This window comes from Crinia signifera, chromosome 8 (assembly GCF_055691185.1).
Source record: "Crinia signifera chromosome 8, ASM5569118v1, whole genome shotgun sequence".
NCBI lineage: Eukaryota > Metazoa > Chordata > Amphibia > Anura > Myobatrachidae > Crinia > Crinia signifera.
The window spans coordinates 108,213,515-108,357,693 of NC_139224.1; the positions used below are offsets into that span (position 1 = coordinate 108,213,515).

At 45.0% G+C, this 144,179-nt stretch overlaps 1 protein-coding gene across 1 annotated transcript; it reads right to left on the reverse strand.

Annotated features, from left to right (window-relative positions):
- Positions 1 to 6,915: 6,915 nt before the first annotated feature.
- Positions 6,916 to 90,700, reverse strand: LOC146027268 (ferric reductase 1-like). The gene is made up of 15 exons (XM_083158208.1): positions 90,505 to 90,700; positions 86,668 to 86,804; positions 78,257 to 78,348; positions 75,890 to 75,953; positions 75,576 to 75,764; positions 60,294 to 60,392; positions 51,928 to 52,081; positions 50,605 to 50,715; positions 48,371 to 48,483; positions 37,669 to 37,755; positions 16,136 to 16,233; positions 15,695 to 15,753; positions 15,433 to 15,570; positions 8,492 to 8,517; positions 6,916 to 7,229 (listed from the first exon to the last, which is right to left on the reverse strand). Exons 1-15 carry the CDS (start codon positions 90,698 to 90,700, stop codon positions 7,140 to 7,142), a joined length of 1,653 nt encoding a protein of 550 aa, XP_083014334.1. The 3' UTR covers positions 6,916 to 7,139.
- Between the last annotated feature and the right edge of the window lie 53,479 nt (positions 90,701 to 144,179).

Genomic DNA, 144,179 nt, shown 5'->3' on the forward strand with positions numbered 1-144,179 from the left:
GGATAAGAACATCATATGTTTCATCACTAATGACAGAAGCATCTCGGGCAAGAATCAGGGTTTCTTTTAATTCTTTAAGGAAAGTCGGTGTTGGATCACCCTTTAATTTCTGATATACACGTGGTTCTGCGAGTTGCTTCTGGATTTCTTGTCTGTAATCTGTGATATCCTGCAAAACAATAGCTCCCCCTTTATCCGCTGGGCGAATAATTAGGGATGTGTTCTTGCGGAGACCAGACAATGCCTTGCGTTCAGAAAGCGATAAATTGTGATGATGTTTTGTTTCCGATGTTTGGATCTCCTTTGACTCTTTATCGATCAATCTCATATAGGTCTTGATACTTGCGTTGTTTGAAAGAGGATCGAACTGTGATGGAGCTTTGAACTGTTTTAATTTCTCTGGTAACTGTTGTTTAGGTGTGGTCGTTATGACTTTATTATTAAAAAATTCCTCCAAGTGGAGAAGACACAGTTACAAAGGAAGCTGAAGCTCAAGGAATTTTTTAATAATAAAGTCATAACGACCACACCTAAACAACAGTTACCAGAGAAATTAAAACAGTTCAAAGCTCCATCACAGTTCGATCCTCTTTCAAACAACGCAAGTATCAAGACCTATATGAGATTGATCGATAAAGAGTCAAAGGAGATCCAAACATCGGAAACAAAACATCATCACAATTTATCGCTTTCTGAACGCAAGGCATTGTCTGGTCTCCGCAAGAACACATCCCTAATTATTCGCCCAGCGGATAAAGGGGGAGCTATTGTTTTGCAGGATATCACAGATTACAGACAAGAAATCCAGAAGCAACTCGCAGAACCACGTGTATATCAGAAATTAAAGGGTGATCCAACACCGACTTTCCTTAAAGAATTAAAAGAAACCCTGATTCTTGCCCGAGATGCTTCTGTCATTAGTGATGAAACATATGATGTTCTTATCCCTCAATTTCCTCTGGTACCATTAATTTATACTCTTCCGAAGGTCCACAAAGGCCTGCCACCACCAGGCAGGCCTATAATATCAGCCCGTGGATCCCTGTTTCAACCATCATCTGTGTTTCTGGACTCTGTACTACAACCCCTAATTCAAACCCATCCAAATTTTTTACTGGACACAACTTCATTACTACAAAAATTACAGAAATTAACTAATCTTCCTGATAATCTCTGGCTCATTACCGCCGATGTTTCAAGCCTCTACACTATAATACCACATGTAGAAGGTCTAGCGGCAGTGCACCGCCTGTTAACTTCTTCCAGCAGCTTTCCGTCAGAATCTATCAACATCCTCTTACATCTTCTAGAATTAATTCTAACAAAAAAAAAATTTCTGTTTGATAATGAGTTTTACCTTCAGTCAAGAGGCTGTGCTATGGGGTCATCAGTAGCACCGACCTACGCAAATATTTTTATGTTTGGGGTCGAGGAGGAACTTTTCTTTTCTGACAGCAATATTTCCAGTAACATAATTTTTTTCACCCGTTATATCGACGACCTGTTGATCTTCTGGAGTGGCACAAAGGAACATTTTGAATCCATCATAGAAGCTCATAACAACAGCACCAGTCCAGTAAAATTCACGTTCCAGATGCATCAACAATACATCGATTTCCTGGACGTACGGATTTCTTTAGGTGCAGAAGGAATTGAGACAACGGTGTTCTCAAAGGACACCGACCGAAATACCTTCTTACACAACAGGAGCTTCCATCCTACAAAATTTAAATCCAGTCTGCCCTACTCCCAGATGTTAAGGATAATCCGTATTAATACTAACATCATCACGGCTACCCAACAAATCGATGACTTGATCTCCAGATTCATTGAACGGGGTTATCACTGGCGAGATTTGTTAAATACAAAGAACAAGGCATTATCTAAGACCCGTGAACAACTCTTAACAAGTAACAGAAATGAAGATCTAAAATCAAAAATTATACCATGGGTCTGTCAATACAACGTGCTTACTGAGAAGCTGAATAAGACTGCTAAAGCTAATTGGAAGATCATACAGTCGGATCCACATTTAGGTCTGGAACAGACAAGGCTGATGCCATGTTTTTCCAGGCCAAAAAACTTGAAAGACATTCTAGTAAAATCTGACATAGCCGGGAAAGGAGTACCTCCATCAAGGAACTTCTTACAGAAATGATGGGGTTGTTTTAAGTGTGCATGTACTACATGCAAATTTTTGATCACTGGGGACAAATTTCATCATCCTCATGATGGAAATGTCTACCAGATCAGACACCACTTGACTTGCGAAAGCAGCCACGTAGTGTATCAAATCATTTGTCCTTGTGGTCTTACCTACATAGGGAAGACCACAAGGAAGTTCAAAGAGCGTATGGCAGGGCATCGCTCTGCCATTAAGGCTGCTCTCCTTTCGGGCAGTAGTGAGCAACCTGTTGCCCGCCACTTTGCCCAAGCGAGACACAATTTAACCAGCCTTAGGTACCGCATGATCGACCACATCGAACGATCAATTCGAGGTGGCGATAGAGGTGCGGCCCTTTTGAGATGCGAGGCACGTTGGATCCATCGCCTTAACGTGCTACATCCAAAGGGTTTAAATGATATGGTTCCACTATCTTGTTTTTTCTGATCTATTTAAATACCAATCTGTTTTGCCTTTGACTAGGGAACCATTAAGTATATGTATATGTCTCTTTTGCTAAAGACAATACCTCTTTTAACAAGACTTTATATTGGTGATTTGTTGCATTAGTACAGTTCCAGAAACTCAGCGGCATCATCGCATTCCATTGTAGTGGGATGTGATGTTGCGCTGTCAACTCGATTTATCTTTGTGCAGTTTGCGTTATATATATTCCTTAAGTGTGTTTTTCTTTATGCATTATATTAATTTGCAGCACTGCATCATTGTTTGTTGTGTATTGTATGTTTATTATATGTATTTTTGTCTCCATGGCGACAGGGTAAACAGCACGTCGGGTGCAGGGTCCAATCAACTCCAGGGTGCGTGAAGGAAGCGTGATGACGTCATCAGAAAAGGACCCAGAGCCTAGCGGAGGTTTGTGACTAGCCCCGCTGCGTGCAGGGAACGCGGTGACGTCATACTGGCGATGCACGTTACCGGAGAGGCTGGATGACGCCCCGAATGATGCTGCCTGTGCGACCACCGGAGGGGTATAAGGTAAGCACCTGTATGCACATTGTTTGTAACCTGATGAAATTTCCGTTTAGAGAAATGAAACGTCGTTGAACACCGCTGTGTGTTGTCATTATTGGATACACCCGAGTGCCACTGGTGTTGGTATTGTATATTTGGTCGCAGCGCTGCTGTGACCTGTAGGCACCGGGGCCAAGTTATCGTGATTGGAAGAGTGCCAGCTCTACTGCTGAAGTATATATATATATATATATATATATATATATATATTTATTTTCACAAATATCCAGCACTCCCAGCATAATGCTCAATACTTGCGTCTGGTGCAAATTCCCCTTCCGTGGACGGTTAAACAGTCATATCACCAATTGCACTCAGGGGCGACTTGAAAATGAATACGACAACTGACACAGAGGTAACAGCCTCTGTTACCTCTGTATCAGTTGTCGTATTCATTTTCAAGTCGCCCCCGAGAACAGACTCCCCCGAGAACAGACTTCACTCCGCTGAACAGACAGTCCACACAGCTGAGCGTGGCACCACAGGGTCCTGGTTCCCACATCCTGCAGGCTGAGTACTGTTCAGTAGCCATCCCTGTAGTGCTCTGCAGGCGCGGCTCCCAGGATGTGCACAGTGAATCAGGGGGCCCTTTTTGATGGGGGTGGAAGGCTGTAGCATTGGGCCCCTGGGATTGTGGGGCCCTTGGGCATTTGTCCATTAAGCCCATGCATAAAGACATCCCTGCATACCCAGTATATCTATACAGTGAATTGATCCTTTGGGACCGATTCAGACCTACTTGCTGGGCTGTGTGTGTTCGGAGCCTAGAGAACAGGTTAATGCTGCCCTGATGCCCCACCGAATGCATACCCCCAACCATTCGTGCCCCTGCGCAAGGCTGCACATAGGAGAAATTACAGTATTTCCCCTTCTGTCTCTACAGCTCCCAGCCGCTGTGTGACCTCCGGAGTCATGCGCTGGATGCAAGGATTTAAGCAATTTCAGGGTGGGTGTCAACATCATGCACCTGCCCCTAGCAGGCAAAGGAATGCCTGTGTTTGGCCGGGCACTACCAGTGTTTGTGTGGGAGCACACACTATTTCTGTAGGCAGGCCCACGAAACGCCAGGGGTCCAGCCTGGCACGCCCCCGCCTGTCAGTCATGCTGGGAGAGCCTTGATAAGACATGTTTATTCTTTTTGATATTAAACAGAAAAAAAGAACTTGCAGAAAGATGGGAAGCCTTTGATGGGGGCTGCAAGCTTAAATGTAATATGAACAATATGTGACCTTATACCTCATTGCTTTATAGGGATACGTTCATTAGGTCTACAAAAACTATGTCGACAAGCATTGGGTCGACACCACTAGGTCGATAGGCAGCAAGGTCGACATGGGTCTAGGTCGACATGGGTCTAGGTCAAAAGGTCATTAGGTCGACACAAGCATTAGGTCGACATGGGCAAGGTTGACAGTCAAAAGGTCGACATGGGGTTTTTTGAGCCAACATGTGCTGACAGATGGTATTTCATGCCCTACCATCCACTAGGGCATGGTGGGAGAACAAAATAGTGTGCCTGAAGCATAGTGAAGTGAGCGATGTGAGGGGATGCGGTGCACTTCAAACTGTGTCCATGTCGATTGTGTCGACATTTGGGTAAAAAAACAGTGAAAAACCCCATGTCGACCCTTTGACTGTCGACCTTGCCCATGTCGACCTTATGCTTGTGTTGACCTAATGTCCTGTTGACCTAGACCCATGTCGACCTAGACACATGTCGACCTTGACGCCTGTTGACCTAGTGGTGTCGATCCAATGCTTGTTAACCTAGTTGTTGTAGACCTAACAACCCAAACCTGCTTATTATGGTTAGTATAGAGCCTCTGACAGACCAAGGGCCTTGTGTACTAAGCCTTGGATAAAGTGAAGAGAGGTAAAGTACCAACCAATCAGCTCCTATCATTTTGAAACCTGTGACATGGCAGTTAAAAGCTGATACGTTATCTCCATTTACTTTTCCCTTCCAAGGCATACTGTAGTACATAGACTCCTTGGTCTGTTATATTATGTAGTCTGTAACCCACAATAGACCCCCAATTAAGGTGCACCATCTTTCAATTTGGAAGATAAAGTATAACTTTTAGAACGTAAAGGTGGCCATACAATATTTATCTGAGGCTTGAAATTGCATCAGATTTCCCTTGAATTCCCTGGCAGCTTCTTGAGAGTCCTTCATGTCAGATTTTGGACTATATCACATGAGATATATTGCATGCAATTTATCAACCCGTGACAAATTCCATGTAATTTATGCATACACTTGTGTCATACAATTTATCTGATGGGCTGTACTAGCCATTTAAAGCTATGTAGAAGAGACTAGTAGCTACTGTACTCTACCTATGGGGCTAATTCATACTAGATAGGTCAGTCTGCGGTTATATTTCCTAAAGATGGAGCCCCTTTCGTTATTGCGAGGGCTGGCGATAGAATCGCCAGCCCTCACCAGGCCCCATTATCCATCAGAAGGGGGGACGCACGTACGAGGGGAGCGGGGAGCTCTGTCAGAAGGTGGGCTCGCGTCCCAGTCTGGGGGAGTCCCTCTCAGCCAGCGTGGACATTCTGTCGAGCGCTAGAGCTAAATGAGAGGGGCTCCATCTGTATATAAGGTCAACTTTCCAGGTCATTATGATAAATCATTTTTATCTCTTAATTTTGACTCCTCTTGGTTCAGAAGTGGCCCTGAGTAGTTCTATCAAAGCAGACAGAACCCCGAACAGCATCAGATCAAGATCAACCTGACCCCCATCCTCCACCACCAGTATGTGTACTATGCAGCAGTGGCGTCCGTGGTGGTCTGTCTACATGCGATTTAATGATTGCCAATTACTTATGGGCCTGTGCTCTGGACTTGCCTCCCAGGCTTTTAGTTGCCAGCCAGCCCCTGGATTCGATGCTATTATATGAATCATATACAACGTAAAATAATGACACATTTTTAATACTGGCACTGCTTTTGAAACCCAACCGTAGGTGCAAATAAACAGCTGGTTTAAGTATTGTATTACAGGTCGGGTATCCCGTATCCGGGCATCCGTATCCGAATTACTCCAAAAACCGTGGTTTTTTGGAATAATTCAAATTTTTTTTTTTGTTTCCCCCCCCCCCCCCCATACCCTCTTTTAATACTTACCAAGTCCTCCGGCGTCCACGGCAGGCCTTCAGCATCCTCTCCGGCGTCTCCAGCGGTCCCAGGAGTGCTTTGCGCGAGTGCGCGCGCCGGTGACGTCACCGGCGCGCCTGGGAACTTGCGCAAAGCACTCCTGGGACCGCTGGAGACGCCGGAGACGGTGCTGGTGGCCTGCTGTGGACGCCGGAGGACTCCATGGACACCGAGGGACCATCGGGGACCTACCAGGGGCAGGTAAGTATGACTAAAAAAAAATTATTCCAAAAACCGGAATATTCCCTTATCCGGAATGCTCGTGGTCCCGAGCATTTCGGATAAGGGAGACTCAACCTGTATTACTTCTGTGTGATGCTGTTTGTGTGTGCAGGATGGTGTATTACACTGTTCTATGGTCACACAGGAAAGGGAGCTGGCAGTCTATTGTTGTAAATATTATTTAATATAAAAGGTCACAGATTATAAGGGACAAAAAAAGAATGTACAGTATAATAGATATAACATGCCTTGACAATTACAACCACAGACTGTATATTACGGGAGATAATCTTAAATTAAAGCAAAGCAAACATAACAAAATCACCAACAATCTAGTGTAAAAATGTAGCCATATATTCCATGGCCAGAAATCAGTCACTGAACGCATTTCACCTGTATCCTGTACAGCGGTCTGGTGACATCAGAGATGGACTTTGGTAATTAGCAATTGATTGAAAAATAAAATGTTTTTCAGTAGGTTATTATCTCATACAGTCACAGTTATGCCTTTGGCCGGGAAAGGTTCTATTCCCTCCAGCGGGAAAACATAGTCCATTATATTTCTCCAATGCCAACCAGTAGGGCTATCAAGAAGGCCAGATTTCCAGGAACGTATAACAAAAGTGCCACAGTCTCCACGTTTATCTGTAATATATAATTATGTTAATCATCTTTTTGCATGTAATTTAAACATGAGTAGAAATCTTTTATTTTCTGTTTCATTTCTGCAATATATGTGTGTACACTAAGAGCCCAATTTAGACCTGCTCGCTAGGCTAGCAAGCAGGTTAACGCCGCCCCACCGAACACATGCCCCCCCTCCGCTTGCCGGAATCCCTCGGTACGCTGCAAGAGGTTGGATACGCTTACACATTCGCTCACATGCACTCGCACAGAGGAAAAATTATTCAATGTTTACACACCAAAATCAAATGATTTTTCCTTTATAGGCATATAAAAGTAACCCAGGACTTTCTTTTAAATAGGACGGTCTTCGCCAAATTGGGGGTGTGCGCTGACGTCATGTGACATCATCTGCCCGAACAGAACAGGCAGGGGCATTCCTGCGTTTGCTGGGGTCTGCCCAGCATTTCTATGGGAGCGCTCACCATTTTTGTGCCAACCCCAGAACACCCCTGTTAATCAGGCAGTGAGCGCACCGGCAAATAAAATAATAACTGAAGGCACTCGCTGCGTTTGCCCTTGTGCATTATCCCCAATGGGCAAGGCCAGACCCCCACCGGGGACTAGGCTGAATTTGGACCTGTGCGAACAGCTCTGAATAGGTCCCTAAGTAACATTGCTTGACCATAAGCATCTTTCATTGATAACCCGGATGTGCTTTGGAATGTGGACCATGCAGTTCATCGTGTTAGTTTCTCAACAAACACCAACATACACTGTACACTTCTGTTTGATGATTAATGTAAATAAACTGTGCACAATTGTATTAGTTAATACAATACTTGGGCAAAATATCCAATTTTTAACTCTTCATGTCAATAATGGGACCAATTTATGGGACCAATGGCCATTTGGATCAACTCAACTGATCAGGGCCGCATACACAATATTTTAGCAAATTACAAGCTAATTTCCAAAACATCAAATGCGGTGATATCATATGATCATTCTGATCATAAAAATCATTGACTATGGTGTGCCCTAGTCTACTAGTAAACACCGCCACTAGTCTTGGAGGATAATTTTGCCAATTGCTCATTAGTATTTTTAGGTGTTATGAGGATAAAGTTAAAAGGGTGTGAAAACATTAGTTTTTGCAATATTTTAGTAAAAATAGTATTGAGAAATTATGCCTAAAAGTATTGAAGAGTACTAATAATGAGGTTGTTTACCAAGAAGTAATGCAATATAATAGCAACAACTAAAAATATTAAAAAGTTTACCTTAAATTTAGTATCGTCATATAGATCTGAGGATAAAAAGAACACAAAGATTGTGAGTTATATTATGCACTAGGCTACGTATGTATATATATATATATATATATATATATATATATATATATATATATATATATATATATATATATATATATATAATGGTGTGGGGTATGATACTCCAATGAGGGCACTCACAACAATCTCAGAAGATTTCCTATCCTGACTCTGGGGCTGTGTGGTTGTTAACTGATATCCCGTCTTGAGAAAAGCCACCTGGTGGCCGTAATGTAGACTACAAGCTGTCTAATGTGGTAAAGTACCCTTAATAAAAAGAAATCTTCTGAGATTGTGGGGGGTGCCCTCATTGGAGTATCATACCCTACACCATTATATTATTGGGACACACTGTGTCACTTTAGGGGAGCACCCCAATAAATGAACACCCCCTTTAACACTAATTCAGTTACTGTGTTTGGGATGGTCTCACCTTTAAAAGCCATAAGGACATGGCAGTTGAGCTTTAACCCAGGAAAATAACACATGTTCATTTTAGCTATGATGTGTAAGCAGGTGCCAGGTTCCCATGAAAATCAGTTGGGTACTCTTTACCTAGAAGGGCGCCCACAATTTGGATCGTGGGCATCGTAAGGAAAAAAAAATCGCGAGCCACCGAGCCCCAAGCGTGGCGAGGGGACGCGGATACCTGTGAAGCCCGCGAGGGGACGCGTATACCTGTGAAGGTGTCCGCGTCCCCTCGCGGGGCTCGCTGCGCTCGCCAAGCTTCGGGCTCGGTGGCTCGCTGCGCTCGCCACACTTTCTATTCTCAGCTCCACGCCGATGTGGATAGTAGGGGTATGAAAAGGTCGGAGGACGCGTACCGCGTCCTCCGACCTTTTTCCATGAGCTCCTCTGTTTGTGTTCTCCAAATGTGTAAATGTTTGTTAAAATCAAGTGTTAAAAATGTGTAAGGTATACTGATGGGTAATATACATGCAGGCAGTTGGTAGAGGCACGGCGCTAACCCTATCCGTATTCATCTGATTCTCAGCCGGCTGGTGCCCGGGGCGCAGGCACGCTGCATTCCCCGAGTAAACGGCACAAATCATAGCCGTATAGCACAGCTACTAGAACGGCTAGCATAGGCTGCTACAGCTCCATATTAACGGACAGAAAGCAGTACATGCTAGCAGTGGCAAGTGACACTGCTCTAGCGGGGATAGTAGCCGGCAAATAGAAAGCGGCTATAAATCATATATCCCGCAGCTTAAGAGCATAATCACACATGAACTGGGATTATTGTGTATTTATAAATTGAAATCCAGAATTGCGCAAAAAATAAAAACCGCATATTAAAAAAACTGAGATTGGAAGATTGGAGCAATCCGTACACACTGTACAGTTAACGGATAATATAATATGCAACATTGGTAATAGACGCCCCTTTGCCTCACTGCCATGTAGAAAGCACTTATGCATGATACATCACTGTAACAAAATCACTCAGAAGCACACCGATCTTTAATACATAAAAAGCTTTACTTAGACAATTTAGCCATCCATTAGGTATGTTTAAGTGATGGTAGTGTTGGAATAAAAGATTATCACAAACACTTATTGTAACAAATAGCAAAATAACTATTGTCTCTGAGAAAACTATCAGAAACAAAGGGCGAAATGTAATGGGATGCGTTTTTTTTTTTTTTTGCGATTTTTCCCGCAAAATATGCCGTTTTCGGGCATTTCCCGAAAATCGCATATTTTATAGGGTGCGATTTGCGGGAAAAATCGCATTTTTTAAAGGTGCGATTTTTAGTTAGACTAAAAATCGCATCCAGATGTTTTCCCATTAAAAAGGATAGAAGTCGCATATTTAATGGGTTGCGATTTTTAGTAAAGCTTACTAAAAATCGCAAAAAAAATAGACCAGGTTCTGCCTGGCGCTTTTATCAGAAACATGCACAGATCATTGAGATCTGTGCATGGTTCTGTTGTAAAAAAAATAGTTAAAACAAAAAAAAAGAAAAAAAACGGCGTGCGGTCCCCCTCCTAAGCATAACCAGCCCCGGGCTCAAAAAGCCGGTGCTGGTATAATAAAATCCAAGGAACAATCAAGTTGGGGTTCCCTGGATTTTATAAAACCAGCACCAGGCTCAAGGTCCGGTGCTGGTTCCCAAAATACGGGGGACAAAATGACTAGGGGTCCCCCGTATTTTAAGAACCAGCACCGGACACAACCAGCCAGCAGGGTAATGCCACAGCCGGGGGGAGACTTTTTATACAAGTCCCCCCGGCCAAAGCATTAACCCCCTGGCTGGTCAGCATGGGCAGGGGTCCTGGGGAAGTGGGGACCCCCCCAATGAAGGGGTCCCCCCCCTCCAGGACTTACCAGCCCATGCTGATAGTCCGGGGCTGTCCTCCATGCCCCTGGGCTGTGGGCATCGGGCTGATGGCTTGTGTAAAAAAAAGAATGATAACTATTGTTTTACACTGGCGAACTATGAGTCCCAGCAAGCCTACCCCGCATGCTGGGACTTGGGGAACCACAAGTCCCAGCATGCGGGGCATTAAAGTGCCCGCTGGCACTTGTAGTTCTGCAGTGTAAAAAATAGTGCACAAAAGCACACTGACACCCTGTGAAATAAAACTTTAATACACACAAAACACACTGATACTTACCTACCTTGAGCCCGTAGGTCGGTCCCTGGATCCTGGATTCGTCCTCCGGGGCTCCAGGGCAGAAGAGTCCGGTTCCGGGGCCTTGGTCCTGGTTCCGGGGCTGGTCCTGGGGTTCCGGGGCTCCTGACGTGAAGAATCCGGGGTCCGGGATCCGTGGTAGTCCAGAGGGGTACCTAAGGAGGGAAATCCAACTCACCTGCTCCCCGGCGGCGACCTCCGGTGACAGCGCTGCTCCCGAATGGTACCCGGCTTCAAGGAGTTGGTCCGGCGCTGAGATGTTACTCCCTCGCCGTCTCTGAACAGAATGATTTCTCGGCCAATCAGGAGCCGAGAAAGTCGGCTCCTGATTGGCCAGAAATCATTCTGAATATAGACGCCGACGGAGTCACATCTCTGCTCTGGATGCGCTGAGATGTTACTCCGTCGGCGTCTATATTCAGAATGATTTCTGGCCAATCAGGAGCCGACTTTCTCGGCTCCTGATTGGCCGAGAAATCATTCTGTTCAGAGACGGCGAGGGAGTAACATCTCAGCGCCGGACCAACTCCTTGAAGCCGGGTACCATTCGGGAGCAGCGCTGTCACCGGAGGTCGCCGCCGGGGAGCAGGTGAGTTGGATTTCCCTCCTTAGGTACCCCTCTGGACTACCACGGATCCCGGACCCCGGATTCTTCACGTCAGGAGCCCCGGAACCCCTGGACCAGCCCCGGAACCAAGGCCCCGGAACCGGACTCTTCTGCCCTGGAGCCCCAGGGGACGAATCCAGGATCCAGGGACCGACCTACGGGCTCAAGGTAGGTAAGTATCAGTGTGTTTTGTGTGTATTAAAGTTTTATTTCACAGGGTGTCAGTGTGCTTTTGTGCACTATTTTTTACACTGCAGAACTACAAGTGCCAGCGGGCACTTTAATGCCCCGCATGCTGGGACTTGTGGTTCCCCAAGTCCCAGCATGCGGGGTAGGCTTGCTGAGACTCATAGTTCGCCAGTGTAAAACAATAGTTATCATTCTTTTTTTTACACAAAGCATCAGCTCCATGCCCACAGCCCAGGGGCATGGAGGACAGCCCCGGACTATCAGCATGGGCTGGTAAGTCCTGGAGGGGGGGGACCCCTTCATTGGGGGGGTCCCCACTTCCCCAGGACCCCTGCCCATGCTGACCAGCCAGGGGGTTAATGCTTTGGCCGGGGGGACTTGTATAAAAAGTCTCCCCCCGGCTGTGGCATTACCCTGCTGGCTGGTTGTGTCCGGTGCTGGTTCTTAAAATACGGGGGACCCCTAGTCATTTTGTCCCCCGTATTTTGGGAACCAGCGCCGGACCTTGAGCCTGGTGCTGGTTTTATAAAATCCAGGGAACCCCAACTTGATTGTTCCTTGGATTTTATGATACCAGCACCGGCTTTTTGAGCCCGGGGCTGGTTATGCTTAGGAGGGGGACCGCACGCCAGTTTTTTTTTTTTTTTTTTTTTACAACACAGCGCACAGTACTGAAAATGTGCCGATTTTCATGACTGAAAATCGCACATTTTCAGGACTAAAAAAGCGCCCGAAATCGCACCATATCGCACTTTTTTGCCGCAAATTCGCATCTCATTACATATGCGAATTCGCGGCAAAAAATGCGCTTTTTAAAGGTGCGATTTGGTGCGATTTTTTTCTTACGAAAAAAATCGCACCCTATTACATATCGCCCAAAGTATCCACATAGGACACTAAGGAGAACATACAGGAAAAATTAATCCTGCAAAGAAAGGACAGAGTAGAGCTGTGGTCATTCTTTGTTTTAAATCTCATTTCAGCTCTTTATTTCTTTCTATTTCATTTTAATATTTCACCGATTTTATTAAAAACTATTAAAGGCTAAATTTTATGTATCAATAATTGACTTTCAGTGCACCTACATTATACTTCTTTTTCTTGTTTATGTAATGTGTTAGTATGGAGATAAGACTGCACATGGGGGCGATAGGTATGTGGAGGTTGAATAAAAAATATTGTTATGATATGGATAAATGTATTATTAAGGGTCCCAGCTAGCGGCGCCTCCCTCTCTGAGACCACACACGGTCCGTTCGTTCACAGATGCAACGGCGGTGATCGGCAAAATGGGGCTCACCATTTCATACTGTATATTAAAAAATACAATTCCAGCAGAACAGCTTTTCTGTAACACTGTTGATGCCCAGTATACCGGATATTACCTTTAAAAAAAATGTAACGTGTATTTGTGCACATTGACCTCATAACAAAGAGATATCCTTTGTTTAATCAGAACCGCACTTACATGTGGATTTTTTAAATATATTGTTGTGTATTATGTGATTGTTTTTAATTAATTCAGCCTAACAATAACCTTCACAAGTTGTAATAAATACATTAATCCATATCATAATGATATTTTTTATTCAACCTCCACATACCTATCGCCCCCATCAGGGCCGAAACTAGGGTTTCTGGCACCCGGGGCAAGGCAGTCATCTGCTTGGCCTAGAAGACTTCCTGAAGTACATTTATAATGCATAGCAAAAATGTATTTTTATAACCAATATTACTTTTTCATATCCTATTATCAACTAGAAGTTAATTTAATTATTAAAAAAGAATATATGCCAGTGGCGGCTTTTTTTTTTTGCTGTATGTTTGGGTACCATTATGGTTTGGAACATGAGCATAAGCCAGCCATGAACCACCATAGTGAAAATGTTTAAGTGACCTCATATAGAGCTACAGTATATGATCTGCTTCAAATACATGTGTGTGCTGTTATCACAAGTGTGTTGTTTATACTGTACGTGCAAGGTAAAAATGTGTTTTAGACCAAGCATCCAACATTTAGAAGTGCAGTTTTTAGATGAAAAAAAAATTCAAAATAATTATTTCTAGTTTGCATTGGTGATCAAACACAAACAGTGTTGATAGTGGAGTTGCTTATTGCATTATGTTAATTCCTAAGGTGAGTATTCATTCCCTAAACAAGATGGCCACCAAGGATAATACTGCACAGATATCTTCTGCTTAGCGTGTTGTATAAACGTGTATTAGATCCTGAGACCCTTTACTTTATCCCACTGTAATTGATGTTCCAGAATCCTTCACCACTTCCTCGTGAAAGGACAGTCATCAGCCAATGAGCTGCCTACACCCCTGCTCTGCTACAGCCTCCAGGCTCCACTCCAACACCTTTTTGCTTACCCAATGTATTGTAATTTACAAGGGCTTTCTAGTAAATAAATTGCACCTTCCATTTCACAGCTCAATTGAGAACCAACCAGTGTACAGCTGTACATTCACTTGCAGAAATAAACCCCAAAGCTGCTTACTGTGAGTTACGGGAATTGTCAGTGCCTACACAATAACTGCAGCAGTGTACAGTACTTTGCTCACAAAACTACACTCACATTCAGACACCATACTGTCAATGGCTGCTGATTGCAACAAACCCTGTTCTGCTCAAGCTGCCCTCCATTGTATCACAAGGAGTATGGCTGTAAAATGCTTATATTAAGTAAAATATCCACTGGTTGAACAACTGGGCTGACTATAGTGTTAGGACATTCTGCTGGTGTGTACATAATTCTGCCATACCACCACAAAATGGGGGATCAAGCCATGAAGCCTTGACTGTTACCCACAAAGCCATGCTACCTCTTTTACAGTGCACCAGGTGTCACCAATATTAGTGACACCTCTTGGACACAGGCTCCGGACAAACACTGCTAAAGGACACAAAGTGAAGACAGCACAGAGTGTTTCTAGTGAAGCGTGTCAGTATAGAGACTGATTAATGTCCATAATCTACAAATATGCTGAGAACATGTATACATAAGCTATAATCATAGTATGGCGTATCAAGCTAAAAGGCGAAGAAAGACATAGGTAAGGATGTTCTACCTGTAGAGCAACATACAGTATGTACCAGTGCTCGAAGTGGAAATTTTAAAGTGGTGGTATGGAAAAGCAAATGAAAAGGGGGTGGTCATTGGAAAGGGGGCATGGTCACATATAAAGGGGCGTGGCCACATTGTCAGATACACATGCCCCCACAGTGCCGGTTATGCCCCCACAGTGCCAATAAGTATGCCCCTACAGTGCCAACAATGCCCCACAGTGCCAACAATGCCCCCACAGTGCTAACAAGTATGCCCCCCACAGCTCTTCCCATAGTGTAAATAATCACATCTAGAATTATTATTATTAAAAAAAGTAGTTAGTGTTATGTTACACTTAGTACACTAAATGAGTATAGTAGAAATATCATAGAGTTTCTCACCTTTTGATTTTAGCTGCAAATTGATCTCCAGGATAATGTAGAACAGAACTTCCCATGAAAAAAATCCCCCCATCGTCTTGACCATCCAGCGAGTTGGAGTTCGGTCCGCAAGGATTATTCCAAGGAAAATAGCAGCCACTGATGGTGGGCAGAAAGTGATAGGTTTAGTAGTGGTAGCAAATTAAGATTAATTAACAGTCTAAATGAAAAACATAAGTGCAGGCATACATTTAACAGAGATACACAAATATTCTAGTATTACCTGCTAGTATCTTTGTCACTAGAGCGTTGAGTCTATGCACCCAGTTAAAGATGATCCGCCTGTGGATGGAAATACATGTTCATATGGTCACATACATAACTTTAAGCTACTATTACAGTCACAACATTTAAGATTTAAGAGAAACTAGGGGTGGAATTTAATAGGATGAGAGATTCAGAAAGTGAGAGATTTGGTAAGAAATCTCCAGGTTTTTTTAAAGCGGCAATCATTTGTACTGCAAAACCGGTTTGATTTAGCAGTGTACATGATTGCCGCTTTAAAAAACCTGGAGATTTCTTACCAAATCTCTCACTTTCTGAATCTCTCATCCTATTAAATTTCACCCTAGATATTTGTTTTGTTTTTAAGATTTAGAACAGTTGTGTAACCAGGAATCAGGCAATATTGACCTGAACAAAATTCTTCCCTAGAAAGCTTTACCTGCTGCTGTCTGGGGCTGGACGAAACAAAGCTATAATGGGTTGGAAGAATGCCAGTATGGTGACTATACATCCAATGACTGCATGGGAACATGTGCCCTGTGGAGAAACAAAATGCAGTGTGGTTAAAGCACCTAATCAGTTCTACAGCCTCAGTTGTCACCGATTTGTGGCTTTAATCTTAAAATCTCATCCCTACCTTGGTACCTCTATAGTGCATCAGCAAAGTGTTGAAACATAAATAATGACTAGTGAATGGCTGCATTGTGCATGAAAGCTATTTTAGAAAAGAAACACATAGAGAAGTACATTTGGTAAGTTTGAACATGTGCGACCAGTACAGCAGAATAATCCTGATGCAGCATCAGGTGATTAGCCAACCATAATGCTACCATACTTCCCAACTCTCCTGATTTTCGTGGGAAAGTCACATTTTCTTTTGGACTGTCCCGTGTCCCATCCAGGACCGACAGTATCCCGCCCGCCCTGGATGGAACTCTGCTCTTCTGAGCACAGCAGCAGGGAATAGACACTATTCATGGGCCAATTTGAGGAGGAGTATATATGAAGTGGACCCTTTGGCGCGGATCTGGTATTCTATGGCCGTTACATAGGTGATTTCATTATAATTTGGAAAGGAGACTCAGTTAAAGTACAGAATTTTATTTCACATTTGAACACTAATGAATATAATCTTAAATTCACACATTGTTTTGATCACAACACAGTTAATTTTCTTGATTTGTCTATCTCCAGAAGCATAACTACTAGTAATTATAAAAAGAAAGTAGACACAAATAATTTCTTGCATTTTTCAAGCGGCCACTATAAACCCTGGTTAACAAATATTCCACTCAGCCAATTAAATAGATTACGTAGAAATTGTACAACCATAGATTCATTTAAAGAACAAGCCTGACGTATTTGCCAAGATTTTGAAAAGAGGGGATATCCCAGAGAATTATTAAACAATGCATATATGAAGAGTATAAATACGGATAGAAAATCTTTACTTGTCCCTAAAGAAAAAAACACGAAAAAAAATTATGATTTTGATAAAAACCAAAAAGCCTATGACGTGTTATCTAAATTTAATTCAAAATCTGAGCAACTTAAAAAAACTCTCAAAAGAAATTATACTATTTTGGAACAAGACCCTATTCTTAACAAAATAATTGACCCACAACTTAAAGTAGTATTTAGAAAAAAAATGAGTTTAAAATCAATAATAGCCCCAAGTAATTTAAAAGCAGAAGCAACATCTGAAAAAAAGATCAAATAAAACATGGTTAGGAAGAGATACACTTAATGCTATAAATGTAATCAAACAAGGTGTATTACATGTAGCCATATACCTAGTTAGACTGTGGAGGTGGAATCATTTGCAAACAAAAAGAAATTTGTTATAAAATAATTCATAAATTGCAATACTATGTATTGCATTAATGTATTACAATGTATACGCACCCTTCAATATGTCGGCCGCACAACAAGAAAACGAAAAGATAGATTTAGGGAAAATCGGTTAAACATCATAAAGAAATTCCCCCACCACAGTGTCTCTAGACATATGGTTGAATTCCACCAAGAAAACAGAGGGACTCAAAATGTTTGGGGTTCATCACGTGCATTCTACAACTACAGGTGGAGATAGGTATAGAGAGTTAAGCCCAGTACACACAGGGGGATATATCGCCGAAAACGGGAGTGCGGACCTGGCCATATATCGCCGGTGCACACTCCCATCGCGGGCAATATGGTCGCTCAGCGACCATATTGCCCGCAATGTTAGACAAAATCGCTCCCCGTGTGTACACAGCCTCAGCAGCGAAGGAGGCATTTTGGACTTTTCAAATGCAAACCCTGACACCTATGGGGGTAAATGCCAACATAGATTTAGAATCCTTTATGTAAGAAGTTATTTATGGGTCTATAAAGATGTACAATAACAATATGTCAAAAAGGTTTTTCATGGTTTTTTTCCCTATATATTTCTTCTTTTTCCCTCATAACAAATGAGGCTAAATGGTATGAAGTCCTTGTCTTGGGGTTAAAAATTATTTGAAAATAAAATAAATTAGCTAAAGACCTATGGGGTGGACGCATGTTTGGAGAGAAGGGGGAGCGCTGTGACTCCTGTATCCGGCTATCCCCGTGCTGCAGGCTGGCACTGCGGTTGGGGAGGGCATGGACCGGATCCCATCCAGGTGTCTCCCTATGGGCGAGTAACTTAACAATAAACAATGACCAATGATAATAAATCATACAATTTTGTATTGAATAAGCTAATTTTTTTATCTATATCTATATTTAAAAATATATATATATATATATGTAACATATGGGCCTGACAATAAGAGAAAAATATCTGTACATTTGGAAGGAAGATAGTAATGAATGCTGTAGAATGTGTTGAGCCGTGTGGCGCAGGAGAACTGACACCAGATTCACTATAAAGGAGATTTCGGATTCAAGTCCATCTTGAGACACATAGGAATAGGCCTTATTCTAGTTCACTCTTTCTGACAAAATCCTTCTTAGATGGACAAAAACATGTGCATTGCAGGGGGGCAGATGTAAAATGTGCAGAAAGAATTAGATTTGGTATGAAAATGGGTGTCCAAAAGGAAGGACCAAGGAAGAACAAAAATGGGTTTTTGGGGCACACTTTATGCAAATAAGTAAAGAGATGTAGAATGATAAATTATCAAGTTAATATATAGCTTTTATTAGGGTTCACTTAAAATATATGTGCGCGTCAATTAGCGGCGTCATAGATAAGAGAATTAAGACAAATTAGAATATGTCAATTAGATTCTAAAAAAACATATAATAAACATAATAGAAATAATTACAGTAATAGTAAATCACGATCACGATAAATTGGCGAAAATTTTTCACCTGGGGGACCACCCCCTGTGTGTTGATGTGTTTTAAGCGTCTGGAGGTTAAATAGATAACATATGGTATGGTGTGTTACAAGTAAGTATTAATGGCAGTTGCGGGTACCTGCTGTGAGATTTGACGGATAGAGGGGAATAAGAACAGAACAATGGTCTTTTCTGAGGTACCTGGTGTTGTGCAATCACCTGTAATTGATACGACACCAGATAAGTTTACAGGTGATTGCACAACACCAGGTACCTCAGGAAAGACCATTGTTCTGTTATTATTCCCCTCTATCCTTCAAATCTCACAGCAGGTACCCGCAACTGCCATTAATATATACTTGTAACACACCATACCATATGTTATCTATTATATTTATATTAGTTATTTATATCTAATTGACATATTCTAATTTGTCTTAATTCTCATATCTATGACGCCGCTAGTTGACGCGCACATATATTTTAAGTGAACCCTAATAAAAGCTATATATTAACTTGATCATTTATCATTCTACATCTCTTTACTTATTTGTATAAAGTGTGCCCCAAAAAAACCGTTTTTGTTCTTCCTTGGTCCTTCCTTTTGGACACCCATTTTCATATAGCGTTTTTGCTGAACCTTTTTGGGAGCACCACCAACCCAGCACCACTGACAACACCTGTCAACATTGGTCGCATGTTGGTATAATCAGTATCTAGTGCCATTACCTTTTGTATTCTATTACCTATTTAGCCTGTGACGATCCCCCCCTGCCTTTGAAAGAATTAGATTTGGGTTAGTTATTTTTTTCTGTGTAGGGTAAATACTGACTGCTTTATTTTTACACTGCAATATATACAGTATCTCACTTTGAAGTAAAACCCCTCCCAAATCTAATTCTCTCTGCACAAGTAACATCTGCCCCACCAGCAGTGCACATGGTTTTGTCCATCTAAGAAGGAATTTGTCAGAAAGAGTGAACCAAAATAACCCCCTATATGTACTCATACATATATATATATATATATATATATATATATATATATATATATATATATATATATATATATATATATATATATATATATATATATATAGGAATGTGTGGTGCACTAAGCGCTACAACCTGTTTTAGTGACAGTTGTGATGTGACAAAAATATGTAAAAAAATATATATATAATACACTCCAAGAAGATACAAGGGGCTGCAAAGAGTCTCTGGTGGTCACGTTTTTCCGACGTGGCCGGTTTTGTAGGTATAGTCAATGATAGACAATTGCGCCTTCAGTGTAATAGTGACAATCCTTAAATAATTAAGTGATGTGCGTACCGGAAATATTTGAAATATTCACGTGTAGAAAGGTCTTTCTTACGTTCCAGTGCACGGGCAGGGAGATGTGGCGCTAGACCATAAAGGAACTCTGCGCTAACACCAGATGGTGTGAGAGCGCCCCCCGCCCCTCATACACGGCCGGAGAGATGCTAACTCCGTGCCGCGAGTGGATGTGCGCATTGCGCATGCGCGATTCACTCAATGGGAGTCAAATCTCCCAAGATCCTTCAGGCGAATCTCGCACATGCGCAGTGCATGTATGAGAACGCCGATGAACCCGGAAATTGATTAGAACAGGGTTATATATACCCTGTAGGTGCATAGTCTCCTCTCACATGACCCTTGAAGAAGTCCCAAACAAAGAAAAGGGGATGAAACGCGTTGGTCACACTGGACACCTACCTCCACTCTCCAATGTGCATTGATGCACACTTCAGATAAGCTTTTTTAACATTGTTAAATTGTACGAGTCCATTACCTATGTTTTTTATTTTTCTATTAAAATCTTTTATAAAACGTTATCACACTATCCAGTTTCTCTACCCCCTCCATTTGGTGGGAGGTTTGTCTATTTAAGGTACCCAAACTTTGAAAGGCTACAGGGGTCCTTATCAACATTGGACCCCTGTCAAATGTGAGTCAAATATTTTAATATTTAGCACTTTTCACTGGGTGTAATTCAAGTTTTGACCACACGGTGGCAGCAAACCACCATTTATTACCAGTCACCTTTATAGCAATTTCTGCTTTTAATACAAAATATCTCCCTTGGATCCTATACCTTTTCCGAGTCTCGTGACTGTGGACAGGAAGGACCGGATAGGAGACGGATATAAGAAAGACCTTTCTACACGTGAATATTTCAAATATTTCCGGTACGCACATCACTTAATTATTTAAGGATTGTCACTATTACACTGAAGGCGCAATTGTCTATCATTGACTATATATATATATATATATATATATATATGCCATGGGGAAAGCAGCCACTCTGGGGCTGCTTTAAGTGAAAAAATTTTTTTTATGGTGCGCACCATTAAAGAATTTTTTTCACTTAAAGCAATTCCGGAGTGACGCCTTCTTTCCCCATGGCATATACATAGGGGGTATACACCTCCTAGGCTGGCACCGGGGACGAATACTCAGCTGCCTCTTGTCGGCATAGGAGTGCCGGGCAACTACACTGTATATATATATATATATATATATATATATATAAAAAAAGTACTTGAATATTGTAGCGCTGAGGGTATGTAGAAATCAATAAGTCCAGCAATACCACCTGAGATTAACTCAGGGGAACAGATGCACCAAAGTCCTTTTAAAGACTGCAGCTCAATCTCCCAACAAGCTCCTGGGTTCAGCGGAGAAACAATCTGGGTAAAAACAAAGGAATGGGAAGAGAGCGCTTCCTGGTGTATTAAAAGAGATTTTATTGGACACCAACACGGTAAAATCCCAGGTACAACAATGACTTTGCCCGTACCTGTAATAAAGACACTGTGGGCTGGCTACCACACGGCTTAAACAGTATAACCACAAACGACAGGCTGCTCACACGGTCCGTACTATAGGAGGCGCCGGGTCTCAGTATCGTGCTGACGCTGGATTGCGCCGCATAGAAGCGGGACACCGGTGGGCGAGAGACAGACGTCCGAGGAGACACAGGAGAGCAGGAACGTAGCAGGCCACGCCCTGACGCGTTTCGTCACTGGGGACTTCGTCAGAGGGCGTGGCTACTGCTGACGTTCATGCTCATTACATACTACACAACTGCCAATCACAGTGCGAGGGCCCGACTCGTCTGGGCAAATAGAAAAAAAGCTGGGGAATACACAGCTGTTTATTATTACATATAAAAGTTGTCAAATGACTGAACAAAATATATTTAAAAACATGTTTCAGAAATATAGGAATTATACCCTATACCACTAACGCTAATAAATAGAGCGTATTAAAACGGAGAAAAATATATATATATATATATATAGGAGAAAAAAGAAGAGTAAAAATCAGCCGCGCACATATATTGGCAGCTGTACCACACAGTAAATATTGCATAAGCAACAATATTAAAAAGCACATTAATTCATACATAAATATAATAATGCGAAAATTCCATAAAAAACAATTAATGAAAAATACACATATATTGTCGACACAGCACAAAAGTCGACTTATTACAGTCAATTTATATAAAATGCAATATATTAGGCAATAGTTAGTAGATGTTTGGCATAACAACATACCAGGGGGCTATGAGAACATACACTTAGTTAATAAAAGGGGTAATCTCGTATCCCTCATTCAAACCATGGGGAACAAGCGTATTGAGAGTCAAAATCCATGACGTCTCACGTTTTAATAGAAATTTTTCCATATCACCCCCTCTTTTAGGTTGCTGTATTCTTTCAATACCCTTTACACGTAGGCTAGAAGGGTCACACCCATGTACTTCTTTAAAATGTCGGGATACCCCATGGTTTGTGACCCCATGTTTGATGTTTCTAATGTGCTCAAGGATACGGGTCTTCAGGCACCTTTTAGTTTTCCCGACGTACCTTAAGCCACATCCACATTTAAGAAGATAAACTACAAAGACAGAATTACAGTTAATAAAATCTTTGATTCTGCAATCTGAATCCCATATATTTGCGCCTTTTTCAACAAAGGGACAGACCTTGCAGCCATTACAAGGGAAACTGCCCTTTATTGATAAAAAAGTGTCACTAGGAGTCCGTGACGGCAGACTCGCTAGCTGACTTTTAGAGACCATAGATTTGACTGTTTTTGCACGTCTAAAAACAATTTTTGGCCATTCTGGTAAATGATTGGCCAGGATTGGGTCCAATTTTAAAACGTTCCAATGTTTCCTGAACATCGAATGCAGTTCTTTGTCACCATTACTGTACTGGGTTGTAAACATAGTGTCAAAGGAAGTACTAGTATTTGGGGAGGGGGGGACCTCATTTTTAGTGACCAAAAGGTTTCTCCTGTCAAGATTTTTGGCTCTTGTTAATGCTGATTTGATAATGCTTTCGGGGTAACCCTTCTCTCTGAACCTCTCAGTGTAGATAGAGGCTTGATCATCAAAGACCACAATGTCAGAACAATTTCTTCTCAGCCTAAGAAATTGCGAATAAGGAATGTTGTCACGCCAGGGACCATAATGGCAACTCCTGTAGTCTAAATAATTATTAGAGTCAACCGCCTTGAAGTAAGTGGATGTTTCAATACATTCAACAGCAGGATATTTGTCAACACTCAATAGTATATCAAGAAATTCAATCTTCCTATGCTGAAAGTTTGAAGTGAACTTGAGATTGTGTTCATTAACATTGATATGAGCCATAAAGTCATTGAATATCAACTCATCGCCCCTCCATATAATGACGATATCGTCGATATATCGTTTTATCAAGACGATATTTTCTTTCCACAGACCTGTGAGACAGCTAGTTTCCCAGTCTGCCATATATATATTGGCCAGACTGGGTGCGCAAATCGTACCCATCGCTGTCCCACAGGTCTGCAGGAACCATTCATTAAGAAACTCAAAATAGTTGTGTTTTAACACAAAACGAAGACACTCGCACAAGAAATTTATCATATCACCCGACATATTGACATCTAACCTCAGGCGGGCATCTACAGCCTGTATACCCTTTTCATGTGGTATACTTGTGTATAACGCCTGAACGTCTATAGTGGCAAATTTATAATCAGGATGCCACTTGATGGATTCAATAATTTGAAGTAGATGTGTCGAGTCTCTGATGTAGGTCTCAATTAATGGTACATAGACCTTAATGTAAGAGTCCACATACTCTGAGATGCGTGAAGTTAACGACCCAACCCCTGCAACTATAGGTCGCCCCGGTGGTTGCAATGCATTTTTGTGCAGTTTGGGCAGGTGGTAGAATGTAGCAAGGTTGGGGGTATTATTCAGTAAGTATCTATGTTCTTGAATACTTATGAGTTTCTGGGTTAGGCCCTTTTTTAGGAGCTGTTCAAGTTCTCCCAAATACAAATTAGTGGGGTCACTTCCCAATTTAACATAAGAATGTTCATCTAACAAGAGGTTATAGGCTTCATTGACATAGTACTCTCTATCCATGATGACTGTGCCACCCCCTTTATCAGCATTCTTTATCACAATGCTGGTGTCTGATGTTAAGTTAAGAAGGGCATCCCATTCCTTTTTACTTAAATTATGCTTATTTTTATTTTTATTTAAAGCACACATTTTCTCCATATCCTTTTTTATAAGTTCGGAAAAAAGGTCTATGTATGGACCCCTGGACTCCACAGGGTAATATGTGGACTTGAGTTTTAACCCAGAGGAAGGAACCGAAGTCTCAAGATGTTGGCTTGGTTCATTACTTACATTTTTCCTTAAAAAATGACGTTTTAACGTTAATTTACGTGTAAAAAGATTTAAATCAATTAACAAATCGACTTTATTGGGAGCTTTATTTGGAGCAAAGGATAGACCCTTTTGGAGTACAGATATTTCAAAGGGAGTTAAAGTTTTTTTAGAAATATTAAAAATACCTTTAGGAGCAATATCAGTATTGGTATTTTGGACAACAGCGGGTTCTTCTATCATTGTATGTATCTGAGTTTTGGTTCTCGTCCGGGAACCTCTTTGTCCCCGCCTTCCCCTAACCTTCTTTTTAGTCTCATTGGTGTTCTCTGGGAAGCTGACGGTCGACCCGATGTGTCGGCCGTTTCCCCTAGTCCTAAAAAATGTTGGTTTTCAAGGTTGGGGTTATCAAGTGGTTCATATTTATTTCTATGTTCCCACGATTTGCGTTCATATTTATCAAATACTGGTTTGTTCCATGATTTTTTGGGATCTTTTATTCCATATTTATTTCTAAAGGGCACCTGTCTCCAATTATTTGTTTCCTCCCTTCTATTGCTATATGACCTGAGTCTATTTCTCAAAGTGCTGTTTTTAAACTTGTTATTATGAGGTGACTGGATCCTCTCATTGTCATTAAATTGTCTCCGATGAGACGAATTTCTAACGTAGGACTGTTTATTGTAACCAGTATTTTGCTGGCGAGTAAGGTGCCAGGTCCTCACCTGGTTTGTCTGATAATCAGTCTTATCACGCAAAAACTTTTTCTGTTTATTTTCCATAATTTTATCCTCAATATTAGAGACTTTTTTATCAATATCAAGTTTTGCGATAGTTAGTGATTCTTTATCATATTTCTCATCTAGAGTGGGTAAAATAAGAGCTATCTTTTTTTCTACCTCTGCTAGGACTTTCTTCTTTTCAAAAATCAGGAGTCGCATTAGCTCAAATGAGCACTCATCTAATATTCTATGCCACTCCTTCATACATTTCTCATCATCAGAACCTGTAGTGGGGGCCTTATTGATTCTTAAACCACGTGGTACACGTCCACAGGAGACATAATTATCAAGTCCCCTAATGTCCCACCAAGTTTTAGCCTCTTTTATCAAGAGTCTTTCAAGATCCACTAGCCCACCAACATTAGTCGACATAGTTTCATTTTCAGCAGCGGGTGTCGACAATTCTGAAAATATTCTTAATGAAGCCTGTGAGCGTTTGTCATTTAACTCACTATTCCTAGACATTTTTATATAATGAGAAACAATAATATAACACAGAAAAATAAGCTCAAATGGCACTACACACACAAAGCTGCTAAAACAATATTCCAAACCCAAAGGAAACAGACAGAAAAAATACTTGAATATTGTAGCGCTGAGGGTATGTAGAAATCAATAAGTCCAGCAATACCACCTGAGATTAACTCAGGGGAACAGATGCACCTAAAAGAGGGGGTGATATGGAAAAATTTCTATTAAAACGTGAGACGTCATGGATTTTGACTCTCAATACGCTTGTTCCCCATGGTTTGAATGAGGGATACGAGATTACCCCTTTTATTAACTAAGTGTATGTTCTCATAGCCCCCTGGTATGTTGTTATGCCAAACATCTACTAACTATTGCCTAATATATTGCATTTTATATAAATTGACTGTAATAAGTCGACTTTTGTGCTGTGTCGACAATATATGTGTATTTTTCATTAATTGTTTTTTATGGAATTTTCGCATTATTATATTTATGTATGAATTAATGTGCTTTTTAATATTGTTGCTTATGCAATATTTACTGTGTGGTACAGCTGCCAATATATGTGCGCAGGTGATTTTTACTCTTCTTTTTTCTCCTATATATATATATATTTTTCTCCGTTTTAATACGCTCTATTTATTAGCGTTAGTGGTATAGGGTATAATTCCTATATTTCTGAAACATGTTTTTAAATATATTTTGTTCAGTCGTTTGACAACTTTTATATGTAATAATAAACAGCTGTGTATTCCCCAGCTTTTTTTCTATTTGCCCAGACGAGTCGGGCCCTCGCACTGTGATTGGCAGTTGTGTAGTATGTAATGAGCATGAACGTCAGCAGTAGCCACGCCCTCTGACGAAGTCCCCAGTGACGAAACGCGTCAGGGCGTGGCCTGCTACGTTCCTGCTCTCCTGTGTCTCCTCGGACGTCTGTCTCTCGCCCACCGGTGTCCCGCTTCTATGCGGCGCAATCCAGCGTCAGCACGATACTGAGACCCGGCGCCTCCTACAGTACGGACCGTGTGAGCAGCCTGTCGTTTGTGGTTATACTGTTTAAGCCGTGTGGTAGCCAGCCCACAGTGTCTTTATTACAGGTACGGGCAAAGTCATTGTTGTACCTGGGATTTTACCGTGTTGGTGTCCAATAAAATCTCTTTTAATACACCAGGAAGCGCTCTCTTCCCATTCCTTTGTTTTTACCCATATATATATATATATATATATATATATATATATATATATATATATATATATATATATATATATATATATATATATATATATATTAGACATGTGCGGCGGCCACTTTTTCGGGTTTTGGTTTTGGATCTGGATCTCCCTTCGTGTTTTGGATCTGGATTGGTTTTGGATCTGGATTTTTATGAAAAAATGCTAAAAATGGCTAAAATAACAGAATTTGGGCCTGTTTTTGCCCCTAAAGTATTATTGACCTCAATAACATTAGTTTCCACTCATTTCTAGTCAATTTTGATCACTTCACAGCTTACAAAATTGTTTTAATTTACTGTAGTTGGGCCAAAAGTTTATACCGAGGTAGCTGGATGACTGAGCTAAGCGACAGAAGTGGGCCTTACACTGGACCTTACACTTCCAACCTGGCACATCTTGGAAGCAGAGCGGCACTGCAGGGGCAGACAGGGTGGCAGTTTAATAAATTACCCCCAAAAAAGAGAAATGCTCCAAAGAGCAAAAAATACAAAGAGGTATCGGCCTTGTCATGACTGGTGGTAGCAGCTTCAGCACTTCTATCAGGTTGCTGATCTCCCACTATTTCCTCCTCAATCATCCTCCAAAAATGTGTTTTTATTTTATTTATTACTTTTATTTATTTTTCTTACTTTACACTGGACACAGCCTGTCACACTGGACACAACCCCTGGACACTGGACACTGCCCCTGGACACAGCCCGTCAGCCTGGACACCGCCCCTGGACACCGCTCCTGTACACTGGACACAACCGTCACCCTGGAGACAGCCCCTGGACACAGCCCCTGGACAATGGACACAGCCTCTGGACACCGCCCCTGGACACAGCTCCTGTATACTGGACACAGCCGTCACACTGGACACTGCCCCTGGACACAGCCCGTCACCCTGGACACAGCCCCTGGACAATGGACACAGCCTCTGGACACAGCTCCTGTACACTGGACACAGCCTCTGGACACAGCTCCTGTACACTGGACACAGCCCGCCACCCTGGACACAGCCTCTGGACACCGCCCCTGGACACAGCTCCTGTACACTGGACACAGCCGTCACACTGGACACTAGATATAGCCCGTCACACTAGACACTGGAAATAGGCCGTCACACTGGACACTAGATATATGCCGTCATACTGGACACTAGATATATGCCGTCACACTGGACACTAGATATAGCCCGTCACACTGGACACTAGATATATGCCGTCACACTGGACACTACATATATGCCGTCACACTGGACACTAGATATATGCCGTCACACTGGACACTGGATATAGGCCGTCACATTGGACACTGGATATAGGCCATCACACTGGACACTGGATATAGTCCGTCACACTGGACACTGGATATAGTCCGTCACACTGGACACTGGATATAGTCCGTCACACTGGACACTAGATATATGCCGTCACACTGGACACAGCCAGTTACACTGGACACTGGATACAGCCCGTCACCCTGGACACAGACCCTGGACAATGGACACAGCCCCTGGACAATGGACACAGACCCTGGACAATGGACACAGACCCTGGACAGTGGACACAGCCCCTGGACACAGCCCCTGGACAGTGGACACAGCCCCTGGACAGTAGACACAGCCCCTGTACACTGGACACAGCCCCTGTACACAGCCCCTGTAACCTGGGCACAGCCCCTCACACACTGGACACAGCCCCTTGTATTATGGACAATGCAGCCCCTGCGTGTGAGCACTGCAGCACCTAGTTTACAACAAAATAAAAAATCACACTAAATAAATCACAGCACAGGGCACGGAGCACGGAGCATGGAGCAAAGAGCAGAGAGGACGGAGCACAGATCCCAACCACCCTCTTCCCTCTCCTATAATGGAGGGAAGATGGTGGGCAAGCGTGGGTCTTATATAGAATCCAGATCCCGCGAGAATCTTACAGCGCGATGATGACGTTTTGCCTCGTTTTCGGTCCGGAATTTAGGCGGGAACTCCCGAGCCGGCTCGGATCCTGACTCGGATCACCATATTCGGATCTGTTGGATCCCGGAGATTCGGACCCACTCATCTCTAATATATATATATATATATATATATATATATATATATATATATATATATATATATATATATATATATATATATATATATATATATATATATATATATATATATAGACAGGGGGGGTACTGTTGCTGCGCTCACACTCTTTATGAGGTATTTCACGGCAGGCTATGCTGTCTTCTCAGATCAGTTCCTTTTAGGATTGTCCAAGAGCAAATATGTCCGTTATATGGATGGCTGCTTATTTCTCCTGTTGAGATGTTTGTTGTGGCGTCTTAGGTAAATTCACTGGGAAAAAGGGGTGAGAAAATAGCGCTCTATAGTGTAGTAAGTTTCATATCCATTTTGGATTTAAATAATATTGTGCGTACCGTATAAAAGTAAATATTGTGCTCATCGATCAATTCTTTGTCTGTGTGGGTTTTTACCAGGATAATACCCGGATTATGCCGTTTCCAAAGAATCCTCTTGTCCACAGGTTCTTTCAAATCCCGTGCAATTTAGGACCATGTATCCCACAGTGGAAAAGAAAGAGAACTCCAATTATAATAAAAAAGGAGTTTTTTAATGAAAGTGCACCAAAGTAAAGTGAACAAAATTTCTTACATAAGTAAAATTGGTGCTGGAGTAGTGAACGGTTATCCCTCAACGCGTTTCATCACTTATGCCATATGCAAATGACTGGACTTCATCAGGAGAGTAGTTACAAAGGTTCCTACAATGTTTATTTATAGGGTGGCCACTTAGACATACACGCCGTATATGGCGTTTCCGGGTTGCGTAATTAGCGTATCAGTGCGCATGCGCGAGACTCCCAGGGTCTCGCGTGCGCTACTAGTTGTCACGGACGCTCAGTATCGCGTCTCTGTGTAATTGAAGCTATAGCGCCGTACAGCATCCTCTCGCGCCTGCGCGAGACTCCTGTAGTCTCGCGTCTGCACGGATGTTGCTGTGGACGCTTTCTCATCACTATGTGAGTGTGTTTACATACTTTGGAGACGTATCCTTGGAAGCGCCCTATCCCTTTCTTTATGCTGGGCGTTCCTATGTGCTGGGCGTTCCTTTATAGTCACTATGTGAGTTTGTTTATATACTTTGGAAACGTATCCTTGGAATCGCCCTCTCTCTTTCTTTATGCTGGGCATTCCTTAATGTTTTATATATGTCAGTGACAGCATGGTATTAGTCTGTGTTCGTACCCATTATATTAGTATCAATAGCTCAAAAATATGCCACGCCATAAATAACATTTACAGATTTTTACTGCTAAAATCCTCTGTAAATGTTATTTATGGCGTTTATTATGTTATTTTGGGATCCAAGATTGTTACACTCCTAAAAAATACACATAATAATCAATAACATATCAAATATACATCATACATCAATTTAAAACATATCTCTTGTATAACAATACAAATATAAGAAAACCATCAGTATTAAATGGAAAATTTAACGGACAGTCAAACATCTGTCCATAAAAGAATGGTACATACATTGATATAGCAATAATTTAAAATAAAGTACAATCTGAACACCCTTAGCCCTGAGGGGTTAAACGAAGGACTAGAAATAGCGACATTTATTGGTTAATAGATCTAGAGATTTATCACCCGAACCCTGTTTATCATAATTTGGAATAATTTGCTCTGCTTGAAAAAATCTTTTCACAGGTCTTGTTCATTAGTCCCGATTATTGTTAGATTAATTAATCAGTCCAAATTACGTTTTTATGAATTTGCTTGTATCATTTTAAATTATTGCTATATTAATATATGGATTATATGTGTGTATCATTTTAAATTATTGCTATATCAATGTATGTACCATTCTTTTATGGACAGATGTTTGTATCATTTAATACTGATGGTTTTCTTATATTTGTATTGTTATACAAGAGATATGTTTTAAATTGATGTATGATGTATATTTGATATGTTATTGATTATTATGTGTATTTTTTAGGAGTGTAACAATCTTGGTGGCTTATTGTTAACTGTGTTATAAATCTAGTTGCCACTACAAATATTTTTAAAATAGTTTCAATAAAACCTTTTCTACCTCACACTGCCAATTATAGCACCCTAGCTTCCATTCACAGTATTGTGAAACTCAATGGTTAAAAAAACAGTTGCCACCATGATTGTGATTCTAATCGCCTGTTAAATACGGTGAGAGACTGACGCTAAGCCAGCCCTCTGACGAAGTCAATGACGAAACTCGTTGGGGCGTGGCCTAGCGTCGTCTCTGACCAAGAGTTTCCCTGTGGATCCCATCACCGCTGCCAACAGCTGAGAACACCGGCTGAGTGTAACCGCTCCATCAACTGCTGTGTGGACAGCGTGTCTTTGCGATCTATCTGCGGTGTGTGTGCCTCTTTATTTGGTATGTTACCCTCACTGTGTTCACCCTGCTGTTACCCTTAATAAATCTTTTTAAAAACGGATTCATGTACTATAGAGCGCTCGCTCTCCTCATTTCTTTTTAGATTAAAACACCTGTGGATTCAGGATTGCTTTGGAGAGGCAGAGAGCTTGGAGCTGCCGGGTCTACCTACCTGAGTGCTTACACTAGAGACTTACACAATAAAGGACATTGTGTGGAAGGGTATTGTTGTCCTGATTGGACACTGGCATTTTTCACTGTATAATCTTGCGCACTGTTGTTGTGTTTATATATATATATATATATATATATATATATATATATATATATATATATATATATATATATATATATATATATATATAGTAGCAGTATTCTCCTGGGGCGAGCCTCTAGGAAAAAATGAGTGGCACTCTCCGGATTTTTGTAGACACGTTTATAGTGCAAAATAAATCAATACATGGTCGTCAACGTTTCAAGGCCTCAGCCTTTTCGTCAGGACGGACATAAAGTGCATACAGTGCTGTGCAAAGGAAAGCACTGTATGCACTTTATGTCCGTCCTGACGAAAAGGCTGAGGCCTTGAAACGTTGACGACCATGTATTGATTTATTTTGCACTATAAACGTGTCTACAAAAATCCGGAGAGTGCCACTCATTTTTTCCTAGAGGCTCGCCCCAGGAGAATACTGCTACTATCATCCCCTTGTGTGGAGGCACCACGGTCCGTGACCATATATCAGCCGAGAGTGCCAATCAAACCCTCTTCCATATATATATATATATATATATATATATATATATATATATATATATATATATATATATATATATATATATATATAATCAGGGATTCCAAAACGGCACTCAATAAGCATAGCAACAATGGTGCAGGGTCCAATTGAAGTTAATAAAGGCAGCACTTACCCAACCTTGTAGTAGGGAAGAAGACAGACCAGCACTCGTTTTTAAGTTAAAAAGGTTAAATGTATTTAAGAGTATTTACAACATTGCAAACATCTTGTTAAACATCAAACAGACCCTGTCTGTTTGATGTTTAACAATAGCGCAATATAGGGATTGCGCTATTGGTAGTCGTTATCTTTATTTGTTGATTTATTTATGATGTATGAAATTGTATTGTATTTTATGTATACCTTATCCTATTTAGTTTTATATTAAGAGGATTAATACTATCCTTCTGTAGAATGGATACTCTTATGTGCATTCATATGGTTTTGGATACAATATAAATGTGCTTGTGGGAATAAATGATATAACCAGTGTTCCCTCTAAGCTGTGCATGTGTGCGCGCGCACACAACTCACCGAGCATGCGCACAGACATTACAACAGTGAGCACAGTAATTTTAGTGTAGTCATTTTTTCTTTTACTAATTTTTGCAATTTTGGCGGCCCCGGACACTGTGTATAATAATATGGTTCTGCTGGGATGGCTGTCAGTCAGCCTGTAAGCCCGCCCTTGGTTGCTGGGGTCTGTCAGGATTGGCTCCCCTGCACATCTGATCTGTGCAGTGCAGAAGAGCCAATACGCAGATGCATCCTTCCCACTTTCCCGTCCTCCCGCCTTACCCCCATTGCTGTTGTCCACCCCAGAATGCGCTGCCACCACTGCTGCCTGGCACTAAACAGCCCGAGCCTGGGGTCGGCTCCCAGAGATGGGAGTGCCAGCAGGACACAAGCTTGACAGCCTGCCCGCCCATGACATCAGATGCTGAGGCAGCGGCTGGCACAGCAGCACCCATCGGTCAGGCAGACTGGAGGAGCCTGTAGATGCCATTCTGCTCTGAGTCTGGTGAGTAGTTGAGCAGCTGCCCAGTGCTGGTCGGCTCTGTGGGGAGAAGGACAGGAGCCGCAAGGCTGGAGGCTGTTCAGCTGGCTAGTGACTGCAGTGCTTTATGTGGTGGGGGGAGGGGGGCATCAAAATGGCACAGTATTTTCTCCTTACTGCACCTCAGGACAGGGCCTGCATGGAAGGGGCCCTGTCCTGAGGTGCAGCGAGGAGATGGGAGTGGTGACAGACTCATAGGCTGCTTTTTGGAATTGACAGCTTTTTGGTATTGGCAGTAATGTGTAATGGGCATTACAAGGGACATTTTTGATGCGCATCGATGACCCTGTTTATGAAGCATATTGTGAATTTTAGCTTAATCCTTGTAGCATTATGTGAATTTTGGCTTAATCCGTGTGGCATTATGTGAATTTTGGCTCATTGCGCATGGCATTATACAGTGTTAGTTAATTACTGTAATTATTACAAATTAACCATTTCGTTTACTAGGCTTTTATACCATTATGTGATGCACAAACATTTTAATTTCTTTCCAAAGTTGCACAACCAATATCTTTTGCCGCACACAGCCTTCATAAAATTAGAGGGAACATTGGATATAACCCTGAATATTCGCTCCAGAAAGTGTTAAATTTGAACCACACTTGTTTCATTATCTTGAGTCCAATGGAAACAAAGGACCAATTAGTAGCTGGGTATATTAAGGCACCAAAGACAAACAGTAAATACTCTGTTAGGGCGAAACGTGTTAGTGGTACTCCCAGCTAGTGGCATCCCGATACCTAGCACCGAAATTGGCATCATTCACCGGTATTCCAGGCGAACAGGAGAAAGTATCACCAATCAACCCAGTGTTACACAACAGGAGTGGAAATAGCAGTGTCTAAGAGAACTCCGGGGAGAGAGCCGGCCACGCGGCGGCGGCAGTGAGAGAGGCGCCAGCCGCTGTGCATCTGACATCAGGCTCGGGCAGGGTGGGTGTGAGCAGGGACCAGCCATATCATCCTAGGTCCGCTCCCCACCTGCCTGTGAACCGGAGAGACTCTCTAGCTCTGACCAACAGCAGCACCCTGAGCGCATGGAGGCGCAGGTGAGAGACGCACTGAGCACGTGCAAACAGTATTATTCATTACGCTGGTATAAAACTGTGGTGACATTGACTGTGTAACTAAACCACCAATTCTTTTGTGGCAAAAATTTAACCACATTTAAAGTACATTATTTTCTGGATGCTGGACCGGGAGCACTTTTTAAAGTGGAATATACAAATTACATTCCAATTTTTATGTCTTATTTTTATTTTCAAGTAATGCATGTTATATATTGATATATTGTATCCCCTGTTATATTTAGTTTTTTAGGTGGCCACCTAGAGAATATATACACTTTTTATATTATTCTATAAAATAAATGTGATATACAGTACCATTTGGTATTAAAATATCTTGTGTGAGTGCATTTATCCATGGTGCCTATATTTTTAACATAATATTAGCGCAGAAACTCATTTCTTTTGTTTCTGTATCTTTTTTCTGTCTTTTCACCCGGGCATAAACTCTTTATGCTCAGGTGTAAGGTAGTCTTGTGTACATACACTTGTACAGAAAGAGGACTGCAGCTGAGTTACATTTAAGATGATCAATTAACATATATTTGCTTATATACATTTTTTGAATATCTATTATTAGCGCCTAAATTAACACTAGAATATAGTGTCTGAGCTTTAGGCAGCTGCCTAGGGCACTGGCCACTAGAGGGCTCCCCAGTACTGTGATCATGTAAATTTAGTATTTTACTGGACTTCCTGAGTTGTAGGTGAGTCTGACACTTTCCCTCAGCACATTTTGCACATCTGAATGCTGTTACCCGTGCCTGGGAGCAGGTACTGCGGGTGATTGCTGGGCTCAGCTTCCAGCAGCAGCCGGCAGTTATGAGGCTTGTGTCCCTGCTTTAGTAGTTCTCTGCTTGCTGCTGCTGCTCTTCACACAGAGATCATCCATACTTGCCTACTTTTGAAAACTAGTTTCAGGGAGATTATAGTTGGTAGTAGAATTTTGCACAGCGCCCCAGTGAGAGGGCGGTTCATGCTCCACCCAAAGGGCGTGTCTAGTTCCATATATGGAGATATTGTGAAAAGAGATTGTGAAAGTGGCACCTAGAAGCGTGGGTGTGTACTGCTAAATCTGAGAGGAATCTTTTAAAATTACTTAGATCCAAATTTAGTTGAGCCCCAAAGCAGTTAGTAAGAGCTAATATACTTGGGAAATGCTGGGAATGGTGCTGATGATTCAATGTAAATGTAAATCTATCTCTAATTCCTATTTTTCCCAATAAATGTATCAGTGTAATGTGGGCTAGGAGAAATGAGGGAGATTGCTAGATGAAAGAGGGAGATTGCTGCTATTTCAGGGAGTCTCCTGCAGGAGGGTGGGTAATTATGAGATCATCTGAATGCTCCGCCCCCTCCTGCACAAGATCCGATTCCTAAGAGACCCTGCCAGCAGGGATGCCAGATCATCCAGAAATACAAAAAAGGTGACTGGCACATACTTTATGTATTTGAGGGAGGGGAGGTGCAGGAATTGTTTTACATGTGTGTTGGGGGAAGTGCAGGGCTGGGAAACATGTGAGTTGGGGGAAGTGCAGGGCTGGGGACATGTGTTTTGGGGGAGGTGCAGGGCTGGGGTACATGTGTGTTGGGTAAAGTGCAGGGCTGGGGGACATGTGTTTTGGTGGAGGTGCAGGGCTGGGGAACATGTGTGTTGTTTAAAGTGCAGGGCTGGAGAACATGTGTTAGGGATGAGGCTGGGTGCAGGGCATGTGAGTAAGGAAAACTGCAGCGTGCAGGACAGGGGTACAGGCAGGTCTATTTTTCAGAAGGCTCCAGCAGGAACTGAGGTCCTTATTCTAGTTCACTCTTTCTGACAAAATATTTCGGTACTTGTTTCCTAGCACGGCCACAACGATCATGATCGTGGGCATCGTGAGTAAAAATTGGGGGCATCGCGGCCATCGCATGCACTAAAAAATCGGGTGCGATGGTACCGTGATTTCCCATAGGGAACAATGTTAAATGCCTCAATTTACCCGCGATGCCCCCGATTTCCCATCTATTCTCAACTCCACGCCGACGTGGATAGTGGGGGTATGAAAAGGTCGGAGGACGCATACCGTCGCCCCTTGCGGGCTCGCTGCGCTCGCCACGCTTCGGGTTTGCGTGGGGTGGCGTAAACTACTTTTGTGGGGACATTTCACTGTTCAGGGGTGTTTTGGGGGGTTTCTGGCCCATTTACCATTGTTCCCTATGATGATTTGGTGAAATCGAGGCATTTAACATTGTTTCCTATGGGAAATCGGGGGCATCGCGGGTAAATTGAGGCATTTAACATTGTTTCCTATGGGAAATCGGGGGGCATCGCGTCTGGACCATTTAAGCCTTTTTTAGCCGCATACGACGCGACCGACGCGATTTTGACTTTTTTCAATGCATTTCAATGGGAAAATCAGGGGCATCGCGTCTGTCGCGTCGCAGACCACTAAAAATTACACCCGATGCCCGCGATTGTGGCCGTGCTAGGAAACAAGTACCAATATTTCTTAGATGGACAAAACCATGTGCACTGCAGGCGAGGCAGGTGTAAAACCCCACCCAAATCTTATTATCTCTGCACAAGTAACACCTGCCTCACCTGCAGTGCACATGGTTTTGTCCATCTAAGAAATGTTTTGTCAGAAAGAGTGAACTAGAATAAGGCATCAGTTCCTGCTGGAGCCTACTGAAAAATAGCCCTGGGTACAGGTGTGTGAGGGATACTGGAGTACAGGTGTGGGAAGGAAATATATATAATATATTATAGTCCTGAGTGATCTGGCTCTTCCTTTGAAGTACATTGCTACGCACCAGGTGCCCGCACAGAAACATATATACTTTATTCCTAACGAATAACGAAACTGGGTGGGGTGTGTGTGCGTGCGCATTATTAGAAGTTTTGCCTAGGGTGCCAGACCGCCTTGCACCAGCCCTGTTTACATTCCAGTTTTAGGCACAGATGTATCAAGCTTCACAAAGTGATAAAGTGGAGAGTGTTAAACAGCCAGCCAATCAGCTCCTACCTGTCATGTTACCTACCTCTCCACTTTATCACTTTTTGAAGCTTGATACATCTGGCCTTATATTCTTTAAAATGACTGCATCACTTACATGGCATGAATGTAGAAGACACAACATACTTACATAATTCCAGCCGAGCTCTTTTACAAATGCCAAGATGAAGGCAATTATTGTCATAATTCCAGTCAGTGCCAGGAGAAGGGAGTGAGTCTGTATGAAACAAAAAAGATTATTTACCCACAGCTTTATTGTCATCAAAAACATTTATTTTCAGTCAATTTTGATCACATCACAGCTTACAATATTGTTCAACAAGTTGCAGTTAGCTGACTGGCTAAACAAAGCCACAGAGGAGCAGCGAAAACACATGGCAGTTACTTTAAGAATATAGCACATCTACAAAGCATTGTGGCACGGCAGTAGGTGACAGGATGGCAGTTAAATAAACTATACAAACCCATATAAGGGGTGACATTTGCTGAGATGCGAAAATGTAAATTTTGCGATATTTTCGCGAAAAACGGACAAAATCCCGTTTTCGCATATTTAATGAGATGCGAAAAACTGCAAAAATCTCAGATTTTGCTGAGAAATCGCACTTTTAGAAAGTGCGATTTTTACTCACGCCGGAATTCGCATCCAGATGTTTTCCCATTGAAAAGTATACAATTCGCATATTTAATGAGATGCGAATTTGGGAAATGTGTCTTAAATTCGCCAAAAAAATCAGACCAGGTTCTGATATGCGAATTGGCCAGAACCCTGCACAGATCATTGAGATCTGTGCATGGTCCTGTGGTAAGAAATGTGTTAAAGTGTTAGCATAACCAGCCCCGGGCTCATTGATCCGGACCTGGTTCCAAAAATACGGGGGTCAAAAAGCGTAGTGGTCCCCCGTATTTCGGAAACCAGCCCCGGACTCTTGGACCGGTCCTGGTTCCAAAAATACGGTGGACAAAAAATCTGGGGGTCCCCCGTATTTTTAAACCAGCACCGGGCTCCAACAGAGCGCAGTGTCATGCCACAGCCGGGGGACACTTTTTACATAAGGTCATACCAAAAATTCACACATTTTCATGCCGAAAATTCGCACATTATCGCACTAAATCTCACTTTTCTTTCCGGAACACGCACCTCATTAAATAAGCGAATCCACGGCAAAAATGCGATTTTAAAAAAGTGCGACAATGGGCGATTTTGAAAGTGTGAAAAACTCTCATTCTATTAAATGTCACCCAATGTTTTCATGGTACTTATGTAGTAGTTGGGCAATTTGCTTAGGGGGCTATTCTGCATAAGGAAATCGCATTGCATCGCATGACCAATGTTAGTGGCATACGATGCGTGCGATGCAATATTACTAAGTAATTTATTCACTGCTATTTTTCCGCGGGCTTATTGCATCACATTGCATTGTACCTCATGATGCAATGCGATGCGATCTTACTAAGTAATTTATTCACTGCTCTTTTGCTGCGGACTTATCGCATTGCATGCCATTGTACCTCATTCAAAATCCCATGCGATTGAATGCGATTTTGTAGGGTGTGATGGCATTAACTGTACTGCTATTCTTAGCCACCCCCCCACTATCCACACCACCCCAAAGCGTTGCAAGCGCAGCGAGCACCCACTATCCACGCCACCCCGAAGCTTGGCGGCGGAATGTGTCCTCCCAACCTTTTCATACCCCCACTATCCACGTCAGCATGGAGTTGATTTTATATAGTGTGGCGAGCTCGAAGCGCGGCGAGCGAGTGCGGAAAACATGTAAAGTAATCCGCATCCCCACGTGGGGCTCCCAATATATAAAAACAACTCCACTCCGACGTGGATAGTGGGGGTATGAAAAGTTCAGGAGGACAAGTTCCGCCACCCCTCGCGGGGCTCGCTGCGCTCACCACGCTTCGGGATGGGGTGGTTTTAGAAACACATTCAAAGCAGCCATACAACACATCAGAGACTGTAAACTGTAAATTTAATGAATAATGATTAAGATAATTAGTACTCATTACATATTAACAATAAAAAAGATAATCATTAAATATAAGAAGATTTATGAACACATTAAGAACAATAATGCTAACAAGAATAACTAGAATAAATACAATATTCAATAATAATAATGGCGGACAAACAAAGAAATTACTGAGAGGGCACTCCAGTACCCTTTGGCAGGAGGGTTGGTGCATGCAAAATCCTTTTAAATGGGTTGTCTGCACCCGCACTTCTCCTCCACATAAACTCCTGAATTTAAGTGCTGTCTTGCAGTGCCTCTATGGTTCTTATTGCGCCATTTTGCGGCCCCCCACATTCTGGGTGTGTGCCCCAGATTCAGGGTCCACGAAATTGTATCTATGATTAACCCTATAGTGTTCGTAGCCGGCCTGCTGTAGTTCCTGCGTATTATACACACTCCAGCAGTCACTATATATAATGGACCCGGGGGCGACATTCTGGGTGATGGCAGCCATAAGGGTTGTGGTGTCTCTCCTTTCTACGGCTGTGAGGAAGCAGGCCCCTGTCTCCCTGCATATGCTACCAAATACCCATTGCTGGGGCAGCATCCTCCCGACGTCATACTTCCTTTTCGCAAAAAGAGTCTCATCAACCTCCACGATCAATCCAGGGCCTCCAATTTGGGTCTGCGGCTGTGACAGCAGATCCACGGTGCAGGCCTCCCTCATGAGGGCATTGTACTGCACTGTCATCTTAATTGACATATTCAGCTCCCGCTGGCAGTACACCACACTTGTAAGCTCCTGTGCCCAGGAGTACAGAAACCGGACCAGGGTCAGGAACGGCAGCCGGCATCCAGGGTACCAAAGGTCTGCTCAAACAGTCACCTTATTATGGCAGGACTTGATGTGGCAGCGCCACGTACTCTCCTTCACCGACAGCCTCATCGCCCGTTAACGCAAGTCTGCGTAACGGGCAGCAAATGTTTTTCTTGCAAAAAGACCAACGCCTCCTCCTCTGATGTTGGCAGGGTGAACAATGACATCTGCTCACCTGCCATGCCTGCGCTGTGAACGCTGTGAACACCAGTCGCTGTAACAGTGGAAGAGCTCTGAGTAGCATCCATCACTGACACCTAATCACCTCAGAGTGAGGGACCGGGAGAACTTACGCAACTTCTGACTGACTACGCTATTTACGTAGCTTAAGCTTATTCACAAAGCATACCTACGGTAACTGACAAACGTCTATCAGTACTGTATGCATATAAACTCATTTTTCTATGCCAATTAATTACCCCCCTCCACCCATTAGGCAGAGGCAGGGCCAGTGGTAGGGTTTTGGGCATTCAACAGGAAACTAGAATGCATTACTGTGAGAATTACTGTGCAGGGCCAATGTGGAGGTTAAAATGTTCCACCTCACCATTAGAGGTGGTGGAACTCTGTTCCAACCGTTCCCCCTCACTTTAACCCCTGACTAATTCAAAATGCTTGTGCAATGTTACTTGTGTTATCAGAAATAGAGAGTCTTAGAGGTGTAGGCCGGTATGGGTCATAGGGTAGACACAACTAAGGTCGACATGCATTGGGTCAACCACTGAAGGTCAAAATTGGGTTAGGTCGACATCTCAGAAGGTCAACATGGGCTTAGACCAACAGGGTCATTAGGTTGACACAAGCATTAGGTCAACATGGGCAAGGTCGACAGTCAAAATGTCGACATGGGTTTTTCATGCTTTCCCCCAGATGCCGACACAGTCGACATGGACATTGTATCAATATGAAAATGGTATTCCATTGGTAAGTCATGCAGAGATAGCACAGTATGTATTTACTATGAATTATTTATCATTAATCTAGTGTTCAACACAAACATACAAAACTCTATGCCCTCCATCATGCAGATTTTTTGCCCTTCCCTTCTTTCTTTTAATTCTTCTCTTCTGTTTTATGACTTGTTTGTCACAATGGTGGCTCCTCCTCTCTGAGCGCTCCTTACTGATAACCTCAGGCGTGTTTATGTCACACCCAACATTCATTGTGACCGCTGGAGGAGGCGAAAAATGTGTGGGGGGGTGGTCTAATTAAAGGGGGCATGACCCGCGGGACACTGCCGGTCGTGGGAACATCCCCGAAAACCGGGACATTCCCGCGGTTTTCGGGACTGTTGGGAGGTATGCTCTCGGCAGTAGCCCACTAAGCCCAGTGGGAAAGATGGCCCTGTGCTGCTCCTTACCTCTGGAATTATCTACCTGTCCACATCAGACTTTCCACCTCTTTACAAAACTTCACACAGGCTCTCAAGACCCACTTTTTTCATGCTCACTGTCTTCCCCATCTGTGTTCCTCATGTCTGCCTGCCCCTCCTCTTTAGAATGTAAGCTCTCATGAGCAGGTCTATGCTTTTCCTCCTCTTACCTAGTCCTTGTTTTCTTCATTGGTTTATGTATATAGGACCTTATTCTGGTTGACTAGCAAGGCTGCGAATTTCACAGCCTTGCGAGTCACCATACACCACCCACCCCCCCCGCCCCCTCGTACGCTGCGATCCTCCACGGGCATGCGGGGGATCCCCCGACAATCATATGATTTCTCCAGTGCTCGCAGATCTAAGACACCTCTATGCGAGCACCCTGTTCGGGAAGCTGGCAGGCAGCTGACATCCGCTGATATCAGCTGCCCGCACCAGCGTCGTCGGCCCATCACCATGGGAATGCCCAGCATTTTCATGGAAACACCCATGAAACTTTGGGCGTACCCATGGGCATGCCCCCTCGCTGCCGCCCACGCCCCCCGTCCGCACTGCTAGGTGCGAACAGGATGCTTGCAACCAGTGTCTGCACATGCGCAGACATGCACCTGCACAGACGCTGAACATCGCTTCCCTGCGTGTACACGCAAGAGAGCATGTAAATCAGAATCACCCCCTTTTGTTAGGGTCTGTAGAACCCTTGTGTTGCCATATAAAAAAGGTTATTTTTTGTTATTAATAAGAATAGAAATAATTCAATTGTATTTTGTTGGTAAAGAATAATGTTTTGTTTAACTTCTGGGTACAGGTGAAGAAGTGTTCTGGACCTCAACTAATTGTTTAAAACCAGATGCATTATCTTAGCTACTGTACTGTATTATTGCTTTAATGATCCAATGTGCAACAGGATGGCAGCTGTCGCAATTGGTTCCTCTAAAAGTGACCATACACATGCAGATTTATCTTCAGATCTGACTGGTTGAGACAAAAACATGGTTATGGATGAGAGCAAATGACATTTGACCATCTGCTTGGAAATGCTGGAAAACTGCCAAACTGTCACTCATCCATAACCATGTTTTTGTTCCAACCAGCCAGATCTGCAGATAAATCTTACTAGTGTATGGGCACCTTTACAAATACTTGTTTCATAGTCAATTATTGTTTAAAACTACAGTACTAAACTTTGTTGTCCCGTTCTGTGACGACGAAGTGCCCACAGTAACAGAATAATAATAATAGTAATAATAATAATAATAATAATAAAAAGATGAGTAAGAAGAAGACAACGACAAATAATTATTTTACAGTGCAGAAAGATATGTGGTACTGTATGTGTATCAGGCAGACACCCGGCGGTAGCAAAGACCAGCTAATATAATATGATATACTGTAAGCTGTGTCAGTTACATTTTAAAATACAGAAACAATTGATCAACTTCAATATTAAGAATTATTTTGTAGTAGACAGTACGTACCAGACTGGCACCCAGTATGTAATACAACCCAGGTACTATAATATGATATACACATGTGTGTATGTATGTGAGACAAACACTGACAATGATGATGATGACTCTGCAGAATCTTACAGCAATTTACCCTTCCCAGTACCCAGCAACCACTAAGTGAGTGTAGTATGTATGTACTAGGTGGCCCGTGGGCAAATTTTGCATGCAAATAAAATACAGATAATTTCATAGTGAGGTTGGTGGTTTGTAGTAGGATGAAAGAAGAAACATTTCATTTATAGTTATTTTGAGTAGCCAAGCAAAAGTGATCATCTTAAAGTACCCCGAGGCCTACACCCGGGGAGATGCTGAAGAGTTCAGTGGAGAACTTAATCTTTAAAATGGTACCTCATTTATCGATTTTGATTAAGTATAAAGGGAGAAAAAAGGATCGTCATGATTGACTCTAGGTCGACAATCAAAAGGTCGACAGTCAAAAGGTCGACAGTCAAAAGGTCGACAGAGTCCAAAGGTCGACAGTCAAAACGTTGACAGCCAATAGGTTGACAGGGTCAATAGGTCGGCAGCCAAAAGGTCAACAGGGTCCAAATGTCGACATGGCCAAAAAGGTCGACATGAAAAAGGTCGACATGTATTTCTCTCCCTGTCTGCCACCATCATTCCTGATACCCTTTCTCTCATTTACACTCTATTATTCTCTCTCTCCCTAATATCCTCTCTCACTCCTCTCCCAGACACCCTCTTTTACTTCCTGTCTCTCCCCCTTTCTCTCCTTGATATCCTTTCTCTCTCTGTTTCTCTCTCTCCCCCTTTCTCTCTCTGACACCCCTTCTCTCTCACTCCCTGTTTCTCCCCCTTTTCTCCCTGACACCCTGTCAGTCCCTGTATCTCCCTGACACTCTTTCCCCGTCTGTCCCCTGACACGCTTTCTCTCTCTTTTTCTTTTTCTCCCCCTTTCTCCCCCTGACACATCATTGATCTCTCACTTCATGTCTCTCCCCTTTCCCTCCCTGACACTCTGGGCAGTATTCAATGAGGCTGATTCGCCATGTTTTATGGCGATTTTGTGCTATTTTCGTGCTGTACGGCAAATTTTTGACTAAAACGGTGAATCACCCTGTTCAATGACCAGATGGCGAATACATTTCAAGGTTTTTATCGCCATGATTCACCGAGTAGCAATCGCTATCTTTTTATGGTGAAGTGGAATGTGAACTTTTAAAATAAAGTGTTTTGATTTTTACATTTGGTGTCAAAAAATCAGGAATTTTATTCTGAGGAGGGGCATGCTATTTTTATACATGTGCTGTAAGCACATGGATATATATTTAATTAAAAAAAAAATATTATTTTTTTTACACAGCAGCCAGCAGGGGGCCGGGAGCCGAGTCACTCATTAGATATTCATATATTCACTGCACCCGATCATTACATATGCACGATCGGGTGTAGTGAATACCCGGTCCCCTGTTGGCTATCCCGGGGGGCAGCCTGTGCTGCCTGGCTCCTGGGAAGCCCACCTCCCCCCACAAACATTCTGGGGCAGGCAGGGAGACTTCCATCTCCCTGCCTGCCGCCGTCCTCAGGCTCAGTTAAAATTTGCCAGTCAGGGGCAGTGAGCCCCTGACTCGTTGAATACTGGAGCCGGCGAGGCTCCGGAACGTGGCGGGCAGTGGCGAATGTGCAGCGAATCCTAAACAGGATTCGCTGCACATCGTCAAAATTCTCATTGAGTACTGCCCTCTGTCTTTCACCCTTTATCTCCATGACACCCTCTCTCATTCCATCTGATTAAAAAAACGTTTCAGAAAAGCAGTGCCAAAAAATGTTTTGTAACAAATAATGGGGCAGATGTATGATCCGTCGTTATGGGGGAGAAGGGTATCAGCGCACGTTATGTGCACTGATACAGCTTCTCCCCCATGTATGAAGGAGCCAGGATGCGGTAATGGACAGGGGCGCTATGCGCCCCTGTCCATATCGGCGCTGCTATCAAAATGATAGCAGGCCGAATGTATGAACGGTCAGCATCGCTGAACGTTCCGCACGAAGTCGGGTTTGGCTTCGCCAGCATCAGGCTGGTGAAGCCCTAGTAGTAGTAGTAGTACGTTTATTTATAAGGCGCCACAAAGTGTCCGCAGCGCCGTACATAGCAAAAAAAAAAAAAAAAATTACAAGGTAACGTACAGGGTGTGTAGAAAGATACAGTATAAATAGGGGTATAGCTGGTAGAACTAAAATCAGCATCAGTTCAGAAGTAGGTGTCAAAATAGTCAAGGAGACCGAAGATGAAGTAGAGGAAGGGAAGAACAGGACAGGAGCACAGGTGAGGTAATGAGGTAGGGTGAGTACGTGAGGAAGGAGGGCCCTGCTCATAAGAGTTAACATACTAAAAATAGGTGGGTGGACGAACGAAATACAATAGGATAAGTAGGAACGGAGGGGAACGGAGGCAGGATAGGAGGATCAAAAGAGGTTAGGAGGAGGGATAGGCTAGTCGAAAAAAGTGGGTTTTGAGGGAGCGCTTGAAGGAGGTAAGGGAATCAGATAGCCTGATGGGTGGCGGGAGGTTGTTCCAGTGCAGGGGGGCAGCGCGAGAGAAATCTTGGACACGGGAGTGGGAGGAGGTGATTAGGTGAGAGGTCAGTCGGCGGTCAGCGATGGAGCGAAGAGGACGGGAGGGAGTGTGGATAGAGATCAGTGAAGAGAGGTAGGGAGCTGTGGAGGAGGAGAGAGCCTTGTAGGTGGTGGTGAGGAGTTTAAAGAGAACTCGAAAAGGAATGGGGAGCCAGTGAAGAGATAAACAGAGGGGGGAGGCGGAGGTAGAGCGGCGGGAGAGGAAGATGAGCCTAGCAGCAGCGTTAAGAATGGATTGGAGAGGTGCGAGGCGGGTGAGAGGTAGCCCAGAGAGAAGGATGTTGCAGTAGTCAAGGCGGGAGATGACAAGAGAGTGAATGAGAATTTTGGTCGCGTCAGTGGAGAGGAATGGTCTGATGCGTGAGATGTTGCGTAGGTGAAAGCAGCAAGACTGTGAGAGAGCACGAATGTGGGCGGTGAAAGAGAGGGAGGAGTCAATGATGACACCGAGGCAGCGCGTTTGGTCGGTGGACGTGATCTCGGTTTCACCAATGCTGATGGAGATAGTGGGAGAAGAGGGGATGTTCGGGGGATGGAAGATTAGAAGTTCAGTTTTAGCCATGTTTAGTTTCAGGAAGCGTTGGGTCATCCAGGCTGAGATGGCCGTGAGGCATTCGGAGACCTTGGACAGAAGTGATGGGGATAAGTCGGGGGAGGAGAGATAGATTAGGGTATCATCAGCATAAAGGTGGTAATGAAAACCATAGGAGCTGATGAGGGTGCCCAGAGAGGTGGTGTAGAGGGAGAAGAGGAGAGGGCCAAGGACTGACCCTTGGGGAACACCGACTGGCTGGGGGGTAGTAGGAGAGGAGGAGCTCGGAGTGGAGACGGAGAAGGAGCGATCGGAGAGGTATGAGGTGAACCAGGAGAAGACCGTGCCAGTGATGCCAAAGGAGCGGAGGGTGTTGAGCAGGAGAGGGTGGTCAACAGTGTCAAAGGCAGCCGACAGATCAAGCTGGATGAGGATAGAGAAGAGGCCTTTGGATTTAGCCGATAGTAGATCGTTAGTGACTTTGGTCAGGGCAGTTTCAGTGGAATGTAAAGGGCGGAACCCGGATTGGAGGGGGTCTAGAATGGAGTTAGCGGTAAGGTGGCTTAGGAGACGATTATAGGTCAGACGTTCTAGGAGTTTGGAGGCAAAAGGGAGGAGGGAGATGGGCCTGTAGTTGGATGGAGAGTTGGGGTCCAGATTTGTTTTTTTGAGAATTGGGGAGACAAGAGCGTGTTTGAAGGAGGAAGGGAAGATCCCAGAGGATAGGGAAAGATTAAAGAGGTGAGCCAGGTGAGAGCAGACTGATGGACTGAGACGACGGATAATATTGGAGGGGATAGGATCAAGCGGGCAGGTGGAGGGAGAAGCGGATTGAAGGATAGAGTGGACTTCAGCAGCAGTGGTGGGGTAAAATGAGGACAGGGGTTGGAAGGAGGGGAGTGGAGATGTAGGAGGGGAGGAGGGAGAGGGTGAGGTCATGGCAGCAGTGATGGCAGTCCTGAGAGAGGAGATTTTGGTTGAAAAGTAGGTAGCAAAATCAGCGGCTACGATGGAGGACGGAAGAGCTGGAGGAGGGGGGGAGAGCAAGGAGTTGAAGGTGGCGAAGAGCCTGCGGGGATTGGATGATTGGGAAAGGATGAGGGACTTAAAGTAGGATTCCTTGGCCAGAGCAAGGGCAGAGCTGAAGGAGGAAAGATCTAACAGCAGGGACAGCGCTGTCCCTGCTGTCAGCTGTGGGCTGCGCTGGGGATCTCGCGTGAACAGCGAGATCCCGCGCATGCCCAGTGCGGCCGGCCGGGGGACAGGAGATAGCGCATCAGTATTAACTGATGCGCTATCTCCAGAAAGGGACATCGCCGGAGGGGGGAGTTAACGCTCCCCCGCTTCGGCAGACAAGATGTTAATACATCTTGTCGATGTCCCTTCCTGCTTCGCCTCGCTATTGAGGCGAAGCAGGAAGTATCATAGCGGCGCGATAAGCGCCGCTATGATACATCTGCCCCTATACTTAAAATAAGTTGCTTGGTTCCAAGATAGCAAGGGATAGTTATACACAATTATCTAATACAGCTGATAAGCAACAAGTAATTTTGCAGAGAGATAGATTTGGATGCTAAGGGCCAAAGGTAATAGGGTGAGAGTTTCAGAAAGTGAGAGATTTTGAGAGAGTTTTCCCTTGTTTTTTAAAGCAGCAATCAATTACATGGCAAAATCAACCTGGTTTTGCATTATCAATGACTGCCACTTTAAAAAAAATGGGAAAACTCTCCCAAAATCTCTCACTTTCTGAAACTCTCACCCTATTACATTTGGCCCTTAGTGTTCAAACTGATTTCTAAACTGCAGTGTAAAAATATATCAGCCAGTATTTACCCTGCACAAAAATACCTCATCCAAATCTAGAGTAACTTTCTTGCTGCACATATTGCATTTGCCCCACCTGCAGTCCAGCATGATTTTTGCCCATTTTTAGTTCTGCGATCAGGGCTGAATTAGGCCCATAGATTCTCACCTGGAACCATAGAGCTTTCCCAATGAATGGTTTTCCAGCTGCACTCTTCATGTAACGAGCCATAATCATCCCAATACTACCAGTAGTCATCCATGCAATCAGCATCAGGGCACCTGAGGAACAGATGGTGAATTATGTGGGGTACACACTAGGACGTTTTGGCCTAAAATGAGCCAATTTAGGGCCTTATTCTAGTTCACTCTTTGTGACTAAATCCTTCTTAGATGGACAAAACCATGTGAACTGCTGGGGGGGCAGATATAACATGTGCAGAGAGAATTAGATTTGGGTGAGTTATTTTGTTTCTGTGCAGGGTAAATAGTGACTGCTTTATTTTTACCCTGCAATATAGATCTCACTTTGAAGTAAACCCCCACCCAAATCTAATTCTCTCTGCACATGTTACATCTGCCCCACCTGCAGTGCACATGGTTTTGTCCATCTAAGAAGGATTTTGTCAGAAAGAGTGAACTAGAATAAGGCCCTTAGATACAACATACCTCCCAACATCACCCATGCCAGGAGGGACAAAATGCTCTGCTTTTGGACTTTCCTCTTAATGTATGATTGCCATCACCTGTTTTTGAACATGTTAACTAATAAGAAAGGTGCTTCACCACAGATGATGGCAATCCTACATTAAGAGGAAAGTCCAGAAGCAGAGCATTGTGTCCCTCCTGGAGAGGATCATGTTGGGAGGTATGATACAATCTCAAACAGGTGTGTGGGGAGCGCTATTAACCGCGGCTGGCAAGGGGTTGTCACTCCCCTATTATTCAAGAAAGAGATAAATACACTGGCTGAATAATTGTTCAGGCGGTAATCTGAATAAATTATATTTATTAACTCTAATAATAGCAAATGCAAAACACAATAAAATCTAACTTAGAAAATGTACAACAAAATACATAAAAAATAAAGGATAAGGGGATTGTCACATACGTGACATAAAGGTGGTATGTGGCAGGATATAAAAGTCAAAATGTCATAAAAAATCCATATTAGGATCTTATATTACCGATTGGGAAATTGCTCCACTGATGAAACTGGATATGGGATTGAAGGTGTGTACCCTCCAGTGATAAATGAAAAGATGGTTGCGGTGATGATGAGCTCTTATATACACAGGAGCTTAGTTGAATCCTGATGGCGACCACTGGTTATACTGCTAAGTCTCTTAGGGACCTGGCTTGGTGTCCCAGCAGCTTTGTTTGAAACTTTAGATCCAGATTTCTGGGTGGTGCTCTATTTCTTTCAGGAATCAAAGATGACCATCAGTGGGAACAGAGAAGTCCAATGTAATGCTCAACGCGTTTCCCCGGATCAGTAAAATTCTGGCTTCCTCAGGAGCGAATGATTTAAAATGGGCTAAAAGCTCCTATATATACACCACTTCATTAATTGGTGACCTGCTGCACCTGGGTTGGGCTGGGGGTATTATAATGATAACCGTCACAAAAAACTATACATATTATAGATCTAAAGCTTGGAGGCCGTCATAGGAACAAAGTGGATCAGATCACAGTATAATATATACATTTATTAGTGTAAAAAAGGTAAATAAATGGATGAAAATGGACATGCACATGTGTGGACTAATCAATTAGCTTGGGTAGAGGTGTTTGGTTGATCATGTGATCAACACTCACTATTATTAGAGTTAATAAATATAATTTATTCAGATTACCGTCTGAACAATTATTCAGCCAGCGCTGACATTTTGTATTTATTAGATACAATCTCGACCGATTGTATGTAAATTGGCATTCACTGCCAGTCTGATGTGATCCCGATCCGATGCACGGCCCCGCGGGTCGTTAGGTCCTTTCTGAGATCCTACCATCAGCAGGTATGATCAGAGAAACGACCATTGAAGTGGGTGCGGGTCGCGATCGGATCGCGATCACATCAGGTCCATTTTCCGAGCGGGTCATCGGCAGGTCGTGGGCTCCGTCAGCTCCTGAGCAGGTCGTACATTCCTGTAACGACCCACTCGCGAGCTGCATTGTGCTCGTGTGTACCCAACATTACTGTGGAATGTGGAATCTCGTTTGTGTTCCAAGTAATATGTAATGGAAGCAGATTGCAGTTTTAGCATCAGGAATGCTAAACATCATTAACAGTTTAAGAATAATACAAAAAAAACGACGAAGCTCTTTGGGTATTATTTAGTTGTTGTGCTTATTACTTTCAGATATTACTAAAGGATAAAGGAAATCATTTTGCATACTCACCATGAGCAATTATTAAAGGTTTTGCTTCAGTCCATGGCATGGCTGGACGATAATCAGAAAGGTCAGCAGTACTATTGGCTATAAGGATCGTGCTGTATCCTGCCATAGTGTCTAGAAATAAAAGTAAATATCTAAATGACAGCATTGATCCATAGCACCCTTTCTACAAATTACCAGTGTACAGTAGGTATCACTATCAATTATTTAAAACAATGCAAAGTAAATTAACAAAATTGAAATCTAAATCAAATCAATATTTGGTCAAACCACCCATTGCCTTCAAAATAGCATCATTTTTTCTAGGTAAAATTGCACAAAGTCAGGGATTTTGTAGGATTATTGGGCCTGATTCAGACCGGGTTGTAGTCCTCACAAAACTACAGCCCATTGCATTAGGCTGCTCTGCTCTGGTGCAGCACAAGGTCTCGATCACATCGCTTAAGTGTGAGCGGTTCGCTATACTGTATACTAAGCGTTCACAAATCACCAGTGGTGCAGCCAAACTACGAAGTCAGATGCATGCTGGCCATGTTGAAGGTTGCAGCAGCTGCGTTTGACGTGAAGCTGCCACCACGGCCCTCCCCCGGGTGGCCTGGACATCCCTGCATTGTCTGTTGTGTGATCCACTCCAACAAAATGACACATTGTCACCCCATTGCTAGTAATGAAACTGCAATTGGATGTGATCCCAGTTTCAGGGCTCACACATGTGCTCTGGCATGCACACATACGTAGAAGTGTGACACTCGACGAATAGTGATTTCCACAATTTTACATCAGGGTCTGAATCAGGCCCATAGTCATGTATATGATTAACCAATTATACCAAACAGGTTACAATGGTCATTATTTTCATTTGAAGGGTGAAGCACGGTCATTATCTGAAGCTATGAACTGTGAACCTCGATCTGAGGGTTGTCTTGGTATAGACAGGGGATGAAGAGACCCCACTGGAGCTTGATGGGAAACTTTATGTTGAGCAAACAAACCAACACTGAGTGTCCAGGGGCCGGGCAGCGCTGCTGTGCAATATATCAGCAGCTGTCCGGCCCTGCCCCCGGCAACCCAACTGTGTGTGCCGTGAGGAAGGAGCCAGGGCCGGGCAACTGAAGCCGGGCAGCAGCTGAAGCTGAGCTCATTGCTAGCTCAGCACAGCGGCGTTGCCTGTCGCCAGGTTGGGGGAGACAGTGGCCATCTCCGAAATTTTCCGGGTATGCCATTGTTAGCACTGAAGCATAGCCCGGAAAATTTCTGGGATTACCAGTGAATGTAATGTATTGATCACAATAACTTTTAGTTTGTCATCTCTATGTCATCACTCACCATTTTCCGTAGCTGAGCCAGTGGCAAGAAATACATAGTAGCTGGGTTTGGCACTGGATTGTTGTTGGGAAGGTAGAATGATATCGCTTTGTGTGATGAATGAACATTTCAGTACCCCATTTACGTAAGATGTTACTATAGAGCCTGCAGTGCTCTCCAAAAATGAAAAATAATAAGTTAGATGTTTGTCACAGACCTATTTCACAGACACTAGAAATGGCAGCTTAAGGCTGTGTCTACACATTGCGTTTTAGAAGGATACAGTTAAACAGGAACCAAGAGGTGTACCAGCGCTGGCTGTATATTATAGTATATAGTAAGAAATGAACAGTTTCTTCTAAAATGAACAATATTCAATGAAACCATAAGCAGTATACGTTTTAAACATATGGAATTCCATAATAAAATAAAATAATTATTTGGGATAGGGATTTTCACTCAGCCACTGAATTTGTTAATCATTTGAACCACAATGTTTAGAATTTATCCTTCACTCATAATTTTGACACTAGCACCATTAACTTCCTGGATGTGACCCTAAAATCCAACATTGATCACATAATCTTTCAAAATTACAATAAGCCAGTGAACGCCAATTCTTATCTACACTATACCAGTGCTCATCATGCACCATGGAAACAGAACATCCCAAAAAGTCAGTTCATGCACCTCAAAAGGAATTGTACCGACCAACAGACATTCACTATACAAGCCCTAGATCTTTAAGAATCATTTAAATAGAGGGGGTAGTAGTAGTAGTATGGTATCCAGAAACCCTACTAGATTAAGTATTTGGGGATGTTAAGGATATGGACATAGACACTTTACTATCCCAAAAATCAGTATATACCAGGAACAGAGACACAAATACTCCAACAGACATAGGCCCTTATTCTGGTCGGTGAGGAAATATCCGCGTGCGTTCGGGCCGCCGATGTTTTGTGTCTGCGCATGTGCAGAGGCGTCTCTGCGCATGTGCGAGCGGGGCGTACGGCCAAATCCCGCATGATATGTGAACACTCCGAACAGGGGGTGGAGAGGGTCGTGAAGGGCTATTTGGGCTCATTACCATATGCATACGCCCCGCATTTCATGGGCGTTCCCATGAAAACGCTGGGCGTACGTATGGTAATGCGGCCGTGACGCACGTGTAGGGGCAGACATATGACATCGCCGGATGTCAGCTGCCCGCCCAGATCCCTGTTTTTGCACGGAAAAATGTCCGTGTGGTCTGAGGTTGCGGGAGCTGGTGGAGCACTCGGTCCTGCATTCGATGGTCTGCGACCATCGAATGATGGGGGAGGTTCCCTTAGATGGAGGAGGTGTATTCCGTGAAAAATACACGTGCGGTCCGTTCGGCCAGCTTCTTACCGCGTACGGACGGAGTTGGCGATCCGTATGGAAGGCGGGGTTTCGCACGCACAGTCCTGGCCGCATAATCGGATCCGGCCGCACCGATCAGAATAAGGGCCATAGTCTTTATATGTAAATATAATAATTGTGCCTATTCGATCAAGAAAATTGTATCACAAAACTATAGAATTATCCAACAAGACAAGCTACTGAACACCATTTTACTCAAAAAACTGTGTAGTTTATAAGCAAAATCAATACGTTAAAACCATCCTTGCACCTAAAAGTGATCAAAATGTCAGACAAAACACAGGGAGGTACAGAGTGGTTAGTTAAAAAAAAAAAAGTTTTTTTTCAAATGCAGCAAAACCCGCTGCACCATGTGTTCATATATCCCCAGGAAAGTCACCTCAGTAAATCTACCAAATATGGGGGAAACATATGATCAAAAGGGGTTTATGAACTGCAACTTCAAATATGTCATATACCTGTTAAAATGTGGGTGCAATCTCCCACACATAGGTCGCACAACAAGATCCCTTTATGTGTGTTTCATGGAACATCGTCGCAATATACTAAAGAAAAAGCTGGTGTGTGGAAATATGAGGGGCATGTGTGGCATTACTAATGGGGCAGGTGGGTGGAATTACTAAGGGGGAGCTGGTGTGTGGAATTACTAAGGGGCAAGTATAAGTTGCCTACTATTGTGTTGCAGGATGTGTAAAAGGGGTGCAGTATATGATGTGCTACAATACATTCAAAGACACACACCCTTTTGAGTGACTACACCCCCTATTTCTGGAGTATAGCCCTCGAATATCTGCTGGTATTAAGTGGCCCCCCAGCTGAAATAATAGCCCACCCTTGGTTTTAAACCCAAGCAAATAACCACTAGCTGAAATAATGAACCCAATTTATGGCAAGTGAGCATATTGGTGTATTGCAGCCTCTTCATAATGATCCCACCCACATCAACAGATTCTTCATTATCAATGCTCAGCAAATTGCCTTATGGCCTTATGTTGCTAATATTTAACTGGCAACCCCGGAGGAGAACCTGAACAAGTATAATAAGATTTTAAGAGTAGCATGCAAATGGTACAGTTTTTTTAAACAGAATAGTGAGGCATAAATAACTTTTCTCTATCGTCCATCCTGGTGACACAGCTAACCTTGGGATGTAGGAGGTTTCGCAGGAGCCAAGGCACCTATGCTGAAAGCTTTCCTCTGGACGCAGGCTCCTCCCTTCCGCATCTCATCATGCCCCAGTTCGTTTAAGGTGCCCACAGAAGTGGGTGCTATGCTGATCGGTTACTGCTGCAGCTGTCTTTTTTTCTTGGATTTTTACTAGAATAGCTAGGTTTTTATTATTTTATTAACTTAGTGTTTTAGTGCAGGTTTTTCACCAGTGTGCTGCTTCTAAAAGAAGCGCTGCACACTGAGAGAGCAGCAGAGGCTGACAGAAGCGCGTCCTGTCAGCGCTCTGTGTGCTGCTGGAAAGCGCTACCCCCGCTAACGCTGAGGTCACTGACAGCAAGCAGACAGATAAGTACACTGTATACATTGCTTTGTGCTTTGCCTGACATTGTGCACCGCGGGTTAAAAATGACTGACACGTGTGATGATGATGCTGCTGCTGGGTTGGGGGGAGCGTGGGGCATCTGACACGGCGCAGATTTTGCGGGGTTAAATTGACATGTGAACAGACGGATCAAGGGGACCTTTGCCCTGCTTGTGAAACTGTGCCCAGTGGTGCGCAAGCCCTGAGGTCTGAGCAACAAGAAACTGCATGGGCTGCTGCATTGGGGAGGTCTATGAATGCCTGAGGCTCTTAATAGGCAAAAGGATAGCTGGATAAAGTCTCCTGGCCCTAGTTCCGCCTCTCAGACGTCTATGGGATCCATTGCTCCTTCACAAAGGGACCCCATGTTATTGCAGGTCATACAGGACACTGCACAAGGGATTCATAAGATGAATTCCCTTATGGAAAAGTTTGCAAAACCTGAGAGTCCTTCCTCCAGGCGGCCCTCGCCGACACCTCCTCTGTTATCCTTAGATTCTGATGATGATGGTGTGTGTGCAGATGACTTAACTTGGGAGCAAAGGGAAGAGGCTGATGCTTCTGTCCCGGGCATTGAGGATTTAATCCTGGCCATTAAACAGGCATTAGACTTGTCTGAGGAGTACAAGGAACAGGCTCATTGTGTATTCAAAAGAATGCGTAGAGATTCTGTTACATTCCCTTTAGACGAAGGTATGGTCTCCTTGTTAGGGGAAGCTTGGAAAGTTCCAGATAAAAAAGTGACTATGTCTAAGAGGTTTGCAAATATGTATCCCATGCCTGAGGAGCATGTGAAGTTGTGGAAGAAAGTCCAGTTGGTAGACGCGCCTGTGGCTAGATTGTCTAAAGCCTTTCCCGTCCAGGGTGGAGCAGCCTTTAAGGACCCAGTAGACAAGAAAGTGAAAGGATGCCTTAAGGCAGTTTTTGAAGGAGTGGGCTATACACTCCGCCCCATTATTGCCTCAACTTGGGTAGCCAAAGCTATCATTAAGTGGGCTGAGGCTTTGGGAGATCAGCTGCGGCCTGATTCCGAGGCTTTTCTACTAGCAGAAAAACTCAGGTGTGCAGCAGAGTACATCACTGAGGCTGGGGAAGAAGGCGCAAAGATGGCGTCTAAGGTATCCGCCACATCTGTGTCTGTGTCTGCAAGGCGAGCCCTCTGTCTTAAGTCCTAGGATGCAGACAGTGAATAAAGAAATCCCTTCAGTCTTTGGCATTTAAAGGGGAGCTGCTTTTTTGGTTCAGAACTGGAGTCATCATAAAGCAAGCCACAGGGGAAAGAGTACATTTCTTCCTATAACAGGTAAAGCTTCAGGCTCAAAGTTTGGAGTATTTAAACTTGCTCTTCCTTTCGAGGGGGAGCATCCAGTAAAAGAGGTAGATTCGCAGCTGGTAAAGGTAAAGCTTCCAAATATAGGTTTTGGGCCTTTGGTAAGAAGCAGGTGTCAAAAGGTGAGGATAAATCCTCTGCATGATGGGGCGGAGGCTCCCCGTTCTGGTCTCAGAGTGGGGGGTCGCCTCCTGCAGTTTCGGGACAAGTGGAATATTCCAACCTCAGACCCTTGGGTTCTTTCAATTGTCTCAAGGGGTTACCGGATAAATCTCAGGGGGGATCCTCCACAGAGATTTCTCCCAACCCCTTTGCCAAAGGAAGCCAGTTCACGCATGGCCATCTTGGGGGCGGCGTTGGCTCTCAGTGAGAAGGGGGTTGCGGTTCCGGTTCCTCAGGAGGAACGCAAGGGAGGTTTTTACTCAATTATTTTCTTGGTTCCCAAACCATACAGGTCGGTCAGACCTATACTAAATTTAAAGTCTTTAAATCAGCACCTGTGGGTGGATCACTTCCATATGGAGGCCCTATGCTCAGTGCTTGGCAGCATACAGCCAGGGGAATTTTTGGCATCCGTGGATATTCAAGATGCATATCTTCATATACCCATATGCAAAGAATATCAGTCCTTACTTCGTTTTACGATAGGGGAGACTCATTTACAGTTCCAGGCTCTACCCTTTGGTCTGGCAACAGCACCGAGGGTATTCACAAAGGTGATGGCTGTCATGGCAGCGTCACTCAGGCTGAGAGGGAAAGTGATTATTCCCTACTTAGACGATCTGCTATTCAAAGCAGAGTCAGAGAAAAAAATTACAGGAACATCTAACAGTGGCATCGCAGTTCTTGCAGGACATGGGATGGGTGCTAAATCTGCCCAAGTCCCATTTGATTCCCACACAGAGATTGCTGTTTCTGGTAGTAATTCTGGACACCCACTTACACCGAGTATTCCTACCAGAGTCCAAAGCAAAGGACATCTGTCAGCTGGTGTTGATGTTACTTCAGGCATCAAGGCCTACAGTTTGGCAAGGGGCGAAGCTCCTAGGAAAAATGGTGGCGACTTTCGAGACGCTTCAGTTTGCCAGGTTTTATTCCAGATCTTTTCAATGGAACATCCTTTCCTGTTGGTCAGGTAATGTGAAAACCATGAAACAAGAAAGGTTACTTCTCTCTCAGGAGACAAAGGAGTCCTTAGTATGGTGGACGGACATAGAGACGTTGCAGTTGGGGTGGTCACTTCGCTCTTGGGACTGGGTGGTCATAATGACCAACGCCAGTCTCAGGGGTTGGGGGGCAGTTGCCCTTCACCTTCGGTTGCAGGGCCTGTGGTCCAAACAGGAATCCAGACTACCAATAAATATATTGGAACGTGCAGTTTGGAAGACTCTTCAACAGGCAGAGGATTGTCTGAAGGGCCTCCAGATCAGAGTGCAGTCAGACAACGCCACGGCAGTGGCTTACCTGAATCATCAGGGCGGGACTCGCAGCAGGATGGTGATGCAAGAAGTCTCGTGGATTTTCAGCTGGGCAGAAATCAACATTCCGGTTCTGTCTGCCGTATTCATTCCGGGGTTCCGGAATGTAGAGGCAGATTTCCCCAGCAGAAGGGACCTGCTGGAGGGGGAATGGTCATTACATCCGGAGGTATTCAAGGGGATTGTGAGTTGCTGGGGGCTCCCAGATGTGGATCTAATGGCATCCAGGAACAATTGTCAGGTTCCGAAATTTTGTTCCGGGACCAGGGACCCAACTGCTTGGGCGGTGGATGCCATGACGGTTCCGTAGCACTTTCAGCTGGTCTACATTTTTCCTCTGTTCCCAATGATACCGCGGGTGCTGAGAAGGGTGAAGTCTCAACAAGTGCAGGCCATTCTGATTGCACCAGACTGGCCCAAGAGGTCGTGGTATTCGGATATTCTGAGATTATCAACGGAATTCTGGCCCCTTCCTCTTCGTCAGGACCTTCTAAGACAAGGGCCATTTCTGCACCTGGACCTAGCTCGGCTCAATATGATGGCCTGGCTTATGAGACCTCCTTACTGAAAAAGAAAGGATTGTCTGATGCAGTTATCCAAACTATGCTTAGAGCTCGTAAGCCAGTGTCTGCTGCAATTTATAATCGAGTCTGGAAAATTTACATCAGGTGGTGTGAGTGTCAGAAAGTGCACACCTCCAGGTTCAAGGTGTCCAGATTGTTAGATTTCCTTAATGATGGTTTCTCAACTGGTTTGGGATTACAGTCTCTAAAGGTGCCGCTTTCTGCTCTGTACATTTTCTTCCAGAAAAGGATAGCTTTTTTACCTGAGGTTCAAACCTTTTTGCAGGGCATTACCAGGTTAAAGCCTCCATCTAGGCAGCCGGTGGCACCTTGGGATTTATAGTTGGTTCTGTCGGTGTTGCAGAACCCTCCTTTTGAACCGTTAAGGTCGGCTGACCTTAAATATGTTTCTTGGAAATTGACCTTTCTGTTAGCCATTGCTTCGGCTAGACGTTTTTTGGAGTTGGGAGCTTTGTCCTGTAAATCTCCGCATTTAATTTTTCATGAAGATAGGGATGTGGTTTGATCAGTACCTAAGTATTTTCTCCTCCAAAAGGGGCAAAAAATAGGGACAAATTAAGGAAGTTGGACATAGTTCGCGCCTTGCGAATTTACGTGGAAAGGGTAAGGGACATCCGCAAAACAGACCTGTTGTTGGTTTTGTATGATGTGCATAAGAGAGGATGGCCTGCTTCTAAGAAGACTATTGCCAGATGGTTAATGTCAGTAATTGCCTTTTGCTTACACCAAGGTAGGTAGACCTGTTCCTTCTAGAATTAATGCACATACCACCAGGTCAGTTGCTTACTCTTGGGCTGTGCGTCATGGTCATGGGGCTACGGCGGAGCAGTTGTGCAGGGCTGCCACTTGGTCATCTGTTTACACCTTTACCAAATTTTACAGGTTTCATGAGGACGCTTCATTTGGACGGGCAGTGATGAGATCTGGCAGTCTGAGTGTACCCTCCCAAAAGACCGGCTCGTGAACGTCCCAAGGTTAACTGTGTCACCGGGATGGACGAAAGAGAAAAGGGGATTTTTGTAAGAACTTACCGTTCTAACCCCTTTCTCTGAGTCCATTCCGGTGACACAGCAATCCCTCCCTTACGCTCAGTAAATCATACCGTTCATGTGTGTCATGTTATGGTTATATGATTGTGCATATAAGATGTCAGGCATTGTACTGAGTTGTGTATCCTAGTGTGCTTTTCAAGTTGATCTGAGGCATGATGGGATGCGGAAGGGAGGAGCCTGCGTCCAGAGGAAAGCTTTCAGCATAGGTGCCTTGGCTCCTGCGGACCCTCCTACATCCCAAGGTTAGCTGTGTCACTCAGAGAAAGGGGTTCGAATGGCAAGTTCTTACAAATATCCCCTTATATTAAATACATCTTATGAATCAGATGTTATCTTGGTCAGTCTATTGGAAGCTTTGCTAATGGTGAGAAATTCTATAGGTTTAGCATGTAATGCTGCTTTCACACCGCAAAACCTGCTTAGACCCGGTATTTAAAACGTTTGTTAAAACAGGTCAGAGCAAGTTTAACCCTTTTCACACCGCATGTAAATACCGGGTCTAAAGCAGGTTTGCGGTGTGAAAGCAGCATGATGAGAGGCAGGGAGGAGATAATCCTGGGACTGCAGACTATGGATGGAGACCAGAGGGTAAGGCTAGGGTAGGGGGTCTGAGCATCAGCAGGTCCCGCCAGCACAGTGCATATTTAATGAGTGGCTCCCTCTAATTACATATGCGCATATGTAATGAGCAACTTAATACATACGCACATATGTAATGAGCGGTTCCGCTCATTAAATATGCACGGAGTGGGACCAATAGTGCTCACTGCTACCGTTTCAGACCCGTTCAGACAGCAAAAAAACGGGTCTGAAATTGGTAGGCCCTGCTTTTTTACCAATTTAAAATACCAGTTATTTTAAAATGGTAAAGTCACTCTGGACCTTTCAGACCGCACATATTACCATTTTGAAACTGTAAAAAAAACGGCAAAATACCAGGTAATAAGTATGGTCTGAATGGGGTATTAGATAAACTGCATAGAAGTGTTTGCAGACTCTATTACTCACAGTGTTGGTAATAATAGGCACAGCTTCTCCAGTGGTATAGGCTCGTTGTACTTTAATAATTCCAGAAGAATTGATACAAACATAAACGTCATCATTTCCCTAGAAGATACAATGGGATTAGATACAGTATAATATGCTCTCGTAATTATATGACACAAATGTATTTGTCATGCAAGTTTGACAAATGATAAACTGAGTAAGTAGTCTTCATGTCAGCAAGCATGATGTTGACAGTCAAAAGTAAACACCCTTAAATTCAAATGGCTTAAATATTCAACACCTGCAAAATGTTGACATATGTAATGATGTAACCTCACACCTATTTGTTTATGTAATGGTTACACTGAAACTGCCAACACCCAAGTTGAGTTGATTTTATCCAATCAGTATACTTGGGAAACAATAATATCTAATATTTATACTAAGTATTAAATGGTAGATTGGATAACTGTCACCTATATTTTATAACCCTACTTATCTCTTTTTAATTTATCCTATATAGGAGGAGCGGCCCAACCTAAGGAATCAAACAGCCCACCTATAACACGGTAAGTATAATGTTTACTCTACATGTACACATAAACATAAGTCATGACAATAAAGTCCAAAACAAACATTAAACATTACTATTCACAATATGATACCCTATGCAATATATAGTGCATGCAATACAAAACATAGATATTAAAAGTTATACACTTTCATATTCACTGGCCAGATGTATTAGTAAAACACATTAACCCCTTCACGACATTTGACGTATATATACGTCATGGCCGGGAAGTACTTCCCGACACATGACGTATATATACGTCATGACTTTAAACTGTCACTGCGTCTCGAGACGCAGTGACAGAGGGACGATGTCTGCTGTGCCTGACAGCAGACATGTCCCTGCATGCCCAGGGGGGGCTGCGATGCCGCCCCCCCGTCGGCGATCGCTGTGATTGGCTGTTCAGTGTGAACAGCCATTCACAGCGTTTTCCTGTGTTACCAGCGAATCAGACGCTTGGTAACACAGGTGTCAATCACCACCGGGCGTCAGGGGGCATGAGGGGGTCATCGGTGACGATGACACCTCACCCCACCCTCACCCCACCTGCCCCCAAGGCTGTGATTGGTCCGTGGGACCCACGGACCAATCACAGCCAAGGCGCGACATTTAAACTACCGGTGACTGCGCTGCAGACGCCATTCCGGTCTGGAGTAGCGTGCAGAGCGGTCACCGTGCCTATCTGCCGTGATACTGACCTGATCCTTGCTCATGCTTACCTGATCCTTGCAAATACCTTACCTGATCACTTGATCACTGCTTGTAGCGTGCTGGACGCTTCCTGGATCTGACTTCCTGAGACTTCCTGCTGCTGCTGCAGTGTGATAGAGAGATAGAGAGATAGAGAGAGAGAGATAGAGAGAGATAGAGAGGTAGTGACAGAGAGAGCTATATTTTGTGTCTGCTACCCCCCCTTTTTGGGGGTGCAGGGGTTTTTTATATATAAATAACTGTCGCTGCTGCTGCAGTGTCATAGTGATAGATAGTGAGAGATAGTGATAGATAGTGATAGATAGTGAGAGATAGAGAGATTTGTGTCTGCTACCCCCCCTTTTTGGGGGTGCAGGTTTTTTTTCTATATATATAACTGTCAGTGCTGCTGCTGCAGTGTCATAGTGATAGATAGTGATAGATAGTGAGAGATAGAGAGATAGAGAGAGATAGTGACAGAGAGTGATAGAGAGTGTATATTTTGAGTCTGCTACCCCCCCTTTTTGGGGGTGCAGGTTTTTTTTTATACATATAACTGTCAGTGCTGCTGCTGCAGTGTGATAGATAGTGATAGATAGTGATAGATAGTGATAGATAGTGAGAGATAGAGAGAGATAGTGACAGAGAGTGTATATTTTGTGTCTGCTACCCCCGCCTTTTGTGCTGATCACTATATCTGAGGTGATCAGCAACTTTTTGGGGGCGCAGAGGTTTTTTTTTTTATATATACCTGTCAGTTGCTGCCAGTTGCACCAAAGGTTGTGCACCTGCTGCCCCTCACTGGTAATCAGTGTCGCATCACTGATCACCTTTTTTTTTTTTTTGTGGGTGCTGTGTGGTCTTTTTTTAATTTTTTCTTTACACACACTGTGATTTTGTGGGTGTCCTGTGGCCACTGTGCGCTGATCAGTGACGTACATCACTGATCAGCTTTTTCGGCACAGGGTTGATCTATTTTTTTTTTTTTTTTTTATCAAATTCCTGTTGCCTTTGAGCGCTGTTCAGTGACAGACGTTACTGACCAACATCTGTGCTCAATTTTTGGCGCAGGACCTTTTTTTTTTGTTTTTTTAACCCCTTCAATTTTTTTTTTTTTTAACCCCTTTAATTTTTTTTTTTTTTAACCCCTTCAATTTTTTTTTTTTGTATAAAGTATTTTTTTTGTTCTGCACTACATACACACAACACACTACATACCCCCCGGGTTGAAATAAAGTTTGTACCCCCCCCCCTACACTATACACGTGTTGAAACATTTCACTACCAGTAACACAAAAATAAAAATGTCATCCCAAATGTCATCCCAAATGTCATCCCAGTCATCCAGAAGAATGTATTCAGTGGAGGAGGCATATGCCATGCTTGCTTCTGATTCTGACACAGCCAGTGAGGCAAGCGGGGAATTTGAAGGATTCGTCTTAAGCTCCTCTTCCTCCTCTGGTGATGAGGGACCCCCTCAAAGACGCCCCCGTAGAGCAGCTGAGACCCCCCCCCCAATAATTGATCTCGTATGGACCCCACCACCAGACAATTTTGAGCCCCAGGTTCCTGAGTTTTTGGCCATGCCAGGAATCCAATTTGATTCCACAGGTCTCAGAGAAATTGACTTTTTCAAATTATTTTTCTCTGATGATTTTATAAATTTAATGGTGGACCAAACTAATTTATATGCCCAGCAGTTTATTGCTCAAAACCCCACGTCATCATTTGCTAGGTGGACCCCTGTAGATGCAGTAGAGATGATGACGTTTTGGGGTCTGGTGTTTCATATGGGCATAGTAAAAAAGCCACAAATTAGGCAATATTGGAGTACAGATGTTCTGTACAGCACCCCATTTTACCGTATGGCCATGACTCGGACTCGTTTTGAGGCAATCCATAAATTTATACATTACACCGATAATGCACAGTGCCCACCCAGAGATGATCCCACCTTTGACAGGCTATTCAAAGTCAGGCCGGTCATTGATCATTTCAGTGCCAAATTTGCAGAGCTGTACATCCCTGATAAATGTATTAGCATCGACGAGTCCCTTATACATTTTAAAGGAAGGGTTAAATTCCGCCAGTACCTTCCCAGTAAGAGGGCAAGGTATGGCATAAAAATGTATAAGCTGTGTGAAAGCACCACAGGGTACACCCACAAGTTTAGGGTATATGAAGGGAAGGATTCAAGAATTGAACCGCCAGAATGCCCCCCCTCCCTCGTAGGTGTTAGTGGCAAAATTGTCTGGGATTTAATGCACCCCTTCCTGGATAAGGGTTATCACCTCTATGTGGATAACTTTTACACCAGCATCCCCCTGTTTAAGGCCCTTGGTTCAAGAGGTACAGCAGCTTGCGGTACTGTGCGCAAGAACCAAAGAGGCCTCCCCAAAACGCACATTGCCCAAGTAATGAGAAGGGGTGAAAGCAGGGGAATATGCACCGAAAATATGTTGTTGGTCAAATATAAGGACAAGAGGGATGTCCTTATACTGACAACAATTCATGGAGACAGTACCACCTCCATCCCTGTACGAGGTACCAGTACCCACACCTCAAAACCAAATTGTATCCTAGATTACAATAAGTACATGGGCGGAGTGGATCTTTCAGATCAGGTACTGAAGCCGTACAGTGCCCTGCGGAAAACAAATATCTGGTACAAGAAGCTGGCTGTGTATATCATCCAGATGGCACTGTATAACGCTTACGTGCTATTCCGTTCTACCGGCCAGAGGGGGACATTTATGCACTTTCAAGAGGAAGTCATAAAGGGCCTAATATTTGGGAACCAGCAGGCAGAGGGCCCCAGTACTTCTAGTACTGGCCCCCGTATTGTACCAGGGCAGCATTTTCCCAACGAAATCCCCTCCACTGCAAGAAAGGGCAGGACACAAAAAAGGTGCAAAGTTTGCTATAAAAAGGGAATAAGAAAGGAAACTATTTTCCACTGTGAAACTTGCCCCGACAAACCCGGCCTATGTATAAAGGAGTGTTTCAAAATATACCACACATCGATGGATTATTAGGTTCATCATTTCACCGTCCATCGGGGGTCTTGCTAATGCCACATAGCACCCACCATTCATTCCACCAGAATCTGAGCTGCAAAATCCAAAAATTACTCCTTCCCTTCTGAGTCCTGCCATGCACCCAACTGGTATTTTTTGTTCTCATGTGAGGCATTGCCGTACTCTGGAGAAATGGGGGCACATATTTTGGGGTGCTTTGTCTCCTTCATTCCTTGTGAAAATGAAAAATTTTGAGCCAGAAGTACATTTTTGTGTAAAAAAATGTAATTTTTCATTTTCACAGCCCAGTTGTACCAAAATTGGTGAAACCCCTGGGGGTTTGAAATGTACACTATACCCCTAGATGAATTCCCTGAGGGGTGTACTTTGCAAAATGGGGTCACTTGTGGGGGGGTTCCACTGTATTGGCAATGCAACATAGCACCCACCATTCATTCCACCAAAATCTGTGCTGCCAAATCCAAAAATCACTCCTTCCCTTCTGAGTCCTGCTATGCGACCCACTGGTATTTTTTGGTCACATGTGAGGCATTTCCGTACTCGGGAGAAATGGGGGCACAGATTTTGGGGTGCTTTGTCTCCTTCATTCCTTGTGAAAATGAAAAATTTTGAGCCAGAAGTACATTTTTGTGTAAAAAAATTTAATTTTTCATTTTCACAGCCCAGTTGTACCAAAATTGGTGAAACCCCTGGGGGTTTGAAATGTACACTATACCCCTAGATGAATTCCCTGAGGGGTGTACTTTGCAAAATGGGGTGACTTGTGGGGGGGTTCCACTGTATTGGTGCAACATAGCACCCACCATTTATTCCACCAAAATCTGTGCTGCAAAATCCAAAAATCACTCCTTCCCTTCTGAGTCCTGCCATGCGCCCAACTGGTATTTTTTGGTCACATGTGAGGCATTGCCGTACTCGGGAGAAATTGGGGCACAGATTTTGGGGTGCTTTGTCTCCTTCATTCCTTGTGAAAATGAAAAATTTTGAGCCAGAACTGCATTTTTGTGTAAAAAAATGTAATTTTTCATTTTCACTGCCCAGTTGTATCAAAATTGGTGAAACCCCTGGGGGTTTGAAATGTACACTATACCCCTAGATGAATTCCCTGAGGGGTGTAGTTTGCAAAATGGGGTGACTTGTGGGGGGGTTCCACTGTATTGGTGCTTTGGGAGTCTTGCTAATGCAACATGGCACCCACTATTCATTCCACCAAAATCTGTGCTGCCAAATCCAAAAATCACTCCTTCCCTTCTGAGTCCTGCCATGCGCCCAACTGGTATTTTTTGGTCACATGTGAGGCATTGCCGTACTCGGGAGAAATTGGGGCACAGATTTTGGGGTGCTTTGTCTCCTTCATTCCTTGTGAAAATGAAAAATTTTGAGCCAGAACTGCATTTTTGTGTAAAAAAATGTAATTTTTCATTTTCACTGCCCAGTTGTATCAAAATTGGTGAAACCCCTGGGGGTTTGAAATGTACACTATACCCCTAGATGAATTCCCTGAGGGGTGTACTTTGCAAAATGGGGTGACTTGTGGGGGGGTTCCACTGTATTGGTGCAACATAGCACCCACCATTTATTCCACCAAAATCTGTGCTGCAAAATCCAAAAATCACTCCTTCCCTTCTGAGTCCTGCCATGCGCCCAACTGGTATTTTTTGGTCACATGTGAGGCATTGCCGTACTCGGGAGAAATTGGGGCACAGATTTTGGGGTGCTTTGTCTCCTTCATTCCTTGTGAAAATGAAAAATTTTGAGCCAGAACTGCATTTTTGTGTAAAAAAATGTAATTTTTCATTTTCACTGCCCAGTTGTACCAAAATTGGTGAAACCCCTGGGGGTTTGAAATGTACACTATACCCCTAGATGAATTCCCTGAGGGGTGTAGTTTGCAAAATGGGGTGACTTGTGGGGGGGTTCCACTGTATTGGTGCTTTGGGAGTCTTGATAATGCAACATGGCACCCACCATTCATTCCACCAAAATCTGTGCTGCCAAATCCAAAAATCACTCCTTCCCTTCTGAGTCCTGCCATGCGCCCAACTGGTATTTTTTGGTCACATGTGAGGCATTGCCGTACTCGGGAGAAATTGGGGCACAGATTTTGGGGTGCTTTGTCTCCTTCATTCCTTGTGAAAATGAAAAATTTTGAGCCAGAACTGCATTTTTGTGTAAAAAAATGTAATTTTTCATTTTCACTGCCCAGTTGTATCAAAATTGGTGAAACCCCTGGGGGTTTGAAATGTACACTATACCCCTAGATGAATTCCCTGAGGGGTGTACTTTGCAAAATGGGGTGACTTGTGGGGGGGTTCCACTGTATTGGTGCTTTGGGAGTCTTGCTAATGCAACATGGCACCCACTATTCATTCCACCAAAATCTGTGCTGCCAAATCCAAAAATCACTCCTTCCCTTCTGAGTCCTGCCATGCGCCCAACTGGTATTTTTTGGTCACATGTGAGGCATTGCCGTACTCGGGAGAAATTGGGGCACAGATTTTGGGGTGCTTTGTCTCCTTCATTCCTTGTGAAAATGAAAAATTTTGAGCCAGAACTGCATTTTTGTGTAAAAAAATGTAATTTTTCATTTTCACTGCCCAGTTGTATCAAAATTGGTGAAACCCCTGGGGGTTTGAAATGTACACTATACCCCTAGATGAATTCCCTGAGGGGTGTACTTTGCAAAATGGGGTGACTTGTGGGGGGGTTCCACTGTATTGGTGCAACATAGCACCCACCATTTATTCCACCAAAATCTGTGCTGCAAAATCCAAAAATCACTCCTTCCCTTCTGAGTCCTGCCATGCGCCCAACTGGTATTTTTTGGTCACATGTGAGGCATTGCCGTACTCGGGAGAAATTGGGGCACAGATTTTGGGGTGCTTTGTCTCCTTCATTCCTTGTGAAAATGAAAAATTTTGAGCCAGAACTGCATTTTTGTGTAAAAAAATGTAATTTTTCATTTTCACTGCCCAGTTGTACCAAAATTGGTGAAACCCCTGGGGGTTTGAAATGTACACTATACCCCTAGATGAATTCCCTGAGGGGTGTAGTTTGCAAAATGGGGTGACTTGTGGGGGGGTTCCACTGTATTGGTGCTTTGGGAGTCTTGATAATGCAACATGGCACCCACCATTCATTCCACCAAAATCTGTGCTGCCAAATCCAAAAATCACTCCTTCCCTTCTGAGTCCTGCCATGCGCCCAACTGGTATTTTTTGGTCACATGTGAGGCATTGCCGTACTCGGGAGAAATTGGGGCACAGATTTTGGGGTGCTTTGTCTCCTTCATTCCTTGTGAAAATGAAAAATTTTGAGCCAGAACTGCATTTTTGTGTAAAAAAATGTAATTTTTCATTTTCACTGCCCAGTTGTATCAAAATTGGTGAAACCCCTGGGGGTTTGAAATGTACACTATACCCCTAGATGAATTCCCTGAGGGGTGTACTTTGCAAAATGGGGTGACTTGTGGGGGGGTTCCACTGTATTGGTGCTTTGGGAGTCTTGCTAATGCAACATGGCACCCACTATTCATTCCACCAAAATCTGTGCTGCCAAATCCAAAAATCACTCCTTCCCTTCTGAGTCCTGCCATGCGCCCAACTGGTATTTTTTGGTCACATGTGAGGCATTGCCGTACTCGGGAGAAATTGGGGCACAGATTTTGGGGTGCTTTGTCTCCTTCATTCCTTGTGAAAATGAAAAATTTTGAGCCAGAACTGCATTTTTGTGTAAAAAAATGTAATTTTTCATTTTCACTGCCCAGTTGTATCAAAATTGGTGAAACCCCTGGGGGTTTGAAATGTACACTATACCCCTAGATGAATTCCCTGAGGGGTGTACTTTGCAAAATGGGGTGACTTGTGGGGGGGGTTCCACTGTATTGGTGCAACATAGCACCCACCATTTATTCCACCAAAATCTGTGCTGCAAAATCCAAAAATCACTCCTTCCCTTCTGAGTCCTGCCATGCGCCCAACTGGTATTTTTTTGTCACATGTGAGGCATTGCCGTACTCGGGAGAAATTGGGGCACAGATTTTGGGGTGCTTTGTCTCCTTCATTCCTTGTGAAAATGAAAAATTTTGAGCCAGAACTGCATTTTTGTGTAAAAAAATGTAATTTTTCATTTTCACTGCCCAGTTGTATCAAAATTGGTGAAACCCCTGGGGGTTTGAAATGTACACTATACCCCTAGATGAATTCCCTGAGGGGTGTACTTTGCAAAATGGGGTGACTTGTGGGGGGGTTCCACTGTATTGGTGCTTTGGGAGTCTTGCTAATGCAACATGGCACCCACCATTCATTCCACCAAAATCTGTGCTGCCAAATCCAAAAATCACTCCTTCCCTTCTGAGTCCTGCCATGCGCCCAACTGGTATGTTTTGGTCACATGTGAGGCATTGCCGTACTCGGGAGAAATTGGGGCACAGATTTTGGGGTGCTTTGTCTCCTTCATTCCTTGTGAAAATGAAAAATTTTGAGCCAGAACTGCATGTTTGTGTAAAAAAATGTAATTTTCCATTTTCACATCCCAGTTGTACCAAAATTGGTGAAACCCCTGGGGGTTTGAAATGTACACTATACCCCTAGATGAATTCCCTGAGGGGTGTAGATTGCAAAATGGGGTGACTTGTGGGGGAGGTTCCTAACTTTTAGCACTTATGGTGCCTAGAAACCTACATGGTGCCTAAAAAAAAATCTCATAAAAAGGAGGCTCCAAAATCAAGTAGGTGCTCCTTCTATTATGAAGCCTGTGGTTTGGTCAACGTGCACACTAGGGCCACATATAGGATATTTTTGAAAACAAAAGAATTGGGGGAATCAATTTTTAGTCACATTTCTCTAGTAAAATCTACTGTATTCGTTAGAAAAATGTATTTAAATTGAAACTCTGCAAAAAAAAAGAAATTTTGAAATTTCACCTACACTTTGTTTTAATTCCTGTGAAACACCTAAAGGGTTAACAAACTTCCAAACTGCTGTTTTGAATACTGTGAGGGGTGCAGTTTTTGAAATGGCATCATTTATGGGGGTGTCTCACATACAAGTCCCTCAAAGTCAGATCAGAACTGAACTGGTCCCTAAAAAAATCAGTGTTTGAAATTTTCTTGAAAATTTGAGAATTTGCTAGTCATATTTGAAGCCTCCTAGTGTCCAAAAAAATGAAAAGGAAGTTGAAATAATGATTGCTACATAAAGTAGACATATGGTCTTTGTTAGTTATTAACTATTTTGAGTGGTATGATTATTTGTCTCACAAGCAGAAAATGTGACATTTTGCATATTGCTAAATTTTCCATTTTTTCACGATATTTTGGTATTTTTCACAAAAAAACACAGACTGTATCGACCAAAATTTACCACTAACTTGAAGTACAATGTGTCACGAAAAAACAATCTCAAAATCACTGGGATAAGTAAAAGCAAAAAAAAGTTATCCCCACTTAAGTGAGACATGTCAGATTTGAAAAAAAGGGCTCTGTCATGAAGGCACAAACTGGCTCTGTCATGAAGGGGTTAAGTAAAATGCCCTAAAACAGAAGTATAAGTATAATTGGGTGTCTCTTATAACCTATTTGGTTGGTGCGCGTTGGTGCCCATATTTCCCTTTTACTGAAATAAATATAACTGAGTTTGCTCCAGACATGATCTGGTCTTTGTCCTTGTCCTTATGTAACAAACTACTACAAAGGAACAAACTATCTCCATCAGAAAGGTTGAAATGTATCAGATGAACAGTCTGAGTAGCTTTTGCTACAAAGTAGCAAAACACACTGGGCGACTATGCCCAGCTTGTATGGACAGTGATGATGACAATCATCGCTGTGGGGAAAGCCGCTCAGTGCATATACACTGAGCGGCTTTCCCCCTGCCCGGCGCCGACGGAGGAAGGGAGGACGGCGTTGCATAGCAGAGCGCTATGCAAAGCCGTCCTGAAAGCCACTCATCTGCTGGTATAACCAGCAGGTGAACGGCTTTCCCGGCAATGTTGCGGGAGCATGCAGCAGCGCTCATCGCCGGGCCATACACACTGGGCGGCTTTGAGCTGGAAGCCGATCAAACCGAAGGGAAAGTGGGCTAGTGGGAGTGGGAAGAAGAGAGACACTCATAGGCTGGTGAGTCAGTGAACTTTTTGGGTGGACAGCAGTGTGCTGGTTGGGGAGGGAAGACAGGGAGATACTGATCTGGCAGGGTGGGAGACACTGGGCTGGAGAAGGGGCAGACCATGGGAGCACTGACCCTCTCCTGTTTTCTGCATGACCCGCACAGCACAGGCCCTCTCACCGCAGCCTCTCCATGCTGCATCACTCCAGGACCAGGCTCCGGCAGCCCATCTCCCCCTGCTAATGGCAGCTGCCTGTGCCCACACTCCACTATAGGCAGGTAGTTCTGTCAATCCATGAAACTCCCCTGTCCCGCTCCTATCAGTGGCTACTCTGCGGGTCCCACCTGGCTCCTCCCCTCTACCGACACCTCCATGCCCCCCACATCTCCACACTAGGGGCAGCTCTTTTTATCCCTGACCCTGCATTCAGCAGCTCTGCGGCTTACCTCCTCACTCTGCTTCTCCAAGCAACTCCTCCGTGTCTCCCCTCCGCCCTGCACTCCCAAAAGCAGCAGCACATGATAGGTCTTCCATCCTGTCCCTGCACTTCCGGGCCCGGCAGCAGCTGCCAACTCCATCCTTCCTTCTCCCCTGTCCCCACAATAGGTTTGTTTATATGCGGCAGGGGAGGACCTGTTCTCCTGGAGCAATTGCAACAGTGAGAGGAGCTGTGCGGCGCCCCATGCAGCTGGCCTCCTCTCCGGCTGGCCTCCTCTAGCTGATGCGGTGACCAGCCCCTTGTTTACTGGGATTCAGTTATTCAGAGTCACCTGAAGCTTTCGGCCTCAGGGTTGGCCGGCCTCCCGGGAAACCTCCTGGTGACTTTAATGGCCAATCCACCCCTGCTCCTGGCTGCACCACACACCCTCCCAGTTCCTGGCCTCACCACCTGCCTGCCTGGCTCCTGGCCGCACCCGCACATTCCTTTTATTAAGGAAGACAATCCAGGGATCCCAGGAATCACAGATTGAGCATTTTTTCAATCCCGGAATTGAAAAAATGCCCACAGGCTTGGCTTCCCTACTGTGCAGTAAAGACAATTCTGACTATGCCTATGTGTGCCCGATATTTGCCCGCCGCCATATCATATATCCCCTCACCAATGGAGACTGACTTTTATTTAATTATACAGTTGTGCTCATAAGTTTACATACCCTCGCAGAATTTGTTATTTTCTGGCCATTTGTCAGAGAAAATGAATGATAACTCACAAACTTTTTTTTCACTCATGGGCAGTGGTTAGGTGAAGCCATTTATTGTCAAACAACTGTGTTTACTCTTTTTAAATCACAATGACAAAATAAACTACCAAAATTACCCTGATCAAAAGTTTACATATCCTGGAGATTTTGACCTGATAACATGCACACAAGTTGACACAAACGGGTTTGAATGGCTACTAAAGGCAACCATCCTCACCTGTGATCTGTTTGCTTGTAATTAGTATATGTGTGTTTAAAAGGTCAGTGAGTTTCTGGTCTCCTGAGAGACCAGGGGCTGGCTGGCAACTTTTAGCCTAGGGGGCAAGTCCAGAGCACTGGCCCATAATCAGCCAAGTCACCGTCGGAAGGAATGCTTTTGCGCGCCGCAGGCGCGCCGAAAAATTAGGGGCGTGGCCTATCATAAGGGGCGTTGCCTGTACCATGATTGTATTGTGTACCTGCAGATTGCACATTTTAGCGAACCTTGTAATACCCATTACACATAAAGCCACATGCCGTAATGCCAATTACACATTATGCTGAACACCATGATGCCAGTTACACATTACGCCCAAACACTGCGATGCTAATTACTCAATACACCGCACACTGTGATGCTAATTACACATTATGCTGCACACCTTGATGCCCATTACACCCCATACTGTGATGACAATTACCCAATGCTCCCCACACCGTAATGTCCATTACGCCCCATACCATGATGCCCATTACACCGCACAATGTGATGTCTACAGTGCCAGATATGCCCCCACAGTGCAAGATATTCCGACACAGTACCAAATACACATATGCCCCCACAGTGCCAGACACAAATGCCGCCACAGTGCCAGATATTCTGCCACAGTGCCAAATACGCATATTCCTCCACAGTGCCAGATATGCCCCCAGAGTGCCAGAGACACATATGCCCCCACAGTGCCAGAGACACATATGCCCCCACAGTGCCAGAGACACATATTCCCCCACAGTGCCAAAGACACATATGCCCCCACAGTGCCAGAGACACATATGCCCCCACAGTGCCAGAGACACATATGCCCCCTCAGTGCCAGAGACACATATTCCCCCACAGTGCCAAAGACACATATGCCCCCACAGTGCCAGATATGCCCCCACAGTGCCAGAGACACATATGCCCCCACAGTGCCAGAGACACATATGCCCCCACAGTGCCAAATACACATATGCCCCCACAGTGCCAAATACACATATGCCCCCACAGTGCCAGACACATATGCCCCCACAGTGCCAGATACACATATGTCCCCACAGTGCCAGATACACATATGCCCCCACAGTGCCAGATACACATATGCCCCCACAGTGCCAGATATGCCCCCACAGTGCCAAATACACATATGCCCCACAGTGCCAGATACACATATGCCCCCACAGTGCCAAATACACATATGCCCCCACAGTGCCAAATACACATATGCCCCCACAGTGCCAGATACACATATGCCCCCACAGTGCCAAATACACATATGCCCCACTGTGCCAGATACACATATGCCCCCACAGTGCCAAATACATATATGCCCCCACAGTGCCAGATATGCCCCCCACAGTGCCAGATACACATATGCCCCCACACAGTGCCAGATATGCCCCCACACAGTGCCAGATATGCCCCCACACAGTGCCAGATATGCCCCCACACAGTGCCAGATATGCCCCCCACAGTGACAGAAACACATATGCTGGGGTGAGGGAGGGGGGGGGGGGGGGGGGGGAGAGAGCGCTTACCCACTCGCTAGCTGCGGGCCGTGCTGCGGCTGGATCAGCTTCTCCAGCCCTCCTGCGCTGGCCGCGGCTTCCAGAACACGGCCGCGGCTACAGGAAAATGGCCGCCGGCCTCCTGCACTGAGAACATGTCCTCAGTGCAGGGGGCCGGCGGCCATTTTCCTGTAGCCGCGGCCGTGTTCTGTAAGCCGCGGCCAGTGCAGGAGGGCTGGAGAAGCTGATCCAGCCGCAGCACGGCCCGCAGCCAGTGGGTGGGTAAGCGGCCCGGGGGGCATATGGCACTCTGCCCCCCGGCCCAGCCCGCCCCTGTGAGAGACCCTTGCATTTTTCATCCAGTGCTGCACTGACGTGTCTGGATTCTGAGTCATGGGGAAAGCAAAGAATCTGCGGAAGTCAAAGGAAGTCAAAGGATCTGCGGAAAAAAGGTATATTGAACTGTATAAAACAGGAAAGGGATATGAAAAGATATCTAAGCAATTGAGAATGTCAGTAAGCAGTGTTCAAACTCAAATTAAGAAGTGAAAAATGAGGGATTCTGTGGAAACCAAATCACGTTCAGGTAGACCAACAAAAATTTCAGCCACAACTGCCAGGAAAATTGTTCAGGATGATAAGAAATATCCACAAATAACTTCAGCTAAAATACAGGACTCTGAAAAAAAGGGGTGTGGTTGTTTCAAGATGCACAATAAGGAGGCATCTGAAGAAAAATGGGCTGCATGGTTGAGTCACCAGAAGAAAGCCATTATTACACAAATGCCACACAGCATTCCGATTACAATACTCCAAACAGCACAGAGTCAAGCCTTTAAAACTTCTGGAATAAAGTCATTTGGAGTAATGAGACCAAAATGTAACTTTTTGGCCACAACCATAAACGTTACATTTGGAGAGGAGTCAACAAGGCCTAATGAAAGGTACACCATTCCTACTGTAAAACACGGAGGTGGATCGCTGATGTTTTGGGGATGTGTGAGCTACAAAGGCACTGGAAACTTGGTCAAAATTAATGGCAAGATGAATGCAGCATGTAATCAGAAAATAATGGAGGAAAATGTGCACTCAACAGCACGGAAGCTGTGCATAGGACGTACTTGGACGTTCCAACATGACAATAATCCAAAACACAAGGCCAAGTCGACCTGTCATTCAGTCTCCTGACCTCAATATCATTGAGCCACTCTGTGGAGATCTCAAAGTTTCAGTTCAAACAAGACAGCCCAATAATTTACAGGAACTGAAGGCTCTTTGCCAAGAAGAATGGGCAGCTTTACCATGTGAGAAAATAAAAAGCCTCATCCACAACTTCCACAAAAGACTTCAAGCTGTCATTGATGTTAAAGGGGGCATTACACGTATTAAGAACTGGGGTATGTAAACTTTTGATCAGGGTCATTTGGGTAGTTTCTGTTGTCATTATGATTTCAAAATCAGTAAATGGCTTCACCCACCCACTAACCATTATTGAAAAAAAAAGTTTGTGAGTTATCATTTATATTCTTTGACAAATGGTCAGAAAATCACAAATTCTGCTCGGGTATGCAAACCAATGAGCACAACTGTATTTGTGGGCTCTGGACCGGAGACATGGCAGGCGTCAGATACCTGCCACTGGCACACCATGTCACAGCTGCATTTACATGGGAACACCCAGCATTTGCATGGGGATGAAATGCTGGGAGTTCTCATGTTGGAGCACTGCCCCCATCCCACCCCTCCATGCAAGCGCCACGCCAACAGTGTAGGTTGGTGATGGCGCTCGCACAGAAGCCTTGTACATGCGCATAACCTATTATGTGCAGGGCACAAACATCGATCGCCCTTGTGTGAACGCGCGGAGGATGAAAGAAACTGGAATCAGGATCCATGTGTATATAATATACCTTTAGATCAACAAAATTAAATAAGATTACTTGCTTACCATTTTTGTATCATTTGAGAATCCAATGGCCACGTATCCTGATGTTGCACCACTCATTTCAAATACGTAGCCATCGGAAGAGGGAACTGCTGACATAAACAGACAATTCCTATCACTGGGACTGCAATTCTCGGGACTGGAAAGGCAATACTTCTGAGAACCACATGTGGTATTGGACATCTGATGCATCTGTAAGTAGAATATTGCAATTAGATTTTGACTTACACAGTACGAATCACATTTTTATGCAATTTCATTTCACGTAGAACATGCCATGCCAACTGGGCCATATATTACTGTATAAACATACTTACTGTAAATATGATGTCACTCTGCACTCCAGTCCAGAAGGAGGAGTAACTACTCAAAACAGTTGCTCTGAAAAAAAAGAAAGTGGTTTCCAGTAAATTGTTTTCTGTATTAAAACCCATAAAATGGCAAATCATTTTCAAGATCAACTTACTGAGCTTCAAAGCCCTACATGACCATGGCCCAAGGTACCTGAAGCAGCTTCTGATTCCATTCTGTCCCACCCAATTACTGCGATCTGTAGATGAAGGACTTTTAGCAGTATCTAGGATCTCCCATAATTCATTTGAAGGTTAAGCTTTTCGCCATGTGGCTCCAACTTTATGGAACTCACTTCCTCACACAGGGGCAGATTTATTAAGTTCGGTGAAGTGATAAATTGTCTGGTTTTTATCACCGGCCAATCAGCTCCTAACTGTAAAGTTACAGGCTTGGTTTGAAAAATGACAGGATGATTGGCCAGTGATAAAAAACAGACACATTATCACTTCACCTGGCTTAATAAATCTACTCCACAGTTTGAAAGGCCCCCACTCTAGAATGCTTTAAAAACAGACTCAAGACTTTCCTCTTTACTCATCTGTTAAGCACCTTGAGTCCTATTGGAGAAAGAGCACCATATAAATAAAAGTTACTTGTTTCCTAGCAAGGCGCCAGCGATTTTAATTGTATCCATCGGGTCCGAAAAAAACGGGTCGATCGCATCGCATGCAACCGACCCGATTTTTACATTATAACCAATGTAAAATGGTCCCTCAGACCCGATTTTACATTGGACCCAATGTTAAATGGCCCCCAGACCCCAATTTTCATTGCATAACCAACCTGATGGGTGAAATGCCCCCCCATTGTTAACGCCACCCCACGATGAACGCCAACCCGAAGTGTGGCGAGGGGCAGAGGTACGCCTCCTCCGACCTTTTCATACCCCCACTATCCACGTCGGCGTGGAGTTGATTTTATATAATGTGGCGAGCGCAGCGAGCCACCGAGCCCGAGGCGTGGCGAGCGCAGGTATTACACAGGTATTACGCTCGCCACATTATATAAAATCAACTCCAAGCCGACGTGGATAGTGGGGGTATGAAAAGGTCGGAGGACGCGTACCGCCGCCCCTCGCGGGCGCGCTGCGCTCGCCACGCTTCGGGTTGGCGTTCATCGTGGGGTGGCAATGGGGGGGCATTTCACATACAAATTACCCATCAGGGTGGGTATACAATGAAAAATTGGGTATGGTGGGTCATTTAACAATTTGGTCACAAGCCATAGGGCACCCCAAAAATAGGAAAGGTGAGTGCCAATGTTTAGTGGATATTGTTTATTAGATTATTTTTTTAATTAGTCTTATTGTGGTCACATTCTTTTATACACCCTGTTTTAACTTAAGCTGTGTACACACGGGGGCGATAGGGGCTGACATCGCTGGGAATATGGTCGCTGGTGACCATATTGCCAGTGATGGGAGTGTGCCCCGGCGATAAATCGACTGATTTATTTTTACACTGCAATATAGATCTCACTTTGAAGTAAAACCCCACCCAAATCTAATTCTCTCTCTGTTCATATGGGTCAGAATTTTACGAGCTTTCCGATGCGCGTATATATGCATGTGCAGACCCCCTGGGCAAACTCCTTTGGTGAGTGTCCCACTCGCAGAGGCGTTCTTATGGGCAGGTCAGGGAAGGGGGCGGGATCATGGGAATGCCCAGCATTTTATGGGCATCCCCATGAGCCTGCTTGGTGCGGGCAAATGACATCACATGACACATGCCAGCCCCATATTTGGCAATCTCTGACAGTAATAAAAGCTATGTTCTTGTACACATCCCCTCACATGCTAGCGAGGGCGCTTGGGTGGCGGGGAGGGGGAAAGGCATTCGGTGGGGCAGCGGGCAGCGCTGACCTGTTCGCTAGGCTGCGAGTATATGCAGCCTAGTGAATTAGGCCCCTAGTTCAAAACACACGCTGTTGTAGCGCATCGTATGCAATGAAAGCTAGTACAAAATGTGTGTGGGCCCCTTTAAAACTTTCCTCGTGCCATATTTATATAACTTAAGCGGGCACATCAGCCCAACTTTCCTCCAACCAGCTGAACGACCAAGCACCCAACTGCTCTGGCTCTGTCCAATTTAAACACTTCACCTACAAACCTAATCAACTTTAGTTTTAGTTCTCTACAACTTGTGATGCATATTTCCCAACTGTCCTGATTTTCACTTTTTTCATCATTGTCTCAACCGCAGACATCAGTGTCCTGCACTGATGGGGGAGGGTACTGATGGGGGAGGGGGGGGGGGGCACTGATGGGGGAGGGGGATGAGCTAAGGAAATAAATATATATATAATATCATATTAGGCAAAAACATACATACCGGAAGCGCACAGGTCCTTCCCCTTCAGGAGCTGTCCATGAAGCAGTGACTGATGATTTCAAATTACTATTTTTATGGCTGACAGCTGTGTTCTGCATAGGAGAAAATACAATGTTTTAGTTTCAGCAGATCTTGTGCTTTCATTTTAGTAAATATCTACTTTTTTTTTTTTGCTAATTTTACTTTTGAAATTTAGAAAACTCACACAAAACAAGATCAAAATCACTTAGACAAGTAGATTGAGGAATAAATATCGCTAGCCCCCCGGGAACCGGAGATACCGCCAGGCAAACCTGGAACGTTTTCCCCATAGGATAACATGGAATCCCCTATTTCTGACCCCCACCCGGTTCCAACGGCTGCCAGTCCCCCCTCCGGCATCACAGAAGCTCTAGGTTGATCTCAATCTAACCCAAATCGCTGGGATTTCAATCTGATACCAGACTGGTCTATATGGGTTCATTGGTTCCAGAGATATTACGGGTAAACCAATTTTTTTCATTTCTGAAATGTAAATGGCTGTTCATGTTTTTTGAGGGCAGATTTCTCTGGAACCAAACGGCCCAGTTTCACAAGACCAAAATCATTTGAAGGGGGTAGGGGGTATTGTATCAACCGCTCAGCATGTAGGGCCTGGATCAGTAATTTCCACTAATTATCCCTTTATTGCACAGATGGTGGGAGAAGAGGGCATTGGGCTGAAAGAAGGGGCCCTGATACATAACTTCCAGGGTGGTAGAGGATGTTTAATACGCAGAGGAGGGGTGTATAGGGGAGTGGGCTTATTATTCATAATTTTCTGGTGGGAGGACAGCTTGCTTGACTGCAGATATCTCCAGTTCCCGGAAATAGATTTCGTAGATTTTAATGGAATTGAAAACTAGAGATTCCCACCTACCAAATGGTATTAGGGACTAGGGGATCAGAGTTCAGGAGGCAGAGCAATCTGCTAACGATAATATAAAACTACATACCAGGTGTGTGGAGCTGGAGCAGTAACCAGCTGCTGGAAGGCTGATATCTCTGGTTCTGGGAACAGTAGAGACAAGCTACTAGTGTCCATCAAAGGGAGAGAGTCCCAGCTTTTGGAATATACAGTATCCTCAGAAAAACACTAAGTCAGACAGAACCTGAAATATCTGACTGGGAAGAGCAATTAACAGGCTTGGATAGGGACCACTGCTTTGAAGTCAGATATCTCCGGTTCCCAAGGGCCGATTTTTAAAATTCTTGTACTCTTGGAAAGAGGGGACCTTCAGCTTTCAGCCTAGGGTCCTTAGACTCCTGGGGGCGTTTATGGGTACTCAGAAACCCCCCCCCCTGTGTGCGCTACTGCTGTGCGCTTACCATCAGAAAGCATGCACAGTATGACTCAGATGCATTTGTAGATTGAAAACAGTGACCACTTGTGTCCAATGCCACTACACCTAGTATTATTATACTACCTTACAACACTACAGTACATCCCAGTACTATGGGCCAGATGTATTAAGCTTGAAAGTGATAAAATGGAGAGTGATAAACCACCAGTTGGTTGGTGGTTTATCATTCTTCATTTTATCACTTTTTCCAGGCTTAGTACATCTCACCTTATATCACTGTACTCCATAGGCTACAAGCCCCTACACTTGATCCTTCATGCATTGCTGCTGTGCTGCTGCTGTGAGAAACTCTGCTTTACGAGTGGCTTCACAGTTGATGATGGAGGGCAGAGGCACAGGTTGCGAGAAGGGTGGAGGCACAAGTGGTGAAGGGGGTAAAGACAAAGGTGGTGAAGGATCAAGGCACAGATGATGGGGGGGGGGGAGGAGAAATCAATTGGGGATGAAGCACAGCCAGATTAAGGGAGGAAAGCAGAGGATACTGTACCCCGAGCCCCGCTTGGTCATGGCCCGCCCCTGGGAGTTACATAGAATTTGATGGCATATAAGAACCACTTGGCCCATCAAGTCTGCCCCTTTTTTTTAAACATGTTACCTCAAACCATATTTGATCCTTATTTTTTTTGTAAGGATATCAATATGCCTATCCCAAGCATGTTAAATTGTACTACTGTATTTGCCTCTACCACCACTGATCCACTACCATTTCTGTGAAGTAATTTTTTCTCAAATGTCCCCTGAATCTTCCTCTCTCTAGTTTCAGTGCATGTCCTCGTGTTCTGTTGTTCCTCTTCCTGTGAAAAATGTCTCCCACCTGTACTCTTGATATATTTGAAAGTTTATATCATGTCCCCCCTTTTCCTTCTCTGCTCTAAACTATACTCCAGTGGTTTCAATTTATTAAACTGTACATAGTCCATGGGGGAGATTCTCTAATCCTTATCGGAGTTTTTACCGCATTTTGGGATGCTCTAAGCATCCCCGCCGGGTTGATGCCCTGTAAAAGCCTATGGGCTTCTACCGTGACCCACCCCGCAGTGACCCCCGCCACCCCGTCTCGCCCCCCCTCACCTGTGTCCGGGCAGCACATTGCTGTGCTGCCCGGACCTGTGACCTCCTCCTCCCTGCACTATGATCCTCTTTCGGGTGCAGGGAGGAGGAGAGCCTGGCGCAGCAGCAGCAGCGCCAGGTAAAGGAGGGAGGGGGGAGCTGCCGGGAGCTGCTGTCTCTTACCGCAAAGGACATCTCTTAACTCAAGAGCTGTCCTTTGCCATAATTATCGCATATGTTAGAGCATATGTGATAATTACAGTATGTAGATGATGGGGGGCGATGTGCTGCGGTAAGGGGGCGCGGATGTTAGAGCATCCCCCCCATACCTCCCAACATGAACCAAGGAGACACCAATCATGTATTAACTCCAGATAGTGAGCATTTTGTCTAATATACAGCTCCCTTTTTCCTAGGCCCCTCCAAGCCTTAATCCAGCCCCAGGATGCAGGAAGGTAAAGGTGTATAAGAGCAGAGGCACAGGTGGTAAAATAAGAAGTGACATAGGTGTGGAGTGGGCATAAGCACAGGTGCATATGGGGCAGAGGCACAAGTTGGGAAGGAGGCAGAGGCATAAGAAGAGAGACACAGAGATACAGATAAAGAGGGGGCAGAGAGGCATACGTGAGGAGGGAGGGGTATGGAGACCCAGGTATGTTTTGGCTCCTGCTGCTATATTATACTCCATACTCCACTGTGCCTGCAACCCCCCGCACGCACATTGGCCCTTATTCAGATCTGATTGCAGTACAAATTTGTTCTCAAAATGGGCAAAACCATGTGCACTGCAGGTGGGGCAAATGTAACATGCGCAAAGAGAGTTTAATTTGGGTGGGGTATGTTGAAACCAAAATCTAAATTGCAGTGTAAAAATAATGCAGCCAGTATTTACCCTGCACAGAAACAAAATAACTCACACAAATCTAACTCTTTCTATACATGTTACATCTGCCCCACCTGCAGTGCACATGGTTTTGCCCATTTTGAGAACAATTTTGTACTGCAATCAGATCTGAACAAGGGCCATTGTCCCTGATTCTGGTTCACTCGCATAAGCAAATTCTCTCTTTAATGGACAAAACTATGTGCACTGCAGGTGGGGCAGATGTAACATGTGCAGAGAGAGAGTTAGAGTTGGGTGGGGTTTGTACTTCAAACTGATATCTATATGGCAGTGTAAAAAGAAAGCAGCCAATTTACCCTGCAAAAAATAAAATAGCTGACCAAAATCTAACTCTTTGCACATGTTACATCTGCCCCACCTGCAGTGCACATGGTTTTGTCCATTAGAAAGATCATTTTCTTTTGCAAGTGAACCAGAGTCATGCCCAATAACCGCAGTCTGCTGTCTGCAGCAGCAGATTCCAGCAGCAAGGAGTGGGAAGGGTTAGAAGAGGAGAGGCTCTTGCCTTTCTCCCTTCTGTCTGTTACCTGTGCTTGTGCTATCCAGAGGCGTAGGGAGGGCGGAGCCACCGTAGCTCATGCTCCGGGCGCCGATTGGCCGAATGGCGCTGCCGGCCCACCCCCCCCTCTGCAAATAATGCCTGCACTACAAGTGTCACGCCGGGCAGCATGCGCAGCGCCGGCGGCTGCCCTGCCCGGCTCCTGCCCTGCTAGCACAGGCCTTGCAGCCAAGCGTCACGGGGTGGTGGGGCCGGGCGGCGGGCTGACAGTGACACTCCGACCTGTGTCCTCCTCTCTCTGGCCCTTATTCTGAATCGTGCGGTACGGCCCGCGTGCGGCCGTACCGCCGATGTTTTCAGTCTGCACATGCGCAGAGGTCAATCTGCGCATGTGCAGCCCAATTCGCCGCAGACGTAGTTCGTCCGCCGCAAAGGGGGCGTATAGGGGCGTGAGGGGCTTCATACCCTCATTTCCCTATGCATACGCCCCGCGTTTCATGGGCGTTCCCATGCAAACGCGGGGCGTATGCATGCTAATGAGGGTATGACGCCAGTGATGGGGGCGGGAAGCTGACGTCGCCGGATGTCAGCTCTCAGCCCCATACAAGCTATCACACGGACGATTGTCCGTGTGGTCTCAGCTTGCGGGACCTGGTGGGGCGTGCGGCCCTGCCTTCGATGGTCGCCGACCATCGAATGCAGGGGGCAGCTCCCACCATGGTGGAGGCGTACGCCCCACCATTTTCTTGCGGATCGCCAGCCGTCCGTGTACGGACGGCCGTGGCGATCCGTATCGTGGGCGGGGATTGGTTTGTGCGGCCGGAGCACCGTGTGCGGCTCCGGCCGCACAGATCTGAATAAGGGCCTCTGTCTGAATTGCTGCTGCTGCTCGGTCCGGCTTCCAGCGCAGCGTAGCAGCACACTACAGACTCCTCCCACTCCCAGAGTCACCTCTGACTCCCTCCCTCCTCCCTGGCTACAGCAGTGTCATCAGCCTTCCCAAGCGCTGGCTGTAGCCTGGAGGAGGAGAAGGTGTTTTGCTGCCGCCTGCCCGTGCCTCTTTAACATCCCATTATTCAAGGTGGATTTTTTTTTTTTACAGCTAAAGAATGTTGGGGGGGGGGGGTGGGGTGGGGTGGAAGAGTGAATCTCTATGGCTTCTGCTGCTGCCCTGGCCTGCTGTGCTGTATTTATCTTTATATGTATACATATTTATTTACACCTGTCGGCATGTTATATAGCGCAGCAGATTCCGTTACAGTGTCTTATATAGCGCAGCAGATTCCGTTACAGCGTCTTATATAGTGCAGCAGATTCCGTTACAGAGTCTTATATAGCGCAGCAGATTCCGTTACAGCGTCTTATATAGCGCAGCAGATTCCTTTACAGTGTCTTATATAGCGCAGCAGATTCCGTTACAGTTTCTTATATAGCGCAGCAGATTCCGTTACAGCATCTTATATAGCGCAGCAGATTCCGTTATAGCGTCTTATATAGCGCAGCAGATTCCGTTACAGTGTCTTATATAGCACAGCAGATTCTGTTACAGTGTCTTATATAGCGCAGCAGATTAGGTTACAGTGTCATATATAGCGCAGCAGATTCCGTTACTGTGTTTTTTAATTTTTTTCTTTTAAAATGTGACATGCCAACACATGTTAGCCACGCCCCCAATTCATTACCGGGGAAGGGGGGGGGGGCGTGAAATATGACATTGCTCCGGGCACCATGGCGCCTAGCTACACCGCTGGTGCTATCATCCAGCAGCCTCCTGAATGGATTATATTAGGAGATATCGTCCGTGGAAGCTTACAGACACTCCAAAAATCGCACATGTAGTAGTGTGTGAATTGCATTCAAACTTGCATTTTTTTTTAAAACATCAAAGTTTGCACCCGCCATTGCAGGTGTGATGCGATGACGGGGGGACCCCACGCTGTTTTTTTTATTTATTTATTAAACCAATTTTTTTTACACTGGAGCCTGCAAATACGACAGGAAAATAAAGTATATTTTCCTGTCGTATTTGCCCAGCCATTCGCAGCCGTATTCCAATGTTAAATGCATCCCCAGACCGGATTTTTTTATTGTACACCCACCCTGATGGTTGATTACTATGTGAAATGCCCCCCCCCCCCCCCCCATTGTTAACGCCACCCCAGTATCAACGCCAACCCGAAGCGTGGCGAGCGCAGCCAGCCCGCGAGGGGCGGCGGTATGCGTCCTCCGACCTTTTTATACCCCCACTATCCACGTCGGTGTGGAGTTGACTTTATATAGTGTGGCGAGTGCAGCGAGCCACCGCGGCCGAAGCGTGGCGAGCGCAGCGGAATATATGTGAAGTAATCCGCGGGGCTCGCCACGCTTCAGGCTCAGTGACTCGCCACACTATATAAAATCAACGCCACGCTTCAGGTTGGCAGTGATAGTGGGGTGGCGTTAACAATGGGGGGCCATTTAACATAGTAATTACCCATCAGGGTGGGTGTACAATTAAAAATTGGGTCTGGGGGTGCATTTAACATTGGAATCAGGCATCAGGGTGCCTGTACAATTGAAAATCAGGTCCAATCGCGTCGCGTCGCATGCGATATGACTGCATGCGATGCGATGCGACGCAATATTTTGCCCTGCGATGAAAATATTGGGCGCCCAGATAATACACAAGTACCAAACTAACACTTAGCCCATGTCTGAAGTTTTGGATTAAATAACCCGTTGTCAGGCAGCAAGTATTCTTATTGCCTTGTTATGGGTCATTAGACCTAAAACGTTACCATCAGACATGCGGCACATGTAATAGCATCCGAGTACACTGGAGATGCGGGATACTGGCCACATTTGGACATTTTCTTAACCCTTTCAGGTCCAAGGTCTAGTCAGGCTCAACAGCCCTAGCGCTAGTATCAGAACCAATGGTGAGCCACTTTAAAATAAGAACATTAACATTGTTCAACATTCAATGTAGACCATTTGTGAATTTAAAAAAAAAAATACAATTAATTTAAACAATTAAATAAACCAGACTGTTTGAATTGCAAAAAATTGGACTGCAAAGGGTTAAAGCAAAACCATGCCTTGTAAGGGATTAGCTTACGGTATAAGAGACAGTCAACCCCTAATGGTCAACAGTGACTAGGTCGACACCTTGCAATGGTTGACATACCATAGGCCAACATTGACAGAGGATAAACACAAGCTTAAGGTCGACATGGGCATAGTCATCACCCACATGTGTTTTTCATGTTTTTTTGTGTCTATATCACAGTAAACCGCATTACATCTGCCAAACCCCCCCCCCCCCCCCCCCCCCCCGCCTGCAGTGCACGTGGTTTTGTCCAGTAGAGAGAGAATTTTGTTTTTGCGAGTGAACCAGAATCCGGCCCATTGTGTGAATCCCTTACAGACCCTAACTGACACCATCTACTGTAAATCATGAACATAAAATCCTTATCTCTGGCTTCAGCATACTACAGTTATGTAATGTTATACATTTCATGTGGTGCTGCACTACTTGCACATATACTGTACCACAGAGGCTTCAATCTTGGCAGTCCACATAAAGTAAACCAAGGTTAATTGCACGGACTAACAACAACAAAAAAACATATAGATTTATAGGATTGTGTAATGTTTCCACATTGTTTTAATTGTTTTACCTGACCTGTGTCTAAAAAGCGTTTCCTCTACTTTTATTTTGTGAACTAGGTTGCCACGGAAACATAGGATAGATGGCGTCTACGATGAATAAGGTGATAAGCTTCTGTGCCTGTGCGCATGTAATCCGAAGATTAGGGTGCACAATTATTCCATCACTATCCTTTAACTATATATTAACCAGCAGTAATTTAGCACAGCTCTTTAAAATCTTTGCATGAATAATAAAAATAAAATCAATTGTTTTATACTGCCACATACTGTAGGTAAAATTGATACTACAGGTACTTGTTTCCTAGCACGGCACCCATCGCATCGTATACCATAACACTTAATATGGTATACGATGGTAAGCGATGCGACGCGATATTGTACAATAAAATATCGCATCGTATGCCATACAATGGCATACGATGCGATGGTATACGATTTTTGATTGTACAAGTACCCTGAGCCACGAGCCCCGCGAGGGGACGTGTAATACATGAAAAGTAATACGCGTCCCCTCGCGGGGCTCGCTGCGCTCGCATGCTTCGGCCTCCGTGAAGCATGGAGTTGACTATCTAAAGTCAACTCCACGCCGACGTGGATAGTGGGGGTATGAAAAGGTCGGAGGACGCGTAACGCCGCCCCTCGCGGGCTTGCTGCGTTTGCCATGCTTTGGGTTTGCGCTTCTGGTTTGCGTTGATAGTGGGGTTGGCGTGGGGGTGTATTTAACATTGTAAGCACCCATCAGGGTGCTTGTACAATTTAAAAACGCATTGCATGCATCGTATGCGGCTATATGGCATGCAATGCGATCAAATGCCCTACGATGGACATCGGGGGCGCTGTGCTAGGAAACAAGTACCATACTACATAATATAATAGTAAAAATAAGCAAACCATCCCATCTATTTACAATAAGTAATTAACTTACGGCTCCCGCACTGCATGTCAGTGTTTGAGCATTGCCATCTGTGGTGGAAAAGCTTCCAGTAATCCTGTCACCTCCCAACGATCGAGCCTCAAGGAGAAATCCTTTAAAGTAATTGCCAGATGTGGACTGTATGGTAACTAAAGTAGAAATGAATAGAAAGATTAGTGGGCAATAATACATGCCATTTATTAATTATAAGAAGCAAAAACATGGATTGTCATGTACAGTAGGTTTAAAAATGCAGTACTGTCCTTAGGAGAATATTCATATGTTGTCTTCTGTAAAGTATTTGCGTGTGAAGTAGAATTAGTAGAATTAATATGCTTTCATGGACAAATGTAAATATATGTCCTATTTTTTGTCAATGGGAAAGCCCATCTATTTACCAATGGCCACAAACATGCAGTTTCTAGGTTAATTCATACTTGCCTACCTTTTAAAAAACCTCTCTGGAAGAAGCCATAAAGGTGATGCAACAGGGGCGGGGCCAAGTCGTCGTGTTATTAGACAATTTGTGATATTTAAGCCTCACTCCCTCTTCGAGGACCCACAATTCCTGGCTATATCTGTTTATCCTATCTGCTTCCCTAGGATGCAGGTGGAATGCTGGAGGATTACCCACTGTTTTAGGTTTGCTATAGACTTCCCCCCAAAAATGGAGTCTCCAGCACCTTCTGGCAGAGTAGGTAAGTATGGGTTAATTACATCATTTATATTTTTATATGTCTCTTCTCACACTGATATATCTTCATCAGTCACTGAAGGATTCGCCATACCCAATATTGGTGGATTGGCCAGATAATTGTAATATTTATCCAGGAAACCGATAAGAAAATTCGGGCAAGCCTAAAGTTGAAAGTTCAGAGAAGCAGCCTGTTACCCACATATTGGGCCACATTCTTCAACACTGAAAACGGTCTGAATTCAGCCCCGTTCCGATGGCTGGGGGTCTGTGCATGCGCAAGCTCGTATTTGCGCATGTACAGACCCAGGCAACAAATGGCTTTGGCGAGGTAGACACTCACCGGGCCATTCGGTGGCAGAAACGGGGATCGCCCATAGGAATGACATGTTTTTTGGGTATCCCCGTGAAAACACTGGGCGTTCCCATGGGAATGCAGGCGTGCCGTTGCCTATGGTGGCAGGCCACTGACTTCACATGATATCAGCACCCACCCGTCTTCAGCATATGTGACAAGGAAATAAAAGTCAGATCAGACTTATTTTCCGAAGGCCATACGCCGGTGACCATCGAATGATTCCTCCTGGTAGTGAAAGCATGCGAAGGGGTGTGTTAGCGAACACACCTCCTGGCAGGCTACTGAGGGGGATTCGGCAGCAGGGGGGTTCCCGGTTACTGTAAAAGTGTAATTTTATCCCATCTGTTGAAAATGATTTGCTGGAGCTGTATGATCTGCAGTTTTATGATATTACAGCCTTAGATTACCTTCTACATCTGTCACAATAACGTATACAAAACAGAAGGAAATGTATACTTCTACCAATTCCTCCTGGGTTAACCCTTTGAGTCCCAACATATCTTTGAGCGATGGAAAGGTGTGTGTGGTGCGCAAATCAACAGCGGCTGGCACAGGGCGGTCAAGCCCTAAAAAGTACAATGGTAAAAACAAAGGAGTTGTGCCTGCGCTGGCTGCACTTGCTCCTGAAGAAGCCGGAGGTCAGATCTGGGGAAACGCGTTGAGCTTTCCAAATACCCTCACCTGTGCTGCTGAGATTTGGCGACTGACACCTCTCACCTCCCTAACGGGATCCATCCAAATATTGGTCCATGATTTTTCTTCGAAACCACGGTACACAGACCTTCCCACTCACAGACATCCTCCCTGGAGAAATCTGGAGTTCCATCCATTGGGGTATCTGCTTGATCCCTAATTCTTCCAGTTTCCATAAAGGACATACTACATCTAAGTGGAGAGTTTGAGCCCCTGCCTTCACAGGGCACACTCTGGACTGTGATTCCATTGTCTGGACAAACAAACACCTTCCAGACCGACCAGGATGGTAATATAACCCTTGTCAGCACCTTCATATATCTCAGCCAACCAGTGTTTACAACTGCTATCCCAGTGGTACAAAACCCCAGTCCTCGGACTTAGGGCCTTATTTTGGTTCATTCTTTCTGACAAAATCCTTCTTAGATGGACAAAACCATGTGCACTGCAGGGGGGGGGGCAGATGTAACATGTGCAGAGAGAATTAGATTTGGGTGAGTAATTTTGTTTCTGTGCAGGGAAAATACTGGCTGCTTTATTTTTACACTGCAATATAGATCTCACTTTGAAGTAAAACCCCACCCAAATCTAATTCTCTCTGCACATGTTACATCTGCCCCACCTGCAGTGCACATGGTTTTGCCCATCTAAGAAGGATTTTGTCAGAAAGAATGAACCAAAATAAGGCCCCTAATGTCTAGGTACCTGCATGTAAAGTGTGATTTTTAAGTATTTACCTGTTTCATATGTGTAATAAATTGTTGTAGATATTTTTTGAGAAACGTCTGGTACAATTATTTGGAGCAGGCACAACTCCTTTGTTTTTACCATATCTTTGAGAGATGTGTAAAATATCCACTAAAAATGGCAATATTTTTATTAGAGATTTACTAAATATCATCTACTGTAAAAGTGCCAGCACTGCTCACATTGGTTATATCAATTCAAATAAAATTGTTGTGTAAAAAAAGATTATATATATATAACATTACAGGGTGTTATGATAAATAAAAATGTTTGCTTGGCAGTTTTCCCACCTATTTTGACAATTTGTTTTGGCAGTCAAAGGGTAAAGGTCTCATTATAAATTGTCCGCATACACAAACCTGAAGCCAGCTGTCTCCTTCTAACAAGGTGTTTTTCAGTCTGTAATTTATCCGCAGAAATGGTTAGTTTATCTGGGATTAGACTCTGGGTAGCAAAGAACAGAAGCCTGTAATCAATTAAATATTTCATTGGCTTCTACTGTTTGAAAGGTACTGACAAAGTCACAATTTATTCATAGAAGTTAATTGAATTGTATAAAATCCAATCAACTTGTACATAATTAAATCTGTATACAGTAAGTTTTAATTTCATTGTTTGGGTTTGCTAAAGGTTTACAATCCTTCACCTCAGTGTTCAGGTCTTGCTAAGAAAAATATTAAAATATTTCTAAGCATAAAGCTTAAACATTTGGCCTATGGCATCTTGTAGTAATTGTTGAACTACTTCTATAAGCTGCATGTTTGGAGACTGGCATGATTCAGAAGTGGATATTATTTAGTCAGCAAATTTGATTTAGTAAGAATCAGTCTATTAATACTATTACAGATACTAAAAAAGAACTGCAAGACGTCCCATTATCAGATACCATTGACTCAGCACAAATCTATAGCTCCCATTCACTATTACAGGACTTTCATCGGGCTGCTCCCACCCTATGGAATGCCTGTCCACGCACAATAAGACTCTCCACTAGCCTCCAAACGTTCAAGTGTTCCCTGAAAACTCACCTCTTCAGGCAAGCCTATCATATTTTAAGTTCTACACGGCGGGCACTTATGTATTATTTAGCTTTTCTTCTGGACTTGCACCTTGGTGGGACTGCTAGGCTATTACTGGTGCCTGCCCTTGTGTTTCCCTCCTATATCCCTATAGATTGTAAACTTGCAGCAGGGCTCTCCTACCTCCAAGTCTGTCTGTTGTTACCCAGTTTCTTTTATCTCTGTCTACTATTGTAAAGCGCAACGGAATCTGCTGCGCTATATAAGATACTGTAAATAAATAAATAAATCTATATGTTTCATTTATTTTATAGACGCTTTATGCATTCATTCCTTACCTGTTACAATGTCACCAGTGTTAAATGAAGTTTTAGAAACTATGATGTTGTAAGGAGCCACAGATGATTGGGGGGTACTAACTCCATGTGTTGGAAGCATGGTGTTGCATGAAGCACTTATTTGTCCACTTGGATAGCCGGAGACAGACACCAAATATCCAGCAACATAAACGAACAGCACAAAGTGATTTTCCATTTCTACCTGAGGAGACACAAATAGAAAGTGATGTATTCGCCAGAGCTGTAACTAGACTTTTTGGTGCCCTGTGCCAAAAAGAGAATTGGTCCTCCCCCATTTTTCAAATAGGGACCTAAGGCACATGCCCACACATGAAATACTATTATACATACACAATTATTATAGAGCACTACAAGAAAATGTATTCGGATACAACTGCCTATACAAATCTCTGATAGGCTGTGTACACACGGAGGCGATTTCAGCACATATCGCTGGCAATATGGTTGCTGAGCGACTATATTGCCAATGACTTCATGTGCAGTGGAAGATAAATCGCTGGGAGCGTGCTCCCGCTGCCAGCCCTTAATGGTCACTGGTCGCAGGAGCATGCTCCTCCGATTATGGCTATAAAATTGCACTGTGAACCAACGACCAACGATTTCTAGTCAAAATGAGGTAGAGACAGAATGAGACAGAATAGCTTGCAATTTTCAGCCAAAATCGCTGGTCGCTGATGAAAATGGTACACTAATGCTGTGTACACACGGGGGAGATATATTGCTCAGCCATATATAGCTGAGCAATATATGGCTGAGCAATATATTGCTCAGTTTCTCCTTTTCAGCAGCGACCAGAGATGGTCGCTGATGAAAAAGAAACTGCCGGGGGGAGCCCAGCAGTGGAAATCAGCTGGCCGCTGGAGCATGTTCCTGCGACCAGCGATCACCACAGGGGCAAAAACGGGAGCGCGCACCCGGCGATATATCGCTGGTGCACACTCCCATTGAGGGCAATATGGTCGCTCAGCGACCATATTTCCTGCGATTTTGCACAAAATCGCCACCATGTGTACGCACCTTGAGCAATATTTTGCTGAGAGAATTTAAGCCAAAATCGCTCTGCGACAAAATTGCACCATGTGTACACAGCTACAGGTAACTGATTTTATCTCTCCAAGGGCGGGATGTATTAATATACATCGCCACCCTTCGCGTAACAGCCGCCGCGATGCTGCCGCATATGTACTAACATATGCGGCTAGCATCGGGTTGCGGTGACGGAGACCCCCGCAATACCTGTGATGTGGTCTGCGGGGGTCTCCGTCACCTCCCGATGACTGCCAGCGTCCCCCTGCATCTCCCCCCCCCCCCCTGAAGCCGGATATCCTCCCGGCTGTGACACCTGGGAGAGGAGGAGATCAAAGGAGGACGGGAGGGGGGGGGGGGGGGGGGGGGCGCGCTGACGGCGGGCGGCAAAAGAAGCCCATAGGCTTCTATAGGGTATCGCCACCCAGACACCCAGATAGGCTTGTCCATCTCTTCTAAGGACATCTTTTGAAAGGATAGCATAAATTAAAATAAGAACTCCAATGTTATACCGATGTTAAACCAAAGGAAAACAGAAGGCAAACAATCTATCCATACAACGGACCGCTGAATATATTTTAAACAACAAAGGACAATTTGCCTTCACCTCTCAACATGCATCTCCTGACTTTGTAACCTGGATCCTCAGCACTCGATCTAATCCGTCAGTAACTTTACAAATTTGCACATAATACCCGTAAGTCATTTTGCTTTTGACAACATTAAGAAAAGGCAAAAAAATAATAATACTTCTGCCTTCCAATATTTACTTTAGCATTTAATTGACAGCATGCTCGCCAAACTACTCTTTTTCATATTATGTCATGAAATTATTTTCAAAATCTACTCATCCTACACTACCCCTACAACTATCCCCTCTGTGCACATCTCTGCTTCCATTATTCACACCCCTCTTCTTAACACTCATGAGCTTTTTACTTACTTCTCTACATGCACTTTAGCATCCAAAACTTGCCACTACACCAAATATTCACAAACCTCCACTAACATTTAATTAGCTCCTTCTGCTTTTATTAGCTGGTGATATATCCACAAATCCAGGCCCTAATCATCTGCCACACTCACATTCAGCAGAGTCAAAACAATATAGAAATCTAGCTGACCTCATAAATTTCACATGTATCCCATCACCCTCCAAGACACTAAAATGTGCCTTACTAAATGCACGCTCTGTTTGCAATAAACTAACATCAGTCCACGACCTCTTCATCTCTGGCAACTTCAATCTGCTGGCTATCACAGAGACTTTGCCCACGCAATCAGACACCGCTTCCCCTGCAGCACTATCACATGGTGGTTTCCACTTCACACACACCTCCAGGCACCTGGTAACAGTAAAGGAGGTGGGGAAGGTATATTACTGTCCCATTTGTACACATACACAGTCCTAACACAGGTTCCAGCACTCACATTCACGTCATTTAAAGTTCACTCTATCAGGTTTTTCACCCCTTTCTCTTTGGATGTTGCAGCTATCTATCGCCCACCTAAGTAGCGCACGCAGGGGGGGTTTCTGAGTACCCAGGAGTCTAAGGGCCCTTGACTGAAAGCTGAGGTTCCCCTCTTTCCAAGGGTATAAGAATTTAAAAAATCGGCCCTTGGGAACCGGAGATATCTGACTTCAAAGCAGTGGTCCCCATCCAAGTCTGTTAATTGCTATTCCCAGTCAGATATTTCAGGTTCTGTCTGTCTAAGAGTTATTCTGAGGGTATATTCCAAAAGCTGGGACTCTTCCCCTTTGATGGACACTAGCAGCTTGTCTCTACTACACCCAGACCAGAGATATCAGCCTTCCAGCAGCTGGTTACTGCTCCAGCTCCACACACCTGGTATGTAGTTTTATAAACTTGTTGGCAGATTGCTCTGCCTCCTGAACTCTGATCCCCTAGTCCCCAATACCATTTGGTAGGTGGGATTCTCTAGTTTTTAACTCCATTAAATCTAAGAAATCTATTTCTGGGAACTGGAGATATCTGCAGTCAAGCAAGCTGTCCTCTCACCAGAAAATTATGAATAATAAGCCCACTCCACTATACACCCCTCCTCTGCATATTAAACATCCTCTACCACCCTTGAAGTTATGTATCAGGGCCCCTTCATTCAGCCCAATGCCCCCTTCTCCCACCCCATCTCCCACCATCTGTGCAGTAAAGGGGTAATTAGTGGAAATTACTGATCCAGGCTCTACATGCTGGGCGGGTGATATTATACCCTCTACCACCCGAGGGACATCAATGCTTACCCCACCCCAGTGGCGGATTCAGGGGGGGGGCACCCGGGCACGTGCCCCCCCTGTCATTTATTTTGTAGCTGAGGACCAGGGCTTTCCAACGAGCCCAGCCCCGTGTCTCTAGCCCCCCGGGAACCGGAGATATCGCCTGGCAAACCTGTAACGTTTTTTCCCCATAGGATAATATGGGACCCGTCAATTCCGACCCCCACCCGGTTCCGACGGCTGCCAGTTCCCGCCCTGGCATCATAGAAGCTTGTGGTTGATTTTATTCAATTCCAAATCGCTGGGCCTTCAATATGATATCAGGCTGGTCCAAATCGGTCAATCGCTTCCAGAAATATTGCGTGTAAACCGATTTTTTTATTTTTGAAATGTAATTTCATAGCTGTTCATGTTCTTTGAGGGCAGATTACTCTGGAACCAAACGTTCCAGTTTCACTGGACCAAAATCATTCAAAGCCCGATCAGAAGTTCTTCAATATAATACTTGTCTCATGTAAATGGGTCAGTTGGTTCCGAAGATATAGCCGGTTAAATGAGATAACTGGTTAAAGGGGGGAGGGGTGGTTTTCTCTCCCCCTCACACCAGAAAATGCAGGGACTCGGCTGGTGTAAAAGGGGCCAACCTGGGAATGCATTTTCTGGTGTGAAAGGGGTATTATTTCAAATAGCCGGGACCTGCAGTACTCTGAATACAGCCAGGCTCTGACACTGTCAGTGGCTATCACTTCTGCCTGGCGGCGGCTGTCCCCCATTTACCACAAGCATGTATTCCCCCTTGGCAATGAGCATGTAATCCCACATGGCAACAAACATGGAACCTCTGGCAATGAGCATGTAGAGAAGCAGCACTTATGTAGCATAATTTTTAATAGGCATTATGGTGTTTGGCATAACACATAATGGACATAATGGCGTGTAACTTAACGTGTAATGGACATTATGGTGTAAATGTTTAATGCGAGCCTTTGGTGGATAATGTCCCTGTTTATGAAGTGTATTGTGAATTTTGGCTTAATCTGTGTGGCATTATGTGAATTCTGGCTCAATCCATGTGGCATTATGTGAATTTTGTCTCAATCCGTGTGGCATTATGTGAATTTTGGCTCAATCCATGTGGCATTATGTGAATTTTGGCTCAATCCATGTGGCATTATGTGAATTTTTTCACAATCCGTGTGGCATTATGTGAATTTTGGCTCAATCCGTGTGGCATTATGTGAATTTTGGCTCAATCCATGTGGCATTATGTGAATTTTTTCCCAATCCGTGTGGCATTATGTGAATTTTGGCTCAATCCGTGTGGCATTATGTGAATTTTGGCTCAATCCATGTGGCATTATGTGAATTTTGGCTCAATCCTTATGGCATTTTATGCATTTGGCTCAATCCGTGTGGCATTATGTGAATTTTGACATAATCCATTTGGCATTATGTGAATTTTGGCTCAATCCGTGTGTGTTATTATGTAAATTTTGGCTCAATCCATGTGGCATTATGTGCATTTTGACACAATCCATGTGGCATTATTTGAATTTTGGCTCAATCCATGTGGCATTATGTCAAGTTTGGCTCATTCCATTTGGCATCATGTGTAAGGGGCAAGTATAATGGGATCTAGTATTTTGTTGCATAATGTGTAGAAGTTGTATATGGTGTTGACACGCCCCCCTGTGGAGTGGCCACACACCCTTTTCCGGAGCGCGCCTTTGGAGCGCGCACAACTACATCCTTCACTTTTGTCGCCATGGTGGGCCTGCGTACTTTAAATGCCAGGGCCTATTTTTAATTCCATTCCCACCCTCTCCTGCCACTCTCTTAGCATGTACACTGGCACCACTAACACCGCCCCTCCCCCACCCAAACCCTTTTTTATCATGGTGCCCCCCCTGTCATTTTATCCTGGATCCGCCCCTGCCCCACCCCTACCACTGGAAGATCGGTAGGGGCCCAAATACATTGCTATGCCCAGGGGTCTACACTGCTGTTGACACCCCTGTATGTATATATATATATATAGAGAGACACATTTGGTCTATCCATAATACTTTAACTGACCCGGCATATACTGGGTCACCTAAGTTTCCATCTCCGTGCTTTGCTCCACCCCTCTAGAAACCCCCTTCTAAAAATCCTGCGTTTGCCCCCGCACCTGGGCTTCCCAAACATCAAATTCTGGAAGATTTCTCTGCCTAGCTCCCACACTTTTTATCTTCTGACATCTCCACCATCATCATAGGTGATTTCAATATCGCTATTGACAGCCCACTTTCTCCTCATGCCTCTAAACTCCTCTCTCTAACCTCCTATATTGGCCTCTCCCAATGGTCTGACTCCTCTAATCACAAGGACGGGCATTGCCTTGATCTTGTATTCACTAGGCTACGTTCTGTTTTTGAATTCCCTCTCTCGGATCACAACCTCATCACCGTCTTAACTTCCTACAATCTCTATAATACCAAAACCATGCAAGCCTCCTCTAACCCGCAGAAATACTATATACTAAATGCTATTGATTTTCAACATTTTTCTACCTCTCTGAAACAACTACTCTCACCCATTTCTACACTTTCCTGTCCTGAGACAGCTGTAACCCACCTGAACCAGACTCTACAAACTGCCCTTGATGAAGTTACTCCAGCTACTCCTCACAATCCATGTAGGCTTAAATGCCAATCGTGGCACTCTAAATTAACAAGACACCTACAAAAACTATCACATAGATTTGAATGTCAGTGGCGTATATCTCAAAATCCAAGTGAATTCATCACATTTAAGACTACCTACCACTCCTATCGTAATGCTCTGGACACTGCTAAGCAAACTTATTTCAATCTCTTCTTATGCAACTAACCCCAAGTGACTTTTTAATACATTTAAATCACTTTACCCTCCCTCACCTTCCCACCTGCTAATATCAGTGCACAAGAGCTTGCTTCCTTCTTCAAGGAAAAGATTGCTAAAATCCAAGATGAAATGGCATGCTCTTCTTCAGCCAGTGACTTGCTTACTTCCTTTCCTGAGCCCTTTGCCCTTTTCGCCTCATTTGACCCCACAAGTGAGGATGAAGTACTGTATCTACACTCTTTTTAACCTCTTACTCCACTAACTCTTCTCTTGATCCTATACACTTACAAGTCAGTAAAGCTCTGTCTCCTGTGCTTATTCCAAGCTTAACTAAGATCTGTAACTTCTTTCTCTCTACTGTTATATTTCCTTCTCTGTTCACTTATTACTCCCATTCTAAAAAAACACAATTCTGATCCAAACTGTCTCTCTAACTACGTCCTATCTCTCAGCTTGCTGGCCTTTCCAAGCTTCTTGAGAGACTTGCTTAACTCGCCTTACACACTTTCTTAACTCCTACAACTTATTAGACCCACTTCAGTCAGGCTTTCTCTCTCAGCACTCCACAGAGACAGCACTGACTAAAGTAGTCAATGATCTGGCCACTGCTAAATCTAAAGGCCATTTCTCATTTCTTATTCTTCTAGATCTCTCAGCTGCCTTTGACACTGTCAACCACTCTCTTCTCATACAAACACTACAATCCCTAGGTCTTCAGAACACAGTACTTTCTTGGTCCTATTCCAACCTATATAATCGCTCTTTCAGTGTTCGCTTCTCTGATTCTACCTCCTCCTCCATACCTCTGTCATTTGGATTACCACAAGGCTCAGATTTAGGTCCTCTGCTTTTCTCAATGTATACCTCCTTATTTGGGAAACTAATCAACTCTTTTGGATTTCAGTATCATCTGTACACTGATGATACTCAAATCTATCTATCCTCTCCGGAATTGTCACCATCAGTATTGCTCCGTGTCTCTCTGCCATTTCCTCTTGGATGTCATCTTGCTACCTCAAACTCAACATTTCCAAAACAGAATTAATTATATTCCCACCAGCCAAGAGTAGTTACCAACCTGATACTGTATCTCTATCACTGTGGAGAAAACAACAATTAATCCTACTCCACAAGCTCGCTGCCTAGGGGTCATCCTCGTCTCTGAACTGTCCTTCACTCCTCACATTCAGTCTGTCTCTAAATCATGTTACTGTACATGCTTCTAAAAAACATATCCAAAATTCATTTGTACCTTACACAAGACACTGCAAAAACTCTAATCCATGCACTCATATCACACATTGATTATTGCAATAGCCTCCTTATCAGTCTTCCTAAGAAAAGACTATCGCCGCTACAATCCATTTTGAATGCAACTGCAAGACTGATCTTCCTGGCTAGACGTTCATCGTCTGGTGAGCTACTCTGTCAGTCCCTACATCGGTTGCCTCCCCTGTATATTACCGCATTCAATATAAAATACTTCTACTTACATACAAAGCGATTACTTTGACTACACCGACTTATATCTCTTCGCTTATCTCAAAATATATCCTCATCTGACCTCTCCGCTCTGCACAAGATTTGCTTCTCTCATTCACACTCATTACTTTCTCCCACTTACACTTGCAGGATTTTTGTCGGGCAGCACCCACCTTATGGAATGCCCTTCCATGCACAATAAGACTCTCCTCTAGCCTACAAACTTTCGAGCATTCCCTGAAAACTCACCTCTTCAGGCAAGCTTATCATATTGCAGAACCCCCACATAACCTCCAGTACCATTCATATCTAATTGCATCCCATTAGGGCTGTCTTGTAATCTGATGGGACTGCCATGCTATGGAATTGTATCATTATGTATCCCTCCTATTATCCCTATAGACTGTAAGCTTGCAAGGAGAACCTTACCCAGTGGGCTGTCACAGTCATTTTGTTATTAATTTGCCCTGTTCCACTTTTCCACATGTCTATGGTTAAGTGGACAGTGGGTACAACAGGATTTTTAGAACATTTTTCTTAGTGTACCTGTACAGTCTGGGAATTGCTGTCTAGTGAAGGGGAATCTAGACAGGATTTGGTACCAGAGACACAGTATGTCCATCAACTGTCTAATTCCCTCTGCACCAATGGTGAATACTGGGGGCGCATCTAACACCAGCATAGTAGTTATGGCCTCAGTAATCTTATTTGCAACAGGGTGACTGCTGTCATGCTATACTTCATCTTTCTCTTAAAAGACTGATGGACAGTAAATTGCTTAGTTAAAGTAGTAGAAGTGGTTTTCTGACTTCCTCTCTGGGGTCGACTCACAGCAGCAAATGCAGCAGCAGTAGGCATAGCACTCAAGGATCCTCCGGATAGAAGAGGAGTAGGTCATGCCAGTGACATGGCCTGCAGGACTACTTCCAATCCTGATCGAGGAGGAAATTGATGATGAGGGAGTAAGTGGTTATGGATTGAATGCGCTTGGATACAACAGGAGAAAGCAATTTAGGTGTCACTGGATTGCTTACGCTCTTAGCCAAAGTTTCTGAACTTGTCAATGACTTGCATGCACTGCAGGTGACGTAGGTGACGTATAAGGGAGGATATTCCTAGGTGGTTAGCATCCTTAACTCTACTTATTGTGCTTTTACAAAGACTACATTTGGTGAAACAGTTGTTCAATAGAAATAATTCCAGACTGAAGAGGTGAATTTGTTGGTCTTTTGCCCATGCATGACAATTGGCTTTTTCATCCCATGGCCAACAACTGTCTCCAGCCCCCCATACCCCTGCTGTTGGCACCCATAACAAAGGACACACAAGGACATCAGCTGGCTCGATTGATCATCTGGCAAGGCGGACCCTTTCAGAGAGGGGGGCCTGGGTATACATACGTTCAGAGCCCCATTGCCCCTTCCCCCCTAATCCAGCTCTGCGTACAGTGCTGGGAAGGTCAGGCCTAGACATCGCAACATGGACACACTTGGACTCTCCTTGGGGATTTGTGATATGTGTGCTTTAACCAGTTTTATTTTTAAAATTTTCTAGAGGGAGGAAGAAGCTGAACCACCAGTCATGAACATACAGTAGACCAAAGCCTTAGCCTTTCCAAGCCACTTTGCATCATATATTGCATATTGCCAATTTTAAGATTCTTGTTAACTGACTTTGCTGTTTTTATTAGTGCTAGATTTTTTATTATTTGTTTTTCAGGCACTCTATGACATTGAGCATCGGCATTAGCAGACATGTGCAGAGATGGTTGGATGGCGTTTGTACTTCAAAGTGATATCTATATTGCACTGTAAAAATAAATCAGTCAGTATATACTCTGCACAGATACAAAATAACTCACCTAAATGTAACTCTCTCTGCACATGTTACATCTGCCCCCCTGCAGTGCACATGGCTTTGTTCATTAGCAAACCAAATGTGCTTTGCTAGCAAACCTGAATCACCCCCATGGTTAGGAGAGGCTGGGCTTCAAAGAGGAAGATTGACAAGTGCTGCCAACAGCTACACGAGTTGGCTCACTCTGTTTTTTGTGCAAATATATATTAGTATCAAGAAGTCCAGTGAATACGACAAAAGCACAGTATGTGTGTCCTTATACATACAGTATTAGATAGATAGATAGAATTCCTTTATTCGTCTCACAATGGAGAAATTTACAGATTGACAGACATGGTCAATGATTATCTAAGAAGCAAAAGAGTGAAATTCCTTTTCCATCAAAATGTCAAAATCTAACCTGGGTTTTTAAACATGGGGCCTGATTCAGCCACATTCGCTGGGCTCCTAATTCACAGCACAAGTGATTATTGGGAGTCCGCATATTTTGGGAGACGGTTAGTGGTGTGCTTGTGCAAGGTCTTCCTGCTAACAAAGCCAGCAATATCTTGTCATCATTGGCCATTTGCAACAAGACTGACGGGCGGCTGGCGTTTGTGAGTGCCGCTGAAAAATGTAGGCATCAGTGGCCCCAATCTTCCCATGGCCATGGCATCACTAAGTAAGTCCAGGTTTATGTGGCTGCTGCACATGGGGGAAGGTGGTGGGGGAAATACATCAGATGGTGAGTGATTCCAAATGGATTTCTCCCTATTTGCATGGCTGCAATGCCACATACCTCCAAACTCCCATTTTTCACGTGACTGTCCTGTGTTCTAGACCCGGGTCATTAGTACTCCCCCCCCACACACACACTTTTAGCACCACTGGGCGTAATAGGTGTAAGTTGTGTGATGCATATGAGCCCCTTGGTCATACACCATACACCAATTCGATTATATTCATTTCACCATTGATCTGGTGCCAGCAATGCAACTGAAAAATAATCACTGGCAAAATGGCCACCACAGCTAATTTCCATTGATTTGCACATGTGCAATAAAATTGGTGTCTTAGGAATGTGGTACAGGTAGAGAAGGAGTTGGAAGACCCGCACCATAAAGTGCTTGTAACCAATGTATGGTTTCGTGGAATAAATGTGCTTGTGTTTGCTGGAAATTTTTATAAATACCTTTCCTAGCAGGTTAGGGTGCTGATCCCCTGATTCAAAACGTGCAATAACATCGGAAGAGAGAAAAAGGTGAATCAGTTTGGCTGGGATGCACTCCTGTTCCACAGTAATAAAAAGTAGTTTTACCTATAAATGGTGTATATTTTATTTGTTAACGTATTTAAGTATTTTAGAGTTTTATTTATTAAACTTAATTTAAACTAGCAGGTCATCATTCTGTAATGGTGCTATATAATACAGTTGTCAATGATATGAGACCTTAAGGTAAGTAGCGAAAGTATTAAAACAAGATATAGATTTAAAGAGAAAAAGAAATATAAAGATTAAAAATCATGACAGGGTATTGTCTAATCGCTGTGTCCAATTATCCCCCCAAAAATGACATAACTCTCCTGTTGGATAAAATTGGCCACAGCAGCCATCTTTATTGAAACAATACAATTTTAACAATAACCAAAAACATTCCCACGGAAGGTGGTCCCCGAGGCCCTCAATAAATCTATCCACCTCTAAGCACTTCCAGGAGTTCTTACCCCCAGCCGATAGCGATTGGCTCAAAGGCACCAATTGTCAACACCCAGTGCTCATTAATTAACCTCACCCAGGGGAGTCCAGCCCCCTCATGGGGCCCTCCCCGCCGCATAATTAAGCCTCAATGCCACTAACCTCGAGGACCCCCCTCCGCACAGGCCACTGTGACAAAAAGACATCCTATCAATTATTCTACCTAAAACTATAAAAAACAGGGAGGGTGGGTGGGGGCTGTTAAGAAAATTCTCCCAGAGACCCCTAACTCCCGCCTGAACCCTGCTTATATACCCCTCCAACACCCCGTTAAGCCCCTCCCCCTATGACCCTCTCCTTAGACACCCCTACTAAGACTATCCTGCTATTCAGCTCCCTACAAACCCCTGTCAGGGGAGCCTCCCCCAAGGCTTTGCCTCCAGTCCAGCTCCTACATGACAGGGTATTGTCTAATCGCTGTGTCCAATTATCCCCCCAAAAATGACATAACTCTCCTGTTGGATAAAATTGGCCACAGCAGCCATCTTTATTGAAACAATACAATTTTAACAATAACCAAAAACATTCCCACGGAAGGTGGTCCCCGAGGCCCTCAATAAATCTATCCACCTCTAAGCACTTCCAGGAGTTCTTACCCCCAGCCGATAGCGATTGGCTCGAGGGCACCAATTGTCAACACCCAGTGCTCATTAATTAACCTCACCCAGGGGAGTCCAGCCACCTCATGGGGCCCTCCCCGACGCATTATTAAGCCTCAATGCCACTAACCTCGAGGACCCCCCTCCGCCACCAAGCACGGGGTTAAACCCTTAACCCCGAGCGCCCCCCCCACATCCGGAATGCTGTTTCTATTCCCTCTTGTAGACCCAAAGACCAAACATCTATCCCTACAGCGTTAAGATGTACACCGTCCCCTCTCCAAAATGCCCCGGCACCAGACTCAAGTTCCCTGTGCCTCACCATCACAGCGCCATTTCTAGCCATAAAACGCCCAATTGCCCTGTTGACTTTGATCCGAGCCTTATTGATCTTGTCAGCCGACCTTGCATCCCTCCAATAATGGCGTGGCACAATATCCGACCAAACCGTGATCACTTCCGGAAACATCGCCCATAAACGTAGGAGATCAAACTTGATATCCCGTATCAACTCCCTAAATGGTCTGCCCCCAAGGTCATTCCCACCCACATGCAACACCAATATGTCGGGAGCCCTATCGAGCCGAACAAAGCGGTGAAACTCCTGTAACACTCCACTCCATACCATACCGCGCGTCCCCAGCCAGCGAACCACTGCCTCCTCTCTGTCCAAACCTAGCTGGCGGCCGTTCGGTCTGACATCAGCCCGCAAAGCTCCCCAAAAGACATAGGAATGTCCTAAAATCCAAATCAGGCACGGGGGATGCCCTAAAACAGAAAGAACACAGTCAACCTCAACAATCCCCTAAACGAACATAGGAACGAAAACGAGACGATTCCCACCGCCCAATCCGCTTAATTAACTCATCCCCAAATCCCATTCTAGCAGCCTCAGTTGCGGCCCCAATGCGGAAAGAGTGACCCGCGTATTCCTCCCCCTTGAGGCCCAACGTCCGCAGTACTGTTCTAAACACACTTGTGAACTGAAACCGCGATAAAAAGGATCCATTTGCATGCATCAGCAAAGGATCCCTTTCCCTGCCCACTCTGACTTCCTTAAACATCCTTAGCCGTGCCACCGGGCACATATCTGAGCCTGGTACAGAGAAGAGAACTACCTTCTTCCCCCTCCCTAACTGATCCGTCTTAGACCTCCTCACCACTAGCTCCACCCTATCCGAGTATAAATCCACATCCTCTCCTAACAAACCTCCCGGCCTGGACACGCTTGGACTCACGAGCTCACCAATCCGCAGTGCCCCGAAGAAGGCAAGCGAAAAGGCTACCCCGAACAACCTTTCCTCGAAATTGGAACTACAGACCTCCCCTAACTTCATGCCCATATTCTGCAACAACTGGAAAGACACCGGCCTTCTCTGATCCTGTACGACATGACCTCTCCTCCAACCTTTTAAAGCCTGCGCAATCAGGAAATTCTTCGTGACGTCAGGCCTGCCGCCTGCACGAAACCCAAAAGCCAAGCCCGCCATGCAGCGCGTGATTTTTGCCACTGACCAACCAATCTCCTTACAATGGCCTATATATAGCAAGACAGCCAACTCGTCATCATCCTCTTTCAAACCTACTACCTCACGCCATTCTAACCAGCTCCGCCATTCCTGATTGTATGCCGACCACGTATTCGGGGCCAAGGATTCCCGGATGAGCTGATCGACTACCCGTCCAGCAGAGCCCAGAGCCGACTCGGGAACCCGGTCCCCTCCCTGTCCGCCTCTGGTGCCAACTCCCGGAAACGTTCCCACTGTGAATGAGATAAAGAATCCGCAATGCCGTTAGAGACACCGGGAACGTGCCTAGCCACAACCCACAAATTCAAAGCCAGACATTCCAATACTAACTGCTGCAAAATAGTGACCACTGGCAGTGAAGATGCCGACAATTGGTTAATAGCCATGACAACCCCCAAATTATCGCAGTGAAAACAAATCTTCCTATCGCGGAATAGCTCCCCCCAAACAACTACTGCAACCAAAATAGGAAATAACTCCAACAATGCCAAGTTTTTGACCATGCCTCTCTGCACCCAAGACTCCGGCCACCGGCCTACACACCAATGTCCCTGGCAATATGCCCCGAAACCACCACTCCCGGCCGCGTCTGTGAAGAGGTCTAGCTCAGTAGCCACGCATGTGTCTGACATCCACAAAGCTCTGCCGTTAAAAGCTTCCAAAAAAGTTGCCCACACCCGCAAGTCCCCTTTCAACTCACTACCTAACCTGACAAAATGATGAGGAAGTACCACCCCTGCTGTTGCTGCTGCCAACCTCCTGCTAAAAATGCGGCCCATAGGCATAATGCGACACGCAAAATTCAATTTGCCCAGCAAGGATTGCAATTCCCGCAATCTAATCTTCTTCAACAGCAATGCCCTCCCTACCTCGGCCTTTAAACCCAGCAATTTTTCCTCGGGCAAGCGGCACTCCATATTCTCGGTATCAATGACAATACCCAAAAAACTGATCACAGTCGCAGGGCCCTCCGTCTTAACTGGGGCAAGCGGAACCCCAAAGTCTGCCGACACCCTTTCAACAGTCCCCAACAATAAGTCACATACTCCGGTCCCCCCAGGACCAATACATACTGTAAGAAGTCATCTAGGTAATGAATAACTGAACTGCACCCAGAGACATCCTTAACCACCCACTCCAAAAAGGAACTAAAGGCCTCAAAATAAGCACACGACAAAGAACAACCCATCGGTAAACAGCGGTCAACAAAAAACTCCCCGTCCCAACAACATCCCAACAAACGCAAACTGGTTGGGTGAACCGGCAGCAAACGGAATGCCGATTCAATATCAGTCTTTGCCAACCTGGCCCCTTTCCCAAACCGCTTCACCCACTGAACAGCCGCGTCAAACGATGTATAAACCACCGAGCAGATGTCGGGGTCGATGCCATCATTGACCGACGCCCCTTTTGGAAAAGATAAATGGTGGATAAGGCGAAACTTGTTCGCCTCCTTTTTAGGCACCACCCCCAATGGAGAGACTATCAAATCTGGCCATGGTGCCGACCCAAAAGGTCCGGCCATACGACCCAGCTGCACCTCCTTAAGCAGTTTTTCCTGCACCACCTCTGGATGCTCCCTTGCAGACTTCAAATTCCTCTTAAAAGTCCCTGAAACCTGCACGTCAGAAGGTATCTTAAAACCTTCCCTGAACCCCTCCTCCAACAACACGGCTGTCTGCTGGTCAGGATACCTACGCAGATAGCCCAGCATCCTTTCCAGCCGAACCGGTGTCTCCCCCTTTTGAATTACTGTCCCGTGACTTCCCTCTGAAGCATTTATTTGCACCATGTGTCCCTCCACACGAGGAACATTCATGTTTAAATTTGCATTTTGCCCCAAACCGACATGACCCGTCATTAAAGGCAAAGCAGAGTCCCTTCTGCATGGCCGTCCCATTTGTGGCCTCCCTCGGCCCCCCCCCCGTCCCCACGAAAGGGCTGCCCACTTTTTATGGGAGCCGTCACCTTTAACCATAAAGCAATATCCTTATGGTCCCAACGTATGTTAGGGCGAACCGCCTTCCTCTGCCTAAACTGCTCATCGTACCTGAGCCAAGCCAAGCCCCCATACACACGGTATGCCTCACCTATTGCATCCATGTAACAAAACAAGCCTGAACAATTGTCAGGTGCCTTCTCCCAAATCACACTAGCTAAAATAGCAAATGCTTGCAACCAGTTAGTGAAGGACCGCGGTATCAGCCGATACCGCCGCCGTTCCTCCTCCTCCTTCTTCTCCTCCTTACGGGGCCTATCCAGATTAAAACGCTCTAAAGGGAGCAATGAAAATATATCAACTTATTCCCCTTTCCAAATCTTCTCCCTCACCTCCTGCTTCAGGTGGACCCCCAATGGCCCCTCAAAGCATACATACACCTCCCCTTTGGCAATGTCACTGAGCCTCCCACTCTCCTCCTGCGTCCCAACACTGCCCCCTTCTGCCCCTGCACTACTGCTACTTTGTTCCCCGCCGGATACCAGCACCCCGCTGCTCACCGGCTCCCCACTGCTAACCGGCACCCCACTGCTAACCGGCACACTATTACTGACTGGCACACTAATGCTAGCTGGTGTGCCCGAATTCTGCGGCGCCCACGCTGCCGCCGGGGACGGCCCCGCCCCCTGCCGCAAACCCACCAACCAATCTGCAAAACCACTCAATAATTCAGCAAAACCCCTACTCATTTCCCCTTGGAGGGCTAACCCTCCCCCCCCCTGACTCTGCGCTAAAGCATTAACAGACATAGAGACAGACTCACCAGGCTGCCTGGGGGCTGTGAACCCAGCAGCCGCAGGTCCAGTGTCCTGACGAACCCCAGCCAATGACGAAGGACCAGGTATTTCTCCATCATCTGCTGACGCTGCCATCTCTCTTCTCCTGTCATCCCGACCCTCAGGTACAGCACCAGCCGGCGTGACCTCGTTGGAGGCGGAGCCAGCTGTGCGCCTCTCGCTCCGTGTACCAGGCCTGCGGTCCTCAGCCTGTACTTCTGCCCCCCTGGCACGACTCACCCCGCGCTGGGCAGCAGCATGCCCCGCCACACCAGGTCCAGTACCACGCACCACCGGATCTTCTTGCACGTGGGGGGGATCCCCCCCGCGCGGAGGGTTCCGCCTGCTGGTCGGATTCCTCCCAGACCTGGTCCTGCGGGCGGAAGGTGCCCGGCCCGCAGCCTGGCCTGGAGGGTCCCTAACGGGGCTCCGTGAACGGCGCTGAACCCTGGGGGACACAGATGGGCTAAAGCGCTCCGGAGGCCTAGACCTCCGAGGCCGTGCACCCGCTGGAGCAGCCTCCTGCGTTGCTGCTCCCAGTCCCCCCAGCAGACCTGACATCTGCTGCTGCAACCACTCAGCCCCTCTGGTGCCCGCTGCCTCCCTGAGGGCAGCAAGCGCAGCGGAGACCTCCGCATCAGCGTTGCCTGGGGAAGCCATGGGAGATGCCACGCTGCTTGGCTGTTAAGAAAATTCTCCCAGAGACCCCTAACTCCTGCCTGAACCCTGCTTATATACCCCTCCAACACCCCGTTAAGCCCCTCCCCCTATGACCCTCTCCTTAGACACCCCTACTAAGACTATCCTGCTATTCAGCTCCCTACAAAGCCCTGTCAGGGGAGCCTCTCCCAAGGCTTTGCCTCCAGTCCAGCTCCTACACTCTGTGAGTTTGTAGCTTAAATGTACTCGTCTAGTTACTGCTTATATTCCACAGTATATTGGTGGATTAATGCGGTGCCTGTGGTTGGGGTTTAATTAACACAGTGATATTCTCACTGTTTGTTGTCCAATCAATACGATGTGTTGCCCTCTGCGTGTATGATCCTAAAATAGGTTTTATTCTACCCACGACAGTAATGTCTGGATCAATACATATGGTACAGATGCTGCAGTAGTGCTATAGTGTATGGGAACAGATTTGTCCTTCACTTGTATTTGCGCTCACACTTGTCACTTGGCGTTTGTGTCTGGTAATCCACAGTGAAATTAGGACCGCTGCAAGAGGTGCTTTTTAATGATTTAACGTTTGTGTGTCAGATACACTGATGGTTTAATGCAGGGCAATCAAAGCTCTCTACACCTTGCAATCCTGGAGTTGGATCAGCGTTGGTGCTGAATTGTGCGCACTACAGCTTGATACATACACCAATGGGTCTAGCGTCCACACTAGGCAATCTTATGGTTGGATTGCTAATGTGTTTAATTATGCGTTGTGCATATTATATCTGACATCTCAATGAGGACTCCTGCAGAGACTGAGTGCCGTACACACCATGCAATCCTGGGATTAGGTATACACAGGTGCTGTGATACGGATCAGTGGTCACATCACAGTATTGGTTTTGTGTCCACACGGGGCAATCTTAGTGCTTTAGATCACTCGTGCGCTAAGTGGTGTCCTGTACACAGTTTAGTGATTCACATCTGCACACAAATACATCAATCTCTCAGGCAGAGTCACTGGTAACTGACAATATGTGCGCAATCGCTGGGTGCCGTACACACTTTGCAATCCTCAGATTGGATCTATACTGGCCCTTTGCTTCTGTGCTTGGGTAGCTGATGCGCTTTGTGGTGCGCTATACACAGTTCATATGGCCCGTATACATGAGTGGGGACAGTGCTGGTAGTGTGCTGTACAAAGTTTAATGAGTCATGTGTTCACATGAATACATCTCTCTATTGGACAGAATCACTGGTAACTGCCAATATGAATGTGTAATCGCTGGGTGCCATACACACTGTGCAATCCTCAGGTTGGATCTACACTGGCATTGTGCTTTTGTGCTTAAATAGCTAATGCGCTTTGTGGTGCGCTATTAAAAGTTCATATATCACATATACATGAGTGGGAACAATGCCAGTAGTGTGCTGCACAAGGTTTAATGAATCATATGTGCACATGAATACATTTCTCTATCGGACAAGGTCGCTGGTAACTGCCAGAATAAATGTGCAATCACTGATTGCCATACACACTGTGCAATCCTAAGATTGGATCTACACTGGCACTGTGCTTCTGTGCTTAAATAACCAATGCGCTTTATGGTGCGCTATTCAGAGTTAATATAACACATATATTTATGAATGGAAGCAGTGCCAGATTGTAGATACTAGGAGCTCCTGTGTTTAAATTGGGTTATATTAGTAACCCTGCTTTTATATAGAGCAGTCCATGTGTTTGACAAATTGTACGTTTTATCCGCCTAAGCTTAGATTGATCCTGTACCCGGATCTCCTTTAATGTTGTCAAGGCTCTCTGAGTGTACAAGCGCCAATTGCGCTACCAATACATTACATTATACGCTGATGTACATGAGTAGTTGCTGTGGCTATGCGCCAGTGTGGGCAGAGACGCTCACTCTCCTACTGACGCCTGTTGCCAGGGATGCAGTCCCCTTAGCCGGCGTGTGCTGCTGCGCCTGAGCGCTACTCGCACAGGAGTTGCTGAGCGATCGGAACAGAGGTATTTTTACACACGACAAACAGACATTACATTATTAACAGGCTAAATTGCTACAATTTCACAGAGGAGGGCTGCCAATGCGCATTTCGCTATGTAGCTTTTTCAAGGCTATCACCTTAAGCTACACAAGCTACAAATTCACAGAGTGATTTTTAATCTTTATATTTCTTTTTCTCTTTAAATCTATATCTTGTTTTAATACTTTCGCTACTTACCTTAAGGTCTCATATCATTGACAACTGTATTATATAGCACCATTACAGAATGATGACCTGCTAGTTTAAATTAAGTTTAATAAATAAAACTCTAAAATACTTAAATACGTTAACAAATAAAATATACACCATTTATAGGTAAAACTACTTTTTATTACTGTGGAACAGGAGTGCATCCCAGCCAAACTGATTCACCTTTTTCTCTCTTCCGATGTGAATGTGGTACAGGTACCATGTTCCCGAAGCACGTGCACAGTAGGCTATGGTACAATGCAAGAGGCTACTGCGCCACTGGAGAGGAGGCGACCCAATTGGAGCTTCTCAAAGTGCCTCTGTGTAGACCTCTTTAAGACTGCACCTGCGTGAAGTCCACCTGTTCTTCCAGCACATATAATCCAGCTCTCCCAATGCTTTTAGTGTGACTGGAATTAGATGACCTTGATGAGACATATGAAATCATACCATCACCTGGGTACTTCCTTGATTCAACACCTACTTTGGAAGCACTGAACTAAACATGGTTCCCCACAGATGTAGCCATATTCAGCTTTGCCACTTTTACAAAATATGTGCCCAGGAATGGGTGAATGCATGTGTAAATGTATGGTGTGTTTGCTGGGTGTGACTAGTCTTGGAAAGTCTCTCCTGTGACGTGTGTGCACGTAGATACTCATCATTGGATGGATCAGCAGTAGGGATGAGCACTGTAGGGATGTTCCGTGAAACACGTATTGAGTCTGTATCTTTGGCAATGTTCTGGATCTGGATATGTTCCAAAACACCACCATTTTCGTGTTTCGTGTCTGGGTTCGGATTTTTTTTTTTAAAGTATAAAAATGGCTAATATTGCAAAATTTGGGTTGTTTTTTTGCACCACTATTATTAACCTCAATATCATTCATTTACACTCATTTCCAGTCTATTCTGAACACCTCACACCTCACAATATTGTTTTTAGGGCAAAAGGTTGCACAGAGGTAGCTGAATAACTATGCTACAGTAAGTCACACAAGTGGGTGGCACAAACACGTGGCTCATCTAGGAGTGGCACTGCAGCAGCAGACAGGATGTCTGTTTGAAAAAATAGGCCCCAAAAAGCACATAATGGCAAAAAAAAGGTGCTAGATGGAATTGTCCTTGGGCCCTCCGACCCACCCTTATATTGCGTAAATAGAATATGCACACTTTAACAAACCAATCATTTCAGCGACAGGGTCTGCCACATGACTGTGGCTGAAATTATTGGTTTGTTTGGGCCCCACAAAAAAGAAGCAAGTCATCTCTCCCTGCACAAACTGGCTCTATAGAGTCAAGATGTCGTCCTCATCCTCATCCAATTCATTTTGATAAACATTATCTTCTTCACATTTTGCAGAAGCAACCTTCTACACTGCTCACTGACCAGGTTTTCCGGTGCACTAAAACTCTTTCAGAGTACACACTGGAGGGGGGACAACTCGGGTAAAATAGAGCTAGTTTGACTTTGTACAGGGGCTTCCAAACTGCGTCCAAACTGCCTCCAAAACGGCTTCCAAACTGCCAGGTAAGGACTGTCTGACATGTCTACTTAGATGCTGTCACCAAAGTAATCCTCCACCACAGTGTGGGGGTGTGCGCTGGAAGGAAGGGGCGGACCACGGCGCACGTAGCGTAGGGCGACACGCTCTCCCCTCCCCCCACCTCCGGCACGATTGTAGCGAGGTAACCAAGCCTGATGCCCGGCAGCTAACCCCGATGTGGCCACAGTCCCTTCCTGAGCCCGGACGCGCGCGCGTCATTGGTAGGCGCCTGCAGCCTCACGGTGTCTGCGTGTATGCAGTCGGCACCATTGAATATACGGCAGTCCATAGCCCTCGTGAAACGCGGTGGAAGCGGAGAGTGCCGGTGGGGTGCCAGCGCCAGGAAGGTGAGCTAGCCTGAAGCTATCAGCCTCCCTATTGTGTCAAGCGGAGAGGCCGCCTGTTCCCCCTCTATACGGGACTGTCGTCAGGAACCGTGAGTGCCCCGATTAAGTTACTTTGGAACGAGCCTGTCTCTCTTAAACTCTTTGCTGGGTCTGCAGTATATTGGGCTTGCGGGGCAGCTGTGAATTACTACGCAGACGGAAGACTAACAGTAAGGGCCTATTAAAGTGTATTGAGAGTGGGTGAGTGCACTCCGGTGGCCCTGTTTGTGGATAAGAGGGGGGCAGTAAGCCGGCTGGTTCAACTCAAGTCTGGACCTGGATACTCCCTAAATTACGTATAGGCTGCCGTATCTCTGGCTAAAGGAGTAATAGTCCTGGGACTGAGCTCCAGTGGAAATTACGTATAACACTGTGTAATTGCAGTATTTCTCCTGGCAATAATGGGAAAGACAGGCCAAAATACTGCGGCTGCCAGGCTTGAGAAGTATGCAAGAACCCAGGCCCAGTCCCAGACTGGGGGCAGCTCGCGCACGGCAACCCCTGCATCTTCCCCCAGTAAGAGCGAAGGGGCTCAGGCTACCCCAGACATAACCCTGCAACAGGTTATAGAGGCAATTAACAAGTGTGAAACTCGCCTTGCCGAGCAGTTGGGAAAAGTTCAGACGGACATTATGCTTATCCGGCAAGATGCTGAAAAAATGAGAGAACGGATGACAGAGGTTGAGACGCGTGTCTCATCGTTAGAGGATCTGGCCATTCCTTTAAACACTCAAATTAAATCCATCTCCTCACAAGTAGGCGAGTTGAGATTGAAACTCACAGATATGGAAGGCAGGCTTCGACGAAGCAATGTTCGTTTTCTAGGTTTCGAGGAAAGAGTAGAAGGTAGCGAGCCGGAGAAGTTTTTAGAGGACTGGCTGATCCAAGAGCTTGGAAGGAATGCTTTTTCTCCCCAGTTCGCTATTGATCGGGCCCACCGTATTCCGGGGAGACCTCCTGCACCGGGGGCACCTCCGCGGACTATTATTGCTAAGTTTTTGCATTTTAAGGATAGGGACACCCTCCTTCGAATGGCCAGGGACAAGGGGGATTTGGCTCATAATGGGAAGAAGATTTCCACCTTTCCTGATTTCCCCCTTGAAGTACAGAGGGACAGAATGAAATTCAAATTGGTCAAGACCCGGTTACGGGAGTTGAACATTCAGTTCAATATGTTGTATCCATCCAAATTGAGGGTGGTGGCAGATGGTGTGTCTAACATTTTCTTTTCCCCAGGTGATGTTGCAGAGTGGCTTGACCACTCCCACCCAGGGAAGCGCCAGGTTTTGGCTAGTTGAGCAGATTGGGGGGCCTTCTACCTGGTTGATGAGAGTCTCAGTCCTGTACAATGTTTGTCGGGTTTTCAGGGGTCCTCGCTGGGTTACAGTAGGGGTCAGTAAGTGATAAGGCCGGGGGACGGGGGGAGGGGGGAGGGGATTATGTTTCCTAGTGGTTAATCAATTTAAGCCTCAAAAGAGGGGGGGAAAGCGAGAATTTGGGGTAGGTATGCCCGGGGTAGGGCCTACAGGGAGGGGGGATGGGGGGTGGGGTTGTGTTTGTATTTGTCATTGTATTGTTTGGGAGCTTACATGGTCCGGTCACCCCCGAGAGTGTATAGAACCTATGTGGGGATTTTTATTAAAAGTGGTGGCTGTGATGGTGATCTACCTGATAAGGTTCAATATGTATGGGGGTGCGTTTTCTGTCATGGAATGTTAGGGGACTGAACGACAGGGTCAAGAGGGCGACAGTCTTGGGGCAATGTAGGAAGTATGAGGCAGATGTCATATGCCTTCAAGAGACTCATCTCAGTGGGGAAAGATCAAATTCCTTAAGGCGGCCCTGGATTGGCTCTGTCTTTCATGCCCCGTTCACCAACATGTCTAGGGGGGTTTCCGTACTGTTCAAAAAGTCTTTGGCATTTACTCTTGGTAGTCAAAAAATCGACCCGGGTGGTCGGTATATTTTTATCGAAGGCCGTATAAACCAAGTTCAGATTTGTATATTATCAGTTTACATCCCCCCTCCTTTCTCCTATGAGGTAATCAAGAAAGCAGTGGCTATCCTCAGGCTTCTGTTATTTGCCTTGGCGATTTTAATAAGGTTTTGGACTCCCGGTTGGATAGGTGGAGGCCTGGAGGTCAGCTTACGTATGAGGGTAGTAAGTTCAGGGAGTTTATCCAGGAAGTCGGTTGGTGGGATCCATGGCGGATGAGGTACCCTGAGCGAAAACAATTTTCATGCTACTCCGATTCGTATGGGGTCTTTTCGAGACTGGACCTAGTGCTGCTCTCGAAGGACCTACTAAATAAAGTCCAGAAGGTTGAATATAGGTCGCGGGGCATCTCGGATCACTCTCCGATAACTGTAGATTTAGATTTGGCAAGGCAGGTTGGTTATAGGTGTTGGAAACTGCAGCCATACTGGCTTACACAGATGGGAGAGGTGGAGGAGGTGGAACAGATGATAGGGGAGTATTTTCAATTGAATTGTGGCTCGGTTTGTGGGACTACCTTATGGGATTCCTTTAAAGCATATATTAGAGGTGTGTTTATCAAGAAGATCGCTTTTGCTAAGAAGAACTATCGAGTGGAGACTGAAAGGCTGGAGGCTAGGTCTGCGGAGTTAGAAAATAACTATGTATCTAGTGATCGGGAAGCGGACCGGGTAGCGTGGCAGGCTGCTCTTAATGACTGGCGTGATCACGTCCAGGACACTTTCTGTCAGAGAGTGAGAACTGGGGATCATAGGCGTTATGTAAACTCGGATCGGGGTGGGAAATGGCTAGCGTTGATGGCCAAGAACGAGCGGTCCTCTAATATTATCTCTGAAATAGCGGATAAAAAGGGCAATAGTGTAAATGATACCCCCTCAATTGTGTCCAGTTTCGTGTCATATTACAAAAAACTGTTTGCCTCTCAGTCGCTGAATAATAATGACAGTATTGCTGATTACTTGGGGGCGTTGGAACTCCCACAATTATCGGGGGAATCAAAAGTGCTGTTGGACTCCCCAATTACTCTGGAAGAGGTAAAGTCTGTAATTCAAGCCCTCCCCCGAAATAAGGCCCCGGGGTTGGACGGGTTACCTGGGGAATTCTACTTAAAATATTCGAATGTTCTGGCCACTCCACTATGGGATTTGTTGGGTGGTGTGAAGGCGGAGGGTAGGCTTCCCCAGTCTATGGAGGAAGCATATATAGTTATGATTCCCAAGGCAGGGAAGGACCCTTCCCAGGTTGAATCGTATCGACCTATTTCCATTATGTCCTCGGACGCCAAAATTTTCGCAAAAATATTGGCTAACCGTTTGGGAAGGGTGCTGGATGAAATTGTACACCAAGACCAGACAGGTTTTAGACCGGGAAGGTCGACGGCGGTCAACTTGAGGAGGGTCCTTTCCTTTATTCAAATTATTAATTCCGGTAATAAATGTGCGGCTGTGGCATCGTTTGACGCCAGTAGGGCATTTGATGTAATTGAGTGGGAGTTTTTATGGCCGGTATTAAGAGCCTTTGGCATCGGGGAGGGCTTTATCGGATGGATTAGGTTATTGTACCGACAGCCATTGGCCCGAATATCGGTTAACGGGTTTACCTCCGATTCCTTCCCATTGGCTAGAGGTACTAGGCAGGGGTGTCCACTGTCCCCGTTGTTGTTTGCGGTGGCAGTGGAGTCCCTGGCCCATTTACTTAGACAGAAGCTGGGCTGTCATAACTCCTGCGGGAGTAAATTGGTATCTTTGTATGCCGATGATCTCCTAATTGGTTCTGACAGTCCGGACATTGATCTCCCGATAATTGTGCACCTTCTAAATGAATTTGGGGGAATGTCAGGTATTAAAATGAACTGGGACAAGTCGCATGTAATGTTCCTGGGTCCCGTGTCTCCTGATATCCAGCTAGCCTGCCCGTTAAAAATTTCCAGTAAATTCAAGTACTTGGGCGTTGAAATCTCAGGTAACCCGCGGGAGTATATTACGGACAATCTGAGCCGCTTTTAACCGAAATTAAAACTAAGTGTCGGAGATGGGTGGGACTGCCACTTTCGCAAATTGGCAGGGTCAATCTGTTGAAAATGTGTATTCAACCGAAACTTTTATACATATTGCTTCATTCTCCGTGTTATGTAAGCGTAAAATTCTTTCATGAATTAAACAGTGTTCTATCCTCATTTGTGTGGAAAAATAGAAGCCCGAGGATTAGATTATCTATCTTGACCCGGGACAGAGTAGAAGGGGGTCTTGCCCTCCCGGATTTTAGACTTTATTACTATGCTTCCCAATTAGTTCATCTCTGCCCATGGATTCAGGGTTGCGAGGGGGTTGGGGAATTCAAGACCCTGGCGTTAAGTGGGCAATGTGGGGTGTCTCCTCTTCAATTGCTTCTGGTGGGGAAGATAAGGGGTAATGCACCCCCCCTGATAGCCCAAGCCTTACGCGTGTGGAGACAGGTGCAAAAGATGACAAATTTCACGGATATCGATCCACAAACCTCGTTTTTTTCCTTGTCAGAGGTCAAAAATTTGAAGGGCCTAGGAGGGGGAGTGTGGGAGGCATATGGATTGATGGAAGTTGGAGCGTGGCTACAGGATGGGGGTATTCGATCTTTTGAGGACTTGCAACAGGGGCACGACCTCCCTAGGAAAATGTACTTCAGTTATCTCCAGGTCAGGAGCGCGTTAGCATGTATGATAAGGAAGGGATCCCTGAAGATCAGGGAAGCTCCCTGTAAGGAATTTGTGAAAAAACTGGGTCCTAGGAAGCACCTTTCCAAAATATACAGATACATCCACTCCTTTAATCAAGAAAGTGGCTGGGACAAGCTGAGGTCTCAGTGGGCCAGGGCTATCGGCCACAAGTAAATCCTCAATGTCCCTTTCAGTACAGCAGGTTCAATTCAATATTTTTCACCAAATATACTTTACGCCGGAGCGAATGAGGCATATGGGGAACACCGCTAGTGCGGGGTGCCCTAGGTGTGGAGTGGAGCCTGGCACACACTGGCATTTAGTCTGGGAATGTGTGCAAGTGCAAGCGTTTTGGTCTGCTATTTGTAATATTATGCTGGTGCTGGGTATTCCGAGTTCAACTTTCAGTACTATATGTTTAGTCCTGGGAGTGGTGGACGTTCAACTAAGTGGGCAATGGACCCAATTGATCAGGATTTTAGTATCATGCGCTAAAGTAATCATAGCAAGGAAATGGATGGCAACGGTGGGGCCTTCAGTGGTGGAGTGGACCAATTTGGTCAATATTACTTGTTCTCATGAAAAATATGTGTATGCTACACGAGGGTGTTATTCTAAATTTCACAAGGTATGGGGTGGGTGGATGTCATCTAAATTCTACATAGCCTTGTAAATATACTTCGACTCACTTATTAAACGTTCTTATATTTATTTTAAGTGAATTATCTTTTGCACTATTATTAATGATAACAATTGTTGGAACTACTAGAAGTTCATGGTTAATATGTAGTGGGCACGATTAAGGACGATGTGGATATAGTATTGATCCTATTTTTTAGAATAATGATTTAGTAATATGTATTATGTATTAATGGGTATCTGGTTATATGAAATAACGTGTATGCCACACGAGGGTGTGTTTTTAGATACACAGGGGATCGGGTGGGGGGAGCATATTTAAATAATAAATAGTTTGGTTAAATTATTTGGACTCAACTAATAGTAAATGCCTTTATTTATACGTAGTGATTTATTTGGGTTCTGTTTAATATTGATAATTTGTGTTGAATTGGACAAAGATAGCAAATATATTAGTGGGGTGTGTTAAGTATAGGAGTATAAGGGGCATAAGTTTAAGTACGATGATTTCATGAGTAATGACTTTACATTGATTAAGATTGGTTCTCTTCCTTTACGTGTTTATGGGCTAGAACAGATGGGCTTGCTTGATCTAGTACCGTTCACAGCCATGGTATCTATAGCATAAAGGTGTAGAGAATTCCTGTATAGTTGGGGGAGTGACCGGCCATGGGGATGTAAGCGTTGTTTCATGTATATGTGATGTATTGTATTTAAGTGTTATGTTTGTATTTTGCATAAGGAAAATAAAAACTCAATTAAAAAAAAAAAAATCCTCCACCACAGTGATGGGAAGGTCCGGCATCGCAACCATCAACACCCTTTGACTCTCCTTGGAGATTTGTGATAAAATGTCTTTAGGAGGGTGCGGTTGTTTGCAGTTGCTGCCGGCGGTGTGTGCTGTGCTCGGTCCTGTGCCCATAATACACGTTTAGCATGAATGTAGTAACTGATACCAACTTCCTAAAGAAGGTCATTGGGAAGAATATCAAATTTACAACCACCAATGGAGGCTTTCAGGGCATGCCAATGAGTATTGATGTAAGTCGTACAATCACTTTAAGAAATGTTAAGGATTTAGCAACTGGGAAAGAAGTGCCTGGAACAAAAATCCTCTTTGGGCATACCATTCTGAAAGTAGAATTAAGAAGAATCGTCTGGTCCTTCAAGTCGAGAGCCAGAAAATACAGCTAATGAAAGAGATAAAACCTTATCACTAGAGAGTGTTGAAGATGCTGGGAAACCTGCCGGGGAAGTGATAGAGCCTGATCTACCTGCACTGCATGGGATGCATGACAGTATCCTGCAGGCCATTAAACAGGCAGTTGAGGATAAAGATGCAGACTATGTTGTGATAGACCAGTTTCAGCCTATGCTTGGTCCTGCAATTCGACATCTACAGACCCAGAAATTCCTGAAGAGCAAGGAGTGTATGTGTGCGGTGCGCAATCAATAGCAGCTGGCACGGGGTTGTCAGACCCCAAATGAAAATTTATTGAAGAAGAGAATGTGCCAGCGCTGGCTAGACCAATAATTGGATTAGACGGTTCTCAAAAAATATAACAATTTTAATAAAACACAAATTAAAACACAATATATACAATCTCAGGTGAGAAGTATCTCATAGACTAAAAGTCCAAGATGTTGATGTGTATCACCGGGATACTTATACTTGGTAATGAATCATGAATTGCTGATAAAGGTTTTTTATATAGATTGCTGATAAAAGGTTTTTATATTACCATCCTGATTGGTCTGGTCGATGTTTGTAAGTGTCCAGACTGGTGACATAATGGTCCTGGAGTGCCCTATGTTTTCAAGGGCTCACGGTTCCCACTTTGTATAGTCCTCCTCTTAGTTTGCTGGATGGAATTAGGGATCATGCAGTTATCCCAAAAATGATTGGTCCAGATGATATTGAGGGGCATCTGTGGGTGAGTTGGACTGGTCACTGTGTCATCAGAGAAGGTGTCAGCAAATTCGATTTAATGGTGCTCAACGCGTTTCCCGGAAAGTTGTGCATCCGGCTTCCTCCTGTTATATTTTTTGAGAACCGTCTAATCCAAATATTGGTCTAGCCAGCACTGGCACATTCTCTTCTTCCAGAAAGTCCTGAACTTAGGTGCAGTTGGACTGAACTTGTGTCGCCATGAAAAGTTGTGCTGGCTGCAGGTGGCTACGAAAAGATGTGTTTATCTTTTTGATGTCTTTCTCTTGGGGCCTGGAGTTTTCAGAAACTGGCTACAAATGGTGCTTGAAGACAAAAGCATTTGAAATGTGGTCTATGACTGTCGCTGGCTGGGGGATGTCTCGAACCCACCAATATGGGGTGGTTCTGCAATGTCTTTGATACACAGGTAGGAGATGTATACCTGTTCTTCAAGGAAACCGAGGGCTTCCTTCCTAATAGTAGGTGTTCACTTAAGGAATGTTTGACTCGACATCTCAACAGGCCGTCTTTACAAGTTTCATTCCTGACTTACAAGTAAACTTTAATAAACGATAACCCCACTATATAGCTTGATCCTCCAATGTCTACACATTTGCTCAAAGAATTGGCTCTGGAAGTCTTACACCACTTGGCTCTGCGCATAGCACTGCTGGATGCCATGTTAGCTGATTTTACATAAGTTTTTGGGGATAGGGGGAAAGGGGATGTGTCCGCACAGGCAGGTGCTATTAGCACCAAAGAAACCCCAAACGAGACATTTGTCAGAATGTGGAACTCAGAGGGGGTGCAGCCAAAGACAATAAATGTAGCAACAAAAAAGAGGGACAGAGAAGAATGTCTTTTTGGTTGGCGCACAGAGGTAAATTTAGAGAAAAATATACAATTTTAAAATTTTTCTTTTATTGAAATATATTTAAAACAGGAACTGTCCAGTCCGGGATATATGTCATATATGTGTATATATATGAAAAGTGTTTTTCAGTTTTTGTCTTTTTAAATAAAGTTCACTTCAATTATCTGTGTCCTTTTGTGTGTTTATTATTCAATTTAAGTCCTTTTCTGTTGGGGATGTTCTGTATAGGAGTTATTAAGTTTGTACTTTGGTAGGTTTATAGTGCTCTACCGTGACTTTCTCCCTACAGATTTACTCCCTTTTGTGATGCTGTTCTGTTTTACTATATTATTAACCCTGTAGGTAAGTATTAGTGCGTAAATTGTATAATATAGTCTGTCAGACTCAGATTACACTTCTATCCTTTAAACAGCTTCTAAGTACCTTGTGCGGGATAATGAGTGATATTGGGTATTTGATACAAGAAGTGAGTGTCACACCGATTCCATGCAGTATCTGTTAGTGTGTACTACCGTACGTACAATTTCCACACAATATCTGCTGGTGTGTGTTAACACATATAGTTTCAGCTTTATGCAGCTGGTTCTCCCGACTACGTTCGTATGTGTGGTTAATACACTTCAGTTCATACAATGTGCTGAGATTGTATCCAGAATCATATTTGTGGGATAAATCTTATTGTTGCTACTTGAGTCTCATCTGTTGATGGTTTGGACCCCGTGTGCAACAATGATTGTTACAGATTGTATAGTATGTCTACCATCTGTCCCCCTTTGGAATTATTTGTAGAGTAAGACAAAGGCTTTGTTTACACAGTTTTGAAATATATGGCTAATATTGCCGACTGTGTCGCCTGTCAGATTCTATCTTGCGGAGACTGGTAAACCAAATTGGACCTATTCGCCAGCATATATTGAAGGTTATTTGGCTGGTTATACAATCTATATGAATAACACAATTGTCATAATCAAATTATTAGCAACCGCTTTCATACACTTATTTGGATGCGGGTTCAGCTATTCTTTAGATTGCTGCCGTCTTTCCAATTTTTGTTACCTAAGTAACGTCTGTATGTTATGTGAGGAGTGAATCATATTCCCTGAGTTACTTAGGGAATTGGACTGTGTGTGCAACAGTGGCTTTTAACGATTGTTTAATATGTCCACCTTTTATCCCCTATTTTTGCAGAAAAAAGTAGCTTATTGGGTGCAGTTTTAGAATATACGGCTGGTATTGCCAACTGACATAACTTTTAAGATCTGTTTTATGGGGACTGGTGAGTTTTAATTTAACATATTTGCCAGCATTTGTTGGTAATTGTACTGGCTATACAATCAAGTAATAGCCTTGTTTGCACAGTTTTGAGATATACGGCTAATATTGCCGATTGTATCTCATAAGGATTTATTTAATTATCACAGCCGCACTGCGTGTGCAACAGTGGCTTTTAACGATTGTTTAATATGTCCACCTTTTATCCCCTATTTTGCAGAAAAAAGTAGCTTGTTTGGTGCAGTTTTAGAGTATACGGCTGGTGTTGCCCACTGCCATAGCTTTTAAAATCTGTCTCATGGGGACTGGTGAGTTTTAATTTAACATATTTGCCAGCGTTTGTTGGTAATTATACTGGCTATACAATCAGACAATAGCTTTGTTTGCACAGTTTTAAAATATGCGGTTGATATTGCCGACTGTGTCTCAAAGATTTATTTAATTATCACAGCCGCTACTCCGGCTCTATTCATGCAACTGATATAGCGGGTACAGTCTCGTATTGGCACTTCATCAAAAGTTCTCACAGGTACTTATTGAGCTGTCACAGCCGCTACTCCGGCTCTGTTATTACGGCCGGCAGAGCGGGTGCAGTCTCGTACTGTCACTCCGTTACAACTTTTACACGGATTTCTGGAGCTATCACAGCCGCTGCTCCGGCTCTGTTATTGAGGCCGGCAGAGCGGGTACAGTCTCAACTGTCACTCCGTCCGAGCTCTCACACGGATATCTTAAGCTATTGCAGCCGCTGCTCCGGCTCTATTCTTGCGGCCGGCAGAGCGGGTGCAATCTTGCACTATCACCCCGTTTAAGCAGGGATTATTCTAATACAGAAACAGTATCACAATTAATCACATTAAATTAGGACTCTGACACATAGGACATGTGAACGCCGACGCGCGTTTCACTACTGACAGCTTTTTCAAGGCAGAACCCGATCATCCCGCTGCGATGGGATTTAAATGCACGGCTACCAATTAAAAGGGGTATTCTGACCCACGTGCTTTCCTTAACCAATCTTTTCCTCGAGGTATTGGTTATTACTTATACTGGGTACGGGTAACCCTTCCTGGGGTATGATATCCCGAAATATGTGTTCTTAAAACATGGGGAACTTTGACCATAACTGTACTGAGAGTTACTTTATCAGGAAAAGGTTTTTATATATTCGCAAACAGAAGAATGGGCTATGTGTGTGTGTTACAGCAGACTCCCTTTTGTATGTTAACGTTTATTGGTGGAGTACTACATAGATATTAATACAGATAAAAATTATATGTGAATGAAGATAATAGGTTGTGAATATTAATGAAATTATTGAGGTGCGTGGATCTCATTGGTTACGAGTGACAGAGAAGGTGTGAGAGCTTTAATAAGAAATGTGAGAGCTATAGTAAAGAAGAGATACTATTAATATTAAGATTATGTGGATTATCATATTAGCTAATGTGAGAGCTTTAATAAATAAAAAATGTGAAAGCTGTAGTAGGGAAGGGATACTTTCAATATTAAGATTATCATATTAAATGATAAAAGGTGAGTTTTGATAAATGAGTGCTTTATTAACTTATCGGGATGATTAGTGTGAAGAAAAACTCAAGTGAAAAACGGTGTGGAAAAATTATTAAAAAGTTGAAAGTGAAAAAAACTTTGTGATTATATGGAGATTTCATCCTTCAGGGGTGTAGTTGTGTAATATTTGTCTCATGGTATTTTGATATATATTGTAACACCTTGGTATAAGTTGTAACACATAGTCTTTGTTGGTTTTAAATTGTACTGGTATTGTACCGTTATGTATCTTTCTTCAATATTTTCATGATTTTAATGTTATTAACATTTATTTAATATTTTGAATGTGATGAAGAGATCCTCGTTGTTTAATCATCTTGTGTTAAAATGTCTGGGTAATCTATCATAATTTCAGAGATCTGTATGTACTACCCCTGGCATAATATCAATCCTTTGAGTTGTATATAATAAATTATTTTGGATCAAATTCAGGTTTATTATACAGTAAATTGTTTTTTTATGGATCGAATTCAGGTTTCTTAATCCTCAACTATGAGGATTCTATAAAGTTGGATAAGGAAAAAGATTTTAGGAGAGATTCTTAAATGTTAAAGATTTTTAAAGAAAGGACATGGGGGGACAAAAAAAGGGGAAAGATGAACATATCAGGACATTTCGGAGGTATGTCACAGGAAATGTGTGTAACTGTTATTCTCATTGAGACCTTTCGGATATACACTGTCCATCATAAATATCATTTTCGTCTCATACTGTAACAGTTTTTTATCTACATCCAATGCTTGTAATCCCAGAGGGTTGCCTCCATGATGTAATAAGAAGTGGGAGGCTATGGGGGTGAGACTTTTATAGTTGTTTTTATCCTGTTTCGCTCTTTTGATACTGTTCACATGTTCCAAAATTCGTATTTTGAGTTTCCTTTTTGTTTTGCCAATGTAGATATGGTTACATGGGCATTTTAAATGATACACTACTCCCTCTGTGGTGCAATCGATGTATTAATTTATGTTCCATTTTTTGCCATATCTATCAGAATAATTTGTTGTAGGTACCATGAAGGAGCATGCTTTGCATTGGCGACAGCAGTAAGATCCCTTCTTTGAAAAGTGGTTTTTGTAGTTTAGAGAGATGGCTCTGGACCAGGACATCCTTCAGGTTATTTGAGCGTCTCCAGCTGATCTGGACTTTCCTGGGAAGGATATCCACTAGGTCAGTATCCGTGTGGAGAACTGGCCAGTGTTTTTGTAAGATCTCGTTAATTTCACGCCACTTGTTACTGAAAGTCCCAATGAACCTCACTGGTTCTTCTTTTTGGACTCTGATTTTTGGAGTCAGAAGTGATTCTCGAGGCCGTTCTCTTACCTCCTTCTTGGCTTTTTGTACCGATCTTTTGCTATAACCTCTTTGGTGGAGTCTTTCACATAATTGTTGTTCTCTTATAGCAAAATCGGTAGTCTGTGAACAATTTATTTTGGTTCTCAAAATTTCTCCTTTTGGGATTGCTTTAATAGTGGCAGGATGATGTGAACTGGTTGCGTGAAGGAGACTATTTGTAGCAGTTTCTTTACGGTAATTATCTGTGGAGATTTGGCCATTGTCCTCAATTCTTATGCGTAAATCCAGGAAGTTGACCTCTTTTTTGCTGCTGTTGCCAGATAACTTGAGACCTAGGGAGTTGTGGTTCAGGGTATCAATAAAGGTCTCTAAATCTCTTTGATCTCCATCCTATATTAGTAGGATGTCATCTATATATCTAAGATACAGCACGACATGATCCGTATAGATGTTATTCGTTTCGGCAAACATAACTTCCCTCTCCCACCACCCCAGGTAAAGGTTCGCATACGTTGGGGCACACGCTGTCCCCATCGCTGTCCCTTTTACCTGGAGGTAGTATCTCTCATTGCATGTGAAGTAATTTTTGGTAAGTACAAACTCCAACAGTTGAATCAAGAAGGAGTTGAAGTTATTTTGTCTGTTCATACTGAGGAAGAACTTGGTTGCTTTGATGCCGTTATCATGATGTATACTTGTATACAGACTCTCGACATCATATGTTGCCACCCATGTATCCGGTCCAACTGTAATATCTTGAAGTTTACGAAGGACGTCCATTGTGTCTCTTACGTACGAGGGTAGGGAAAGTACATGATGTCTTAAATACTGATCGATGTAAATACTGGCTTTTTAAGTTAAGCATCCTACCCCTGACATAATGGGCCTTCCTGGTGGTATTGTTTCATTTTTGTGAATTTTGGGTAATAAATATAGTGTTGGAGTTACCGGAGAGTCTACTTGTAGGAATTCGTAGTCCTTCTTAGTAATGATGTTGTTCTTCCATGCATTCTCAATTACGTTTTTGTACAGTACATATGGAGATAATTGGTGGTTGGGTTAAAGGGAAGGGTCTTATAGCACTTTTTGTCATTAAGTTGTTTATTCAGTTCCTGAATATACATGGACCTTGGCCATAGGACCACGTTCCCCCCCTTATCAGAGGGTTTGATGATTATGTCCTCCCATTTAGCAATCTCTTTGAGGGCCACTCTTTCTCCAGCTGTTAAATTGTCACGATGTCTTTCTGTAGGGTCTGATTGTCTGAGGAGATTGTCCAAGTCCTTTGAGATGAGGTCTAAAAAGACCTTTACTGGTGGACATATTTTAAAATCTGGGAAGAAAGTGGATTTCTTCTGAAGTAACTTGCTGTTGTATGGTTGTCCTTGAGTTATCTTCATCTCTTTCAGATTCAAGATCTTCTAGAATCCTCAGTATTTCTAGATCTTCTTTAGAGAAGGAGGAGACATTGGTGGGATTAGGGTTTCTTTCTTGTAACCTTTTTTGGATGCAGAAGAATTTTTTAAGAAGTATTTTGCGTGCAAAAAGTTGGATATCCTTTTCGCATTCGAATCGGTCAGGTTGGCTAGCGGGTGAGAAGGATAGTCCCTTAGAAAGTAAAGAGATTTCATCTGCACTAAGAATTCTTGTAGATAGATTGATAACTCTTAGGTTATCCTCTATTTCTTGTACTGGCGTCTCTCTCTGGGTTCTTCTCTCCAGTCTCTGTATTCTCGCTTTTTTCTTGTTCCCCTTCCCCCGCCTGGTCTTGTGTCTTCTAGGTTGAGGCGTGTGTTCCTTGGGGTCATATCTAAAAAAGGTCTGCGGTTGCTGTCAAACATGCTCAGAGGACCCTCTCCTTCAGAGGAATCAATCTCTGATGTGGAGTAATTGTTTCTAGTTTCATTCCTATTTCTAGGGTTGTATGTTCTCCATCTGTAGACAGTTCCTTGCGCGAAATCCATTTTATCCCTTTGTAGTTTCCTCCGTTTTCTCTCTATCACTGTGTTCTCAAAGTCTTCCACTTCCTTCTTATACTTGTTGTACATGGATTGGAATTTATCAAGTCCTTCAAATTTCCTCAGTTTCTCAGCCAGTGTTGTTATGTCTTTTGTGTACTGATTCAACAGAATTTCATTGTGTTTTATTAATATCTTAATTAAATCTTTGGAGCATTGTGTCAGGGTGTTCTCCCACTCTTTTTTCAGTTCTTCTGTGGCAAGTTCATATGTGGGGAAAACCCTTGGTCGCAATCCCCTAGGTGTGATATTGTTCTTTAGATAGTTGTCGAATGTGTTCTTGTTCCACCAAGTTTTACTTTGCTAAAAGGTGGACATATTAAACAATCGTTAAAAGCCACTGTTGCACACGCAGTGCGGCTGTGATAATTAAATAAATCCTTATGAGATACAATCGGCAATATTAGCCGTATATCTCAAAACTGTGCAAACAAGGCTATTACTTGATTGTATAGCCAGTACAATTACCAACAAATGCTAGCAAATATGTTAAATTAAAACTCACCAGTCCCCATAAAACAGATCTTAAAAGTTATGTCAGTTGGCAATACCAGCCGTATATTCTAAAACTGCACCCAATAAGCTACTTTTTTCTGCAAAAATAGGGGATAAAAGGTGGACATATTAAACAATCGTTAAAAGCCACTGTTGCACACACAGTCCAATTCCCTAAGTAACTCAGGGAATATCAGTCGCTCCTCACATAACATACAGACGTTACTTAGGTAACAAAAATTGGAAAGACGGCAGCAATCTAAAGAATAGCTGAACCCGCATCCAAATAAGTGTATGAAAGCGGTTGCTAATAATTTGATTATGACAATTGTGTTATTCATATAGATTGTATAACCAGCCAAATAACCTTCAATACATGCTGGCGAATAGGTCCAATTTGGTTTACCAGTCTCCACAAGATAGAATCTGACAGGCGACACAGTCGGCAATATTAGCCATATATTTCAAAACTGTGTAAACAAAGCCTTTGTCTTACTCTACAAATAGTTCCAAAGGGGGACAGATGGTAGACATACTATACAATCTGTAACAATCAATGTTGCACACGGGGTCCAAACCATCAACAGATGAGACTCAAGTAGCAACAATAAGATTTATCCCACAAATATGATTCTGGATACAATCTCAGCACATTGGGCCTTATTTTGGTTCACTCTTTCTGACAAAATCCTTCTTAGATGGACAAAACCATGTGCACTGCAGGGGGGCAGATGTAAAATGTGCAGAGAGAATTAGATTTGGGTGAGTTATTTTGTTTCTGTGAAGGGAAAATACTGGCTGCTTTATTTTTACACTGCAATATAGATCTCACTTTGAAGTAAGACCCCACCCAAATCTAATTATATCTGCACAAGTTATATCTGCCCCACCTGCAGTGCACATGGTTTTGCCCATCTAAGAAGGATTTTGTCAGAAAGAATGAAGTAGAATAACCCCCATTGTATGAACTGAAGTGTATTAACCACACATACGAACATAGTCGGGAGAACCAGCTGCATAAAGCTGAAACTATATGTGTTAACACACACCAGCAGATATCGTGTGGAAATTGTACGTACGGTAGTACATACTAACAGATACTGCATGGAATCGGTGTGACACTCACTTCTTGTATCAAATACCCAATATCACTCATTATCCCGCACAAGGTACTTAGAAGCTGTTTAAAGGATAGAAGTGTAATCTGAGTCTGACAGACTATATTATACAATTTACGCACTAAAACTTACCTACAGGGTTAATAATATAGTAAAACAGAACAGCATCACAAAAGGGAGTAAATCTGTAGGGAGAAAGTCACGGTAGAGCACTATAAACCTACCAAAGTACAAACTTAATAACTCCTATACAGAACATCCCCAACAGAAAAGGACTTAAATTGAATAATAAACACACAAAAGGACACAGATAATTGAAGTGAACTTTATTTAAAAAGACAAAAACTGAAAAACACTTTTCATATATATACACATATATGACATATTTCACGGACTGGACAGTTCCTGTTTTAAATATATTTCAATAAAAGAAAAATTTTAAAATTGTATATTTTTCTCTAAATTTACCTCTGTGCGCCAACCAAAAAGACATTCTTCTCTGTCCCTCTTTTTTGTAGCTGATTTTACATCATTGGGTGATGGGTATTTAAATACATATAGCCAAGGAGCAGTAGATGATTTGGGCCGCACTGAGATCTGCTCGGAGCTTCCAAAATAAATAGTTTTCCGGCAAGTTAGACGAGAGGAAGCAATACACAAATACATTGTCAATGGCCAAGGGTTTCTTACCCAGGTGAAAAACACAAGCCAATGAATGCACCGAGGAAGCTGGCTAACTATACTAGGCCACACAAGTGTGTGGCATAAACACGTGGTTCATCAAGGAGTGGCACTGCAGCGGCAGACAGCGGCAGACAGGATGGCAGTTTTAAAAACTAGGCCCCACAAGGCACATAATGGTCAAAAAAAGAGATGCAAGATGGAATTGTCCTTGGGCCCTCACACCCACCCTTATGTTGCATAAATAGGACATGCACACTTTAACAAACCAATCATTTCAGCGACAGGGTCTGCCACACGACTGTGACTAAAATGATTGGTTTGTTTGGGCCCTCACAAAAAAAGAAGCAAGTCACCTCTCTCTGCAAAAACTAGCTTTATAGAGGCAAGATGTCCTCCTCCTCCTCACCCCCTTCAGCCTGTACTTCTTCATCCTCACAGATTATCAATTCATCCCCGCTGGACTCCACAATCACAGGTCCCTCTGTTGTGTCTGGAGGCAATTGCTGGTCTTCATTAAAGAATTAATAATTCATTTTTATAAACATCATCTTCTCCACATTTTTTGGACGCAACCTCCTGCACCGATCACTGACCGGTTCCACGCTGCACTAAAAACTCTTTCGGAGTACACACTGAAGGGGGGACAACTCAGGTAAAATAGAGCCAGTTTGTACAGGGGCCTCCAAACTGCCTTTTTATCCTGCCAGTACAGGTATGGACTGTCTGACATGTCTACTTGGATGCTGTCACCAAAGTAATCCTCCACCATTTTTTCAATGGTGACAGCATCCAATGCAGCGACAGTAGAAACGTCAGCAATCGTTGTCAGGTCCTTTAGTCCGGACCAGATGTCCAACTCCAAACTCCATCCTGCCTGCCCTGCATCCCCGCCAGCGGGTTGTGTGGGAAATTGCAGCCTTTTCCTTGCAGCGGCGAGACCCACGTGTGTTACCCAGCATGTGGCGGACAGGGAGCCAGGTGATGAGAAGGCGCCCGTGAAGAGATGTGTATCTACACACCGGGTGCTCCGGCGGTGACTGACAGGAGGACGGCGGCAGATCAAAGGAGGATGCCGTAACGGGATAGAGTGACGGGCCGGAGCCTGCATCTTGGGCAGTTCAGAGGTACCATCCCCTGGTCATCCCATCCACCCATTCACCCCTTACCCACCAACGCTTACCGATCACTGACTTAGAGGTGCCTCACCTGAAACCCCAGCAGGGCTCATAGAGACACTGTGTATGGCACTATTGTGGGCATTGCTGGCACTGTGGAGGCATACCCGGCACTGTGGGGGTATACCTGTCACTGTGGGGCATACTTGTTCCTTGCACTGTGGAGGCATTGCAGGCACTGTGGGGGCATTGCGGGCACTGTGGGGGCATTGCAGGGCATTGCAGTCACTGTGGGGGCATTGCTTGCACTGTGGGGGCATACCCGGCACTGTTGGGGTATACCTGTCACTGGGGCATACTTGTTCCTTGCACTGTGGAGGCATTGCAGGCACTGTGGGGGCATTGCCGGCACTGTGGAGGCATACCCGGCACTGTGGGGGTATACTTGTCACTGTGGGGCATACTTGTTCCTTGCACTGTGGAGGCATTGCAGGCACTGTGGGGGCATTGCGGGCACTGTGGGGGCACTGCAGGGCATTGCAGTCACTGTGGGGGCATTGCTTGCACTGTGGGGGCATACCCGGCACTGTTGGGGTATACCTGTCACTGGGGCATACTTGTTCCTTGCACTGTGGAGGCATTGCAGGCACTGTAGGGGCATACCCAGCACTGTGGGGGCATACTTGTTTCTGGCACTGTGGTGGCATACCTGGAACCGTGGCAGTATTCCTGTTTCTGGCTCTGTGGGAGCATACCTGGCACCGTGGGAGCATATGTGTATCTGGCACTATTGGGGGCATATGTGTTTATGGCACAATTGGGGGCAGGGCCGGTGCAAGGCACCGGAGCGCCCCAGGCGAGTCGGGGTGGGGGCGCCCCGGTGCCGGGGAGAGGGAGGGGGGGTGGTACCTATGTAAAAAAATTGCTGCCCCGGCGTCCCTGCAGTGCTGGGGCGGTCAGGGGTGTCCGTGCCGTAGGGGTACCTGTGGCGCCGTCATGTGTATAAAGCTGGCTGCGGCCGGCGGGGTCCCTGTAGTGAATAACAAATAACTAGCGCTTCCCGCGCCGCCGCGCGCATAGCGCTAGTTATTTGCTATTCACTACAGGGACCCCGTCGGCCGTAGTCAGCTTTATACACATGACGGCGCCGCAGGTACCCCTATGGCACAGACACCCCTGACCGCCCCAGCACTGCAGGGATGCCGGGGCAGCAATTTTTTTACACAGTTCGCTGGGGGTGAGGGGCGAACTGCCGCCCTCCAGGTGCCGGCGCCCTAGGCAAATGCCTAGAGCTGCCTAGTGGTGGCGCCGGCCCTGATTGGGGGCATATGTTTATCACACCCCCATTTTCATTGGACGCACCCCATGTGGCTACACCCATTTTTTGGCACGCGCACACAGTACAATATGTGGCATAATGTGTCAGGGGCATTACAGTGTGTGTTATTAGGCAGATTTTTTTTCTTTTCAATTTTAGTAGCTCTTCGGGTGGTCTATTTTGCCGCGAGTAGCTTACACCCCAAAAAAGGTTGGAGACCACTGCTCTAGAGGAATCCCAGATGGAAGAGGAGTCAGTCATGACAGTGTAATGGCCTGGAGGACTACCTCCGATCTGGATAGAGGAGGAAATTAATGAGGAGTGACTTGCTGGAGTGGTTTGCAGGCACTTGGATACAACTGGATCAAGGGATTTAGGTGTCCCTGGACTGCTTATGATCCTAGCCACAGTTTCTGAACTAAACAGTGACTTATGAACTAACTTCAGGTGACGCATAAGCGAATATGTCCCTAGGTGACCAACATCCCTACCCCTACTTATTTCAGCTTTCCATAAGCTACATATGGCGAGACAGTTGTTGTCCGGATCTGGATAAAAATAATTCCAGACCAAAGAGGTGGATTTTTTGGTCTTCTGCCCAGGCATGGTGGTGGCCTTTTACAGCCCACGGACAACAACTGTCTTGCCCGGTGCCTCATTTAACAAAACCACATCACCATCAGCAGCATCCTCCTTCTCCTCATCAACTTCCTCCACAGCGCCAGCTACATCAATTTCCTCCTCCTGGTGAACAACATTGACAACTGCAAAATCAGGAACTGGTCTGTGGGTGATCCTTCCAGCATATGCAGAGGGCGTGCTGCAAATGGTGGAAGGAGCCACCTCTTCCCGTACAGTGATGGGAAGGTCAGGCTTCGCAATCACCAACACTTTTGGACTGTCCTTGGGGATTTGTGATACTGGCCCTTATTCTGATCGGTGCGGCCGGAGCCGATTATGTGGCCAGGACCGTGCGTGCGAAACCCCGCCTTCCATACGGATCGCCAACTCCGTCCGTATGCGGTAAGAAGCTGGCCGAACGGACCGCACGTGTATTTTTCACGGAATACGCCTCCTCCATCTAAGGGAACCTCCCCCATCATTCGATGGTCGCAGACCATCGAATGCAGGACCGAATGCTCCACCAGCTCCCGCAACCTCAGACCACACGGACATGTTTCCGTGCAAAAGCAGGGATCTGGGCGGGCAGCTGACATCCGGCGATGTCATATGTCCGCCCCCAACACGTGCGTCACGACCGCATTACCATACGTACGCCCAGCGTTTTCATGGGAACTCCCATGAAACGCGGGGCGTATGCATATGGTAATGAGCCCAAATAGCCCTTCACGCCCCTCTCCACCCCCTATTCGGAGTGTTCACATATCATGGGGGATTTGGCCGTACGCCCCGCTCGCACATGCGCAGAGACGCCTCTGCACATGCGCAGACACAAAACATCGGCGGCCCGAACGCACGCGGATATATCCGCACCGATCAGAATAAGGGCCACAGTGTCTTTAGAAGGCTGTGTTATTTGCTGTCTTTTTGTTGACAGCTTAACTCTCTTTACATTTCTGGGGGGGGGGGGGAGGATGAGGAGGAAGGCTGTGATCATGGTGTGAAGCTGGACCACTAGTCAAGAACTTAGGCCAGGCCCTTATCTATTCCTTGCCACTCTGTGTGGTAAATGGCATATTGGCAAGCTTATGTTTCTCCTCCAAGGATTTACATTCATTTTTTTTCTTAAACATACTCAACTCTGCCTTTTTGGATTTCACACGCCCTCGACGATGACATTGGTCATCGTCAGAAGACTTTGATGGCATTTCATCATCATGTTCTATGATGTTGTTTCTTGACTAGTGCAGCAGCTTCAGCACTTAGAGGAAGTGGTTCTTGTACTATTGGAGCCTCCATATTTTGGTTCTGCATTATCTTTCTGGAGTACAGCCACACAGCAGCAGAGCACCAAAAAATTTAAAAGGATTAAGGTAAGGTGAGACTTGTAGTACCCTCTCCCAGCTAACAGTCACACAGCAGCAGACAGTGAAAAATTGAAAAGGATTTAAAGGAATTTATTTAAGTCAGTAACCATTATTGTCCAAAAAAATTAGATTGATTATTTTGCAGCACCGATTATTTTGCAGCACCGGTGTGCACATAGGTGAGTTGAGACTTGTAGTACCCCCTGCCATCTAACAGTCACACAGGAGCAGACACAGAAAAACTGAAAAGGATTTTAAGGAATGTATTTAAGTCTTATTGTCCAAAAAAAGGATTTTAAGGAATGTATTTAAGTCTTATTGTCCAAAAAAATTTGATTGATTATTTTGCAGCACCGGTGTGCAAACAGGTGAGGTGAGACTTGTAGTACCCTCTCCCAGCAAACAGCCACACAGCTGCAGACACAGAAAAATTGAAAAGGATTTTAGGGATTTATTTAAGTCAGTGCCCCTTATTGTCCCCAAAAATTAGATTGACTATTTTGCAGCACCGATTATTTTGCAGCACCGGTGTGCACACAGGTGAGGTGAGACTTGTGAGGTGAGACTTCCAGCTTAGTCACACAAAAATAAAAATGTAAAAGGATTATTATTAAGGAATTTGGTGGTAGGGAGTGGGACTGGACACTGGAGGACAGGTAAATCAATCTATATGAGGCACAGGCACAGACTATAGGGATAAATATATAATATACAGCACAGCACAGACTCTGTCAGTGTACCAACACACTACACTACACTAGAATAACACAGTCAGACTCAGCAGGTTGTCACTATCAGCAGTGTAGAACTACTACACCATGCAGGTTGAACTTGTCACTATCAGCTGTGTAGTAAAACTACTACACCATGCAGGGAGTCACTATCAGAAGTGTAGCAGTTAAAACTACTACACCACACAGATTGCACAGCGGAGTGGGAGAGTGAGCACATGGGCGGATGCCAGTGAAGACAGCCAGACTCATATTCTTTTTAAGGACAGCCATCCTTATACACATAAAGGCCCTTATTCCGATCTAAGCGGTAACGGCCGCTTGCGGCCGTTCCGCCGATGTTTTCGCTCTGCGCATGTGCAGAGGGCACTCTGCGCATGTGCAGGCGAAATCGCCGCACAATTTTTTTTACCGCCGCAAAGGGGGTGGATAGGGGCGTGAGGGGCTACTTAGCCTCATTTCCCTATGCATACGCCCCGCGTTTCATGGGCGTTCCCATGCAAACGCGGGGCGTACGCATGGTAATGAGGCTGTGACGCATGTGTTGGGGGCGGGCATCTGACATCGCCGGATGTCAGCTGCCCGCCCCCATACATGCTTTCACACGGACAAGTGTCCGTGAGGTCTATGGTTGCGGGAGCTGGTGGAGCGTGCGGCCCTGCCTTCGATGGTCAGTGACCATCGAATGCAGGGGGCTGCTCCAAGATGGTGGAGGCGTATCCCCCGCCATTTTCATGCGGACCACCACATGTCCGCGTACGGACGGCCGTGGCGATCCGTATGGAAGGCGGGGATTCGCCTGCACGGTCGGAGCCGCATATGCGGCTCCGGCCGCACCAAGCAGAATAAGGGCCAAAGTGAGGTTGTAGTGACGTTGTCTGGATCTCGCGAGATGCAACAGCGGGAACTCGCAGGCGCCGGAAAGGTGCGCTCCGAGTCTGGGTGGGAAAACCCGAACAGGCTTGTGAATGCGTTCGGATAGAAGGTGTCCTGATTCACGGAATCCGGATGCGCTCATCTCTAATCAGCAGTACTACTGTATGCTTGCTTGCATAGCATTCATCATTATGAGTGTGCACGCTCACTTGATCTACTGTATCTCTGATGTCAAATATTAGTCTAAAAAAAGTGTATTTACACTATTCAGGTAAAGTCAATGAGTCAGACAAATTATTAATCAATTAACAGAGTGTGATAATAGCAGCGCACCTGAACAGTATGCCTCTATGGGAAAAGATAAATGACTGAGTTACGTGTCACTTATACACACAATGACAAGTAATATATTCTAATAATAAATATTGTTTACTCAATTACCACATTAATAGTTCTCAGTAGCAAGTCAATAGAAAAGCAGCTTGTCACAAGTAATAACATAGGGCCTGATTCAGACCTGTTTGCTGGGCTGCAAGTGTTCAGAGCCCAACGAATAGATACACACAGCCCTGCCGCCTTTAGCCCCAACCCCCCTCTGTGCATGCACACAGGGGGAAAAATCACTCACCATCAAATGATTTCCCCTCTGCTCGCAGCGCTGAGTAAATCTAGATGCCCATATTGTGAAAGAGGCTGCTGCGGACGTCAGTGACCCTCCCTTCCCACGATCGGGCAATGTCTGCATTTTCTGGGACACTCCCAGAAAACGCTGGCATTCCGCCCTCAAACGACCGGAGCCTGTCACTCACCTTGCGTACGGTCAGCGAAGAATGAAAAGAATGTGCACGCTCTCGGTCCGCAGTGCAAATGTGCGGTAGGTCCATTATTGGACAGGCTGCGAATTTGTAGCCTTCTGAATCAGGCCCATACTGTGAAACTGTAGGTATAAATTGCTCAATCATTAAACACACGCTTTGTCCATATATTCAGTGGTGTAACAATAGCCCTGCAGACCCCCCGGTGGTGGGGAGGCGCTAAGTATGGGCGCCGGGGGTCTGCGGGAGCTATCGCTACGTTGCACCACTGCTGCTTGCCGGGACCTGCCTTACCCGTCTTGCCGCCGCGTCTGTGGCCGTGACCCACAGATCTACTTGTCTGCGGTCCAGTCGCTTCTCCTGGCTCCTGCTAATGAAAAATGTCCCTCACAAAATGTCCACCCCCTTACAGCAGACGGTTTTTGGGGATGCTAGAGGAGGCTCCTAACTGTCTGCTGTTAGGGGCAGCCATTTTGTGAGGGTCATTTTTCTTTAGCAGGAGCAAGGAGAAGCGCCGTGTCCACAGACAAGTAGATCTGCAGGTCCCGGCCACAGGCACGGCAGCAGCGCCAAGCAGCAAGTGGAGAGGTAAAGCAAGGTTTTGGGGGGGGGGGTTCTCAACTTTACTGGGGGGCGCTGGCAAAAAGTTTGACCAATCTGTCCGGGTGGAACAAAAACTGGATATGTATGAGAGCAAATGACAATCAACATTTGCTCCCAAATGCTGGAAAAAGATGAAAAAATTGCTTATATCATATTTATTTAACCAATTTGTTTGACTGTTGTCATTACCAGGTTTTTGTTCCCACCAGACAGAATGGACAGATAAATCTGCAGGTGTGTATCCACTGAATACCGACTTTCCAGTTTTGCTACATCTCTTATATATTTAGCCAGATCTGTCACTCATTCCCTGTGTAGGTAACGTTCCCGCCCAGCAGGATACACAAACCCCCCCCCCCCCGGCAAAAGTGTTCTATGTGTATAACGTTCTACACATTCCACCCCCTTGGCCAGTGGCGTAACTACAGAGGGTGCAGGGGGTGCAGCTGCTATGGGGCCCGGGCCTTTGGGGGGCCCCATAGCATCTGTATCCCCTGCACCCTCTGTACAGCATGAGCAGAGGATGCGCCAGTGTACCTCTTCAGCGCCAGAGACCTGGCCGGCAGGAGGTCGCATAGGAGAGCGGCGGCTGAGCTCCCTCAGCCGCCTGCAGAGAGGAAGCCCAGCTGACAGAGAAGACCTGGTGCACAGCCAGGAAAGCAGGGGCTGTGTCTGAGCAGCTGGCGGACAGGAGACGCAGCCCACAGCTCTCTCCTGTGTTAGGCAGTGACAGCCGCCCAGCTCTATGCAGCACCCTCTCCCCCCCTCCCTCGTCATAGAAGTTATGGGCACTGGGCACCCGGTCCGCATCGGTCCTCGAAGCACCTGCTCTAACCAGAGGAGGCGGGCCTGCCCGGCTCTATGCAGCACCTCCTCCCCTCGTCGCAGAGTCTATGAGCACTGACTGGGCACCTCCCCCCTGTATGCAGTGGTGTAACTACCATGGGTGCAGGGAATGCAGCTGCTATGGGTCCCGGGCCTTTGGGGGGCCCGAAAGCCCAGCAGGCTATCCCCTGCACACTTTTGTTTTTTTCCCCACATACTTCAGTGCGGGCAAATGATGCTCCGCTGTCCAATCAGTATTGGGAACCGGCACACACGAAATCGGCGGACCGCATGCAGGAGCCCGTGTCCAGCCAATCGGCGGACTGCATGCAGAAGCCCGGCGGGGGGTGGGGGGGGGGCATAGCAATAGTTTTCTATGGGGCCCACACAGTTCTAGTTACGCCTCTGCCCTTGCCCCCCACCAGGGCTACAGTACGCGCCCACCATCCACCATTACTCCACAGCCACCATCCACCATTACTCCACAGCCACACGCCCACCATCCACCATCCACCATTACACACCACCCCCTCCCCTCTGCCAGCAACCCCCCCCCCCAGACACCCACGACCCCCCTCCCGCGATTTGCGGCACCCCCGCGACCCCCCCTCCCCCCATTCGCGGAACCCCCGCACCCCCCCTCCCGCAGTTCGCGGGACCCCCGCGCCCCCCCCCGGTGATTCGCGGCACCCCCTCGACCCCCCCTCCCCCCATTTGCGTGACCCCCCTCCCCCCATTCGCGGGCCCCCTGGGACCCCCCCTCCCGCGATTCGAGGCACCCCCGCGACCTCCCTCCAGCGATTCACGCCACCCCCCCGTGATTTGCGGACACAAGACCCCTCCCGCGATTTGCGGACCCCCCTCCCGCTATTCACGGCACCCCCCGCGGACCCCCTCCTGCGATTTGCGGCCCCACGCGACCCCCCCTTACCGCGATTCACGGCACCCCTCCTGCGATTTGCATACCCCCTCCCGTGATTCACGGAATCCCACAGCATCTCCGACGCCCCCTCCCGCGATTTGCGACCCCCCGTGACACCCCTCCCTGCGATTCACACCCGCCCTCCCACGATTCGCGGCCCCCACGACCTCCCCCTCCCACGATTCATGACCCCTGCAAACCAATCAAGTTTCAAATTTTTTTAAGGTGCCGGGCCCACGGAGCATAGCTCCGCCCCCCCCCTACCCGGAAGTCCTGCCACCGAGTTCTGATTGACCCACGGCCTATTCAGTCATAATATATATATATTGGATGACCATCGATATCTACAACAATCGATGGTTATCCAAGTAATATGTTACTACTATCGATGGCATGGTGCAAAATCGCCATCAATGCCAACCATCGATGGCGTCTGCACCAATGCCCATCCCTACTCTGCAACAGCCAAAAACCTTTACTACCCCTCATACCCACACACCTCTATCACTGCCCTGCCTCCTGTTCTCCTGCCCCGTAACTTCCGCAAGTGGGAAGCCGCTCACCCTGTGTTGCCCACATTCCCCTATCATGCTTTACCACCCAGCTTCCTGCTCTCATGTACCCTAACTCCCACCCAGTAGGAGGATACACTGACTCAGGGCCACCGTCCTGTACTCCTGTGCTGCCAAGCTGGACCCTCACCCACTGGCAGAAGCTGCACAGTGTCCCCCACCCTCCTCTTTAGTCCCCCTTATGCCCACACCCACCTATCACTACCCAGCCTCCTGTTTTCCTGTGTCGTGACCTCCGCCAGTGGGGAGCCGCTGATTTAAAAACACCCTACTATACTTTTGCACACACACACCTAAACAACACGCACACCCCCCCTACATTCACAAATGTCACTGTACCCTCCACACTATCAATGTACAGCTTACTCTGTAACCGCTTTTAAATTAAACAAAACAATACACACCCCCTTCCAAATCATATGATCTCTATTTAACACATTTCACCTATAACTCAAGTTGCAATACAGGGCATCTTTCATACAATTCTAACCATATTTCTCACAATACAAACGTTCACAAATTAAGGGGGCGCAGCCCCTAACGACGGTGTGAAGAGCAGGGACGTGCAGTCAGGGGAGGCAGGGGAGGCAGTGCCTCCCCTGTCATTATTGAGCAACATAATAAAATAATACAAAGCAAATACTTATATGTCATAAATATATGCTTTATATTATTATTATTATCATTTTTACCCCGTTTTTATTGGTTTAGGAGGCACCAAGTGTGGTGCTTCCCGCTGACCATGTTAAGAGCCAGAAAATGGGGGCGGGCAGTGATCGGGGCAAAGCATCAGGCTTTAAAAGCCCATTCAAGAAAGCTGTAGAAACGGCACCTGTAGAAGTGCCTCAGTGACAGGGATGTGCTTTCTGCCTATATGAAAGCACACCCCTGTCACTGAGGCAGATGTGATTGGGCAATCAGATCTGCCTCAGTGACAGGGTGTGCTTTCATATAGGCAGAAAGCACGTCACTGAGGCACTTCTACAGGTGCCGTTTCTACAGATGAAGGTCTGCTGATTCTGCTCCATGCTGCCGGGCGCTAGTTCAACTCCTGCCCGTCGGCTCCTCACTGCCTGCTCTCTCCTCGCTGTGATTACCTGCTGGAGCTCTCCTCACTGCCGGTGCCCTCCTTCTTGCTAGCCACAGGTGCCATCCTTCTTGCTAGCCGCAGCCTTCTTTTTGTGTGGACGGAGAGTAGCGCTGCTGGGACAGACCAGCGGGTAAGACTAGTGAGAATGGAGGGGAGCAGGCTGGACGGGGAGCGGATGCACACGTCAGTCGTGCGGGAGACGACGGGATGGGAGTGCAGGGCCGAGTCCCTCCCGCCATAAGAGTTACTGTTCATGCCTCCAGTCCAGTGCCACAGCGCAGCGGGTGCACCAACCAACACAGCGGAGGCAGAGGAGCTGCGCAGGGATGAGGGGACAGGCCGTGTGAACAAGACCCATGAGGAGAGAGGCAACAGTCTGGAGCTGGCAATTGAAGACAGGTACCCTGTTCTACTCTGTCCCCAGCCAGAACACGGCCATTAGATTATAGCACAGCAGGGACAGCCTTAATAGACTGCATCAATGTACCCCTTCAAGGCAGACAGTGACAGTCTTTTCCTCATTGTCACTAGCATGTTTTGAGCAGAGTACAGTCAGCTATCACCCAGATTGCTAACTAGAAGCCCTACTGATAGTCACCCCTGTCACCCTGCCAGGATTTCCATCCAGCCATGCCACCTCCTTGCTACCTGTCATAGTGGCCACCAGACTCTGCTATTCAATAATTCACACTTGTAGCGGCCGCTCTGTGCGCAGGTATCACTCATGTGCCACCTGTGGGCTGCAGTAGACTTGGCGGGGCTGGGTCATTGTATGTGCTGTGAGACCCTATAGTATATACTAGGATACCCTATAGGATAGCATATCTGTAAGATGATGGGGCCTAATTATTAACTATCACATATTAAGTGCAATCTGATGGTGGCTTGGTGGAGCCAGCGCTGACGGGTCTATGGGGAGCGCTGGGTCCAGGTTGCTTCTGCGCTGACAGGCAGGAGCTGCTCTGCTGGTCTCTGCTGCTTATGCAGGCAGCAGGTCAAACAGCTGCCTGTCAGCGCAGAAGTAGTGCAGACCTAGCGCTCCCCACAGACCCCGTTTGCACTAGCTCCACCAAGCCAGTGCCTCACCAACCACTTATCTCACCGCACGTCACTGGTGAAGAGCGCCCGTAGGGCGCGATGAATCACCTAGCCTTACAAAGATACTGCCTTACAAAGATACTGACCGCAATATTTGTGATCAGAGTGATGCACATACTGCTATATGACTCAAGATAGTATTACAAAGTAGATACTATCACAGTAACGGAAATGTTGGAAAAATTATCTCTCAGACATCATTATCTTTGAATGTGTTTATTTTAATCTTTTTAAATATTCCTGGATGATAAATATTGATGATTTAGCAAAAATCCTGATAAAATATAGATAGTGTTTAGAAGTTATTTTACTACAGTATCTAAACATACCAAAATATGTTAAAAATAGGATATCCAAACTACCTCTGGTCCCAAGCATTTTGGACATGTTCGATTTCTACAATCTTGTAGCAAGGTCCATGCTGCTCAATGTAGCAGGGCCCCCGCTCCCCACCTCCCGCACTGTCCCCCCCTCTCTTCCAGAAAATGCTGCCACCCTACTGGGTACCGGCGGCTGCCGATATAGTATCAATATCGGCGACCAGCGAATCTAAAGATGTGTACACACCAATAGACTGTCTGTGTTTATATACATACAAAAAAATGTATCAATGGACTGGAGTTATGCAGCAGCATCACTGGACTGGACTTATGCAGCAGTAGTAATGGACTGGTATTACACAGCAATATCACTGGACTGGATATATGCAGCAGTATCACTGGACTGGACTTATGCCGCAGTACCACTGGACTGGACTTATGTACTGTAGCAGAATCACAATACTGGATTAATGTAGCACTATCACTGGAATGGACTTATGCAGCAGAATCACTGGACTGGACTTATGCAGCAGTAGTAATGGACTGGTATTACACAGCAATATCACTGGACTGGATATATGCAGCAGTATCACTGGACTGGACTTATGCCACAGTACCACTGGACTGGACTTATGTACTGTAGCAGAATCACAATACTGGATTAATGTAGCACTATCACTGGAATGGACTTATGCAGCAGAATCACTGGACTGGACTTATGCAGCAGTAGTAATGGACTGGTATTACACAGCAATATCACTGGACTGGATATATGCAGCAGTATCACTGGACTGGACTTATGCCGCAGTACCACTGGACTGGACTTATGTACTGTAGCAGAATCACAATACTGGATTAATGTAGCACTATCACTGGAATGGATTTATGCAGGAGTAACAATGGACTTTAATGGCAGTACCAATGGACTGGACTTATACAGCAGTATCACTGGACTGGACTTATGTAGCAGTATCACTGGACTTTATACAGCAATATCACTGTAGTAGACTTATGCAGCAGTATCACTGGACTGGATTTAGACAGCAGTATCAGTGGACTGGGCTTATGTAGCAGCAGTGGCGTCACTATCTAGGTGCGGGGGGTGCGGGCCGCACTGGGTGTCACCAGTCTCTAGGGTGACACCCAGAGCTCTGAGACGGCCGGTGTTCTCTGTCCCGGCCCTGGCTTAGTCAGTCACTCTCAGTGACAGCCAGGCCAAGGCAGCAGGCTGTGAGCGGCTGCGGCGGCGCACAGACCGGGGGGGGACTACAAGTAACAGCAACAGCATGATGCTGCAGCCGCACTGCACGGCGCACACACAGCAGGGGGAGAGGGGGCGGGTCGGCATAGCATGATGCGCAGGGAGGCATGGGGATTGGCCACCCCAGAGGACGGAGGGAGGGACCTTGTTTGGGCACGCAGGCTGAGTGAGCCAGCCTGTCACTCAAGGGGGGGGGCCATTTTAGGTTGCGCAGTCAGTGACTAGTCTGAGAATGAACTTCAAGCAACGCAATGAAGTACCCTTACCTGTCCTAACTCCTAACCAGCTGGAATCGAATCACAATGTTTGGGTGCAGCAGGTGAGGCTTCTGGCCCTGTGGGGGCATACAGTATGATATCAGTGTCTGGCACTATGGGGGCATATGTCAGTGTAATGGCCCAATGGGCATCATGGTGTCGGGTATATGTCTGGCACTGTGGGGGCATATCTGGCACTGTGGGACCGGGGCATACAGTATCAGTGTCTGGCACTATGGGGGCATATGTGAGTGTAATGGGCATCATGGTGTCGGGTATATGTATTGCACTGTGTGTGCATATCTGGCACTGGGGGCATATCTGGTTCTGTGTGGGCATGTGTGGCACTGTGGGGCATATGTGTTTCTGGCACTGTGGGGGCATATCTGGAACTGTGGGGGCATATGTGTATTTGGCACTGTGGGGGAATAACTGGCACTGTGGGGGCTTATGTGTCTCTGGCACTGCGTGGGGCATATGTGTATCTGGCACTGTGGGGGCATATGTTTAATGGACATCACATTGTGCGGTGTAATGGGCATCATTGTATGGGGCATAATGGGCATTACGGTGTGGGGAGCATTGGGTAATTACCATCACAGTGTGGGGTGTAATGGGTATCGAGGTGTGCGGCATAATGTGTAGTTAGCATCACAGAGTGCGGTGTATCGTGTAATTAGCATTGCGGTGTGGGGCGTAATGTGTAACTGGCATCACGTGTGCGGCATTATGTGTAATTGGCATTACGTCATTTGTAATGGGTATAGTTCGCTAAAATGTGCAATCTGCAGGTACACAATACAATCATGGTACAGACCACGCCCCCTTCTGATAGGCCACACCCCAATTTTTCGGGGCGCCTCGGCCGCGCCCAAGCGTCCACTCTCAATCTTCAAGAAAGTTGGCGGGGGGGGGGGGGGGAGGGGGTGTGTGTGACACCATGAGTTCCTACACCGGGTGACACCAACCCTAGTGATGCCACTGTGTAGCAGTATCACTGGACTTTACAGCAATATCACTGGAGTAGACTTACACAGCAGTATCACTGGATTGGATTTATGCAGCAGTATCACTCGATTTATGTAGTAGTACCAATGGACTTTAATGGTAGTAACACTGGACTGGACTTAGACAGCAGTATAAGTGGACTGGATTTAAACAGCAGTATCAGTGGACTGGACTTGTACAGCATTATCACTGGACTGGACTTATGTAGCAGTATCACTGGACTTTACAGTAATATCACTGGAGTAGACTTACACAGCAGTATCGATGGACTGGACTTATGCAGCAGAACCACTGGACTGGATTTATGTAGCAGTATCACTACAATTTAACTGCAGTATCACTGGATTAGACTTACTCAGCAGTACCAGTGCACTGGATTTGTGCAGTAGTATCACTGGACTAGATTTATACAGAAGTACCAATGGACTTTAACTGCAGTAGCAATGGACTGGACTTATACAGCAATATCACTGGACTTGATTTATACAGCGTCACCAATGAACTTTAACAGCAGTATCACTAGACTGGACTTATACAGGAGTATCACTGGACTTTTTCAGCAGTATCACTGCACTAGACTTATGCAGCTGTATCACTGGACTAGACTTATGCAGCGGCACCAATGGACTGGACTTATGCAGCTTATGCAGCAGTATCAATGGCCTCGACTTATGCAGCAGTATCACTAGACAGGACTTTTGCATCAGTATCACTGGACTGAATTTATGCAGCAGTAAAAATGGACTTTAACAACAGTGCCAATGGACTTATACAGCAGTATCACTGGACTTGACTTAAACAGCAATATCACTAGACTAGACTTATGCAGCAGTATCACTGGACAGGATTTATGCAGCAGTACCAACTGACTTTACTGGCAGTACCAATGGACTGGACTTATACAGCAGTATAACTGGACTTACACAGCAGTATTACTTGACTTTATCGGCAGTATCACTGGACTACACATATACAGCAGTATCACTGGTCTAGACAAATGCAGCAGTATCACTGGACTGGACTTACAGTATGCACTGGATGACTGAGGCACACTATTACAATTAACACATTATGATGGTGTGCATTTCACATTTGCTTAATTCCTTTACATTATTTCATGATTAAATGTGCTTAAGTTTATTACATAGGGCGGTATTCAATGTGAATACCGGCGACGTGCAGCGAATCCTGTTTAGGATTCGCTGCACATTCGCCACTGGTCGCCGCGTTCCGGAGCCTCGCCGGCTCCGATATTCAACGAGTCAGGGGCTCGCTGCCCCTGACCGGCGAATATGAGCTCCTGCGGCGAACGCCGCAGGGAG

Excerpts from the sequence above, each read along its gene's own strand:
- LOC146027268 (XM_083158208.1), bottom strand. The coding sequence starts at position 90,700 with ATGGAAAATCACTTTGTGCTGTTCGTTTATGTTGCTGGATATTTGGTG. Across the intron at positions 52,082-60,293 it reads TGCCTATTATTACCAACACT|AGCACTGCAGGCTCTATAGT; the intron begins GTGAGTAATAGA and ends TCATTTTTGGAG. Across the intron at positions 15,571-15,694 it reads AGTGACAAAGATACTAGCAG|TGGCTGCTATTTTCCTTGGA; the intron begins GTAATACTAGAA and ends GCCCACCATCAG.